This window comes from Oncorhynchus clarkii, chromosome 1 (assembly GCF_045791955.1).
Source record: "Oncorhynchus clarkii lewisi isolate Uvic-CL-2024 chromosome 1, UVic_Ocla_1.0, whole genome shotgun sequence".
NCBI lineage: Eukaryota > Metazoa > Chordata > Actinopteri > Salmoniformes > Salmonidae > Oncorhynchus > Oncorhynchus clarkii.
The window spans coordinates 16,943,744-17,087,922 of record NC_092147.1 but is presented as its reverse complement, the minus strand read 5'-3'; the positions used below and the strand labels follow the sequence as shown (position 1 = coordinate 17,087,922).

Sequence of the window (144,179 nt, the reverse complement as noted above, 5' to 3'; positions counted from 1 at the left end):
ACTGAAATCTATCAAGAGCAGAGATCTACCAACATGTCATTACAAAGATTGAGCTCTCCTGAAATCTATCAAAGAACAGCTATCTACCAACATGGGATTACAAAGATTGAGCTCCTGAACAAACAAATGATGGGGTTTTTAAACCATGGGGAAGGAACTGTGATAGGGTAGGAAACAGGAGGAGGAGTGTCTTCTGATTGATGGGTTGATTGTTGACTGATTGGGGAGTGATGATTTTCACCTGTGAGGGGAGAAGGAGAGAAAAGAAACACACACAGGATACACACAGACACAGGATACCTGTATCCGTAACACCATCATACTCTCCTCACTCCACTGGGAACCATCGACACGGCTGGCTAGCCTATCTTCAAAGAAGAATATTCCAGAGAGAATGGAAGGAGAACAAACTTGTAGTTCTGTTCAGAACTACACTACAAGTTACCGGATACCGGACGACTGCAGAGGAGAACAATAGTAGGAGACCTTTCGGAACCATTTTGGACAATCAGAGCCTTACAAGCATGCGGCAAAAAGGCTCAACCCCCTTTCCAAGGGGGCCCAGTTAGGAGAGATACACGGCGAACCAGGGAATTTTTACTTAAATACATTCATGATTTCGTACTCCAAGCAGGCGGCGGTTCTTGTGCAAAGTATAAGTGAGAGTAGTTTCTAAATGTACCAACATTAAGTGTCTCTGTCCCTCTCTCTTTCTCGCCCTCTCCATGTCTTTTGTAGCAAGCAGCCATATTGTTGTCAGTCCGCTAGGGACCTGTTTTTAATGTATTAAGTGTTTATATTTATCCTGTGTTACCATTTAGTTAGCTAGTATATAAATAATTAAACCAATTTGTGTAGTAATGAGTCATAAGTAAGGCTCGGGTTTTTGCAGATGCAAGGAGTTTACAACTGTTCAGAATGATGATATGAGGTTATGATTAATAAGTTGACTATTTATAGATGTAATGAGTAAAGACCATTACAGTTTAATTTGGGAGATGGCAACTCTTTAAAGAACCGCTCTCGTGGTGCCCCAATTCCTAATGAGTTAATTGTTACATAATGAATTTAATCGGGTAACAATTAAACATATTTAGGTTGATTAGATAAATAACAGTCTTCAGATTAATGTAAAAGTCAAGTCACGACAGCCAAATACAGCAGGTGAAGACTTTACTGTGAAATGCTTACTTACGAGACCTTTCCAAACAATGCAGAGTAGCCAGCTATCTAAACTTGTAGTAATCATGGCCAAATACCGAGCGGACATGAAGGGCACGTTCCCAGGGGCCCTGACCTCCAAGGGGCCCCATTGGTTTTGCTACTCATTCTCACTCAGATACAGTATCATTAACATGGCATAAGTCATGGCAAAATGTGTAGAATTGCACAAAATTAGCTTTAAAACTGCAAAAATGTCTCCCTGCCCCATGGCAGAATGAATAGGATTGTACGAAATGTGTTATAAAATTGCACAATTTCCTTTTTGAGGATCTGGGGGGCCATGCCTATGGAGAGGCAAGAGGAACTGCCCCTCCCTACTTTCAGGCTGTGCTCAAACTCTACACCCCAACTCCGTTCTGCCACCGCTGGTCTTTTGGACCTCCCTCCCCTACGGCAGGGCAGCTCCCGCTCAGCCCAGTCCAAGCTCTTCTCTGTCCTGGTACCCCAATGGTGAAACCAGCTTCCCCATGAAGCTAGGGCAGCAGCAGAGTCCCTGCCCATCTTCCGAAAACACATCCTCTTCAAAGATTATCTTAAATAATCCCGCAGTAGTGTATGGTTACACAGTCGTGGGTGAACAGAGAAAACAAAAGGGTACTAAGCCCGCACCCCGAGGGGCCCCCGTGTTGAGGGTCAGCATGGCGGATGTGTTGTTACTTACCCTCACCACCTGGGGGCGGCACATCAGAAAGTCCAGGATCCAGTTGCAGAAGGAGGTGTTCACTCCGAGGGTCCCGAGCTTGGTGATGAGCTTGGAGGGGACTATGGTGTTGAAAGCTGAGCAGTAGTCAATTAACAGCATTCTCACATAGGTGTTCCTCTTGTCCAGGTGGGAGAGAGCAGTATGGAGTTATCTGTGGATATTTTGGGGCGGTATACGAATTGTAGTGGGTCCAGAGTGTCTGGGATGATGGTGATGATAGGTGCCATGACCAGCCTTTCAAAACATTTCATGGTTACAGATATGAGTGCTATGGGACGATAGATGATTAGGCAGGTTATCTTTGAGTTCTTAGGAACAGGGACAATGGTGGTCTGCTTGAAACATGTTGGGATTACAGACAGGGACAAGGAGATGTCTGTGGGTCTATGGTAGCATGCAAGCACACACATACACACACACACACACACCAGAGGAGGAAGGGGAGAACCATCCTCCTCAGTGAATTTCATAAAAATAAAAATTGTAAAACATTAAAAGTGTAATCCTTTTTTCGATTAAACTATACAAAATATATTCAGGCCACCAAATAATTGATTAAAAAACACTGTTTTGCAATGAAGGTCTACAGTAGTCTCAGCAGCACTATCTATGTAGGGTAGAACCATGATGTAGCCAAAGGACAGCTAGATTCTGTTCTCCTCTGGGTACATTGACTTCAATACAAAACCTAGGAGGCCCCCTTCCATAGACTTACACAGTAATTATGACAACTTCCAGAGGACGTCCTCAAACCTATCAGAGCTCTTGCAGCATGAACTGACATATTGTCCACCCAATCAAAGGATTGGAGAATGTATCTAGTACTGAAAGCATAAGCAATAGCTAGCTAACACTGCAGTGCATCAAAGGTGGTGAGTAATTGACTCAAAGAGAGAGAAAGACAATAGTTGAACGGTTTTGAACAAAGTAATTTCTTCCAAAATTAGGGAGAAGCAAGAGAGAGAGAAAGATCGAGAGAGATATTTCGTAGTCATTTTTTTTCTCACTTACTGAGCTAGCATCAAATGCAGCTAGCTAGTTTAGCCTACTCAATACTATGTTAGCTAGCTGGCTATGGCTATCCAACACTGGAACTCTTCGAGGGCAAGGTAAGCTTTTGGTTTGATTAATTTATTGCCACCGGGGCCCACCGTTGTAACTGCTAAACTGCTTGCTGCTGACTGTACACTGTACTGCATGATTGTAGTGGGTTAACTAACGCGTTAGTTCTAGTAGCTATGTTGACTGTGATGTGACAATTATGTAGACTGTGTCTAGCGGTTAGCGGTCATGATATGAAGGTGTGACTTGAAATGGTTTTTCAGCCTGGTCACAGACAGCTGATATGTTGTGCACTGATGTCAACCAGAGAAGAAAAAATGTGAGAAGTGGAGAGCACGTAGATAGATGCGAGAATGAATTATATATACAATGAGCTTTTTGTATGTGGCTGCTATGAAAGTGAACTGTGTTTGCATGTGGCCAGGTGTGTATTCATTCCACCGATTCTGTTGAAAAACATTTATTAAATGGAAGCAAACGAAATGGGGATAAACATACCTGAATTTGTCCAACACCCTAGATCAGCTAGATACAGGCAAGAGTGTGCAAGTCGGTATTGAATGAGTCACTGTCTGTCACTTTGGGTGTGTTCATAAAGTCACTCTGGAGTGCCAGACTGCGCTCAGAGTGCTCTTTGGGCATTTGTACACACACACACACACACACACACACACACACACACACACACACACACACACACACACACACACACACACACACACACACACACACACACACACACACACACACACACACACACACACACACACACACACACACACACACACACACACACACACACGCGCACACACACACACACACACACACACACACAGAGAGGGATGGCTGCTCTCTCCGTCACAGCAGCTCCATTTTGTATCCCTCCACAGTTCAAACACAACACAGCAGGTCTATATTTAACACCTATTTTTTCTGAATATGCTTAAAGGTCCAATGCAGCTAGTTGTATCTCAATATCAAATCATTTCTGGGTAACAATTAAGTACCTTACTGTAAAATGGTCAAAACAAACAAAAATAGCTTCTTAGCAAAGAGCAATTTCCCAAGCAATAATTTTGCTAGGACTGTCTGGGAGTGGTCAGTGGTATAAAGTACTTAAGTAAAAATACTATAAGGTACTACTTAAGTATTTTTTGGGGGTGTCTGTACTTTACTATTTATATTTTTGTCTTTTACTTTACTACATTCCTAAAGAAAATAATGTACTTTTTACATCCAAAAGTATTAGTTACATTTTGAATACTTAGCAGGACAACAAAATTCCTGCTGCCTCTGATCTGGCAGACTCACTAAACACACATGCTTTGTTTGTAAATTATGTTTTAGAGTTGAAGTGTGCCCCTGGCTATCCGTAAAAGTATAGTCTGGTTTGCTACCGTCTGGTTTGCTTACAGTTTTTTTTACAATCGCTAAGACACATTTCTCAATACTTGGGTCACTTTTTCAAAACTCTTCACACAGTTCACCTAACCAACTTTCAGCTTGGCACAGCAGTTAATTTCACATCCAAAATGTATTAAAACTACCAAAACACTTCATACATGTCTCAAATCAACGTACGTACTATGGTGCGAAAAGATCAAATCAGAACAACAGCAAAGGACCTTGTAAAGATGCTGAAGGAAACAGGTACAAAAGTGTCTATATCCACAGTAAAACAAGTCCTATATCGACATAACCTGAAAGGCCGCTCAGCAAGGAAGAAGCCACTGCTCCAAAACCGCCATAACATAGCCAGACTACGGTTTGCAACTGCACATGGGTCCAAAGACCGTACTTTTTGGAGAAATGTTCTCTGGTCTGAGGAAGCAAAAATATAACTGTTTGGCCATAATGACCATCGTTATGTTTGGTGGAAAAAGGGAGAGGCTTGCAAGCCGAAGAACATCATCCCGACCATGAAGCACAGGGGTGGCAGCATCATGTTGTGGCGTGGCTTTGCTGCAGGAGGGACTGGTGCGCTTCACAAAATAGATGGCATCATGAGGCAGGACAATTATGTGGATATATTGAAGCAAAATCTTAAGACATCAATCAGGAAGTTAAAGCTTGGTCGCAAATGGGTCTTCCAAATGGACAATGACCCCAAGCATACTTCCAAAGTTGTGGCAAAATGGCTTAAGGACAACAAAGTCAAGGTATTGGAGTGACCATCACAAATCCCTGACCTCAATCCTATAGAATATTTGTTGGCAGAACTGAAAAAGCATGTGCGAGCAAGGAGGCCTACAAACCTGACTCAGTTACACCAGCTCTGTCAGGAGGAATGGGCCAAAATTCACCCAACATATTGTGGGAAGCTTGTGGAAGCCAACCCAAAAAGTTTGACATGTTCTCTGGTCTGAGGAAGCAAAAATAGAACTGTTTGGCCATAATGACCATCGTTATGTTTGGAGGAAAAAGGGGGAGGCTTGCAAGCCGAAGAACACCATCCCAACCGTGAAGCACGGGGTGGCAGCATCATGTTGTTGGGGTGCTTTGCCTCAGTAGGGACTGGTGCACTTCACAAAATAGATGGAATCATGAGGCAGGACAATTATGTGGATATATTGAAGCAACATCTCAAGACATCAGTCAGGAATGGAAAATGGAAAATGAACCAAGCATACTTCTAAAGTTGTGGCAAATGGCTTAAGGACAACAAAGTCAAGGTATTGGAGTGACCATCACAAAGCTCTGACCTCAATCCTATAGAAAATGTGTGAACTGAAACTGCGTGTGCGAGCAAGGAGGCCTACAAACCTGACTCAGTTACACCAGCTCTGTCAGGAGGAATGGGCCAAAATTCACCCAACTTATTTTGGGAAGCTTGTGGAAGGCTACCCAAAACGTTTGACCCAAGTTAATTAAACAATTTAAAGGCAATGCTACCAAATATTAATTGAGTGTATGTTAACTTCTGACCCACTGGGAATGTGATGAAAGAAATAAAAGCTGAAATAAATAATTCTCTCTGCTATTATTCTGACATTTCACATTCTTAAAATAAAGTGGTGATCCTAACTGACCTAAAACAGGACATTTTTACTAGGATTAAATGTCAGGAATTGTGAAAAACTGAGTTTAAATGTATTTAGTTGAGGTGTATGTAAACGTCCGACTTCAACTGTATAAAACACAGGAACATAATGTTTTTGCCCGCACTGGGCCTTTAATGTTTGGTAGCATGCTCAGTTAGGACTGTGCTACCCAGAGGGTATATAGTCGCTGATTCTTATTTCAACAGTACAGTAAAGTGCATTGAGGGACACAGTCAGCGCTGAAGACTGTCTCTCAAAATCTTTTCAATGACGGGACATCTTTATTTGGAATCCATGCATCCTCGACAGTGTAATGGCATCCCCCATGCTCGGTGCAGGGTGCACCACGTCCACCTTAACTTTGTTACAGCCTTGTTACAACACTTGGTCAAACATCAACCATCTCGGCAGACCTGAGCTGTGCTCCCGGCCGAGTGGAATTCTAATTCTAGCTTGTTGCTGTTGTTTTTCACCAGGTTAATGCATATGAAGTCCCAGCTCACCATTTTTATCTCTCTTCTTCATTCTCTCTCTTTTACCCTTTACTCTCTTTTCCTCTTTCTCTGGCTCCCACGCAGACACTCCACATAAAGCCCTTAATGGGGAAGAGAGAACTAGAGGGATGGGACAGAGTAAGGAAAAGGAGGAGTATGGTATACAGGCCCTGGGTGAGTATAGAAGAATACTACTGAGGTATTTCAAAATGCTGGTTTTGAAATACTGAGAAAGTCTGTGGATTAAGGTTAGGAAGCCCTAGCCGGAGCCAGCTTGAGTTTGTCTATTTGTTCTATTTCTGGACTGGTGAAGTAGGGCCGACCCAACTAGCTGGTGTTAGCAGTTTGAGACCTTTATTATGATAATATAATGGGTGGGACATTTATTGTGAAGCGTTATTCTGGCTCTTGGGAGAAGAGCAAAGGTTAATGGATAATGCTTGAGTCTTGAGTTGAGAGTGGAAGAAGGAGCCACACTTTATTATTTTTTGCCCCTTTTAAGTTGTGTAGCACTCTGATAATAAACATTGAGTCTAACAGTGAAGTCGCAGCTTTCCTGGTTTACATTATTATCATCAGCCTCACAGTAGTAAGCATGCCAAGCTCACAAATTCAGTGTTGTGCTGCACTGTGCACCCCTATACTGCCAAAGTCCATTTGATATCAGTCATAAAGACATGTTGTCTTTTGTTTTTAGCACCAGAACTACTCAGATAGAATTTCATGACATTTGTATTACCTTGCTTTACTTATTTCCTGATTTGAACCAGATTTAACGTAACTCTATAGTGTCATATACAGTACATAGAGTATTCGAACTGGGAATATACCATTCAGATGACTTGCTGTCAATAGATATGAACCAAGGTGTCACGTTCTGACCTTGATTTTCCGTTGTTTTGTATTTATTTAGTATGGTCAGGGCGTGAGTTGGGTGGGCAGTCTATGTTTGTTTTTCTATGTTTTGGGGCATTTCTATGTTTTCGGCCTAGTATGGTTCTCAATCAGAGGCAGGTGTCATTAGTTGTCTCTGATTGAGAATCATACTTCGGTAGCCTGGGTTTCACTGTGTGTTTGTGGGTGATTGTTCCTGTCACTGTGTTTGTTGTCACAGGATAGGCTGTATAGGTTTTTCACGTTCCGTTTGTTGTTTTGTAGATTTAAGTTATTTCATGTATCGTTCATTTTCCATTAAAGAACATGAGTAACCACCACGCTGCTTTTTGGTCCGCTTCTCCTTCTACAGACGAACGTCGTTACAGAATCACCCACCCCCCAAGGACCAAGCGGCGTGGTAAACAGAGGCAGCAGCAGCAGCAGGAGAAGTGACTGGTGCAGCAGGAGCAAAAGCAGCAGCAGGAGGAGCAACAGCAGCAGCAGCAAAAGCAGCAGTGGGAGAGGCTGCACTACTTGGAGAGATGGACTTGGGAGGAGATTCTAGACGGAAAAGGACCCTGGGCAGAACCAGGAGAATATTGCCGCCCCAAGGCCGAGCTGGAGGCAGCAAAAGCAGAGAGGCGGCATTATGAGGAACTAGCACGGCAGAGCGGATGGAAGCCCGAGAGTCAGCCCCAAAAATGTATTGGGGGGGGGGCTAACAGGGAGTATGGCTACGCCAGGTAGGAGACCTGAGCCAACTTCCTGTGGTTACCCGGGGGGCTAGAGAGACCGGGCAGGCACCGTGTTATGCGGTGGAGCGCACGGTGTCCCCAGTGCGGGTGCACAGCCCGGTGCGGTACATTCCAGCTCCGCGTATCGGCCAGGCTAGAGTGGGCATCGAGCCAAGTGCCATGAAGCCGGCTCTACGCATCTGGTCTCCAGTGCGTCTCCTTGGGCCGGCTTACATGGCACCAGCCTTGCGCACGGTGTCCCCGGTTCGCCTGCATAGCCCAGTGCGGGCTATTCCACCTCGCCGCACTGGCAGGGCGACCGGGACCATTCAACCGGGTAAGGTTGGGCAGGCTCGGTGCTCAAGAGCTCCAGTGCGCCTGCACGGCCCGGTCTATCCGTCACCACCTCCACGCACCAGCCCTCCGGTGGCAGCCCCCCGTACCAGGCTGTCTCTCCGGCCCATCCTTACAGGGGCTTCCTCCTCTCCAGCGCTGCCGGAGTCTCCCGCCTGTTCGGCGCTACGAGAGCTACTCAGTCCGGCGCTTCCAGAGCCTTCCTCCTCTCCAGCGCCGCCAGTGCCGCCCGTCTGCCCAGCGCCGCCAGTGCCGCCCGTCTGCCCAGCGCCGCCAGTGCCGCCCGTCTGCCAGGAGCCGCCAGTGCCGCCCGTCTGCCCAGCGCCGCCAGTGTCGCCCGTCTGCCCAGTGTCGCCCGTCTGCCCAGCGCCGCCAGTGCCGCCCGTCTGCCCAGCGCCGCCAGTGCCGCCCGTCTGCCAGGAGCCGCCAGTGCCGCCCGTCTGCCAGGAGCCGCCAGTGCCGCCCGTCTGCCAGGAGCCGCCAGTGCCGCCCGTCTGCCAGGAGCCGCCAGTGCCGCCCGTCTGCCAGGAGCCGCCAGTGCCGCCCGTCTGCCAGGAGCCGCCAGTGCCGCCCGTCAGCCAGGGGCCGCCAATGCCGCCAGTCAGCCAGGGGCCGCCAGTCAGCCAGGGGCCGCCAGTGCCGCCAGTGCCGCCAGTCAGCCAGGGGCCGCCAGTGCCGCCAGTCAGCCAGGGGCCGCCAGTCAGCCAGGGGCCGCCGGGGCCGCCAGTCAGCCAGGGGCCGCCAGTGCCGCCAGTCAGCCAGGGGCCGCCAGTGCCGCCAGTCAGCCAGGGGCCGCCAGTCAGCCAGGGGCCGCCAGTGCCGCCAGTCAGCTAGGGGCCGCCAGTGCCGCCAGTCAGCCAGGGGCCGCCAGTGCCGCCAGTCAGCCAGGGGCCGCCAGTCAGCCAGGGGCCGCCAGTGCCGCCAGTCAGCCAGGGGCCGCCAGTGCCGCCAGTCAGCCAGGGGCCGCCAGTAAGCCAGGGGCCGCCAGTGCCGCCAGGGGCCGCCAGTAAGCCAGGGGCCGCCAGTGCCGCCAGTCAGCCAGGGGCCGCCCGAGCAGCTGCGCCTCTGTCCAGAGCAGCTGCCGCCCCTCTGTCCCGAGCTGCTGCCGCCCCTCTGTCCCGAGCAGCTGCCCCTCTGTCCCGAGCAGCTGCCGCCCCTCTGTCCCGAGCAGCTGCCGCCCCTCTGTCCCGAGCAGCTGCCGCCCCTCTGTCCCGAGCAGCTGCCGCCCCTCTGTCCCGAGCTGCTATCGCCCCTCTGTCCCAAGCTGCTGCCGCCCCTCTGTCCCGAGCAGTTGTCCCTCTGTCCCGAGCAGCTGCTTCACCTCTGTCCCGAGCTGCCCCTCTGTCCCAAGCAGCCCCTCTGTCCAGTGGGGTCATTGAGAGGGGTGGCCATGGTGAGAAAGCCACGGAGGCGGACAATAAGGCGGACTAAGACAATGATGAAGTGGAGTCCGCGTCCCGCGCCAGAGCCGCCACCGCGGACAGACGCCCACCCAGACCCTCCCCTATAGGTCAAGGTTTTGCGGCCGGAGTCCGCACCTTTGGGGGGGGGTACTGTCACGTTCTGACCTTGATTTTCCGTTGTTTTGTATTTATTTAGTATGGTCAGGGCGTGAGTTGGGTGGGCAGTCTATGTTTGTTTTTCTATGTTTTGGGGCATTTCTATGTTTTCGGCCTAGTATGGTTCTCAATCAGAGGCAGGTGTCATTAGTTGTCTCTGATTGAGAATCATACTTAGGTAGCCTGGGTTTCACTGTGTGTTTGTGGGTGATTGTTCCTGTCACTGTGTTTGTTGTCACAGGATAGGCTGTATAGGTTTTTCACGTTCCGTTTGTTGTTTTGTAGATTTAAGTTATTTCATGTATCGTTCATTTTCCATTAAAGAACATTAGTAACCACCACGCTGCTTTTTGGTCCGCTTCTCCTTCTACAGACGAACGTCGTTACACAAGGCCTCTTACCTGCTCTCTTTTCTCCTATCTCTCCTGTTTTTATATCTCCCTTTCAAACATCTTATGTATGTATCAGAATGAACAGACTTCTGTGCCAATATCAAGTGGACCTACAGTATCTAGGTGGGTGTTCTCACTGTAGCTTAGCATTCTAAGAATCTGCATGCAGGTACTCTGAGACATTGCCATAGTGATGAGCCATGGTGATAACATTAGCAGAGCGTGGGACAGCTGAGCCGCCAGGAGCGAGTGTTTACCTGACCAGAGGGCAAGACAGGGAGTTGTCAACAACAGTATATGGTTTTTCCTCTCTCTCTCTCTCTCTCTCTTTCCCTCCACAGGTATTGCAGGGAAGTCAAGGACAGTGAAGAGGCAGATATCAGAGGCATTCCTAGCATGCTGACTTCATGAGGTCTGCTGTAGCTACAGGTTAGTCAGTGCCGCAGCATGTTACGTGGACCGATGACAGACGGGAGGGGAGAGCCAGGGACTCAAAGGATTCAACCTTCAACCCTTCAACCCCAGCCAGACACTCACCCTGGCCAGGCACCAGAGAATCTCAATCTCTATCTCTGTCTCTCTCTTCTCTTTCTCTATTTTACTCAGGGCCTCTCTGCCCACAAAAATAGTTTATAACAGCAGTCTCAATTAATCTTTGGCTGTTGTTTCCCCCCTAACACATTTGAACATGACCCATTTATTCAGAAGTGTGAGTAAAGCTGGAGTGAGGACATTGTTTGACACTATTCAGAATGCCACCACCTGTCTCTACATTTCTCAAGAGTGAAGTGTAATATTGTAAACATTTCCCACGGGGAGAGGCTATACGCACAAGCCTGGTGCCCAATATTGATTCCGTATGTCGCACAGCGAGAGTTGCGTGGGTACGAATGGATTAGGTTCAGTCAGTGGTCCTGATGAGCCCTCCCCAGCTATATAGTTTATGCTTGTGGCTGGAAACTTCAACGAGAATTTGAAACTTGTCTGCCGAAGTTGGGACTTGAGAGTGTAAAGAATTATTCAGTAATTGTGTGAAAATTACTACATTAAGTGTGCTTTAGCTGTCACCCTGATTTGATATTAGCTACACTATCTAGCTACTTCCCTCTTCTATTTGCAGGATAGCAGTGCTTGACAACTTGGCATGTGGGAGTGAAGGACACACTGTGCCCCGCGTTGTTGTGTGCTTGACAACTTGGCATGTGGGAGCGAAGGACACACTGTGCCCCGCGTTGTTGTGTGCTTGGCAACTTGGCATGTGGGAGCGAAGGACACACTCTGCCCGCGTTGTTGTGTGCTTGGCAACTTGGCATGTGGGAGCGAAGGACACACTGTGCCCCGCGTTGTTGTGTGCTTGGCAACTTGGCATGTGGGAGCGAAGGACACACTGTGCCCCGCGTTGTTGTGTGCTTGGCAACTTGGCATGTGGGAGCGAAGGACACACTGTGCCCCGCGTTGTTGTGTGCTTGGCAACTTGGCATGTGGGAGCGAAGGACACACTGTGCCCCGCGTTGTTGTGTGCTTGGCAACTTGGCATGTGGGAGCGAAGGACACACTGTGCCCCGCGTTGTTGTGTGCTTGCAGTGCAAATTTTCCCCATTGAGCAGTAGACTGTATCCCGATGACATCTTGATGATTACTACCAATATTACAAGTTATTTCTTGTGTAGGCTGCTATCCTATTTGAAATATAATCAAGTGGGATGGAACAAATTGGGGCGTAAGCTACTGCCAGGGACATGTGATAACAGCTGCTTGGTGAAGCAACTCCTGCCAAGTGGGAAGCAACAGTGGCAAGCACCTCGATACAACATCATTGCACTGGTAATTCACACCTGCTTGTCGTTACATTAGATAATTGGTATTTCACGGTGACATCTAGATGGTGACCAATACTACAAGTTATTTCTCCCTCACCCATTGAAAGAAACATCACTTTCTTTTAAAAGTTTTAATTAAAGCCATGCTGCTGTTGTTGCCAGCTAGCCAGGATAAACTAGCTAACTGGGAAGGGCTCATCAGGATGACTGTCTGAACTGACTTAACCTAATCCGTTCGTCTCCTCTGGTCTCTCAGCTGCACGGCATACTGTACGTCATCAATTTGGGCACCAGGCATTACTGTATAGCCTCTCCATTTCCCACGCCTATCAGGCGTCACTCTGTGTGTGATAGTATGTTCGGGTTATTGAGAGTATTCTGTTGAGACGTGTTGATGTCTGTCTTGATAACATGTTCCACCTGTAATTCAGCATTGCAATAATGCAATATACTCATTTGCATGGGAACACCTTGTTAATCTCAGCAGGAGGGCATGGAAACACCCAGTTGCACGCATGCACATTCACACACACACACACACACACACACACACACACACACACACACACACACACACACACACACACACACACACACACACACAGTGTGCAAGGGAAAACCGGTTTCTTGGAAGGCCTCCAGCAGCCTGCATCTCCACTGTTGAGGAAAAGTGTATGTCAGTGTTTCTCCACCTGATGGATAGGGCTGCATGCTCAGATGACAGGCTCAGCATGCTCACTACAGATGTAGGATCTCAACTGAATCACCCTGTTGCAGAACATTTAAAAATTGTAGTGCATTTAATTTTGAAAGGCTTCTGAAGTTTGTCATTTGCACCTTGAAATTTCAGACTTGATGAAAAATGTATGAACCCATACAAAAATGTCAGTTAATTATGATCCACATGATAATTAAAAATGTATTTTTCTACAGGATAATTTACCTGCTGTAGCTGTCTGAAATTAAAATCCGACATCTATCTATCTGTATGCAGCAGTTGTGAAAAAAGTTTGAACGGAAATGGCGCCACACCAAACTGGAAGTCTTCCGACTAGCTTGGAAAGACAGTACCGTGCAGTATCGAAGAGCCCTCACTGCTGCTCGATCATCCTATTTTTCCAACTTAATTGAGGAAAATAAGAACAATCCTAAATTAATTTTTGATACTGTCGAAAAGCTAACTAAAAAGCAGCATTCCCCAAGTGAGGATGGCTTTCACTTCAGCAGTAATACATTCATGAACTTCTTTGAGGAAAAGATCATGATCATTAGAAAGCAAATTACGGACTCCTCTTTAAATCTGCGTATTCCTCCAAAGCTCTGTTGTCCTGAGTCTACACAACTCTGCCAGGACCTAGGATCAAGAGAGACACTCAAGTGTTTTAGTAATATATCTCTTGACACAATGATGAAAATAATCATGGCCTCTAAACCTTCAAGCTGCATACTGGACCCTATTCCAACTAAACTACTGAAAGAGCTGCTTGCTGTGCTTGGCCCTCCTATATTGAACATAATAAACGGCTCTCTATCCACCGGATGTGTACCAAACTCACTAAAAGTGGCAGTAATAAAGCCTCTCTTGAAAAAGCCAAACCTTGACCCAGAAAATATTTTAAAAACTATCGGCCTATATCGAATCTTCCATTCCCCTCAAAAAAAATTGAAAAAGCTGTTGCGCAGCAACTCACTGCCTTCCTGAATACAAACAATGTATACGAAATGCTTCAGTCTGGTTTTAGACCCCATCATAGCACTGAGACTGCACTTGTGAAGGTGGTAAATGACCTTTTAATGGCATCAGACCGAGGCTCTGCATCTGTCCTCGTGCTCCTAGACCTTAGTACTGCTTTTGATACCATCGATCACCACATTCTTTTGGAGAGATTGGAAACCCAAATTGGTCTACACGGACAAGTTCTGGCCTGGTTTAAATCTTATCTGTCGGAAAGATATCAGTTTGTCTCTGTGAATGTTTTGTCCTCTGACAAATCAACTGTAAATTTCGGTGTTCCTCAAGGTTCCGTTTTAGGACCACTATTGTTTTCAATATATATTTTACCTCTTGGGGATGTCATTCGAAAACATAATGTTAACTTTCACTGCTATTGTCATGGCTGTTGAATGAAGTGGACCAAGTTGCAGCGTGGTGAGCATACATTTTCTTTTATTATAAAAAATTACGCCAACAAAACAATAAACACTACAAACACATAAACGAAAGTCAACTTCCCACAAAGACAGGTGGAAAAAAGGGCTACCTAAGTATGGTTCTCAATCAGAGACAACGATAGACAGCTGTCCCTGATTGAGAACCCTACCCGGCCAAAACATAGAAATACAAATAATAGAGAATAGAATACCCACCCCAACTCATACCCTGATCAAACCAAAATAGAGACATAAACAGGATCTCTAAGGTCAGGGCGTGACAGCTATGCGGATGACACACAGCTGTGCATTTCAATGAAACATGGTGAAGCCCCAAAATTGCCCTCGCTAGAAGCCTGTGTTTCAGACATAAGGAAGTGGATGGCTGCAAACGTTCTACTTTTAAACTTTGACAAAACAGAGATGCTTGTTCTAGGTCCCAAGAAACAAAGAGATATTCTGTTGAATCTGACAATTAATCTTGATGGTTGTACAGTTGTCTCAAATAAAACTGTGAAGTACCTCAGCGTTACTCTGGACCCTGATCTCTCTTTTGACAAACATATCAAGACTGTTTCAAGGACAGCTTTTTTTCCATCTACAGTACGTAGCATTGCAAAAATCTGAAACTTTCTGTCCAAAAATGATGCAGAAAAATTAATCCATGCTTTTGTTACTTCTAGGTTAGACTACTGCAATGCTCTACTTTCCGGCTACCTGGATAAAGCACTAAATAAACTTCAGTTAGTGCTAAAAACGGCTGCTAGAATCCTGACTAGAACCAAAAAATGTCATCATATTACTCCAGTGCTAGCCTCCCTACACTGGCTTCCTGTTAAGGCAAGGGCTGATTTCAAGGTTTTACTGCTAACCTACAAAGCATTACATGGGCTTGCTCCTACCTATCTTTCCGATTTGGTCCTGCATTACATACCTTCACTCACAAGACGCAGCCCTCCTAATTGTCCTTAGAATTTCTAAGCAAACAGCTGGAGGCAGGGCTTTCTCCTGTAGAGCTAAATTTTTACGGAATGGTCTGCCTACCCATGTGAGAGACGCAGACTCTGCCTCAACCTTTAAGTCTTTACTGAAGACTCATCTCTTCAGTGGGTCATATGATTGAGAGTAGTCTGGCCCAGGAGTGTGAAGGTGAACGGAAAGGCTCTGGAGCAACGAACCGCCCTTGCTGTCTCTGCCTGGCCGGTTCCCCTCTCTCCACTGGGATTCTCTGCCTCTAACCCTATTACAGGGGCTGAGTCACTAGCTTACTGGTGCTCTTTCAAGCCGTCCCTAGGAGGGGACTGCGTCACTTGAGTGGGTTGAGTCACTGATGTGATCTCCCTGTCTGGGATGGTGCCCCCCCTTGGGTTGTGCCGTGGCAGAGATCTTTGTGGGCTATACTCAGCCTTGTCTCAGGATGGTAAGTTGGTGGTTGAAGATATCCCTCTAGTGGTGTGGGGGCTGTGCTTTGGCAAAGTGGGTGGGGTTATATCCTTCCTGTTTGGCCCTGTCCGGGGGTATCATCGGATGGGGCCACAGTGTCTCCTGACCCCTCCTGTCTCAGCCTCCAGTATTTATGCTGCAGTAGTTTATGTGTCGGGGGGCTAGGGTCAGTTTGTTATATCTGGAGTACTTCCCCTGTCTTATCTGGTGTCCTGTGTGAATTTAAGTATGCTCTCTCTAATTCTATCTTTCTCTCTTTCTTTCTCTCTCTCGGAGGACCTGAGCCCTAGGACCATGCCTCAGGACTACCTGGCATGATGACTCCTTGCTGTTCCCAGTCCACCTGGCCGTGCTGCTGCTCCAGTTTCAATTGTTCTGCCTGCGGCTATGGAACACTGACCTGTTCATCTGACATGCTACCTGTCCCAGACCTGCTGTTTTCAACTCTCTAGAGACAGAAGGAGCGGTAGAGATACACTTAATGATCGGCTATGAAAAGCCAACTGACATTTACTCCTGAGGTGCTGACTTGCTGCACCCTAGACGACTACTGTGATTATTATTATTTGACCATGCTGGTCATTTATGAACATTTGAACATCTTGGTCATGTTCTGTTATAATCTCCACCCGGCACAGCCAGAAGAGGACTGACCACCCCTCATAACCTGGTTCCTCTCTAGGTTTCTTCCTAGGTTTTGGACTTTCTAGGGAGTTTTTCCACCTGTATTGTGCTTCTACACCTGTATTGCTTGCTGTTTGGGGTTTTAGGTTGGGTTTCTGTACAGCACTTTGAGATATCAGCTGATGTAAGAAGGGCTATACAAATACATTTGATTTGATATGATATGGTGGTAGGTGCCATGGGCACCGGTTTGAATGTGTCAAGAACTGCAACACTGCTGGGTTTTTCCACACTCAACAGTTTCCTGTGTGTATCAAGAATGGTCCACCACCCAAAGGACATCCAGCTAATTTGACACAACTGTGGGAAGCATTGGAGTCAACATGGGCCAGCATCCCTGTGGAACATTTGACAACATTTGGCTGATTTCTGAGGGCAAAAGGGGGTGCATCTCAATATTAGGAAGGTGTTCCTAATGTTTTGTACACTCAGTGTATAGTTAAATATAAAAAGTAATAGTAAATGCTGAAATATATTTAAGTATCAAAAGTAAAAGTAGGTGCTATAAATAATGTTTTAATCCTTATATTAAGCAACCCACATGGCTAGATGGATAGCTAAGGGCACACTCCAACACTACAAATTAAGCATTTGTGCCAGAAAAAAAGGCAGTAGCGAGGACTACATGTTATCTTGATAAGTGTGTGAATTAGACCATTTTCCTGTCCTCCGAAGCATTCGAAATGTAACAAGTAATTTTGGGTGTCAAGGAAAATGTATGGGAGTAAAAAATCTATATTTTATTTAAGAATGTAGCTGAGTAAAAGTATGTTTTCAAAAAATACAGTGTAAATAGTAAAGTATAGATACTTTTACTTTGTTACTTTATGCCACTGCTACGCAGACGCACTAACACAGTAGACAAAACATGCTGATTAACAGTACAGTGAGGCAAAACTGTCAATAGACTTTACAATTTACAAACATTTCAAAACATTAACATGTAGTATGTGTGTGCATCTATCAGTTACACATACATGTTAGTACATACACACAACAAGTAGGTCACATGTGGGAGAGGTGTTGTGCGTTGAGGTGTTACGTTATTTGTTTTGTGAAACCAGGTTTGCTGTTCACTTGCATTATATAAGATGGAAGGGAGTTCCATGCACTCATGGATCTGTATTATACAGTATGTTTCCTTGAATTTGTTTTGGACCTGGGAACTGTGAAAAGACCCCTGGTGGCATGTCTGGTGGGGTAAGTGTGTGTGTCAGTCTTGTGTGTAAGTTGACTATGCAAACAATTTGGAATTTACAACACATTAATGTTTCTTATAAAAACAAGAAGAGAAGCAGTCAGTCTTTCCTCAACTCATAGCCAAGAAAGACTGACATACATAGTCTTAATGTTGATTACAATGAAGAGCAATATGATATGGATGTTTTGTGTCTTTGCACCTCATTTTCACCGTTTCATGTAAATGTTTGAGGACAGGGTTTTGTTCTTTCTTTTTAATTGTTTATATATATATTTAGCTTTTTCAGGGGGTGCTGCAGCACCCTCAGCACACCTACTTCCCGCGGCTATGGGAACTTCTTTTTGTTGTTGTTGATGTGCCTGCGTGTGTGCGTGTGTGTGTGTGTGTGTGTGTGTGCATTAATGTAGTGTTAAAGAAAATTGTTGGGTTAACTGAGATTGCGTAAATCGCAAAAAGCTGCGTAAACTATGTTTACATGTGTTTACCCTCCACTACACCACTGTGTGTACGGCTATGAGTATGTGTGTCTACAAGCACCTGCATTCTATGTCCTCCATTCTCAGTGTATCACTGCAGCCCTGCAGCAAAGTAGACAGAAGACGGCAGTACAACCATGTGTCAATACTGCACTGTGGACTGACTGTACACCATGCAAGATGCATAACTTGTTTTTTTGTGTGAGCAATTGTTTGTCCTAGAATATATTGTGTAGGGATGTACTTGAGACATCACATTAATTAAGACTCGAGACAGCATGAAGTGGTAAGAGATTACAGTAAATAGTACACCATTAGATAGTATTGGTAGTGTACTATGGTCTTGTTCTGTCCAGAGGATATTGGCCTCAGTCCTAAGAGTCTCTAAGAGGCTTTGAGTGGGTACCGACCAGGCGACCATCTGTCTCAATGTTCTGGACAGGGTCCTTCTGTGTATCTGGGAGATTAGCCCCCGTAGAACCAAACCAATACCTATTGCATTTTACTTTACTCTGTTCTACTCTGTTCCAGTAAATGCTCGTCCCTATATTTGCTGATGCACAATCAAGCAAGACGTGTATTCACTCTCATGGCACTTCTTGTTATTCATGGTGGCTGTTTACATAACTGCTTAGAGTATATCCCCAGCCGCACCCTCAGAGCATGCGCAGACCAGCTGGCTGGTGTGTTTACGGACATATTCAATCAATCCCTATCCCAGTCTGTTGTTCCCACATGCTTCAAGAGGGCCACCATTGTTCCTGTTCCCAAGAAAGCTAGCACTCACTTCCGTCATCATGAAGTGCTTTGAGAGACTAGTCAAGGACCATATCACCTCCACCCTACCTGACACCCTAGGCCCACTCTAATTTGCTTACCGCCCAAATAGGTCCACAGACGATGCAATCTCAACCACACTGCACACTGCCCTAACCCATCTGGACAAGAGGAATACCTATGTGAGAATGCTGTTCATCGGCATTTAACACCATAGTGCCCTCCAAGCTCATCATCAAGCTCGAGACCCTGGGTCTCGACCCCGCCCTGTGCAACTGGGTACTGGACTTCCTGACGGGCCGCCCCCAGGTGGTGAGGGTAGGCAACAACATCTCCACCCCGCTGATCCTCAACACTGGGGCCCCACAAGGGTGCGTTCTGAGCCCTCTCCTGTACTCCCTGTTCACCCACGACTGCGTGGCCACGCACGCCTCCAACTCAATCATCAAGTTTGTGGACGACACAACAGTGGTAGGTAGGCTTGATTACCAACAGCGACAAGACGGCCTAGAGGGAGGAGGTGAGGGCCCTCGGAGTGTGGTGTCAGGAAAATAACCTCACACTCAACGTCAACAAAACAAAGGAGATGATCGTGGACTTCAGGAAACAGCAGAGGGAGTAGTGGAGTGGAGAGGGTAGTAAGTTTAAGTTCCTCGGCGTACACATCACAGATAAACTGAATTGGTCCACCCACACAGACAGCATCGTGAAGAAGGCGCAGCAGCGCCTCTTCAACCTCAGGAGGCTGAAGAAATTCGGTGATATACTTAAAATATATCACTAGCCACTTTAAACAATGCTACCTAATATAATGTTTACATACCCTACATTATTCATCTCATATGTATACGTATATACTGTACTCTATATCATCTACTGCATCTTTATGTAATACATGTATCACTAGCCACTTTAACTCTGCCACTTTGTTTACATACTCATCTCATATGTATATACTGTACTCAATACCATCTACTGTATCTTGCCTATGCCGCTCTGTACCATCACTCATTCATATATCTTTATGTACATATTCTTTATCCCCTTACACTTGTGTCTATAAGGTAGTAGTTTTGGAATTGTTAGCTAGATTACTTGTTGGTTATTACTGCATTGTCGGAACTAGAAGCACAAGCATTTCGCTACACTCGCATTAGCATCTGCTAACCATGTGTATGTGACAAATAAAATTTGATTTGATTTGATATATCTGTTGTGGAAATCATCCAATTGCACACAATTAAAAAACAATTATTTTTGCATTTCACCATTATTTATATAGGTAAGTCAATTAAGAACACGTTTTTATTTACAATGACGACCTGTCAAAACATCCACTAACTGCTGTGTCATCATCTCCCATAATGCCCTAGGGTAGTAAGGAACCAGCTGAACCAGTTAGCCTAACCAGTGACCAGTCTGAATGTAGCCTTATGATTAACTGGGGTTTCTAAGGTTCATGGGTTCAAGTTTTACACACTACTTTAGTTCATAAGGCTATACTATACTTCTCCAACCTTGAGATTGATACATGTCATTGTAAACACAACAGACGTATAGAAGAGGCCTAGAAGACATCAGGTTTGCAGCTGTTTGCTTTTCAGGCTGAGGCTGCAGGCCACAGGATAAACATTGCTGGGATGTCTGTGGACCAAAGGCCCTTTTTTTTTTACATTTTTGTCTCCGACAATGCATGGAATGGTTCCTTAGGTCTGCCAGCAGCACACAGTCTATCTAGTACTGTGTTATGGTCTCTTATGGCTGTTCAGTGGAATGCAATCAAAACTGCCCTGCATGCACTTTTTGCAATTCATAAAAAATATTTTTAAGTACTGTAAGGTAATTTGTGTGGTGTTTTCTGAGAAAACTCATTATGGTATGAATTTTCTGATGATATATTTAATCCACCTAGACAGTGAGATTCCTGTGAAGGACTGATATGGGGAAGCAGGTGAAAAACAACATCCTCTGATTTGAAGGGGTTATTGAATCCAATCATTCCCATTGAGGAATTGTGAGAACCATGTGAGAACCCATTGTAAGAAACACGTACGTCAGTGAAATAGCACAGATCGATGACACCACCCAGACAGTGCTCACCAGACAGCACGGTAGAACATAACCATGTGTCAATACTGCACTGTGGCCTGACTGTACACCATGTCCTCTTCTTGGCTGATCTAAATACAGTGTAGTCACACTGGCCTATCAAAAATATGACCTGTCTATTATAAGTTATTGCCCATGGAACACTCAGCTCTAGTTCCATATTATCTCATCAATAATAATAGTTCCTAGAATCCCATAGTTAGAAAACAGAATCCCATAGTTAGAAAACAGAATTCCACAGTTACAAAACAGAATCCCATAGTTACAAAATAGAATTCCATAGTTACAAAATAGAATCCCATAGTTAGAAAACAGAATCCCATAGTTGCAAAACAGAATCCCATAGTTACAAAACAGAATCCCATAGCTAAGAACACTTGGGGCCAGTTTCTCAAACCCAGATTAAGCCTAGTCCTGGACTAAAATGCACTTTCAATGGAAATTCTCCATTGAGAATGATTTGTAGTCCAGGACTAGGCTTAATCTGGGTCCGCGAAACCTGCCCATACTGACAGGTATACCCAGACTGTACAGTCCATAAAGATATGGTGGCAAGTTTTCATCATCACACAGAAACTGATGAGGGATGGACCTCACCTTTGTCGCAAAGTGCACAACTGGGGCAAAGTGTAGAGGCTGGCACCAAACAAGATTCCCATATCTGTTCACAACAGTCGTGAGTTTATGATTTCCACTAATGTTAAATAAGAGGGCACTGTACTGTTTTGTTACATCATGCAGCCAGCCAAAAGATAGACCTCTAAATAGAAACAAATAAATCTACACTGAGTGTACAAAACATTAGGAACACATGCTCTTTCCATTACATAGACTGGCCAGGTGAATCCAGGTGAAAGCTATGATCCTTGCACATCCTCATCTGCACATCTATCACCCCAGTGTTAATTGCTAAATTGTAATGACTTCGCCACTATGGCCTATTTTTTTGCCTTACCTCCTTACTTCATTTGCACACACTGTATACAGATTTTCTATTGTGTTATTGACTGTACGTATGTTAATCATGTGTTGTTGTTTTTGTCGTACTGCTTTTCTTTATCTTGGCCAGGTCGCAGTTGTAAATGAGAACTTGTTCTCAACTGGCCCACCTGGATAAAGGTCAAATATTATTATTTTTTTAAATCCTTTATTGATGTCACTTGTTAAATCCACTTCAATCAGTGTAGATGAAGGGGAGGAGACAGGTTGAAAATATTTTTAAGGCTTAAAACAATTGAGACATGGATTGTGTATGTGTGCCATTCAGAGGATGAATGAGCAAGACAAAAGATTTAAGTGCCTTTGAACAGGGTATGATAGTAGGTGCCAGGCGCAACAGTTTGAGTGTGTCAAGAACTGCAACGCTGCTGGGTATTTTCATGCTCAACAGTTTCCCAGTGGTCCACCACCCAAAGGACTTCCAGCCAACTTGACACAACTGTGGGAAGCAATGGAGTCAACATGGGCTAGCATCCCTGTGGAACGCTTACGACACCTTGTAGAGTCCATGCCCTGACGAATTGAGTCTGTTCTGACGGCAAAGGGGGTTGTAACTCAATATTAAGAAGGTGCTAATGTTTTGTACACTCAGTGTAGATTTGGCTCAGCAGCAGACCTCCCAGTCAATCTCCCTCAGTGGTTAGTGTATTCTTTACACATCAACACTATATTCCTGTGTCAGCTTGAGACACCAGTCGCCACTAGTCCTCCAACCTGGTCTCAGAGCATTTCGTATTATTCTGTACATAAATGCTAGACACTCCGTTTAGAATGCCGTTTCATATGGTATCTATTAATATTCTGGATGGCCATCACCCATTTTGTATGATATGTTACGAATTTCAAATATATTATACGGTACGAATTTTCAAAACGTACAATATGTTATAAATATAACGCAAATGTCTAACAACCTAAAGGTTGCGAGATCGAATATCATCACGGACAACTTCTGAAATATTTACTACTTTTTATCTACTTTGCAACTACTTAGCATGTTAGCTAACCCTTCCAAATCAAATCAAATCAAATCAAATGTTATTTGTCACATACACATGGTTAGCAGATGTTAATGCGAGTGTAGCGAAATGCTTGTGCTTCTAGTTCCGACAATGCAGTAATAACCAACAAGTAATCTAACTAACAATTCCAAAACTACTGTCTTATACACACAAGTGTAAGGGGAAAAATAATATGTAAATAAAGATATATGAATGAGTGATGGTACAGAGCGGCATAGGCAAGATGCAGTAGATGGTATCGAGTACAGTATATACGTATACATATGAGATGAATAATGTAGGGTATGTAAACATTATATTAGGTAGCATTGTTTAAAGTGGCTAGTGATATATTTTACATCATTTCCCATCAATTCCCATTATTAAAGTGGCTGGAGTTGAGTCAGTGTGTTGGCAGCAGCCACTCAATGTTAGTGGTGGCTGTTTAACAGTCTGATGGCCTTGAGATAGAAGCTGTTTTTCAGTCTCTCGGTCCCAGCTTTGATGCACCTGTACTGACCTCGCCTTCTGGATGATAGCGGGGTGAACAGGCAGTGGCTCGGGTGGTTGTTGTCCTTGATGATCTTTATGGCCTTCCTGTAACATCGGGTGGTGTAGGTGTCCTGGAGGGCAGGTAGTTTGCCCCCGGTGATGCGTTGTGCAGACCTCACTACCCTCTGGAGAGCCTTACGGTTGTGGGCGGAGAAGTTGCCGTACCAGGCGGTGATACAGCCCGTCAGGATGCTCTCAATTGTGCATCTGTAGAAGTTTGTGAGTGCTTTTGGTGACAAGCCGAATTTCTTCAGCCTCCTGAGGTTGAAGAGGCGCTGCTGTTGGGGCTGGTTTTCATTTTGTAATCCGTGATTGACTGTAGACCCTGCCACATACCTCTTGTGTCTGAGCCGTTGAATTGAGATTCTACTTTGTCTCTATACTGAGGCTTAGCTTGTTTGATTGCCTTGCGGAGGGAATAGCTACACTGTTTGTATTCGGTCATATTTCCGGTCGCTTTCAGTTTCACACTAATGCTGCCATCAATCCACGGTTTCTGGTTTGGGAATGTTTTAATCGTTGCTATGGGAACGACATCTTCAACGCACGTTCTAATGAACTTGCACATCTGACGCAATACGAAACATATCCCAGTCCACGTGATGGAAGCAGTCTTGGAGTGTGGAATCAGATTGGTCAGACCAGCGTTGAGCAGACCTGAGCGTGGTCTTTTAGCCTACTCCTAAAGTTAAACCTAACCTTAACTCTAACCCATAACCCCTAGCCTAGCTAACATTAGCCAACTGGGTAACATTAGCCACCTAGCTAGACTTCGTAACATATTGTACATTTTGCAAATTTGTAACATATAATAGGAATTGTAATTCGTAACACATCATACGAAATGGGTGATGGATGTCCACAAATCAATACATACCATCTGAAATGTAACATATCATACTAAGTGGACTGTTTCGGAATTATGTACAGAATAATACGGAATGCTCTGAGATGAGGTTGAGTCCTCATCAAACATACCCCTGCTTCTGTCTCCTGGTCATAAACACACTAAAGCTACTCGAGGAATTAATCTAGAGAGTGCATTAGCACATTTTCTAAGAATCTAAGAGATCATCTAGAGTTTCGGGGGAAGTACTGTAATACGATAAGAAGATACTGTACATATTGTAATATTCTCACTGAGTCCACTGTTTCCACATGAATGACAAGGTAGTATTTTAGGAGATTAACATAGCCGCCATGTCTTCCCACACAATCACAAAATGACCTCTTATATTTTCAATAATGATAAGTATCCTGTTCTGAAAATGGCCGTGGACAGATTTTGTTTCGATGGGATCTCCCCAGCCATACAGACAGGTAGTCTATCCGTCAGCCAGACGCGTGATTTCCCTACTTTCCTCCTGTTATTATTCCATTTCCTAACTGCTAACGGAAGGATGCAAATGACCATGGTGAAATCTATGACTCTCCTGGGGGGAACCTTTTGTGTCAGAAACTCTGAAAAACAAGAGCTACTGGCCGCAGAGTGGTGCTCTGGGGGCTCTAGTGTTTCACGGCTCATTACCAGGTGGCCATTATGGGGATAGGACAAGATATGCCTCTCCATGAGAACCTCCCTGTGTCTCAGACTAAAAAGTACTAGTGGAGGGGTCACATTGCCCAAACTACATCTGAGAGCAAAGTGACATATCCATAATGTAGAAGTTGTGTGAGCCTGGTACATTCTCAAGAGGCAATTGACTGAGCAGTGGTTCCCAGCCAGTTAAGAATTTGTTCTTAACTGACTTGCCTAGTTAAATAATACACATAAGGGAGTACTTCAGGGGTACTCCTGGCAGAGCAAAATTCAGCTGGTGGTACAGTAAGCGAAAAATGTTAGGCCAAGAATATATCTTTCCAGCTGATGCTGAAATCAGATTGGCATTTCCTGCTGTGTGCTTCTTCAGATTACCTTTATTTAATTAATGTGAATATTTGTCACATCATTGATGTGTCTGTATTCTTTCGCTACCAGAATAGCATAACAAGTTCTTGTTCCTTTGATGCCAAAATTCCAGAGACACCTCTGAACAAACATTCCTACAAATGTGTCCACATGAAAGTGTCTTAATGCCACAGACGAGCACGCACGGACGCACACGCACACAAATGCTTACACGCCTACACTCCTGAAGGTAGGCTGTCCCAGCCAAAAATTGAGAGTTGTGGCTGGCATTGTGGTGGAGCCTCACACTAATGTCCAGGCTGATGTCTCTCAGAGCTTACCTTCCCTCACACAACCTAGGAATGTAATGGGGAGTGTCAGAAACGATTGTCTTTGTCTTTGACACCTGCCATGTCACTAAACCAGAGCACCCTGTTGTTGTATTATGCCACTGCCAGGGAATGGGGCCACGGGCATACAGATAACATTGAGTCAATACAACCAAAGTTGGCCTTGATTTGAATCTAGCCTATACGTACTGGGTACCTCAAAATGCACTATAATAGCAGCCTTGTTTGAGCTGCAAGTTGGTTACTGTAATTGAAGCTCAGTTTGATTATACTGTACCAGTCAAATGTTTGGACACACCTACTCATTCCAGGGTTTTTCTTTATTTTTTACTATTTTCTACATTGTACAATAATAGTGAAGACATCAAAACTATGAAATAACAGATATGGAATCATGTAGTTACCAAAAAAGTGTTAAACAAATCAAAACAGATTCTTCAAAGTAGCCACCCTTTGCCTTGATGACAGCTGTGCACACTCTTGGCATTATATCAACCAGCTTCATGAGGTGGTCACCTGGAATGCATTTTAAGTAAAAGGTGTGCCTTGTTAAATGTTCATTTGTTGAATTTCTTTCCTTCTTAATGTGTTTGAGCCAATCATTTGTGTTATGACAAGGTCGAGATGGTATACAGAAGATTTAGTAAAAGACCAAGTCCATAAAACAGCTCAAATAAGCAAAGAGAAACAACAGTCCATCATTACTTTAAGACATTTCACGAACATTTAAAGTTTCTTCAAGAGTGGTTGCAAAAACCATCAAGCGCTATAATGAAACTGGCTCTCATGAAGACCGTCACGGGAAAGGAAGACCCAGAGTTACCTCTGCTGAAGAGGATACGTTCATTAGAGTTAATCGCACCTCAGATTGCAGCCCAAATAAATGCTTCACAGGGTTCAAGTAACAGACACATCTCAACATGAACTGTTCAGGGGAGACCGCGTGAATCAGGCTTTTAATGGTCGAATTGCTGCAAAGAAACCACTAATAAAGGACACCAATAAGAAGAAGAGAGTTGTTTTGGCCAGGAAACACGAGCAATGAACATTAGACCGGTGGAAATCTGTCCTTTGGTCTGATGAGTCCAAATTTGAGATTTTTGGTTCCAACCGCCATGTCTTTGTGAGACGCAGAGTAGGTGAACGGATGACACTGTCTATGATTTATTTAGAATTCAAGGCACACTTAACCAGCATGGCTACCACAGTTTTCTGCAGCGATACACCATGCCATCTGGTTTGCGCTTAGTGGGACTATCATTTGTTTTTCAACAGGACAATGACCCAAAACACCTCCAGGCTGTGTAAGAGCTATTTGACCAAGAAGGAGAGTGATGGAGTGCTGAATCAGATGACCTTGCCTCCACAATCACCTGACCTAAACCCAATTGAGAAAGTTGAGTTGGAAAGCAAAGTCAGAGAAAATCAAATCAAATCAAATCAAATTTATTTATATAGCCCTTCGTACATCAGCTGATATCTCAAAGTGCTGTACAGAAACCCAGCCTAAAACCCCAAACAGCAAGCAATGCAGGTGTAGAAGCACGGTGGCTAGGAAAAACTCCCTGGAAAGGCCAAAACCTAGGAAGAAACCTAGAGAGGAACCAGGCTATGTGGGGTGGCCAGTCCTCTTCTGGCTGTGCCGGGTGGAGATTATAACAAAACATGGTCAAGATGTTCAAATGTTCATAAATGACCAGCATGGTCAAATAATATTAAGGCAGAACAGTTGAAACTGGAGCAGCAGCACAGCCAGGTGGACTGGGGACAGCAAGGAGTCATCATGTCAGGTAGTCCTGGGGCATGGTCCTAGGGCTCAGGTCCTCCGAGAGAGAGAAAGAGAGAAGGAGAGAATTAGAGAACGCACACCTAGATTCACACAGGACACCGAATAGGACAGGAGAAGTACTCCAGATATAACAAACTGACCCTAGCCCCCCGACACATAAACTACTACTGCAGCATAAATACTGGAGGCTGAGACAGGAGGGGTCAGGAGACACTGTGGCCCATTCCGAGGACACCCCCGAACAGGGCCAAACAGGAAGGATATAACCCCACCCACTTTGCCAAAGCACAGCCCCCACACCACTAGTATATTCAACCACCAACTTACCATCCTGAGACAAGGCTGAGTATAGCCCACAAAGACCTCCGCCACGGCACAACCCAAGGGGGGGGGGGGCGCCAACCCATACAGGATGACCACATCAGTGACTCAAAGAAAAGCAGCCAACAAGTGCTCAGCATATGTGGGAACTCCTTCAAGACTGTTTGGAAAAGCATTCCTTGTGAAGCTGGTTGAGAGAATGCATAGAGTGTGCAAAGCTGTCATCAAGAAAAGGTGTGGCTTCTTTGAAGAATCTCAAATGTTGTCACGACTTCGAAGTCGGCTCCTCTCCTTGTTCGGGCGGCGTTCGGCGGTCGACGTCACCGGTCTTCTAGCCATCAACGCTCCATTTTTCATTGTTCCATTTGTTTTGTCTTGTTCTCCGCACACCTGGTTTACATTCCCTAATCACACTGCATATATATATTCCTCTGTTCCCCCCATGTCTTTGTGTGGAATTGTTTTGTTTTGTGTTTATTGTATCGCACCAGTCTGTTTTTTTCAACCTGGGCATTGCCTGTACCCTACTGAGAAAATTCTGGTGAAACTTATGGTTGTATTCTTGACGGTATTTTGCGCTTGTCACTTTTGCCAGTTGGCTTGAGTTGTAGCTGTTTGCGCCCGTCTGTTATTGCTCTTGGCAAATAAAGTCGCCTGATCAACTATCTTTGCTCTCCTGCACTTGACTCGAATGACCAGCAGCGAAAACACTGACAAATGTAAAAAATATTTTGAATTGTTGAACCCTTTTTTGGTCACAACATGATTCCATATGTGTAGTGTATTGTTCCATAGTGTTAATGCCTTCACTATTATTCTACAATGTAGAAAATAGTAAAAAATAAAGAAAAAGCTTTGAATGAGTAGGTGTGTCAAACTTTTAACTGGTATTGTATGTCTCCAGATTCTAAATCATACTCAAAAACAACAACAGTTGAAGTTGGAAGTTTAGATACACCTTAACCAAATACATTTAAACTCAGTTTTTCACAATTCCTGACATTTAATCCTAGTAAAAATTCCCTGTCTTAGGTAAATTAAGATCACCGCTTTATTTTAAGAATGTGAAATGTCAGAATAATAGTGGAGAGAATTATTTATTTCAGCTTTTATCTATTTCATCACATTCCCAGTGGGTCAGAAGTTACCATACACTCAATTAGTATTTGGTAGCATTGCCTTTAAATTGTTTAACTTTTGTCAAACTTTTATGGGTTGGCTTCCACAAGCTTCCCACAATATGTTGGGTGAATTTTGGCCCATTCCTCCTGACAGAGCTGGTGTAACTGAGTCAGGTTTGTAGGCCTCCTTGCTCGCACATGCTTTTTCAGTTCTGCCAACAAATATTCTATAGGATTGAGGTCAGGGATTTGTGATGGTCACTCCAATACCTTGACTTTGTTGTCCTTAAGCCATTTTGCCACAACTTTGGAAGTATGCTTGGGGTCATTGTCCATTTGGAAGACCCATTTGCGACCAAGCTTTAACTTCCTGATTGATGTCTTAAGATTTTGCTTCAATATATCCACATAATTGTCCTGCCTCATGATGCCATCTATTTTGTGAAGCGCACCAGTCCCTCCTGCAGCAAAGCACCGCCAGAACATGATGCTGCCACCCCTGTGCTTCACGGTCGGGATGATGTTCTTCGGCTTGCAAGCCTCTCCCTTTTTCCACCAAACATAACGATGGTCATTATGGCCAAACAGTTATATTTTTGCTTCATCAGACCAGAGGACATTTCTCCAAAAAGTACGATCTTTGTCCCCATGTGCAGTTGCAAACCGTAGTCTGGCTTTTTCATGGCGGTTTTGGAGCAGTGGCTTCTTCCTTGGTGAGCTGCCTTTCAGGTTATGTCGATATAGGACTTGTTTTACTGTGGATATAGATATTTTTGTACCCGTTTCCTCCAGCATCTTCACAAGGTCCTTTGCTGTTGTTCTAGGATTGATTTACACTTTTCGCACCAAAGTATGTATTTAAATTTTTAGTAGGATTAAATGTCAGGAATTGTGAAAAACTGAGTTTAAATGTTTTTGGCTAAGGTGTATGTAAACTTCTGACTTCAACTGTAATTGTATTTTCCCACCAGTGGTGTTCCCACCAAACTGACTTGTTGAGGATAAAAATCTGTGCGTGATGACGTAGCGCACACAACATTTACCTTTTCGCTTAAGTTTTCATGTAGGGAATAAAAATCTAATGTTCAATGTGTTTCCATCGCATTTTCAACTCTACCGATAGTTTTGTCCCATACTCTTGTGTTAAATAGCAAATGTGCCTATTCTGGTCTTGGCAAGTACGCTCCTGCTAACGACTTACAGATACAGTCCGGGTAGGCTCTGCAGGTAGGTCAGTCTACACGATGAGAATATTTGTCAAACTGCAGTCAAGCATCAATCATCATGTCACCTGAATAAGACCCTCTGCATTTATTGGAAAGGTGTATCTAGCTCATACTGTGTTCTTTCACCACTCTGTGAAGTTCCTCATAATTTATTTAATCTGTAGCTTAATAAATTGCATGGTTTCCCAAGTCGTAGGGGGAGGACCACACACCATATCATGCGTGACTCCAAGTTTACTTCAATATGATGGTTATTATATCAATATTTGCGCATAAAGGCGTTTCCATCGTCATTTCTCGCATTATAGTTATTACAGACACAAAACTCTCCTGTTGAGTCATATACGTACATTACAGTAGGTTAAGCAAACATTATGCTGTTTGTTTAAAGGTTCCGAACAGTGAAAATCGTGTTGTTTAATTTTTTTTAAATTGGATGATATTTGGATGAAACCAGTTCATGATAGGTAGACCAAAGTATGAAAAATGACTGTAGTTGGTACATAGATGGTCCCCTCCCCCCATGTGAAAAGTTTGGATTCAGGATGCAGGCATTACTTTCGGCTTCATGCAATGTCATGTAAAGCTGGAAATGTTATACACCAATGGTAGGATCCTATAATTTTAACTAATTTAAATACTTAACGCCTTAAAACCGTCATCACATGTGCGCAAACCATAAGATAACTCAAGCAGAACGACACTGGTAACTAACCCTTTTCATCTATGTTCTGACTTTTATCTAGCAAACTAGTTACCAGCATGCCGGGAAAGAGCACACTGTGTTGTGACTGGATGCCATAGTGTTAATTTAAAGTTTTTCTGAAGAATGAAGAAATCTGACAGCAGTGGCTGCTTTTCATTTCTGGTGGACAGGCTACACTGAAAATTATTCTTTAATTTTTATAAACATTGAAATGTTTCACAAAAAAGTACACAACCAAATATTGCATATTTAAAATGTAATACTTCAAAAACACCAGACAATATTGTAGAATGAGTAGATAATTTGATAGAATCATAACTCAGAACAGTAAATCAAAGGAAGCAAAATGTACTACCCATTTAACAAACATTTCCCTTTTCAAAAACATCACAGACAACGTAGACAGGCTCCTGGATCTCCTCTCAACGAGGTCACCCTTGATCCAGCGCCGTATGTGAGGAAGCTGTGTGAGCTGTCCATCCCAGGATCCCTGTCTGCTCAGTGTGAGAGGCCATAGCTGGATTTGTCTCCCGCTTCAATCTTGGAGGTGACTGAAGCCACGTGGTTAACTGAAACCTGCTTGATTGATGCCGGGTACATCGGTCCCCCTCCTCTCCCACCCCCCTCCCTGACAATCTCTGTAGTTGGTTGCATTTCCTAAAGTCTAAGTAATTCACTTTTACGTGATATGATGTCACATTTTGTCACTTTGTATTGTTGGTTTTCCAAGCATTCAGACGGGAGATGATTGGACAAATCAATGGGGTCCATCCAGACTGTAGGGGAGTCTGGTGCCTATATTAGGCTTATTTTATTATTTGTTTTATGTCAAATGACGTCTCACTATTATTTCTCACCTGTATTTCTCAATATGTCAGCTATGCTGGCCTTTTTGTAAATTATTAAATAAATGTCTGATCAATACACACAATTCTGAACATTTTGTCATTTATAATGCTAATGCAGAGGCACCAATAAATTGTCAAATACAGTTAATGTATGCTGTTTTCATGTACATTCCCTTATGTGTAAGGTTCTAAGGTGACTCAGGTTAGACTAATTATTGTGAAGAAGTGTATCAGCGAATTGTATTCTGCAATTAGTTACAAAACAATAGATATGCAGTTGTGTATTGCTGCTGTTTGTCTGATATCCAATAGTCCATGAACAGCTCTGTTGACCATGAGAGCATTTTGCAGAGAAATGGGTTGAGGCATACTATTTAGGCTCGGAATGACATGTGGCCCATTGTTAACTGGTCATCAATGACATGTGGCCCATTATTTACCTTGTTTCCTGGCAACAACCACAAGGGTGTTTCAAAGAGCTGTCAGTCAAGGCAAGCTCATGAATATAAGCTCCCCACCCGCTCAAAAATATTATGGGTGATGTTTTGGTCATTCATTGGCTACTTTTACTTGGGAAATAGGATGACTCTGCGGGACCTTTAAGAGGAAATTGTAGGTGAACTTTGAACATTATAGGGGTTCCCGAGGGTGCAGCGGTCTAAGGCACTGCATATCCGTGCAAGAGGCGTCACTACAGACACCCTGCTTCAATTCCAGGCTGTATCACAATCGGCTGTGATTGGGAGTCCCATAGGGCGGCGCACAATTGGCTGGGGTAGGCCGTCAATGTAAATAAGAATTTGTTCTTAACTGACTTGCCTAGTTAAATAAAGGTTAAAATTAAAAGCCTGTTTTATTATAATTATCAACACAGAAGGAGAGACAATAAAGTTGGCTCTTTTCCCAGGAGGTTTTAATTACCATATGTTCAAATGCACTAAATGTCAACACGTCGTATCCTACTTTTAATCACACGCAGTCAATACACATCGAGAGGATATCCAGGTTACCCTGAGATACAAGAGAGAGAGGAACAACGTGTGATGTTTGGCGGCCCTGTAATAGAGCATCTAAATGGAGCTTGCTGGCACGAAGTGAAAATATACAGGTCACTGCTGCACTAGGGCCAAACTGTCTAGTGATTGCAAGGGGAGCTTTAAATACTATACCAATGGACAGTTTCACTGTCTTTATGAGAGGTTTATAGCTCTAGTTTGCAGTTGTCCACTAATAGCACATCCTGCTGCTTTATTTTCAGGGTGGGCGTGGGCTGATGATGTCGTACTGTCTGTGGTGTAATTATTGTACGGGAGGCTTCAATGAGACAGCAGCTGGAGCAGCATCACATCGAGAAGGGAAACTGTGGGAAACTGTGTGGGTTTTGACACGCTTGCTATTTCGGTACAGTTTCATACGCTTCCTAACAGAAAAAAAGGAGAGTGAAGTGAGTGACACAGCCCAGTAGTGGAGTTTTGTGTTACCGTGTTCTATGGAGCACCACTGCATCAATTCAAAATGAGGAGAAGTTTAGCCCAAAGCACCGACTTACCATTTTTAGAGCCATGGTAGGCCATCCAGGCTATACATGAAGTGTTGTAAAAGTCTGGAGACAGCCTAGGTTGATTGAGGCACTGTTCATGTAACAAGACACATCCACACATCACCTGGGTACTAAACAGGGAGCAAGCTCACCTTTCTCCCCTAATCTCTAATTCAGTTCCTATTCGCTACTGAGCAGCAGCAGCAGAGGTAGAAGTGGCTGCCTCTGAAGCAGCATCTCTGCGTCCAGTAGAGGTCTCTTAGGTAAAGCACTGGCAGATAGAATGAGGCTAATGCCGGGCTGGAGCTGCACTGCACTATAGCTGACTAGAATACTAATGTCCACATCAATACAGTAGTCCCCCCAGACAGACAGCCACAGAGAGTAGTGACTCCCCTCAGCTCTTCTCATGAAAAATTATATGAAAAATGCCATGCTTAGTGTGACAGCCCCAGCCCCCGACAGAACACTGCTGTGACCACAGTGGCACTACTGAGTTATTAATACCACTCAGTGTCAGACAGGAACTGTATACATTTGGTGGAATCCATGTGGGCCTGGTGCTAAGCGGGCTTGGTAGTGCATGGGAGGGAAGTAGCCATGCCAGTCCTTTCACTTATAGAAAAGCAGCTAAAGTAGAGTGTGGTGGCAGTGTGTGAATGCACATAGCCTAAGACCTTACATAGCCTAAGACCTTATTCTGTTCAGACGAGACAACCCAGGCTGTAGGCAAGATTTCAAATATCAAACCTGTCAAGATGACATTTGGACTAACATACAAACATGACTCAGAGATGTACTGATACACATAGCTATTGCAGATATACTTAAGGTACTTAAATCTGTACCAAATTATGCAGTAACTAAGTTGTAATAATAGATTAATAACATTTAGTTTAGTAACTACTATAAAAAAGACTCCTTGGTCTTACATTAAGTATTTGTTTGATGTAACACAATGCTCTATCCTTCATGACTTGAGCACCTTGTGTTGTTGTGGTTTAGCTGGGCCTGCCCTGCCCGTAAGGTTCTATGACTGCAACCATAACAATCATGAAGCATTTCTAGTAATTCCATCATTCCCATGGTGACTGCAATACTGCAGGCACACAGAGCAGGAGAGAAAATAGAGGTGTTGGAGAGGTGTGGCTTGTCGACTCAACAAGTAGCCTAATACATCTACTATATGTAACATTGTGAAACAGTGACCAAAATAAACTGAGCAATGCAGAATGTCTGTGAGAGAACTGACAGTTGACTAGAAATCACTAGAACAAAATAGTATTTTTCCTTCCCCAGAAGAAATTTGTCTTTGAGATCTAGGCTCTACATGTCTCTCCTATGCATGCCACCCTGTAGCAAAACAATTTCCCCAAAATTATGTGATTCCCAAGAATGAGGGGTGTCATGTCAGCAAATGGATCAGTTATCAATCAGTTATGCAACAACAAAAAGCAGGCCTTCAAATTTTGAGGTGTGAATGCTGACATTAATGTTTCCATTAATTCATCGCAATTCTAAACCCAGTGATGGATATAATCAGGACTTCATTTGGAGGCGGAACGTTAAGAGCCATCAAATTACAAGGTGCGCTTGATGGAGATGATACCTGATTTGAACAAATAATGTTCCAAATGAGTGCATAAACTATACAAACGCCTGCATGTTATTTTGTTGTTTTTATTTGTATTTTTTCTCCTTTAAAAAATAATGGATATTTTTATACACAATGCATTTACTATGTATATCTTAATACATTAGGGTATTGTTCTTTTGCACAGCAAAGATATGACATGTATGTTTCTGATAACATATACGAGAAAACGATATTATACACATAATAAACGTAATACTCGACTGAATTTCACAACAGTGCAAAAACATAATTGTAGAAAAAAGGAGAGTGAGTGACTTCTAATTTAACCCATTGCGAAAAAAAGGAAACGTGCTTTCAAAATGGAATGTTAGGCTACACATTTCTGGACAATGTTGTGCAAGAAAAAATGAATTTCCACGCGGGAAATGGGTTGGGTAAACAAGTTCTAATACAAAGCATCTTTTAAAGTGGGAATCCGCGGTGCATCACTCTCCTCCTGGGACGCACGGTGACTTCGGGGTTCAGTCTCAGCATGCAGTCCTGCCCCTTTTCTGTAGGCTATCAATGTTCGCCAAAATATCATTAAATAACTATAACATAGGCTACCCCTCTAGATCCTTTCAAGTCGGCGAGGGGGTACAATACTACAGGCATAGGCTACACTCACAGCCGACAGCAGAAAATAAACAGAAAAGGAAATTGTTCTTATCCCCGTGGAGGGAATTTTGGCTCCAGGAAAACGTAGACTTCATGATATTTCCTGCATCTTCCCCTCCTCTAATCCGTTTGAGACAGAAATTGGCTCCTGGTTGCTTTCTATTGACGACTCGCTGCCCGTGCTCTCCCCAGAGAGGAGTCGTGTAACCCTAAGGTCAGCTTTTAGTGTTTGTACGTCGTTTCCTATGCTCATCTCTCCAAGGTCACTGATGATCTGGGACAGCTCAGGTTTACCATTGCCCACACAATCGTCATCCGTGTCTAAAATGTCCTCACACTCAAAGTGCATCGCTTTCTCCTCTTCCTCCTCTCCGAGCAAGTCCTCTGTGATAGAGCCTAATTTGGGCGCGCTCCTGCTGCGCTCCACCGGCGGTTTGTAATAACACTGTCCATTTAGAAGCTTCCTGAGGGGCACAAGGGGTATGGTTTGTTCCCCTATCAGCTGCTGTTGCTGGTGCCTTGCATCGTCCCTCCTTTTAAGTCTTTTAAATTCAGAAAGCGCTGTCGCCGAGGTCTGGTACAAAAGCAGTGCCATGGCCTTTGCCTTCTCCGGCTTGGACACCAGCACCGCATGGCACCGCAGCATCACTGCCTTGTGCTTCATCTCATGTCTGTATATCCAAGCGAAAATTTTGGGTAGCCTTGGGTCCGCAACGCAATAGGTTATCCGGTGCAATAAATACAAATGTCCCGGTCTCCTCGCTTTGTCGTCCACATGCACCATTCGGATGCCCTGCGAGCTGATGGTCAGTTTCATCTTCGTGCCATTTTTGCCCATTTCACTCTTGCCCCAAATTTTGCTCACAGCCACGTCCGTACAGCCTTCGCCTTTAGACTGGATGGTGGTGGCATTACCCAGGTAGAGGACCGTGTAGGTGGGGTCCTCACTGGTAATTTTAACCTTTTTCCTTTTTGTCTTGAACATGCTTCCAACCCTGTTCAAAGCACTCTCCGGGCAAGACTTGGCAAAGGAGGTCAGGGCAGAGTAGTTCAAACTCACGGCATAACCCTTCTGCTTCGACTGTTTATCTTCCTCAATCAAGTCGAACTTATTCTTCTTCCAAGGCAGCATTATATGGTCGTGTCACGTCCACAGCAATTACGTACACTATAGCGAACGTTTTACTGCAACTAAATCGTATATATTTTACTGACTTTGATGATTTATTTGAGACTCCAATACAACAAACGTTCAAGTTATCCTGTACTTAATTTGTTTATCCTCTCAAGACTTCGCCATAACCACAAGTGCGCTCTCCCATTCTATGTTCGCTGTCTATCTGGCAGAGGTTGGGTCTGCTGAGAATTGAATGGTCTACATTGGCTATATACTGGGTTGAACCATTACAGTGTCTCTGTAGGGGAACATAGAGGGAGGGATGGATGGAACCATTATGAGAGAGACCAAAGTCAAACAGCTCTACCTTGAGGATGCAATTGGCACTCAGGGTGCTTTTGCCGAGGTTCATTTACTGAACTGAAATAAGAAGAATTTGGAAATAATAGGCTAATGTACAAACTGATATAACCGCTTATATACATCGACCTGTAAATTCCAATAATACTTCCATTGTACATATACTCACTCAGAGCAGAACTGATAGATTTTTTAAAATCATTGGCAACTTTAATAAATAAATCACTAGTTACTTCAATAATGCCACTTTAATAATTCCAATAATACTTCCATTGTACATATATATACTCACTCAGAGCAGAACTGATAGCTTTTTTTTAATCATTGGCAACTTTAATAAATAAATCACTAGTTACTTCAATAATGCCACTTTAATAATTCCAATAATACTTCCATTGTACATATATATACTCACTCAGAGCAGAACTGATAGATTTTCAAATCATTGGCAACTTTAATAAATAAATCACTAGTCACTTCAATAATGCCACTTTAATAATGTTTACATATCTCGCATTACTCATCCCATATGTATCTACTGTATTTTTATACCATCTATTGCATCTTGCCTATGCCGCTCAGTCATCGCTCATCCATATATTTATATGTATATATTCTTATTCCATCCCTTTACTTAGATTTGTGTGTATTAGGTAGTTGTTGTGGAATTGTTAGATTACTTGTTAGATATTACTGCACTGTGGAACTAGAAGCACAAGCATTTCGCTACACTCGCAATAACATCTGCTAACCATGTGTATGTGACCAACACAATTTGATTTGATTTGATATAAAGAGTCTGCATATAGTTAGTTTGAAAACAAAATGAAATACAAGATGGATAACAGTAGAACCTATAAATACCTATAGTTTCCGTATATCGCCATCTGGCGGCCAGTTGGGCTACCTAGTCTGTAACAAGCTTAAAATCCAATAACAACATTAATAATATTCATATTGTTAATAATAACAATAATAAGTAGGCTATGCATATAATTAGGCTATAGTATAATTTTCTCTTCATGAAACACCCCAAACATTAGATTATTTTTAAACAACCTGTAAAAATGGAAAATGGCTTGTTTTCGATTTCTGAATTTGAAAAACGAAAATTTGAAATCTACTTGTTTTGTCATTTATTGTGTCAAAATTGGACATGGAATAACGGAAAACAAATAAAGACAAACTGTATTACATTTTCCGACTTGAATGTTAGTCTGTGTGAGTGTGACAGAAGAAAGAAAAACGCCCCCACAGAGTACAGCCCATGTGCCGGTCGCATCAAATCCATTGTACTGAAACACTGTTTTCGCAGTGCGAGAAAACTAGCCGTTCTGTTATGCACAGCATGCAGCTGCTCAAGAAGCGTGACACTTGGCTCCCAGGAGCACCCAATGGCAATTACAAGTGTGGCCACTGTGTACATTGTGACAGTACGACCAATACTAAAGTTTTTTACCACCCGAGAACAGATAAAAAATACAAAATACAAAGCTTCATTAATTGTAGCACCACAAATGTCATACACAGTACCAGTCAAAAGTTTGGACACACCTACTCATTCCATGGTTTTTCTTTATTTGTACTATTTTCTACATTGTAGAATAATGGTGAATACATCAAAACTATGAAATAATACATATGGAATCATGTACAGTGGTTGCTCCACTAAAAGTTTTGCAATTATGCTGCAGGATTTAGGGGTAATTTGTGGTTTAGTACAGTACCCTGCGTCACTACTTCATTGCTCCAGACCAGCGCAAGGGGGAGTTAGAGCACTGATTATGCTTTTGGGTCCCAAGGCGCTACTGTGTCTCTGTAGTACTGTAGCCTACTCCCGGCCAGTCATGTTGTATAGTGCTTGAGTGGCGCAGCAGTCTAAGACACTGAATCACAGTGCAAGAAATATTGCTACAGATTCTGGTTCAATACCCATGCCGGCCTTGACTGGGAGACCCATGAGATGACTGTAGGTTTTTGGTTTCTTATTTATCAATAAATAATTCTAAATAACAAACTAGCTTTATTTACAAATTAGTAACAGTCTCACCCCATGTTCAATAATGCCCTTTTTCCTCACTCATTTTATGTTATTTGAAAATGAAATCATCTCCGAAATATTGTTAAATACTCAAATCCATGGAAATCAATGACATTCATGTTGTCTTGTATGAGAAATTGAGAAGTGATAGGAGAGTGGGCCGACAGCTGCTGTCAGTTGTAGGAAGTGATGTATGTATGAAAGTGAGGAGAAGGAGGAGGAGGGGTGGAGTTCCTAAGAGCTAGAGGTGACTCCTGACCTGTACAATGGGCAAATGTGTTGAAGGGAGACAGAGCGTGAGTAAAAATTGGAGAGAAAGGAAAGACATGGGTCGACCTGTTCTTTCCCAGCAGTAATGGTTGAGCCAAGGGCCCAGCAGGGTGGCTAGGTGGTAGGCAGTGTGGAATTGGATCATACACCCCCCCCCCCCCCCCCCCCCTCTCTCCCCAGGATACATTTAGGGAAGGTGCTTTGCTGTTGGCACACCTTCATCCAAAATGTAACTCACTCTTGTTTAACTTTTTTTTATTAAATCGGTTTAATTCAATGTTTAAATGTGCTTCAAGTGTGGTTTTTACTCAAATCTAAGGGATGTCGGCATGGGGGAGTGTGGGTTTGGGGAGGGAGATGGGATAGACGAGTTTGGTTAAAGAAACTCACTCTATCTCCCCACCTAGTCTTGATGAGTCAAAAAAGTGAATGCAATTGCTTCATTTTACCTGTGATCCTAAATAAAATAAAAATTAATATTTTATGAGTTAAAAGCTAAGACGAAATATTATGTAATGACATTTACTTTGTCTTTACACATCTACTGGCCAACTGCATTTGCCATCCACTTCAGCTAGCATTACCTGCTTTTCGTAAGTGTCAAAATGTGATACAAGCTGTATTATTATGCTTATGTACAGTGCCTTCAGAAAGTCTACCACTTGACTTACTACACAATTTGTTGTGTTGCAGCCTGAATAAAAAACATATTACCCATCTACACACAATACCCCATAATGATAAAGTTATTTAAAAAAAAAAGGTTATATAATCACCTTTGAAAGCGATTACAGCTGAGTCTTTCTGGTTAAGTCTCTAAGAGCTTTGCACACCTGGATTGTACAATATTTGCACATTATTATAAAAACAAATATTCTGGTTCTGTCAAGTTGGTTGTTGATCATTGCTAGACAGCCATTTTCAAGTCTTGCCATAGTTTTTCCAGACAGTTTAAGTCAAAACTGTAACTAGGCCACTCAGGAACATTCAATGTCGAACTGGTAAACAACTTCAGTGTATATTTGGCCTTGTGTTTTAGGTTATTGTCCTGCTGAAAGGAGAATTTGTCTCTCAGTGTCTGTTGGCAAGCAGACTGAACCAGGTTTTCCTCTAGGATTTTGCCTGTGCTTAGTTGACCTCATGGTATCTATCTTTGTAGTGACTGGGTGATTTGATACACCATCCAAAGTGTAATTAATAACTTCACCATGCTACCATGCAATTTTTTTTACCCATCTACCAATAGGTGCCCTTCTTTGTGGTTGAATCTGTGTCTGTGAATCTGTGTTTGAAATTCATTGTTTGACTGAGGGACCCTACAGATAACTGTATGTGTGGGATGCAGAGGTAGTCATTCAAAAATAATTTTAAACACTATTATTGCATACAGAGTGAGTCCATGAAACTTATTATTTGACTTGTTAAGCAAAAGTGTTCTCCTGAACTTTTTTAGGCTTGCCATAAACAAAGGGTTGAACACTTATTGACTCAAGACATTTCAGCTTTAAATGTTTAATTAATTAGTTCAAAATAAAATAAAAAAATAACATAATTCCACTTTGACATTATGTGGTATTGTGTGTAGGCCTGTGACACATCTCAATTTAATACATTTTAAATTCAGGCTGTAACACAACAACAATATTACACTGAGTAGGTGTAGGTAGGGGTAGAGCCATAGTGAGACAAACTATTCTCCAACTTGTCATGACATTCTCATTCATAATGTAATGACCTGACCTGAGTTTACGAATTTACGGTTTAATTAACCGAACTTCACACAGGCTACTGCTTGGCCGTAGCCCACGCCAAATAAATGAAGGATACCCTATAAAACAACCGTGACCTTCTCTTGTGAAGGCCAGATATAAGACTTAACTTCCAATGCTCCATCCCCCTGCCCAACCACCCTCCTCCAACCACCAGAATGCCCGGCATCAGAACATTCCAGGCATTCCTGTGATTGGCAGATAGCAGGTTGATTGGCATGGCGGACCCCACGAACACTGGGTATGGGTAAGTACAACACAACCAACTAACAGCCTAACACATAACACACAGGTGTCTGTGCGGGTCGCTACAATAATGTAATTTTATTGTGGCCATGGAACCTTTCGGCCAGCATAACCCAACAAAGTGATGTCAAACACCACACCAGAGTGTTCAATTGTTGTTGAGTTTGTTCAATTGGCATGCTTACTTAATGATAAGTACTGCATCTTAGCTAACATAAGTATTGTTATCTTCATTATCACAGACACAGTATAATTAAAGACCGTACAGTAGGAAGATAGGCAGAAACTGCTTCTAAATCACGTCTCGTGCCGATTTGCCATGTGCAGGCAGTCAAATCAAAGGCACGCCTTCGATATAAAGATTTTTTGGCAAAATATTTAAACGTGTCAGTTTGTCACTTTCACAAGGTTGGAGTAATAACATGTTCAACTAGTTAATTGGCTCGAATCTGGGTTGGGCCTTTAGATTTCGAAAAAATGTACAGCTAAGGAAGAACGTTTCACTTCTGTCATTGACATCTCTAACCTCAAACCCAGTCTTGGTCTGCTTCGTAAGTGACACGTCCTGACCTTAGTTCCTTTTTTTATGTCTCTATTTTAGGTTGGTCAGGGCGTGAGTTGGGGTGGGCATTCTATGTTTTGTTCTATGTTTGTAATTCTATGTGTTTGGCCTGGTATGGTTCCCAATCAGAGGCAGCTGTCAATCGTTGTCTCTGATTGAGAACCATACTTAGGCAGCCTGGTTTCGCCCTTGAGTTGTAGGTAGTTGTTTTCTGTCTCTGTCTCTGTACCAGACAGGACTGTTTCGTTTGTTCCGTTTTGTTATTTTTGTTCTAGTGTTCAGTGTAATTAAAAGATCATGAACACGTACCACGCTGCACCTTGGTCCTCTCATTCTTCCACCTACGACGATCGTTACAGAACTACCCACCAAAAAAGGACCAAGCAGCGTGGTAACCTGGAGCAAAGGGTTCTGGACTCCTGGACTTGGGAGGAGATTTTGGACGGTAAGGGACCCTGGGCACAGGCTGGGGAATATCACCGCCCCAGGGAAGAGCTGGTGGCAGCTAAAGGCGAGCGGAGGCGATATGAGGAGATAGCACGCCAGCGCAACAGGGACGAGAGGCAGCCCCAAAAAATTATTGGGGGGGAGTCAGGTAGGAGACCGGAGCCAACTCCCCGTGCTTACCGTGGAGAGAGAGTGACCGGGCAGGCACCGTGTTATGCGGTGAGGCGCACGGTGTCCCCAGTGCGTATGCATAGCCCGGTGCGCTACATCGCAGCTCCTCCTCGCCGGGCTAGAGTGGGAATCGAGCCAGGAGGAATGAAGCAGGCTCAGCATCTGGTCTCCAGTGCGTCTCCTCGGCCCGGGTTATATGGCACCAGCCCTACGCACGGTGTCCCCGGTTTGCCAGCACAGCCCAGTGCGGTCTGTTCCACCCCGCCGCACTTGCCGGGCTACAGGGGGTATCCAGCCAGGGCAGGTTGTGCAGGCTCGGTGCTCGAGACCTCCAGTGTGCCTCCACGGTCCGGTCCATCCGGTGCCTACTCCACGCACCAGGCCTCCTGGGGCAGCCCCACGCACCAGGCTGTCTCTCCGTCTCCTCCCTTCAGGTGCTCCCGCCTGTCCAGCGCTTCCAGAGCCTCCCTCCTGTCTGGAGCCGCCCGTCAGTCAGGAGCTGCCAGAGTCGCCCGTCAGTCGGGAGCTGCCAGAGCCGCCCGTCAGTCGGGAGCTGCCAGGGCCGCCCGTCAGCCGGGAGCTGCCAGAGCCGCCCATCACTCCGGCGCTGCCAGAGCCGCCCGTCACTCCGGCGCTGCCAGAGTCGCCCTTCACTCCGGCGCTGCCAGAGTCGCCTCTCACTCCGGCGCTGCCAGAGTCGCCCGTCACTCCGGCGCTGCCAGAGTCTCCAGAATTTTCGGGGCCAGCTGAAAGGGTCCCCAGTCCGGGGTCGGCGGTGAGGGTCGCCGCTCCAAAGGTGCCACCTAAGTGGGCCCAGACTAAGGTGGAGTGGGGTCCACGTCCCGCGCCAGAGCCGCCACCGCGGACAGATGCCCACCCAGACCCTCCCCTATGGGTTTAGGTTTTGCGGCCGGAGTCCGCACCTTTGGGGGGGGGGGGGGGGGGGGGGGGTACTGTCTCTCCTTCTTCCACCTACGACGATCGTTACAGTAAGCAGTGTTGCCAACTCCTCAGTAAGGAAAGTAGCTATTGGCTGTCCTAAAAGACGCTAAATGACGTCATCGCCTAATTTGCATAATTGGCCATGTGCATGTAATTGTGATGGACGCTGTAGGAGAGAGGAATAACGTTGTGGGAGAGACAAAAAGTTAGTAAAAAACACCCTAAATATGTTTAGAACTACAAATTAACTTTTTTCTGTCGATTCTTGTTCTTTTTTATGTCACAATTCCAACCCTCCTCCTTTATCCGGGCTTGGGACCGGCAAAAGTGACCCCAAAAGAGACACTCTGGCGGAGTTACTTATTTTATTTTTTTATTTTTTGCTTTTTAGTTTATTTTTCTTAATTTGGTTTGGTTTTTAACCTTATGGTCCACTTAGGAGCCTACAACAAGTCACAGTAAAACATTAACATTTTTAACCATAACATTTTTTACATTTTTTTGTATACAATCTACATTAACAATCTAAATGGACCAAAAAGAGACAATAGAAAAACTGTCAATGGCAATGTGAGAAAATTATGGTAACTAGTCTGGCCCTAATTCAGGTTAATTGTTTTTTTTATGTAAGCAAGTGCGGGATCAGCCAGCGGCAGCTTCCCGCATGCGGGATTCATTTGCAGTCTGGAAGCGGAGGGGTGAACATCTCCTGCTCTGACTGCAGCTGGGAGGGACTGCTGCGTGAGGACTGGGCCGCCTGTAAGTGCTTTGAGACGGGGTAGAGCCCACGGCAGCACTCGCTGCTCGTTGAGAAGATTAAGAACGATACGTGCTTTCACGTCAGAGTCTCCAAAAGTCTCCAATAACACCAGAAAAAGTCACTAGATTTGTCGCTAGTCGCTTTTTTGAAAATGTGTCACTAGAGGGGTCTGAATACTCGCTAAATATAGCGGCTAAGTTGGCAACACTGTGTAAGCCTTCCCAAAAGTCTTGCGATGTTGCGCCTCTGGGTTTAGAAACTCTTTGGTAAAATGACCACTAAGCTCTGGTCTAAACACACACCTAAGTATTATGAATATTCTATGAGGAGGCGTGTACTTCCGCGTATGAACAAAACGAAGAGCGAAAATCAAAAATGTTTATAACTTTTGTTGTTATTGTTTTCCGTTATTCCATGTCCAATTTTGACAAAATAAATGACAAAACAAGTCAATTTCCGATTTTCACCATATTTTTAATCAAATAACCAATGAAGGGACGATTATCTTGTGTTGCGCATACATTGCAGAAATAAATATAATTAGAAATATATTAAGTATTTAGAAATGTGTACAATTGAGAATCGACATTTAGATGATAGCACCTGTCACAAAAAGTTTATATTTTAGAACGTGTCCTTGGCGGAAATGTTATTTGGCGGAGTGTGTTTCCTTCAATGCGTATTTGAGTGTTGTACACATCTTTTGGAATGTACCACAACCAAAGTCAATGCACAAATCATTACAGTAATTCATAATAAAATGACACTTTAAGCAACAAACAAACATACTGAATCTGGTTCAGTTACTACCAGCGATTTATACACTTGAGATCAATCTCGATAGCTGAATAATTACTAATAATATTAACTATGTTGGTATGTTCCGTTCCACTTCCTCCTCATGGGACAACAATTCACTTCACATGGGGTCCTGTTTGCTGGGCTGTACTCGATATACCAATGTAATCTAATGAGACTGACAAAAAGTAATTTGTGGTAACAAGTAAGACTAAACCTAAAATGGGTAAGAAGAAGTCTGCCATGGGGCTCGGGAGATCGTTGATAAAGGAGAGACTCAACGCAGGCCGATGCAACAAGAGGGGCGATACTTGGGTAACGTTAATTAACGCTACGTTATTTAACTATAGTTATGTATTTATATAGCTAGACCTACCTCCAAGGGTCCTAGCCTGTTCTAACTTCTAGCTAGCTAGTTAGCAGAGTAAAGTAAAACATTTGGGATAACCAGGATTTGGTGAATACTGCTCCCCTGAAAATAAAGTAACAAATATTGTTTTAATGGTCGTCTGTCTTGTTAGCTAGCTACCTTGCTGATGATTTAACGTGATATCACATTGCCAGCTCCACACCAGTGAACTGAACGATGGCTACGATTGGGGTCGTCTCAACCTGCAGTCAGTGACTGAGCAGAGTTCTATGGATGACTTCCTTGCAACTGCAGAAATGGCAGGGACTGAGTTTGTTGCAGGTAAATACTCCATTGCATTGACCTGACAAGTGATCTTTTAAACTGTCCTCTACCAGGGGTGTATTAATTTTGCCAATTCTTTTGCAAAACGTTTCTTAAACGGACGCTAAAGTAACCTACTACTATAATGTGTCCCCAGTGGTGTATTCATTCATTGGATTCTGTTGCAAAACGTTTGCAACGGAAAACCGTTTACTCTTAACGGAAAACATTTTGCAACGAAAACGAGTTTATTGGACAAATTCAGGTAGGTCCTTCCCTGTTTCATTCCGTTTACTTCTGTTTGGTTCTTAGAGTTTTTGTAACAGACCAAATGTTTTGCAATGGAATCCGACTAATGAATACACCCCAGTACCTGCCTCTTTGTACTGGATTGCTAGGATGCAATTGATGGATGAAATGTTTCCCCAGAAAAGCTCAACATCAAGTTTGTGCCAGCTGAAGCTTAGGCAGGATTACTGACAGCCGAGGAGATGGCAAAGTTGAAAAAGCTGCACGAAGAGAACAAACAACTCCTTAGAATTCCACGAAGGTGCAGTAAGGGTCCTTGCTATCGGGGATCCTTGGAAGTCCCAATTCCGACGTTATCCTATTGAAGTTGACATTTTAAATGATTAGGGTTAAGATTAGGGTTTAGGGTAGGGACGTCCCAAAGATTCCGGATAGCGCTACCGTGCAGTAGGCACAGTGATATTGCTTCCAAATGTTATTTAATGTCCTCTTTCTAGTTGTCTTAGTAGTAGGGATTGTGCTGATTGCCTCTGATGTTCCATTACTGTCTCTTCTTTGTCTTGTCATGTTACAGGCCTCACTGGGATGGGAGCACCAGTCCAGAGGTCCTCCAGCAGACCGAAAGAGACAGCTTCTTGGAGTGGAGACGAGAACTGGCACTGTATGAAACCCACTACAATCACAACACTTACCCCCCCATCAATTGAATAGGATCTCATTGTTTTGTGTTTATAGATTGTGTGCCTTTAGTAACATGGTTTTCTTTCAGCAGTGCCCTAAAGTTGATCTATTTTGTTTCATAGACTTGAAGAGGAGCAGAAAATGATTCTCACCCCTTTTGAAAGGAATTTGGATTTCTGGAGACAGCTCTGGCGAGTGATTGAGAGGAGGTAGGAATTAGAGCTGCTGTGTCTCATGACTAATTGTGTCCTGTTTCAGCCTTTCAGTGCCTTGTATGATGATGGAAATGTGAATTTTCCTACGCAGTGACATCATTGTTCAGATCGTTGATGCCAGAAACCCGTTGCTGTTTCGTTGCCCTGACCTGGTAAGTACAATGCCGAAGGGCGCAGCCAAACTAGCCCATTGATTTAATCCACCGTTCTAATTAGTGTCCGTTCTCTACGGATCAGTCTGGCCAAAAGGCTGTCATCAAATCATTTAGGCAAATTTTTCTTGGGTTGGGGATGGCATTACCAGGTGAGGGAATCCGCCAAACCAAACTGATAGGTGGGGAAACACTGTGGCATTTCACCCATTGACCTTCAAGGTTCCTGTAGGAGTGCTATGTCAAGGAAGTGTCCCAGGACAAGGTGAACTTGCTGCTGGTGAACAAGGCTGACCTGCTTACCCGGGAGCAGCGGAGGATCTGGGCCAGATATTTCCAGAGAGAGGGCCTCCATGCTGTTTTCTGGTCTGCACTGGTGGAGAATGAGAGGCTGGAGGCAGAGGAGAAGGTGAGGAGTCATTCACATTTTAATTGGAAGGGCTGGTCTTAGATGGCCTGGTTAAAGCAGACTGAATGCTATGCTCACCATTGTTTCACTTAGGTCTGGTATATTTTTTTGACTGATGAAAGATGAGTTGTTAGGCTTCTCCTCTTCAGACCTCAGTGATACCTTCCCTTGTTCATTCTCCAAAGGGAATGGAAGTGGAGGAGCAGGAAGATGAACAGAGCGACACAGAAAATGAAGATGAGGGAATGACAGACAATGTGAGTCAAAGACAGGAGGTAGAGGATAACAAGGAGAAGGATGAGGAAGAGAGTGAGGAGGAAGATGAGGAGAGTGATATGGATGAGGAGCAGCAGAGAGGGGAGCAGTTTGAAGACTGTGTAGCAGAGGGAGACTGGCAGACCTGCTCAGAGGGTGAGGAAGCAGACGACGAAGAGAGTATAGACGGCTCCACCCACAACTCCTCCTCCTTCCACAACTCCAGTGGCCTGCTGACCAAAGACGAGCTGCTGGCCATATTTAAGGCTGCTCACGATGGGCCAACGTTGAAAGAGGGCGAGCTCACAGTGGGGCTGGTGAGTACAGAGACTGTCACGAGAATTTTCAATCCCAATGATAATAACTAACAATCAATAGCTCTGACCAATCCCAGAGGTTTGTAAGACCATGGGTATAATAATAATTAGTCAAAGACTCAGCTTATGCAAAAGGTTAGTACAGTTTATTCAGAGAACGTTCTAAAGCCAAGAATACAAAGACATCCATTTTATAGCTGCTCACATACTTCTACACAAACAGTAGATATCCTACGCACATACATACACACACACACACACACAACAGTAGGTATCCCACGCACATACTGTCCCACTACCCAGCCGACAAAGATTAGGGGTGGCTGTGGGAATCATTCCCCGTCCTCCCTCAAGATAGGGAGATCCTGGGAAGTACTCTGTGGACCCCAGCCAAGGTCGGTGCCGAATTCTGCTCAGACAGTCTGTTTTAAGACACTATAAAGACATAAACATTAGCTATATTGTTTTACCCTAATTCTGACTAGAACTACACATTTATTGATTATAATTTTATACATTCTAATCAATTCCATACAATTATATGGTTTCAGGGTGGAATATTCTAATTCGATTAACAGATACACACACACACACACTGGATATCAGTCGGCTTAAATACTAGGTCATGTTTAAGCAATAAGGCACAAGGGGGTGTAGTATATGGCCAATATACCACGGCTAAGAGCTGTTCTTATGCACAACGCAACGTGGAGTGCATGGATACAGCCCTTACCAAAGGTGCCTTATTGCTATTATAAACTGGTTGCCAACGTAATTAGAACATTAATAAATGTTTTGTCATACCTGTGGTATACTGTCTGATATACCACAGTTTTCAGCCAATCAGCATTTGGTGCTTGAACCACCCAGTTTATAATACACTTTATATTACTATAGGAAGTCATTTACGAAGTAGGAGAACAGGTCTTGTGTTTGGAGTGATCTCAATTCTCCTATCTGCTCTCTAAACAGGTGGGGTATCCCAATGTGGGAAAAAGTTCCACCATCAACACTATTCTGAGAAATAAGAAGGTGTCCGTCTCAGTCACGCCTGGGCACACCAAGCACTTTCAGGTAAAGCACTGCTCTCTGATGTAGCCTACTTGACCTCTAAAACTGTGTGCCTTAGTTACAATAACTTTTTCTTGTAGAGTCAAATAAAGAATTCAAGTGTGTGTGTGTGTTCCAGACGCTGTACGTGGAGCCAGGTCTGTGTCTGTGTGACTGCCCCGGCCTGGTCATGCCCTCCTTTGTGGCCACTAAAGCTGAGATGATCTGCTGTGGGATCCTGCCCATCGACCAGATAAGAGACCACGTACCTGCCATCTCCCTCATATCCTTAACTTACCAACCCTACAAACTGATTTTGTTAACTTATGGGTGTAGAAGTCATATTTATTGTCCCTATCAGTAGATACTGGAGTTTTTTTTCTTTCTTCTAAAATCCATTTTAATTCATTTTTTCAGTAGAACAAAAGTGGAGCTGCATACTATTATCATTTCACATTACAAACATACAGCTAAATTTAGAGACCTAATCGTTTCACTTGGGTAAAGGATTTTTCAGATGTTTGATTGGGTGTTTATTATGGTTAAGGCCTTAACAGACTGCTCACGTGTGTCAGACTATTCCTCGGGATGTGCTAGAGGGCACCTATGGCATAAACATCATCCGCCCGCAAGAGGACGAGGACCCCGACCGCATACCCAACTATGAGGAGCTACTGATGGCCTACGGATGTGAGACCATAAACCCTGTCCTTATATAGTACAGTGTATAGTACAATACACAGCACAACATAATCCATATGATAGTGATGGAGTCGGAGCAAGCTGTTGACACTGTCCTGTTCTCTGTCAGACATGAGGGGCTTCATGACAACACACGGACAGCCTGACCAGTCGAGATCAGCCCGCTATGTCCTCAAGGACTATGTTGTTGTAAGTTAACCCTCCTTCCTCCACCATCCTCTTGATGTAAAGGTATGGTTTATTAGGCAGTAGTCTAAACATTGTTTTGTCTGTATACCTACACTGAAAAAATATATAATTTCAACAAAAACATTTGCACAAATTTGTTTACATCCCTGTTAGTGAGCATTGTATCCATTGTAAAGAATCCATCCACCTGACAGGTACAACATATCAAGAAGCTGATTAAACAGCATGATCATTACACAGGTGTACCATGTGCTGGGGACAATAAAAGGCCACTCTAAAATGTGCAGTTTTACAATGCCACAGATGTCAAGTTTTGAGGGAGTGTGCAATTTGCATGCTGACTGAAGGAATGTCCACCAGAGTTGTTGCCAGAGAATAGAAAGTTCACTTCTCTGCCAGATAATAGAAAGTTCACTTCTCTACCATAAGCTGCCTCCAATGTCATTTTAGAGAATTTGGCGGTACGTCCACCTCACAACCGCAGGCCACATGTAACCATGCCAGCCCAGGATCTTCACATCCAGCTTCTTCACATTTGGGATTGTCTGGGGTGGGGGCTGACTCCCAAGTGGATGGGCCGATGCCCACCCCTGGCTGCACCCCTGCCCAGTAATGTGAAATCTGTAGATTAGTGCCTAATACATTTATTTAAATTTACTGATTTGCTTATATGAACTGAAACTCAGCAAAGTCTTTGAAATTGTTGCATGTTGCGTTTTATATTTTTGCTCAGGAGAAATTCAGTAATAGTAATGGCAGACGAAGCACCACTAAAAGGTTCTTTCTGACCGTCCCCAGGGGAAACTGCTTTACTGCCATCCTCCTCCCCACATCAGTGCAGCAGACTTCCAGCCCCAGCACAGCAAGTTCCAGTCTGGAGATGCAGACGGTAAAGGCTCCAAGACGGGCCACAAACAGAGCAAAGTCAAGAGACATGAGAATCTGGTGGACAAGAACTTCTTCCATCAGGTACAATAGAAGGTAACTCCACAGAAATTACATTAAAATGACACTGGCAGAGATTGATGCCAGTCTAGGCACATTACCTCACAGCCATTGGTTGTAATGAAATGAAAGGGAGGTCAGTACAGGTGCATCAAAGCAGGGACCGAGACACTGAAAAACAGCTTCTATCTCAAGGCCATCAGACTGTTAAACAGCCACCACTAACATTGAGTGGCTGCTGCCAACACACGGACTCAACTCCAGCCACTTTAATAATGGGAATTGATGGAAATTGATGTAAAATATATCACTAGCCACTTTAAACAATGCTACTTAATATAATGTTTACATACCCTACATTACTCATCTCATATGTATATGTACAGTGGGGCAAAAAAGCATTTAGTCAGCCACCAATTGTGCAAGTTCTCCCACTTAAAAGATGAGAGAGGCCTGTAATTTTCATCATAGGTACACTTCAACTATGACAGACAAAATGAGAAGAAAAAAAATCCAGAAAATCACATTGTAGGATTTTTTTATGAATTTATTTGCAAATTATGGTGGAAAATAAGTATTTGGTCACCTACAAACAAGCAAGATTTCTGGCTCTCACAGACCTGTAACTTCTTCTTTAAGAGGCTCCTCTGTCCTCCACTCGTTACCTTTATTAATGGCACCTGTTTGAACTTGTTATCAATATAAAAGACACCTGTCCACAACCTCACAGTCACACTCCAAACTCCACTATGGCCTAGACCAAAGAGCTGTTTTACCGCTACACCATCTACTGCATCTTGCCTATGCCGTTCTGTACCATCACTCATTCATATATCTTTATGTACATATTCTTTATCCCTTTACACTTGTGTATAAGGTAGTAGTTTTGGAATTGTTAGGTTAGATCACTCGTTGGTTATTACTGCATTGTTGGAACTAGAAGCACAAGCATTTCGCTACACTCGCATTAACATCTGCTAACCATGTGGTATGTGACAAATACATTTGAATTGAATCACTATACTAACCACATTGTTGTGCATTTCGTTTCCAGGAGAATGTTCGAGCACTCACCAAGGGGGTCCAGTCTTACATGGGCTACAAGCTAGGCAGCATAGGCCAGCGTGAACAGATAGGGCAACCTGGCACGGAACAGCCTGTGGTCGAACCCTGGAAGAAGCATGGCAATAGAAACAAGAAAGAGAAAGTACGCCAACTCACCAAGCACCTGGATGCCTGAAGAATATCTATAAACTGTTAGAAGTCGCTGATAGTCTAGAGTGGAATGGAGTGTTAACCCACAAAGGACTTTTCAATGCAATCCACAGGTATTGGTGCTTTGTTGTACATAGATACTGGTCAACAACAGTAACCTCCATTGCATTTTGCAATATGGAGAACCAGGGATAGGTTGCCTTTTGATATAAAAACATTCTGAATATTGTGAATTATCATGCATTGCAGTGACGATACATTCCAGCATTTGATTATGATTGAGTTGTGCAACAAATCTCACAGAAGTTATGAGTGTAGCAACAAGAGCAGAGTAGGGGGTCAACTAAATTCCAGGATTTTCAGAAATTGAATGGAATTGAGCCTTACTCTGAACCAGAGAAGTAATCGCTAAGGAGATCAATCAAGATTTATTTGGTTATATGGCCTGTGGGTAAATACGCATTTAAATATGGAGGAATTGCATGTCTAGTGATTTACTTGGACTGAAATAACTGCCGGTACTCATTTCGTGTGCCGGTAATGTTTATATTTAAGTGTTGCCCGAAGATTACGATCGTACCATTACGATTGTTTACACTGAGCTGCACTGGGGTCGGAATGCAATCGTGGTTACATTAACGCTTCGAACACACCAATTGTGTCATGGCATCACTGCTGCATAATATTTTGCGCACCAAGGCAACTATACTGATGCAGGTCTCTTTTGCAGATGGTCGCATGCGGTTGGACACATGGAGGAGAGAATCATTTTCGCAGTATCCTCAAAACTGTGTTTTTTACATAACTGCTGACAGCTACAGGGACATAAACACAAAAAAATGCTGCTTAGAGACAAGTGTCCACGATAGTAGGATTGCCGGGTCAGTTTAGTAGTGAGCTTGTGCTAGATGTGGCCAGTAAATTATACTGTTGTGTGTGTGTGTGTGTGTGTGAAATAAATAGTCAAATAAATTATGCTAGTTACTACCCCTGATAGCTACCAAATAATCATGTTTGAAAGAGTGTGAGTGTGTATGTCAGATAAATAGAAATGATAGATACTACTGTACCCTGATAATTTGGTCAGATAACCAACCGTGTGTGTGTGTCTATGTGTAGAGTAGGTGACATGTCCATGATAGCTATCTAATGACTATAGTTTTGCTAGGTAATGGTTTGGCTTATCATGTTCATGTCTATGTAGAAGAAGACTGTAGGAGGAAGTGGAGAGGACTCAGGGACAGGTATCAGAGAGAGATGAGGGCAGAGAAAGAGAAGAAGTCTGGGTCAGCAGCTTCAGGCCAGCAGCCTTGGCGCTTCTGCCACATTCTTTCTTTTCTGGATCCATTTATTGTGCCTAGAGCAACAAGTGGCAATTTTACAGCCAAGACCCTCTACTATGTCATCCACAAGTGTTGTCGCCACCGGTGCATCAAGACCCTCAACGTCACCTACAAGTGCGACCACCGCCTCCTCCGGTGCAGCGAGACCCTCTACAACGTCTACATCATCCACAAGTATGACCACTACCGGTGCAGCCATGGAAGATGATGAAATGGAGGAAGCACCTCTGGATCTTGGACCACCTGAGAATATTATGAACCTCACGAAAGTGACCACTGAGGACCTCGTTGAACAGGATGTGGCCGTGGAGAGAAACAGAGAGAGAAACGAAGAGAAACGTCACACCAGGCGTCATCGGAGGTACCAGCCCCCAGATCCACTCAACTAATTTCAGCAGAGGCTCCTCCAAGCCGTCGAGAGGGATGCAGCACAACCTGATTCTCACAGAAAGGATGACGAGACCCTCTTTACCATGAGCCTGGTGCCAACACTGAAGAGGCTGCCTCAGCAAAGAAAAGCAGAAGTCAAGGATAAAATGTATCAGCTGCTTTTCGAAGCCGAGTTCAATGGTACGTCTTTTTTTTCCTCCACAATGTTGCGACAGTGAAGTAAAGTAGGTCATTTTTACAGTATAGTTATGTAGGCTAATTGGTATTTCAGATCAAAGTATTAATATGAGGCAAATGTATAGCTGTTGTTTCTGGGTTACAAAATATCCTAAAACAACAGTTTGCTGTCTAAACACACACACACACACACACCTCTTTCAATAGTTACATTAAAAAAAAAAAAAAAATAACATTTTTACAACACACATACCTGTCACATTCTTTCCTGTACTTGAATACTTATTAAATTATGTTTTCATAGTTGTTTCAGTTTATTAATATCTCATTTAGACTTAATCTGCTTATTTCTTCCCTTGCAGATCTAAGACGAGATGAAAGTAAAAACACATTCTCTTTCTAATGAGTTTTTTTTCCACCTGTATTTTGTCAGGCCAGTGAACATGGTGGTAAACTGTACTATTTGTATGGACCCTAGGTTATCCTTTCCCTTTGTTATCATACTAACTGTATGTTGTATAACCTTAATTAGTGCTCCCGCTCACCTGATGTACCATGCCAGGTGTGTATAATACTGCCGTTAATGGGAAGGGGTTAAGGTGTGGTCTTTACTCCCAAATTCCAAATGAAGAGAGACAATGTTACATAAAGTAATCTGGGGAAAAAATGCAATTTTATGGACAACGGTGGATGGTTCTTAAAATAACCTTTGTGTTAGGGGGCTCTTAAAAGAGCAGTTTCACTCCACGGCATACTGCCATGGGACTTCACCTGCTGACGATGAGAAGTAGGTGGTCAGCTGCTCCATCACCTGGAGTGCCTGTCTGGGGGCGTTGTTGGCACCTGCCCTGGTGACATCAGGTAGGTGACCATTTGGCGTGCCCATCTCCATCCGGAGTGGCTCCTGGAATGACCTCCGCAGGTAGTTGTAGAGAACACATGTGGCCTTCACGCAGGCATCGACATTTGAGGGGCTGAGACCAAGCACTCTCCAATACATTCTCCACCGGGCTACCAGAATCCCAAAGGCGCATTAAACAACTAACCTTGCCCTGGACAGTCGTTTGTTAAAGATCCTTACAGGCTTTGTCAATGGCAGCTGGCGTCTAGCGTAGGGCCTCATGAGGTTGGGTCTCAAAGGGATGGCCTCGTCGCCGACAAAGACGTGGGGAACAGGTCCCAGGTCTTAAGCCCCAGGGAGTGATGCAGGTAGTGGAATATCCAGGGTGCCATCCTGAAGTGCCTGACCGAAGGCAGAGTCGCGGAGGGTCCCGCCATCACTTCCCTTGCCGTAAGCACCAACATCGACACACAGAAATAGTAGATGACATCTACTACAGCCAAGAGTACAACTGAATATGTACCCTTGTATTGCGAACCTGAGCACGGTGGAGCCTGGATTACTACATGTTTCCCGTCAATGGAGCCAAGACAGTTGGGGAAATTCCACCTCTCCAGGAACTCAGCAGCAATGGCCCTCCAGTCTTCCTCCTTGGGGACAGGTGTAACCGATGTGAAATGGCTAGCTAGTTAGCGGTGGTGACCTGAAGTAGTTGTTCCACTTGCTCTGCAAGGGCCGCAGCTTTTGTGGAGCGATGGGCAACGATGCTTCGTGGGTGACTGTTGTTGATGTGTGCAGAGGGTCCCTGGTTCAAGCCCAGGTAGAGACGAGGAGAGGGACGGAAGCAATACTGTTACATTGATGCTGTTGACCTGGATCACTGGTTGCTGTGGAAAAGGAGGAGGTCAAAAGGGGGGCGAGTGTAACCGATGTGAAATGGCTAGCTAGTTAGCGGTGGTGCGCGCTAATAACGTTTCAATCGGGTGACGTCACTCGCTCTGAGACCTGAAGTAGTTGTTGCCCTTGCTCTGCAAGGGCCATGGCTTTTGTGGAGTGATGGGTAACGATGCTTTGAGGGTGGCTGTTGTCGATGTGTGCAGAGGGTCCCTGGTTCGAGCCCAGGTAGAGGCTAGGAGAGGGATGGAAGCTATACTGTTACACAGGCATGTATTCACCAACCAGACAGTCCCAAATGGTTTGTGCCACAGAGGAGACAATGCCTGCCACCGTGGACTGTCCAACTCGGAAGCTGAATCCAATGGTCCTGTAGGAGTCCCCTGTCGCCAAGAATCTAAAATATAAATCCAAATAATTATCAATATTGTGTGTCACTTGAATTCCACCCGCTCCACTCATATCATACCTCATTATGGTTTATTAAGCTCTACTAATTATATTGTAATACTCCTCAACCAATGCCTTGAAACAGTACAATTCAGTCTGACTATATCAATAAACTGTAGCCCAGACCAGCTCTACTCTTAGAAAGAATGGTACTATCTCCCTAAAAGGGTTCTCTGGCTGTCCCCATAGGAGAACCCGTTCTGGTTCCAGGTAGAACCCTATTGAACCCTATAGCAGTCAGACGTCTTTTGTCCTCGTCTTGTCGTGTCCCGTCCCGTGTGTGTGTGTGTGTGTGTGTGTGTATATATATTTACAACTTTCTTCGCATACCTTTTTATATATATTTTTTAATTTTCCATAAACTCATCTTCAAAACACTCTCCTGCAACCCGCCTCACCAATTTATATTTAAAAATATATATATATATATTATTTACCTCAAATCTGTAATGCTCCATAGAAGCTAGACAGAAGCTAATCAGAAGCTAGTTAGCTTCTTTACTGGCTAATCGTTAGTATTCAGCTAACCACGGTTTGTGGTCATCAGCTATCCTTTAGCTCGAAAATCTATCGCCAGTTTTGCTCGGACCAGAACATACCGGACCTATTTTTCTCTCCATGTCCCCGGATTTCTACCGCTAACTCTGGACATTTATACCTGGATCTCGCAGCTAGCGATGTTGCCATCCCTATTACTAGCCTGTTCAACCTCTCTTTCGTGTCGTCTGAGATTCCCAAAGATTGGAAAGCAGCTGCGGTCATCCCCCTCTTCAAAGGGGTGGACACTCTTGACCCAAACTGCTACAGACCTATCCTACCCTGCCATTCTAAGGTCTTCGAAAGCCAAGTCAACAAACGGATTACCAACCATTTCGAATCTCACCATACCTTCTCTGCAATGCAATCTGGTTTCAGAGCTGGTCATGGGTGCACCTCAGCCACGCTCAAGGTCCTAAACGATATCTTAACCGCCATCGATAAGAAACATTACTGTGCAGCCGTATTCATTGATCTGGCCAAGGCTTTCGACTGTCAATCACCACATCCTCATCGGCAGACTCGACAGCCTTGGTTTCTCAAATGATTGCCTCGCCTGGTTCACCAACTACTTCTCTGATAGAGTTCAGTGTGTCAAATCGGAGGGTCTGCTGTCCGGACCTCTGGCAGTCTCTATGGGGATGGCACAGGGTTCAATTCTTGGACCGACTCTCTTCTCTGTATACATCAATGATGTCGCTCTTGCTGCTGGTGAGTCTCTGATCCACCTCTGCGCAGACGACACCATTCTGTATACTTCTGGCCCTTCTTTGGACACAACAATTAAGGCAAGCTTCAATGCCATACAACTCATCTTCCGTGGCCTCCAATTGCTCTTAAATACAGGTAAAACTAAATGCATGCTCTTCAACCGATCGCTGCCTGCATCTGCCCGCCTGTCCAACATCACTACTCTGGACGGCTCTGACTTAGAATACGTGGACAACTACAAATACCTAGGTGTCTGGTTAGACTGTAAACTCTCCTTCCAGACCCACATCATTGGCTTCCTATTTCGCAACAAAGCATCCTTCACTCATGCTTCACTCATGCTGCCAAACATACCCTTGTAAAACTGACCATCCTACCAATCCTTGACTTCGGCGATGTCATTTACAAAATAGCCTCCAAAACCCTACTCAACAAATTGGATGCAGTCTATCACAGTGCAATCCGTTTTGTCACCAAAGCCCCATATACTACCCACCATTGTGACCTGTACGCTCTCGTTGGCTGGCCCTCGCTTCATACTCGTCGCCAAACCCACTGGCTCCATGTCATCTACAAGACCCTGCTAGGTAAAGTCCCCCCTTATCTCAGCTCGCTGGTCACCATAGCATCACCCACCTGTAGCACGCGCTCCAGCAGGTATATCTTTCTGGTCACCCCCAAAACCAATTCTTTCTTTGGCCGCCTCTCCTTCCAGTTCTCTGCTGCCAATGACTGGAACAAACTACAAAAATCTCTGAAACTGGAAACACTTATCTACCTCACTAGCTTTAAGCACCAACTGTCAGAACAGCTCACAGATTACTGCACCTGTACACAGCCCACCTATAATTTAGCCCAAACAACTACCTCTTTCCCTACTGTATTTTATTTTATTTATTTATTTATTTAGCTCCTTTGCACCCCAACCAGTCAACATTCTCTCCTCTCAGGCTCTACATGCGAACGCCTGGGACTGATGCAGTTCACTGTACCAAAGGACCTACATATTGTGGATCATGTCCAGCATGGACCCCTGTCCAAAGAACAACTACTCAGCAGATATGACGATGTATTCAACATGCCCGTTGAATCTGTGCCTGGGGAGATACACTTTGAAGTGGATGAGAGCATCACTCCAGTCCAGTGTGCTCCTCGCAATGTGCCCATTGCAATGAAAATGGCTGTGAAGGCCCAGCTGTACAAGTATGAGGCCGATGGCCACATGAAATCTGTGACTGAACCAACTGACTGGATCAGCAATATGGTCATAGTGAAAAAAACAGAGAAGCTGAGGGTCTACATCGACCCAAAGCATCTGAACCAAGCACTGAAACGATCCCACTACATCATGCCGACACTAGAGGATGTCCTCTATAAGCTTCCCAAGGCCAGGATTTTCACCTTGGTGGATGCCCGAGATGCATTCCTTCAATGCAAGCTGGACGAAGAAAGAGCGATCCTCGACATGCCAAACCCGTCTGATGCAAAAGAAGTACAGTGTCTCATCGGCTTTGCAAACTATCTTGCGCCTCTGCGCCGATTGCTAGACAAAGACACCCCATGGCACTGGCTACCCAAGCACGAGGCCGCAGTGCAGGAGATGAAATCTCTGGCTTCATCCATGCCAGTGTTGCGCTACTACGACGTCATGAAGCCTGTCACAATCCAGAGCGACTCCAGCCAAAGGGGACTTGGATGCTGCCTTATGCAGGAAGGCCAGCCAGTTGTGTTTGCCTCGAGAGCGCTCACCCCCACCGAACAAAACTATGCACAAATTGAGAAAGAGTGCCTCAGCATCGTCTTCTCCTGCCAGCGAGGCTTCAAAGCATGCTCCTGACTCTGCAAAACTACAGCCTGAAGGTAATTTACAAGCCAGGACCAGAGGTTTACATCAGCAACACACTGAGCAGGGCAACAACACAATGTACAGGCAGAGGCACTGTCTATCAGCGGCAGGCCATCTGCTCGCTACAGCAGGAACAACAAGATGTTCAATAGATCAATCAGGCAGACTACTTAAACGTCACAGATCACCGCCTAGCCCAGATCAGGCAACACACTGACAAGGACGAACACCTAGTCACTGAAGTCCATGGCTCTCGCAGGTTGGCCATACCTGAAAGAGGAGACATCTTTCACAGTGAGACAATACTGGACCTTTCGAGATGAGATCAGCGTACAAAATGGCGTCTTGTTCAGAGGTCAGAAGGTCATTATTCCCAAATCACTACGTCCAGAGATGCTTACTCGCATACACTCCAGTCACGTTGGAGGTGACGCATGCTACCGCCAGGCTCGTGAAACATTATACTGGCCTGTTAAGAACTTAATGTTATGCCTTTATGTTTGCACTTTCTATTGAAAAGGATGATGTTACGGAGTCTAGTTGATAGGTATTCAACTAGCCGGACTGTTCCCCGGACTCCATGTGTAGGGATTTGTACAATGCACAAACAAGGCTATTGAACTCGACATTGGTGTCTTGTCTTTATTCCTTTATCCAACATATCATACTGAAACTCCTACCTTCATCAGGGCAGAAGGCACCTCAACTTTCTTTTCATTTGGTACATTGCATAATTAAAAAAGGATTATAAACCAACTTTGGGAAAAGTTATAGTCCTAATGAACATTCTGTAAAAGTACATCTGATGTCAAATAGGGACTATTAACTAGAGAGCCCTTTAGCTAGCTAGGTTGCACATAAAAACAATGTATCAAATATCAATCAATTATGGTATTAAAGGCTTTAAAAATGTACTTGAATTTAGCTTACTTGAGACAAATCACCAGGCGTTCAACTGGGCTGATGGACTCGCGGTAGTTGGTTTCCATCCGGGCGATCCTGGCTCCAACGATTTGGAGCAGGTGATCGAACTGGCTTCGGTCCAGACGAAAGTAACGTCGGAATTGCTCTCCAAGCAGTCGAAGCTCTTGAATGAGACGGTGGAACTCCCCCTGCCTGCTTTCGGGACTTCAATCATCTCTGGGTCCCGGCCCAACAGCGTGATCAAGACCACCTTCCTCAACGTTGAAACGTAATCTGCTATCTTGACTATTTATTATTGCATTTCGCTCAAAAACTGCATTTTGGAGGGAAATTATATTATATGCTCTCATAATTAATTTGTGGATGTCATCAAATAAATAATATATTTGGCAAATCAATGAATTTTAAAAAAAATAAATGCTAGTCAAACTGTTTTTATTATGTTATCCCACTTTTTTTTCTGGATATGTGTGCAACAAAAATTCAACATTCACATTTCGTTACTTTCTGTCAAGTAAGTCTATGCATACAATTTGATGCATACGTTCGATAAATCTAAAGTATGCACCACACAGAACGCACGGCAACTGCCTCTGCAACCCAATGCTGCAGGAAAAGCGGCGTTCCATTGGAAATTAATATACTTCTGGTGTATCAAAACGCAATGACACAGTCGGTGTGTTCGAAACGTAAGACACCATGGAGCCAGCGGGAGAGGTGGGTCAGAAAACGTACCTTAATGCAGGGATGGGTTATGCCACTGTTCTCCATATTGTAACTTGATCCACAATGATACACCGAGGAGATTGAAATACTACTTTTCGTCCTAATGCTAGCTAGTTGTAGCCACTGCAGCAATTTTGGAATGGCAGTGTCAGCCAATCAGCTCCTTTGTTGTTCAATGCTATGTGCCATTCTATTATATTATTCAAATCAAATTTTATTTGTCACATACACATGGTTAGCAGATGTTAATGCCAGTGTAGCGAAATGCTTGTGCTTCTAGTTCCGACAATGCAGTAATAACCAACGAGTAATCTAGCTAACAATTCCAAAACTACTACCTTATACACACAAGTGTAAAGGGATAAAGAATATGTACATAAAGATATATGAATGAGTGATGGTACAGAGCAGCATAGGCAAGATGCAGTAGATGGTATCGAGTACAGTATATACATATGAGATGAGTATGTAAACAAAGTGGCATAGTTTAAAGTGGCTAGTGATACATGTATTACATAAAGATGCAGTAGATGATATAGAGTACAGTATATACGTATACATATGAGATAAATAATGTAGGGTATGTAAACATTATATTAAGTAGCATTGTTTAAAGTGGCTAGTGATATATTTTACATCAATTCCCATTATTAAAGTGGCTGGAGTTGAGTCAGTGTGTTGGCAGCAGCCACTCAATGTTAGTGGTGGCTGTTTAACAGTCTGATGGCCTTGAGATAAAAGCTGTTTTTCAGTGTCTCGGTCCCAGCTTTGATGCACCTGTACTGACCTCGCCTTCTGGATGATAGCGGGGTGAACAGGCAGTGGCTCGGGTGGTTGTTGTCCTTGATGATCTTTATGGCCTTCCTATGACATCGGGTGGTGTAGGTGTCCTGGAGGGCAGGTAGTTTGCCCCCGGTGATGCATTGTGCAGACCTCACTACCCTCTGGAGAGCCTTACGGTTGTGGGCGGAGCAGGTGCCGTACCAGGCGGTGATACAGCCTGACAGGATGCTCTCAATTGTGCATCTGTAGAAGTTTGTGAGTGCTTTTGGTGACAAGCCAAATTTCTTCAGCCTCCTGAGGTTGAAGAGGCGCTGCTGCGCCTTCTTCACAATGCTGTCTGTGTGGGTGGACCAATTCAGTTTGTCTGTGATGTGTACGCCGAGTAACTTAAAACTTACTACCCTCTCCACTACTGTACCATCAATGTGGATAGGGGGGTGTTCTCTATGCTGTTTCCTGAAGTCCACAATCATCTCCTTAGTTTTGTTGACGTTGAATGTGAGGTTATTTTCCTGACACCACACTCCGAGGGCCCTCACCTCCTCCCTGTAGGCCGTCTCGTCGTTGTTGGTAATCAAGCCTACCACTGTTGTGTCGTCCGCAAACTTGATGATTGAGTTGGAGGCGTGCGTGGCCACGCAGTCGTGGGTGAACAGGGAGTACAGGAGAGGGCTCAGAACGCACCCTTGTGGGGCCCCAGTGTTGAGGATCAGCGGGGTGGAGATGTTGTTACCTACCCTCACCACCTGGGGGCGGCCCGTCAGAAAGTCCAGTACCCAGTTGCACAGGGCAGGGTCGAGACCCAGGGTCTCGAGCTTGATGACGAGTTTGGAGGGTACTATGATGTTACATGCTGAGCTGTAGTCGATGAACAGCATTCTCACATAGGTATTCCTCTTGTCCAGATGGGTTAGGGCAGTGTGCAGTGTGGTTGAGATTGCATCGTCTGTGGACCTATTTGGGCGGTAAGCAAATTGGAGTGGGTCTAGGGTGTCAGGTAGGGTGGAGGTGATATGGTCCTTGACTAGTCTCTCAAAGCACTTCATGATGACGGAAGTGAGTGCTAGTCGTTTAGCTCAGTTACCTTAGCTTTCTTGGGAACAGGAACAATGGTGGCCCTCTTGAAGCATGTGGGAACAGCAGACTGGGATAGGGATTGATTGAATATGTCTGTAAACACACCAGCCAGCTGGTCTGCACATGCTCTGAGGGCGCGGCTGGGGATGCCATCTGGGCCTGCAGCCTTGCGAGGGTTAACACGTTTAAATGTTTTACTCACCTCGGCTGCAGTGAAGGAGAGTCCGCATGTTTTGGTTGCGGGCCGTGTCGGTGGCACTGTATTGTCCTCAAAGTGGGCAAAACAGTTATTTAGTCTGCCTGGGAGCAAGACATCCTGGTCCGTGACTGGGCTGGTTTTCTTTTTGTAATCCGTGATTGACTGTAGACCCTGCCACATACCTCTTGTGTCTGAGCCGTTGAATTGCGATTCTACTTTGTCTCTATACTGACGCTTAGCTTGTTTTATTGCCTTGCGGAGGGAATAGCTACACTGTTTGTATTGGTCATGTTTCCGGTCACCTTGCCCTGATTATAAGCAGTGGTTCGGGCTTTCAATTTCACACAAATGCTGCCATCAATCCACGGTTTCTGGTTTGGGAATGTTTTAATCGTTGCTATGGGAACGACATCTTCAACACAAGTTAGAACTAGCTCACCGAATCAGCGTATTTGTCATGTTGTTGTTTGACGCAATACGAAACATATCCCAGTCCACGTGATGGAAGCAGTCTTGGAGCGTGGAATCAGATTGGTCGGACCAGCGTTGAACAGACCTCAACGCTGGAGGGGGGATTTTGACTGCTTAGCATGAGGTCGAAAATGAGTTTTCCAGGAAAACTAGAAGTATTTAAATACTGATGGAGCAGTGTAGATAAAGGTAAAATTTGGAGTACAGTGGCCAACTGAGTTTCTAACTATGTATGATATGTACAAATAAGCACAATGTTTTTATGTACTAATAGCACAAACTCAATAGCATCGAACTCAATAACACCCAGTGGCATATTCCATCCCTGCATTGAGACATGTTTTGTAACCCATTTCTCACGCTCGTGTAACAGGGTTTAAATAGACATCCTTGGTTGTATGAATTTTGCCATAATTAATAAGCCAGGTCATGTATATATATTGTCATGAAACAGACAGGGTGCAGGTCTTGAACCCTCGACCTTCTAGCCCGAGGTCCGGCACGCTATCGACTGTACCGCAAAAGCATGCTCGTGCAGCAGAGTCTATTTCCGTGCTTATAAACCCAGGGTCGTTACACTATGTATAGTTGTGGAGCCACCTGCTGTTTTATTTGTGTAACTGTATCTGTGCATTTATGTGCACATGATCACGCAGGATCCAGCAAAATAGTTATTACATTTTGGAGGTATGTATCATGATCGATGCTGCACCCAGTGTTTTCACTTTTAAAATTATATCTAATGTATGTTAGGCTGAAAATGAATTTGTTTTATAATCACTTTCGATGTTGACATGTTTATGTGATAGAGTTACAGAGTTGTGTCCTGTATTTGCAATTTTATGGACATTTACAAAGTTAGCATGTTGCTGTACGCTATAGACTAGCTAGCATCCGTCCTGTACTTTCCTTGCTAATGAGGTTAGTCACCTTGTGAAGTGTAAATGTTTTTTTATTTAATGTCACTCAGATTTTGACTGCTTTGCAGTTGCTCTGAAATTCACACATTTTGTGTGTGTGTGTGTGTGTGTGTGTGTGGTATGCGCTCCCAAACTGTTATTGAACAGTTATAACAACAGTTATTGTTATTGAAACTGTTATTATGTTGCTCTACACGTGCTGTGTTATCGCCATCATATAGAGTCATTATAAGTGGAGTGCCTATCTGTAGTCATGTTGTTATAGATGTAATGATGGATATTGTAAATATACATTTAGCTGTTCTACAACTATTTTAAAAAGTTGTTCAACTTTGATGGAGATTTTATGATGGATTTGCAGTTGCTCTAAAGTTTACACGTGTGTGTGTGTGTGTCTTCAGAATAAACCGTGAAGGAGAACAGCACTGTCCTTTGTCATCCAAGCAAATGAGAACCGTTACACTGGCTCCACAGTGTCTTAATGTGACCATGATTGCGTTCTGACCCCAGTGCAGCTCGTAGGGTCAGTATCTTCCAGCAAATGTAGGTGCAGGAGCTTCATAATATTTTTTAAACTAATATTCAATAAGAGGTGCAGGAGCTTAAGCAGAACAACATTTGAGGTGCCGGTATTCAGCTCCAGTGATTCAGCTCCCAAGTCAAGCACTGTTATGTTTAGGCTACTTATAGTTGTTTTACTTAACTTTTACTTAACTTTTATTGAAAACACTTATTCTCGGCTGTTATGTCGGCGAGATGCAGAGTGTTGGGCAGGAAGTCAGGGGAGGAGGCAGCCTGTACCCTCTGTTTCCTTGGCCATTTGTGCAGCACCGTTGGGGCCTTTCTCTCCAGTCAGCAGGCTCTTCTGGTGACAAGACAACAATCTATGATGTACAAAAATATATATGCAACAATTTCAAATATTTTACTGAGTTACAGTTCATATAAGGAAATCAGTCAATTGAAATAAATTCATTAGGTCCTAATCTATAGATTTCACATGACTGGGAATATAGATCTGTTGGTCACAGATGCCTTAAAAAAAGGCAATGGCGTGGATTAGAAAAACAGTCAGTTTCTGGTGTGACCACCGTTTGCCTCATGCAGCATGACACATCTCCTTTCGCATAGAGTTGATCAAGCTGTTGATTGTGGCCTGTGGAATGTTGTCCCACTCTTCTTCAATGGCTGTGCGAAGTTGCTGGATATGGGCGGGAACTGGAACACGCTGTCGTTCACGTCAGTCCAAAGAATCCCAAACATGCTCAATGTGTGACATATCTGGTGAGTATGAAGTCCATGGAAGAACTGGGACATTTTCAGCTTCCAGGAATTGTGTACAGATCCTTTTGACATGGGGCCATGCATTATTATGCTGAAACATGAGGTGATGGCAACGAATGAATGGCCTCGAGATCAATAGGCCTCAAGATCTTGTCACAGTTTCTCTGTGCTTTCAAATTGCCATTGATAAGATGCAATTGTGTTCATTGACTAGCTTATGCCTGCCCATACCATAACCCCACCGCCACCATGGGGCACTCTTCACAACGTTGACATCAGCAAACCGCGCACCCACACTACGCCATACACGTGTTCTGCGGTTGTGAGGCCAGTTGGACATACTGCCAAATTCTCTGAAATGACTTTGGAGGCAGCTTCTGGTAGAGAAATTAACATTCAATTCTCCGGCAACAGCTCTGTTGGACATTCTTGCAGTCAGCATCAAAACTTGAGACATCTGTGGCATTGTGTGACAACTGGACATTTTAGAGTGGCCTTTTATTGTCCCCAGCATAAGATTCACCTGTGTAACAATCATGCTTTTTAATCAGCTTCTTGATATGCCACACATGTCAGGTGGATGAATTATCTTGGCAAATGAGAAATGCTCACTTTCCTTCTACACATTTCTCAATTATCCCTTTTTTGGCAGAGCTGCTCACAGTTACCCTTTAGGCAGAGCATGTTCGTTGTATCCGGTCCTACAATATGTTATCAACACAAACAATACGCTTGCACTGTGTGTATAGGAATAACAATAAAGTTTGATCTATAAAGCCAATAAATGCAAAAGAAATGAGGCTGAAGAGAGGTCCTTGTGAAATACTTTTTTTCAATGTTTCAATGGAAAACATTCAGTTAGCAGAACTGCAATTCTCAACCCTCACCCCTTTACCTTCTCCAGATAATAGACTGAGGATGATGAAGAGGAGGAGGAGGCAGAACCCCATGGCTGAACCCCATGGCTGTTTCTCAGCTACCTGACATCCAGGACCAGCCCAGGGCCTGTAGACAGGCCTCTAACTGGGAGGATAATGGGAGAAGAACTTCTCACAGACCTCCTCCATTTAAGTGGGAGATTCTCTTATGATATCACCTCCACACTAGCACCCTGTGTTCAGTGGCTAACTGACTGCTATGCTGTGTCCTTGGGCAGGACAGCACTGATGTCCTGGGTTATGTTATTGGTTTGCTCTGGACCTACAAGTTCTGTGCTTTCTCCAGAGCAGTAAGTGACATCCCATTGTAGTTCACTTCTGTTCATGTCTGAGTTGCCGTACTTGGATGTATTGTCACAACAGTCCCTCAAAGTCAAGTGTTATGTAGTGAAAACTTGCAATACAATATGACATAATAATGCTCTTAGCACTTGAACCTCTTCATCTTTTAACGTATACTCCTCGATCATATTGCTCTACGACACTCAGTATGAGTTTGTACTGAGAGCCATGCCATGACTACTGGCCTCAACGTTCTGTGCAACCCTGCATCTTGCTGTATCCTTCTCCAGCTTATGAATATGTAGCCTCGTCCCCAGCCTCGAGAGAGCTAGCTGGTGGGCGAGATTTAATGAGTATGTGAATATAACTTCTAATTGAATTGAACCCTAACCGTGTCGTCATTACTATCTTGACTCTGTGGTCCGATTGTGTTCCTGTCCTGGTGCAGGAAGAATACCACTCCGCAGCAGCCTGGAAGGGGTTCTCCAGACACAGTCTCTTGGGGGGCTCCTCTCCCCCACTCAGCACAACCCCAGAGGGAAGACTAAGAAAAACACACAGTAAGCCCAGAGTCCTCTCTGGGTTAAGGAGATGGACTCAATGCCTGGCAGTGTTGTTTATGTAATTTTATAGCAAGAATTGGAATGAAAGAGCAAATAAAGATCTTTAAGATAGAGAATGAAAGACTAAATGGTAGATGTTTGAGAACTCCTTTTTAAGTTGCTCTTTCATTCCTGTCCTGGCTTTGCCTCATACAGTATTTGATAATCATCTTTAAACACAGCTCTCTTTCCTCATGTGCGTTGGGCTTGGATGGCACTCCTCTCTGTGTTCCCTCCAAAACACAAATCTCAACAAGATGGCTGATATGGGATATTACATGGATGTCAACATTCAACCAGACTCTGTCCAGGGAAGCAGGTGTGTCAGAGAGATCCCCCTCAGGAGGACCGTGAGAATGGACAAACCCTGCACCTTAGAAACGTTCTCTGACTCCTCATCCCTCAACTCTGATGTGGAGGTCAGATCCCAACGGATCCTTACATTCTTTATTAACAACCTTACTATCGTGTAAAATCATCTTCTACAGCAAGATTTTGCCCAATATGGTTCAGTTATTCTGAGTTTAGTATGTGATCGTAAAAAAATGTGAACTGTTAAACCATTTTCTGCCACAAGATGGTGATAGTATGTGAAGGATGGTTGAAAACTTGTTGCTTTGGATTCATCTGCGCATCAGGGAAACCTATTATTTTCAGTCTTAACACATTGTAGGCCCTGCCTATTACCAAGTAAGAAAGGTCAAATCAAGACCTTTACCCACAAGGTCTTCTGAAGTGCTTTGCTTGCTAACTAAGTATGTTTATTTAACGTTACTTCTTTATGCTCAGGCCTTTCCATGTCGACTGATTATTATAGTGCAGTGAAAGTCCACTCAAGGGCCATTTCATATGAATTCGATCACTTTCTGACTGCACCCCTTTTGATTCGAACGAAACCTTCCATACATGTTTGCCATGGTAGGAGTGGTCAGAAAAGTGACCTTTTGGACCTGAATGCCAAAACATTCAGGAGATAGAGGTGCTCAAAGTTGATGTATTTTGCATACCTACCATTAGACGTCTGTGTCTTCATCACTGAAAAATATAATTCAAATCAAATCAAACTTTATTTGTCACATGCACCGAATACCACAAGTGTAGACCTTACCGTGAAATGCTTACCTTACAAGCCCTTAACAGTGCAGTTCAAGAAGAGTTAAGAAAATATTTACCAAATAAACTAAAGTAAAAAATAATAAAAAAGTAACACAGTAACATAACGATAACGAGGCTATGTACAAGGGGTACCGGTACCGAGTCAGTGTGCGGGGTTACAGGTTAGAGGTAATTTGTACATGTAGGTAGGGGTGAAGTGACTATGCATGGATAATAAACAGCGAGTAGGTGCAGTGTACAAAACAAATGGGGGGGTCAATGTAATAGTTTTTAACGTTAAAGGTTAAACCAAAAAAAAGCTGATTTTTGATATATAAAACTTGTTTATCTAAACGTGTAAAGTCAGATTTGTCTCATTTTCGCATAGGTTTTAACTTAGACACGGATTTATCTGAAGTTCCAGGCATAAGCGACATAAGCAGGTAGCTTAGGGCACCCGGCCCCAAAATCAGTCGGGGTCTTGTCACGTCCTGACCATAGAGGGCCCTTATTTTCTATGGTGGAGTAGGTCAAGGCGTGACTGGGGGTTTAGTTTAGTTTATTATTTCTATGTGGGGTTCTAGTTTTGTTTTTCTATGTTGGTGATTTTGTATGATTCCCAATTAAAGGCAGCTGGTAATGGTTGTCTCTAATTGGGGATCATATTTAATTAGCATTTTTTCCACCTGTGTTTTGTGGGATATTGTGTATGTGTAGTTGCATGTTAGCACTCCATTGTTGTCACATTTCGTTTAGTCTTTATTGTTTGATGTGTGGTTCACTTATTTCGAATAAAAGATGTGGAACCCAGATCACGCTGCACGTTGGTCCGAATATGCTTCCAATGATCGTGACAGAATATCCCACCACAACAGGACCAAGCAGCATTCCCAGGAGGAGAGTGTAACATGGACTTGGGAGGAGATTCTGGATGGGAAGGGATCCTGGACTTGGGAGGAAACCCTGGCAGGACAGGATCGCCTTCCTTGGCGGAAGACGCAAGGAGAGAAGGGAGGACAGTGACGACGCCGGGGTTCGTGGCCACAGAGAAAGCCCAAAAGGCAGCCCGGGGGAAAAAATGGGGGGGGGCACATGGGGTGGTCGGCGGAACCGGGGAGTGAGCCAGAGCCTGTGCGGGAGTCGATAGAAGAAGGTAATGAGAGTTACCGGAGAGAGGTGGAAAGGAGTATGCTGCAGCGCAGGCGCATTGAAAAGCTCCTTCTCAGCCCGGCACCATCTGTGCCAGCTATACGCACCAGGTCTCCAGTGCGCCTTCACAGCCCAGTACGTCCTGTGCCAGCTCCTCGCACTTACCGTGCGAAGTGTGTTAAAGTTCCGGTACAATTGATGCCAGCTATACGCACTAGGTCTCCAGTGCGCCTTCACAGCCCAGTACGTCCTGTGCCAGCTCCTCGCACTTACTGTGCGAATTGATGCCGGCTATACGCACCAGGTCTCCAGTACGCCTCCACAGCCCAGTACATCCTGTGCCAGCTCCACGCACCAGGCCTCCAGTGCGCCTCCCCTGTCCGGCACGTCCTGTTGCTGCTCCACGCACTCGCCCTGAAGTGCGTGTCACCAGTCCAGTACCACCTGTGCTGGCTCCACGCATCAGGCCTCCAGTGCGCCTCCCCAGTTCGGTACATCCTGTGCCAGCTCCACGCACTAGGCCTCCAGTGCACCTCCCCAGTCCAGAGCTTCCAGCAACGGTCCCCAGTCCAGAGCTTCCTGCGATTGTCCCCAGTCCAGAGCTTCCGGCGACGGTCCCCAGTCCAGAGCTTCCGACGACGTTTCACAGTCCAGAGCTTCCGGCGACGGTTCACAGTCCAGAGCTTCCGACGACGGTTCACAGCCCAGAGCTTCCGGCGACGGTCCCCAGTCCAGAGCTTCCGACGACGTTTCACAGTCCAGAGCTTCCGGCGACGGTTCACAGTCCAGAGCTTCCGACGACGGTTCACAGCCCAGAGCTTCCGGCGACGGTTCACATTCTGGAACCTCCAACGACGGTCCACAGTCCGGAACCTCCTGAGACAGTCCACGGTCCAGAACCTTCAGCTCCAGGGCAGGAGCCTTCCTCTGCGCCGATGTCTAGTCCAATCACGGCGTCCAGTCCAGCTCCAGGGCAGGAGCCTTCCTCAGCGCCGATGTCTAGTCCAATCACGGCGTCCAGTCCAGCTCCAGGGCAGAAGATGTTCTGTGTTGGTTGTTGCTCAGACAGTTTTTGTAAAGTATTTTGTAGCCGGTCCTGCAGAGGTACAGTATGTTTACATCAAAAGGACTGTTTTGATTATTGAAATTGTTTGTATTATTCTGTTTTTGTTCCCAGGGGGGGGAAGGCATCTTGGGAGTGCTTAGGCCTGCAGGCATACATATACCCGTAGTATGTACTATGTCTATGCACACTTAAGTAAGACCTGGGCGGACCATCCCCTGCATTTTGGTTAGTGCGGCAGGTGGTGCTAGTTAGGTAAGTTGTGGGTAGGTAGGTAAGGTAGGAGAGGGGGCTCTTTAACTTTAACTTTCTTTGCTTTTGTTCTGTCCAGACCCTTTTTCTCAAAATGATCGTGTGAAGGAATAAATTCCCTGTTAATGGTAAAATTCTCTGTCTCAGTCATCCTTACCCGCACCTACAGTCACATTACTATTTCACTCCACGGGGAGTTGAGTGTAGCAGGGTGTTGTGTTCCCTCCTCCAAGAGGTGTGCGTAACAGGCGTCATAACTGACTTCAGTGTGCAAATGATGGTCATTGGCACGCTGGGGAAGTGTGCTCTTCACGGCTGAATCCCGGTTTCAAATGTACCAGGCAGTCGTTGTGTATGGCATTGTGTGGACGAGCAGTTTGCTGATGTCAATGATGTTAACAGATTGCCCCATGTTGGCAGTGGGCTTATGGTATGGGCAGGCATAAGCTATGGACAATGAACACAATTGCATTTTATCTATGGCAATTTGAATGCACAGAGATACCATGATAATGCACGGCCCCATGTTGCAAGGATCTGTACACAATTGCTGGGAGCTGAAAATGTCCCAGTTCTTCCATGGCCTGCATACTCACCAGACATGTCACCCATTGAGCATGTTTCGGATCCTCTGGCTTGACGTGTACGACAAGATGTTCCAGTTCCTGCCAATATCTAGCAACTTCGCACAGCCATTGAAGAGGAGTGGGACAACATTCCACAGGCCCAAATCAACAGCCTGATCAACTCTATGCATGAGGCAAATGCTGGTCACACCAGATGCTGACTTGGTTTCTGATCCACTCCCCTACCTTTTTTAAAGTATCTATGACCAACTGATGCATATCTGTATTCCCAGTCGTGAAATCCATAGATTAAGGCCTAATTAATTTAAGCCCTTGAGGGCTTGATTCATGCATCCTTCACAAAGACAAATCAACTCAGGATTGTTTTTTCCAGCAGGACAATGCTCCATGCCACACAGCCAGGTCAATCAAGGTGTGGATGGAGGACCACCAGATCAAGACCCTGTCATGGCCAGCCCAATCTCCAGACCTGAACCCCATTGAAAACCTCTGGAATGTGATCAAGAGGAAGATGGATGGTCACAAGCCATCAAACAAAGCGGAGCTGCTTGAATGTCTGTGCCAAGAGTGGCATAAAATCACCCAACATCAATGTGAAAGACTGGTGGAGATCATGCCAAGACACATGAAATCTGCGATTGAAAATCAGGGTTATTCCACCAAATATTGATTTCTGAACTCTTCCTAAGTTAATTAAAACATTAGTATTGTGTTGTTTAAAAATGAATATGAACTTATTTTCTTTGCATTATTTGAGGTCTGACAACACTGCAGCTTTTTTGTTATTTTGACCAGTTTTCATTTTCTCCAAATAAATGCTCTAAATTACTATTTTTATTTGGAATTTAGGAGAAATGTTGTCAGTAGTTCATAGAATAAAACAAAAATGTTAATTTAACCCAAGCACATACCTATAAATAGTAAAACCAGAAAAACTGACAATTTTGCAGTGGTCTCTTAATTTTTTCCAGAGCTGTTTATATATATTTTAAATGTCAAGAGGGGGGCCCTTAAATGTTTTTCCACGAGGTGGGAGGGTCCCACAACCATATCTCGTTTGGAACCACAAAATGCTGGAGCCGGCCCTGGGACTTTGTGTTGTGCCAGACACAGCATACTTTTCAATACAGGGTGTCATTTCAATTATAGAAACATAATTCATAGAATGGACTTATCACTTGAGACAACTGCAATTTAGCTGGTACAACATTGAAATGTTTTTAAAATTGAATTTACATTTTACTTCCAATTACAACCAAAAATATGGCTGCTGGTCCACCCACAGTCGAATGTCAACTTTAATGGGAATGTCTATTCTAGTGTCTATATTTCTATGATTTCAATAGGTTTCCTGTTAAACATTTTCTGATGTGTGAATCTTCAACCATCTTTATGGTACCATTTGAAAGCTGACGTTGAATTGTACTCACATTTTAGTACATTTATCAGCCAAAACATGACGTCCACCCTGTATTCAAGAGCACGCTTAGTGTCAACCGATGGTGGGCACAACAAACACCTCTGATGTAAAATAGGTTCTAAGTTCTAAGCTATGAACATGAGAAAAAGTGTATGCGTTTTTAGATATTGACATTAAAGGTAAAAATCTGTAAAAAAAAAAAAAAAGTGGAAATAGTTTAATCAACCCTAAAGTTTGACAAAGATTTCAAATTATACCAAACTAAACCGTTTCTGTTTTTCAGCGATGAAGACGGATGTCTAATGGTATGGTATGCAAAGTGGATCAATTTTGAGCACCTCGATCATGTGAATGTTTTGGCATTCATTCAGGCAAAAAAGTCACTTTCTGATCACTTCTACCACAGGCAAACGTATGAAAGGGGTGCTGTCAGAAAGGGATTGAAATCATGTGGAATGACTCATAAGCAACCTGTCAACCTCATAATTAGTAAAATAGTTTAGAATTGTTAGGGTGGTGATTGTGTGATGTCTTTAGTGCCTTGTGGAAAATACATTTTCTATTGGCACCCTTTTGTCCCTCACATCTTTAGAATAATGGAGCTCTCTGAAAGTAAAGTCATGGAGGACGTCATTTAATCTGAAACAATTACAAATGGTGTGAGCGAAAACAATTGGAACTTTATACTATTCACCAAACAGGAAAAAGCTAATGATGTGAACCTCCCCTGGTTAAGTGTGTCAAAGAGCAGTAGGGCCCAAACAGGGGTTCAGAACATATTGTAGTTAACATGGCTTTGAATTGAGTCGTTGTTATTTTGTCAGCAGTGGCATGCAAATATTTGAGGTCTTTTTCATCAAATTACTTAACATTTCAAATGTTATTCTTTCCCTCTTGTTAGAATTTACCAAGGTCTGACAAAGGTCAGATGTCCAATTACTTAGTAATATGGCGGGGGAACGACTCCCGCTCAGTTCCGTCTACACATATTGCATAATCTTCAATCACTAACACTGACAAATCATCTATAAATGGTGTTCCTCATCTATAAAATGTGTTCCTATAGGTCTGAGAAGTGCTATTCTTATTGCAGTGCCAGCTACACCACCGTTCAACAGTTTAGGGTCACTTAGAAGTGTCCTTGTTTTCCATGAAAATATACATGAAATTAGTTGCAAAATTAAGAGGAAATATAGTCAAGAAGTTGACAAGGTTATAAATAATGATTTTTAATTTAAATAATAATTGTCCATCAAACTTTTCTTTCATCAAAGAATCTTCAATTTGCAGCAATTACAGCCTTGCAGACCTTTGGCATTCTAGTTGTCAATTTGTTGAGGTAATCTGAAGAGATTTCACCCCATGCTTCCTGAAGCACCTCCCACAAGTTGGATTGGCTTGAATGGCACTTCTTACGCACCATACGGTCAAGCTGCTCCCACAACAGCTCAATAGGGTTGAGATCCGGTGACTGTGCTGGCCACTTCATTATAGACAGAATACCAGTTGACTGCTTCTTCCCTAAATAGTTATTGCATAGTTTGGAGCTGTGCTGTGGGTCATTGTCCTGTTGTAGGAAGAATGTCTCCAATTAAACGCCATCCACAGGGTATGGCATGGTGTTGCAAAATGGAGTGATAGGCTTCCTTCTTCATTATCCCTTTTAACCTGTATAAATCTCCCACTTAACCAACACCAAAGCACCCCCAGACCATCACATTGTCTCCACAATGCTTGACAGATGGCGTCAAGCACTCCTCCAGCATCTTTTCATTTTTTCTGCGTCTCACGAATGACGTTCATTGCGATCCGAACACCTCAAATTTAGATTAGTCTGCCCGTAACACTTTTCCCCAATCTTCCTCTGTCCAGTGTCTGTGTTCTTTTGCCCATCTTAATCTTTTATTTTTATTGACTAGTCTGAGATAGGGCTTTTTCTATGCAACTCTGCCTAGAAGGCCAGCATCCCGGAGTCGCCTCTTCACTGTTGACATTGAGACTGATGTTTTGCGGGTACTATTTAATGAAGTTGCCAGTGTAACAGATGTGAAACGGCTAGCTTAGTTAGCGGTGCGCGCTAAATAGCGTTTCAATCGGTGACGTCACTTGCTCTGAGACCTTGAAGTAGTGGTTCACCTTGCTCTGCATGGGCCGCGGCTTTTGTGGAGCGATGGGTAACGATGCTTTGTGGGTGACTGTTGTTGATGTGTGCAGAGGGCCTGGTTCGCGCCCGGGTATGGGCGAGGGGACGGTCTTATTTCTTTCTGGCCATTTTGAGCCTGTAATCGAACTCACAAATACTGATGCTCCAGATACTCAACTAGTCTAAATAAGGCCAGTTTTATTGCTTCTTTAATCAGAACAACAGTTTTCAGCTGTGCTAACATAATTGCAAAAGGGTTTTCTAATGATCAATTAGCCTTTTAAAATGATGAATCTAGATTAGCTAACACAATGTGCCATTGGAACACAGGAGTGATGTTTCCTGATAATGGGCATCTGTTCGCCTATGTTGATATTCCATAAAAAATCCAATAGGAGCTGGAAAGGGGGGTAAAAAATAAACAATGTCTACACTGTATTTCTGATCAATTTGATGTTATTTTAATGGAGCTTTTCTTTCAAAAACAAGAAAATGTACAGTTTAATTTACAGATGTCGGAAGTTTACATACAATTTAGCCAAATACATTTAAACTCAGTTTTTCACAATTCCTGTAATTTAACACGAGTAAAAATTCCCTGTCTTAGGTCAGTTAGGATCACCACTTCATTTTAATAATGAGTAATGTCAGAATAATAGTAGAGTGAATTAAATGTTTCAGCTTTTATTTCTTTCATCACATTCCCAGTAGGTCAGAAATGTACATACACTCAATTAGTATTTGGTAGCATTGCCTTTAAATTGTTTAACTTGGGTCAAACGTTTTGGGTAGCCTTGCACAAGCTTCCCACAATAAGTTGGGTGACTTGTGTCACTGAGTCAGGTTGTAGGCCTCCTTGCTCGCACACACTTTTTCAGTTCTGCCCACAAATTTTCTATAGGATTGAGGTCAGGGCTTTGTTGCCCTTAAGCCATTTTGCCACAACTTTGGAAGTATGCTTGGGGTCATTGTCCATTTGGAAGACCCATTTGCAACCAAGCTTTAACTTCCTGACTGATGTCTTGAGATGTTGCTACAATATAGCCACATAATTTTCTCCTCATGATGTTATCTATTTTGTGAAGTGCACCAGTCCCTCCTGCAGCAAAGCACCCCCACAACATGATGCTGCCACACATGATGCTGCCACCCCCGTGCTTCATGGTTGGGAGGGTGTTCTTCGGCTTGCAAGCTTCCCCTTTTTCTCCAAATATAACGATGGTCATTATGGCCAAACAGTTCTATTTTGGTTTCATCAGACTAGAGGACATTTCTCCAAAAAGTATGATCTTTGTCCCCATGTGCAGTTGCAAACCGTAGTCTGGCTTTTTATGGTGGTTTTGGAGCATTGGCTTCTTCCTTGCTGAGCGGCCTTTCAGGTTATGTCGATATAGGACTTGTTTTACTGTGGATATAGATACTTTTTTAACTGTTTCCTCCAGCATCTTCACAAGTTCCTTTGCTGTTGTTCTGGGATTGATTTTCACTTTTCACACTTTTTCCGCACCTTCCTGAGTGGTATGACGGATGCATGGTCCCATGGTGTTTATACTTGCGTGCTATTGTTTGTACAGATGAACGTGGTACCTTCAGGCCTTTGGAAAATGCTCCCAAGAATGAACCATAGCTTTGGAGGTCTACCATTTATTTTCTGAGGTCTTGGCTGTTTTCTTTTGATTTTCCCATGATATCAAGCAAAGAGGCACAGAGTTTGAAGGTTGGCCTTGAAATACATCCACAGGTACACCTCCAATTGACTCAAATGATGTCAATTAGTCTATCAAAAGCTTCCAAAGCCATGACATCATTTTCTGGAATTTTCCTAGCTGTATAAAGGCACAGTCAACTTAGTGTATGTAAACTTCTGACCCACTGGAATTGTAATACAGTGAATATAAATGAAATAATCTGCCTCTGATTGGGAACCGCACTCGGCAAAAAACAAAGAAATAGAAAACATAGAAATAAAGAAACTAGAATGCCCACACTAGTCACACCCTGGCCTAACCAAAATAGAGAATAAAAGCCTCTCTATGTCCAGGACGTGACAGTCGTGCACAAAGTAGATGTCTTAACTGACTTGCCAAACTGTAGTTTGTTAACAAGAAATGTGTGGAGAGGTTGAAAAATGAGTTTTAATGAGTCAAACCTAAGTGTATGTAAACTTCCGACTTCAACTGTAAGTGACCCCGAACTTTGGAACGGTAGTGTACCTTTATATTTTATAAAACTAAACTCTAGGCTTAGGCCATAGAGCTGTAAAGTTGTTTGATCTTATTTGGAGAACAAATGGGCTAAGGATTTAAAGTATTTTGTTTTACAACTGAATGATATTAAAATAATTTGCATAAATCATGAAGTTAACTGAAATAATTTAGGTTGTTTTGCATTTCACTAATTGCTTTTGCATTGAAATCCCATGAGGAAATAAGGCCTTTTGCAATTTGCCAGCTGCATAATCTCACCACAGGACTCTGTTTCTTCATACTCTAAAAACAACCCCAGCCACAAGAAAGCTGTTTGGAATTTGCTTTGTATTGTGTTTCTAGCTCATTTCTGCTGAGTGCTCGTTCTAGCGGGGTAGGGGTGAGGCGGAGGGGTTGAATTGTTCAAGATTTGCATTGTGGCCCGATTGTTCTGCTGTTAAAGATCTTTGATTAAAGACTGAGGCAGGGCCAGTCTGCCTCGGAAGCAAGCAAAATGGTCTATAGGGGATTCGTCACTTGGCTCTGATATTTTGGGAGCTGTTTACAGTCTCCTGTGTGATGCCTGCTGGTCAGGGGCTTGGCTCAACATTTTGTAAACTGCTCTCCAAGGACTGAGGAGTTGATTGGTTGAACATGTGACATCATTGAGTATCACAGTTTGCAGGTTGGAGTGAAAAAATGAACATTGTTGTGTTTTATTGCAGTGTAGAATATTTCCATAGAGAACAAGAACACAATCATGTGATTAAGCTGTAGACATAAACAACATGTCATTCATAGTGAATATGCATAATAGATAAACAGTATCTCTGCCTTATAACAAAACAACGGTGGGATTTTGAAAAAGCAAATGCACAGTGGAAAAAACTGCCAAAAGAGCATGAGAAAGTGTAGCAGTTTCCCCTGCAAGAATGACCAAAGAACCGAAGCCCAAAACCCACTGTCTGAATCTGTGGCATCATTGGACAGACTATAAAGAGCATATCAAGCAGAGTGGTGACTGGAGTGGCATGATCATTTCAAACACTGGTGAATGACCTGGTAATAGTTCCTCATTATATCACATTGTGTCAGATCTGTGTTTTGTATTGTGACTATATAAGGTAATAAAAGTGCAAATAATGTATCTGTCATCAAACTTTGTGTTTTTATTGTCATGTCTCATGCTTTCATTGGGTGTCATATATGTTATTGGTTTGCCATCATAAGTGTCCTGTGGAGTTTACATAACAATTTGGACCTTGATCCAGCAGTTTGTTGTTTCATTAAATATTGAATGACTGGGTTAAATGGCCCATATACACATTATATGGCCGTGTATCTGTCTTGTTATTCTCTTTCTCAGTGTGTCGACTACAAATGCCGTTATCACTCCTCAGATGCTCAGGTGGCCTTGCAGACAGCTTGCCTGTTATGGGTTTGCACCGCTCATTAAACGGATGACACCCAAACTACTTATCAGCCTGGCTTTTGCATGGGCTGCACTAACTAACAAGACCCATTAGGGACGTGTCACCGTAGACCTCCCCTTATAAAACAGTGTCACTCCCTGGCCGCCTCGCAAGGTCAAGGGTTCACTTCCTGTATTTTACTAGTAAGGCCGGGTTATCAGGGCTGAACTGGAAAAGGCCCAGCAAACCTGATAAGGGCCAGACTAGACGGAATGGGCTCCTCCGTCCTTCCCAGTAGCTCCCACTCCCCTGCCTGTCTGGCCCGTTTCTCGAACTGCGGGCTGGGTAGTACAGTGCCAGAGTCACAGACTTGTTTTAACTGATGGGCATTCAAGTGACTTCCCTGGGTTCTGATAATAGGACAATACATAGATTAGAGCAAAGTTGTGAAGCACATTCTTCTCCACCCCATTACATTTCCTTTGGTGAAATGTCTGCTGAAGACATTGGTTTGTGATAAGAACGAGGGTTAGCCAAGCAATTGCTGATAAACAGTAGAAATGTGCCATTAATTTAAAACCTCTTGACTACATCAACATGAATTCTTGTGACAATGAATGTCAGTGTCCTCATTACATTTTATTTTATATTGCACATCTATAAAGGCTTATTACCATATTTGTCTCAAGCTCCTTTGACATGCTGAAAACAGAGACAGCATAGCACACATACAGAGTACATGCAGGTCCTGAAGCCCAGTCACTGCCAGTGCCTTGTGTTCTGATGTAGTCTGAATGCTGAGCTGGCATTGCCCAGCCTCTGGGCTGTGAGGTGCCAGGGCCTGAGGTTGATTATTTTCCCTTCCGAGACTGGGGAAAATTAAAACAAACTGTCCTTCCATATAAATAGTTGTAATTCTGTTTGCACAACTGACTGGGAGCAAAGATTAGAACATCTGAGGCACCAGTCCCGAATGGGCTTTCTTGTTTTTCTTTAGGATTGGTGAGTACGTCATTGGTCGCTCGCTCTGAGGGAAGAGAGACGTGGGATGTATTATAGCCGGTCTAAACTGTATGAGCTTTTGCTCGTCATATGCTATGACAGACTGTTCTCGGTAGTTTCAATAGATCTCATAATGTTCTGCCATCCAGAGTAAAATACAAGAAATTGCCGTGTTAAAGCAATTAAGCTATATTGTCTGGTCTTGAATGAATCCATGTTATTTATACAATAATATTTCATGCAAGAAGAACACACCTAGCCAGATGGAATCATGAATGGAAAACACCCTTCCATGCTGTGGGTATGCATGCCGGCGTACAAGTATGTATGACATGTAGATTGTAATGTTTAAATACAACAAATGTGACCCCAGCGAGGTGAATGAAGATATTGTGATGATAATATAAGGCAGAAATATGTGCGCTATTTGACCACGGAGTTTATAACAGAGTATGTTCTTACGTGATCTCATATCCTGTGCCTCACGCCTTCACTTCCTCTTAGAAAGTGAGGAAGTTTCAGGCAGTTAATCCGACGCCTCATTCGTTCTTTCACTGAGCTGTCAACATTTAATTGTGAGGCGACTACATTCAATATAAAATATATATATAGCCAGCTATACTTCTCTGCAACAACGTTTTTCTTTTTGAAAACAGCTGCTCTCGTCTTACTATGACTCTCAGGTGATCGTCCAGGTGGTTCTGGTAAGTGTCTTTATTTAATTTGAGCTCTCCACATCACCCCATGTGTTGGAGATTGCTTGCTTGCTAGCGAGCTAAAAAAAACAGGCAGGCAGTCACTTCTGATATTTTTTCCACTGATTGTTCTTTTGACCAATCACATTCACATCAGCTCTTTTTCAGAACAGATCTTTTTAGTCTAAAGAGAAATTAGAGAGAAAAAAATCTGAATTGGGCTGCCTGTCTAAACGCAGCCTAAGAAAGCTAACGTTAGCAACTAGCCACAGTTCAGTCATGCTCAGCCATACCATAGTAGTGTAGCCAGTTCTTGTGTATCACGAAATGGGGATTCCTCCAGTCCGTTTGCTGTCTCCTGTGTTTCACATTGACAGCTAAACTAGAACGAGCGTCTTAAGCTAGCTATTTATCCAGCTAATTTAATTTCTATGAGCGAGCTAGCTTTCTTGCTCTGTCATATTGGTCCCCCTCTCCCTATTATCTGAGAACATTAGCTAGTTAAGGTTACTTGGTTAGCTAGCGAGAATGTTTTAGCTGCTATTGTATGCAGTTCATCACTGCGTTGTCTGTCTAAAGTCACTAAGATGACTAACATTAAATAACACAAGCATTTGCTTTTGTTACTAACTAGGTAGGTAGTGCATGGGTGCCTAACTTTGTCTGAAAGTGGGGGTGCAAAAGCTTGGGAGGGAGTCTGTGTCCCCCCCAGAAAATTTGAGTGTAAACATTTCAACACAGTTTCTTAACAGGGGGAATCCATATTTATGAACGGAACACAACTATTTTTCTTAGGTTTAGCCACAAATCATATTGGAAAATAGGCTTTGGTAAACCGTATATACTGTATACCGAGATATTTGGAAAAAGCCACAGGATGGTTTTTCAATACCATTGAAACGATTTACTATTTATACATTTGAATACTGATATGTACCTTAAGTAAATACCTGCAGTCAACTTGCACAATACGTTAGGAGATAAAGAACATTACGTTCTAAATTTCACTTGTCACAATATTATGAAGCTTACGGTAGTCCCCAGTCACATGTCACTTGGTGTTTGTCCAGAGCCTTGTGAGTAACTCACTGTTGTGCAGCATGCTCCAGGTGATCTAATTACAGTAAGGAATTCACAGCTACATTTTTGCCAGCTAGATATCTTATAACTATTAAGTTACTGTCTAAAATGTGCTAAATGCTCTGCAGTTGTGCATTTTGGTATGCTAATTTAGTAGCTAGTTAGCTATCTAGTTAAGTGGTTAGCTATGTCCTAAATCAATTATTTGCTTGGTAACAGCATAGAATCCCCTCATAGATCAAGAGCCTTGCTGCCTATTATTTGTTTTGCGCGTGCAGCAAACTGTGAGTAGCATTCGAGTAACTTATTCAAATTTTTTAAATTGACATTTGGGCAAAACAGTTAAGAACATTCTTATTTACATATAGTTGTATAGTTTAGATCCGAAGCTCTACAAAATGTTCGCAATGCACTCATCAGCATTTAGTTAGCATTCTCTATGGAATTTTACATGTACACTGAACAAAAATATATACGCAACATGGAAATGGTTGGTCTCATGAGCTGAAATAAAAGATTGCAGAAATGTTCCATACGAACAATGCTTATTTCTCTCAAATTTGGTGACTAAATGTGTTTCCATACATGTTAATAAGCTTTACTCCTTTGCTAAGATAATCCACCTACCTGACAGGTGTGGCATATCAAGGAGCTGATTATTACACAGGTGCACCTAAAAGGCCACTCTAAAATGTGCAGTTTTGTCACACAACACAATGCCATAGGTGTCTCCTGTTTTGAGGGAGTGTGAAATTGGCATGCTGACTCATGGAATGTCCAACAGAGCTGTTGCCAGAGAATTCAATGTTTATTTCTCTACCATAAGCTGCCTGAAATGTTGTTTTAGAGAATTTGTCAGTACATCCAACTTGCCCCACAACCGCAGACCATGTGTATGGCGTTTTGTGGGCGAGAGGTTTGCTGATGTCAATGTTGTGAACAGAGTGCCCCATGGTGGCTGTGAGGTTATGGTATGGGCAGGCATGAGCTTTGGACCACGAACAAAATTGCATTTTATCGGTGGCAATATGAATGCACAAAAATACTGTGACGTGATCCCAAGGCCCATTTTGAAGACCATTTTGATCAGATCTGTATTCCCAATCATGTGAAATCTGTAGATTAGGGCCTAATGAATTTATTTCAATTGACTGATTTTCTCATAGGAACTGTAACTAAGTAAAATCTTTGAAATTGTTTCATGTTGTTTGTTTTTGTTCAGTATACTTGTTAGCATTGCTAACCTTCGGATTACAGAATATTAGTGGGGTTTGATAACAGCGCCCCTTGTGTTCAGTGCCAGTATTACCAAATATCCCAGTATGACAGTCTCGTTACCGCCCAAGCCTATTCGAGGAAAAAGTGTTTAAATGACTAGATTACTAACCTATTCCCTTCCCCCGAAAATCCCACCCCCAATAATTAAATAACAGGTCTGAAACCCTAACAACCCTGGGACTCTCAAACATCCCTTCCCTGAAAATCCCACCGATAGTGATCGATTGATAGGTCTGAAATAGAGGTCGACCGATTGAATCGGAATGGAAGATTTAATTAGGGCCGATTTTGAGTTTTCATAACAATCGGTGATCTGCATTTTCGGACACCGATTGTGGCCGATTTACATTGCACTCCACGAGAAGACTGCGTGGCAGGCTGGACGACCTGTTTCGCGAGAGCTGCAAGAAGCCAAGGTAAGTTGCTAGCTAGCATTAAACTTTCCTGCATTTGCCAGCAGCTCTTCGCTGTGCTTCAAGCATTAGGCTTGAAGTCATAAACAGCTCATCAACTCCTGAGATTAGGCCGGTGTAATCGATGTGAAATGGTTAGCGGGTTGCGCTAATAGCTTTTCAATCGGTGACGTCACTCGCTCTGAGACCTTGAAGTAGTTGTTCCCCTTGCTCCGCGGCTTTTGTGGAGTGATGGGTAATGATGCTTCGAGGGTGGCTGTTGTCGATGTGTCCCTGGTTCAAGCCCAAGTAGGGGCAAGGAGAGGGACGGAAGCTATACTGTTACACTGGCAATACTATAGTGCCTATAAGAACATCCAATAGTCAAAGGTATATGAAATACCAAATGGTATAGAGAGAAATAGTCCTATAATCCCTATAATAACTACAACTTCTAACTTCTTACCTGGGAATATTGAAGACTCATGTTGAAAGGAACCACCAGCTTTCATATGTTCTCATGTTCTGAGCAAGGAACTTAAATGTTAGCTTTTTTACATGGCACATATTGCACTTTTACTTTCTTCTCCAACACTTTGTTTTTGCATTATTTAATCCAAATTGAATATGTTTCATTATTTGAGGCAAAATGTATTTTATTGATGTATTATATTAAGTTAAAATAGGTGTTCATTCAGTATTGTTGTAATTGTCATTATTAAAAATAAATAACTAAAAATATTAAATCGGCCGATTAAATCGGTATCGGCTTTTTTTTTTTTGTCTCCAATAATCGGTATCGGCGTTTAAAAATCATAATCGGTCGACCTCTAGTCTGAAACCCTACCAACTCTGTGACTGTCTCAAATACCCTGCTCCACCCTGACAATCCCACCCACAGGGATGGATTGACAGGCCAACCTGCTAACCTCTCTGGGGTAGGGGGCAGTATTTTGACATCCGGATGAAAAGCGTGCCCAAAGTAAACTGCCTGTTGCTCAGGCACAGAAGCTAGGATATGCATATGATTGGTTTAGATTTAGATAGAAAACACACTAAAGTTTCTAAAACTGTTATGTCTGTGAGGATAACAGAACTGATATGGCAAGCGAAACCCAGAGGACAACCCCCCCACACTATTTTCAATAGTACTAAAATTTATAAACCCAAGTCCTCCCAAATTGCAGTTCCAAGGGCTTCCCCTAGATGTCAACAGTCTTTAGAAAGAGTTTCAGGCTGTTTTTTGGAAAACTTACCTGGAAATTGTAGTTTTTCTAGGTGGCTCCCATTTTGGCTGTAGTGTTTCCAAGCGCGTGGAGGAAATCTGACACGACGGCTGGATTAACAAGAAGTTGAGCTTTATTTTGATGTATAACACATATTTTCAAGAATGTTAAATATTTGAATTTAGTATTGTTGAATTTCGCGCTCTGCAATTTCACTGGATGTTGGCCAGGTGGGACGCTACCGTCCCACGTACCCTAGTGAGGTTAAGAATGTGCCCAGGATAAATAAATAAAAATGTTATTGGTCGCATACACAAACTCAGCAAAAAAAGAAACGTCCTCTGTCAACTGCGTTTATTTTCAGCAAACTTAACATGTGTAAATATTTATATGAACATAAGACTCAACAACTGAGACATAAACTGAACAAGTTCCACAGACGTGACTAACAGAAATGGAATTATCTGTCCCTGAACAAAGGGGGGGGGGTCAAAATCAAAAGTAAGTCAGTATCTGGTGTGGCCACCAGCTGCATTAAGTACTGCAGTGCATCTCCTCATGGACTGCACCAGATTTGCCAGTTCTTGCTGTGAGACGTTACCCCACTCTTCCACCAAGGCACCTGCAAGTTCCCGGACATTTCTGGGGGGAATGGCACTAGCCCTCACCCTCCGATCCAACAGGTCCCAGACGTGCTCAAAGAGATCTGGGCTCTTCACTGGCCATGGCAGAACACGAACATTCCTCTCTTGCAGGAAATCACGCACAGAACGAGCAGTATGACTGGTGGCATTGTCATGCTGGAGGGTCATGTCAGGATGATCCTGCAGGAAGGGTACCACATGAGGGATAAGGATGTCTTCCCTGTAACGCACAGCGTTAAGATTGCCTGCAATGACAACAATCTCAGTCCGATGATGCTGTGACACCGCGCCAGACCATAACGAACCCTCCACCTCCAAATCGATCCCGCTCCAGAGTACATGTCTCAGTGTAACGCTCATTCCTTTGACGATAAATGCGAATCCGACCATCACCCCTGGTGAGACACAACTGCAACTCATCAGTGAAGAGCACTTTTTGCCAGTCCTATCTGGTCCAGCAACGGTGGGTTTGTGCCCATAGGCGACGTTGTTGCCGGTGATGTCTGGTGAGGACCTGCCTTACAACAGGCCTACAAGCCCTCAGTCCAGCCTCTCTCAGCCTATTGCGGACAGTCTGAGCACTGATGGAGGGATTTTCTATTCCTGATGTAACTCGGGCAGTTGTTGCCATCATGTACCTGTCCCGCAGGTGTGATGTTCGGATGTACCGATCCTGTACAGGTGTTACACATCGTCTGCCACTGTGAGGACGATCAGCTGTCCGTCCTGTCTCCCTGTAGCTCTGTAGCCTGTAGCTCGTCCTGTCTTAGTTGTCTCATAGTACGAACATTGCAATTTATTGCCCTGGCCACATCTGCATGCCTCCTTGCAGCATGCCTAAGGCATGTTCACGCAGGTGAGCAGGGACACTGGGCATCTTTCTTTTGGTGTTTTTCAGTCAGCCGAAAGGCGCTTAGTGTCCTAAGCTTTCATTACTGTGACCTTAATTGCCTACCGTCTGTAAGCCGTTAGTGTCTTAACGACTGTTCCACAGGTGCATGTTTATGGTTCACTGAACAAGTATGGGAAACAGTGTTTTAAACCCTTTACAATGAAGATCTGTGAAGTTCTTTGGATTTTTACGAATTGTCTTTGAAAAACAGGGTCCTGAAAAAGGGACATTTTTAGTTTATTTGGCAGATTTTATTGCGGGTGTTTCTAGCTGCAACAGTGCAGTAATATCAAACAATACACACATCTAAAAGTAAAATAATGGAATTAAGAAATGTATAAATATTAGGACGAGCAGTGTGTGTGTGTGTGTGTGTGTGTGTGTGTGTGTGTGTGTGTGTGTGTGTAGATATATACAGTGCATTCGGAAAGTGTTCAGACCCCTTTTTCCTGTCAATCTACACACTATCCCATAATGACAAAGGAAAAAACAGGTTTAAAAAATTATTACATTTTACATTGACATAAGTATTTAGAGCCTTTTGTCATGAGACTTGAAATTGAGCTCGGGTGTATGTTTCCATTGATCATTCTTGATGTTTCTACAACTTGATTGGAGTCCACCTGTGGTAATTTCAATTGATTGGACATGACCTGGAAAGGCACACACCTGTCTATATAAGGTCCGACAGTTGACAGTGAATGTCAAGAATGAAAACCAAGCCACGAGGTTGAAAGAATTGTCCGTAGAGCTCCGCGACAGAATTATGTTGAGGAACAGTTCTGGGGAAGGGTACCAAAACATTTCAGCAGCATTGAAGGGCTCTAAGAACACAGTGGCCTCCTCCATTCTTAAATGGAAGAAGTTTGGAACCACCAAGATTCTTCCTTAAGGTGGCCGCTAGGCCAAACTGAGCAATCGGGAGAAGGACCTTGGTCAGGGAGGTGACCAAGATCCAGAGTTCCTCTGTGGAGATGGGAGAACCTTCCAGAAGGAAGGACAATCATCTCTGCAGCACTCCACCAATCAGGCCTTTTATTGTAGAGTGCCAGACAAAGCCACTCAGTAAAAGCTACATGACCGCCAGCTTGGAGTTTGCCAAAAGGCACCTAACGGACTCTCAGACAATGAGAAACAAAACTCTCTGATCTGATGAAACCAAGTTTCTCGCTTGGCATTCACTCTTTGGCCTGAATGCCAAGCGTCACATCTGGAAGAAACCTGGAACCGCTCATCTGGCCAATACCTTCCCTACGGTGAAGCGTGGTGGCAGCATCATGCTGTGGGGATGTTTATCTGCGGCAGGGACTGGGAGACTGGTCAGCATTGAGGGAAAGATGAACGGAGCAAAGTACAGAGAGAGCCTTGATGACAACCTGCTCCAGAGCGCTCAGGGCCTCAGACTAGGGTTCACCTTCCAACAGGATAACGACCCTAAATTCACAGCCAAGACAATGCAGGAGTGGCTTCGGGACAAGTCTCTGAAGTGGCCCAACCAGAGCCCGGACTTGAACCTGAACGAACATCTCTGGAGAGACCTGAAAATAGCTGTGCAACAACGCTCCCCATCCAACCTTACAGAGCTTGAGGATCTCAAAATCAAATTTTATTTGTCACACGCGCCGAATTCAACAGGTGTAGATCTTACAGTGAAATGCTACTTACAAGCCCTTAACCAACAATGCAGTTGTTAGAAATATAAGCAATAAAAGTAAGAAATACTTAGAGCAGCAGTAAAATAACATTAGCGAGGCTATATACAGGGGGTACCGGTATAGAGTCAATGTGTGGGGAAACCGGTTAGTCAAGGTAATTGCGGTAATATGTAGATGTAGGTAGAGTTATTAAAGTGACTATGCATAGATAATATCAGTAACAGTAGCGTAAAAGGGGGGCAAAGCAAATCGTCTGGAAGCCCTTTGGACCTAGACTTGGCGCTCCGGTACCGCTTGCCATGCGGTAGCAGAGAACAGTCTGTGACTAGGGTGGCTGGAGTCTGACAATTATTAGGTCCTTCCTCTGGCACCCCCTCGTATAGAGGTCCTGGATGGCAGGAAGCTTGGCCCCAGTGACGTACTGGGCCGTACGCACTACTCTCTGTAGTGTCTTGCGGTCGGAGGCCGAGCAGTTGCCATACCAGGCACTCATGCAACCCGTCAGGATGCTCTCGATGGTACAGCTGTAGAACATTTTGTTCTGCAGAGAAGAATGGGATAAACTCCCCAAATACTGGTGTGCCAAGCTTGTAGCGTCATATGCAAAAATAATCGAGGCTGTAATTGCTTCCAAAGGTGCTTCAACAAATGACTGATTAACGGTTCTGTGTACTTATATAAATGTGATTTCATTTTTAAAATATTTTTTATATACAGTTGCAAAACTTTCTAAAAACCTGTTTTTGCCTTGTCATTATGGGGTATTGTGTGTAGATTGAGGGGGAGAAACTATTTAATCCATTTTAGAATAAGGCTGTAACGTGACAAAATGTAAGGAGTCTGAATACTTTCCAAATGCACCGTATCGTCGCTGTCTGGTCCACTGGCCGGTCTACATGTGCATTCCATCATCGCAGAATGATTAGGATTTGCCATAAGATGGGTCATACACAGTCAGCAACATCACACGGCCCAGGATGTGAATAAGTGATTTTAAATAATGATTATAAGTAAGTGTGACCTACGTTATTCTCTTTTCCATGTTCCATGTCCCACTGACTCAGTGGGAGCACTAGAAATCATTCAACAATGTAACTCGAGAGTTGTCAGATGGAGAATGGGGAGGGAGGTAAACTTGATTGTTAGATGTCTTCTGGCCGTTTTCTCTCTCAGCTGTGAACTTGCCAGCTCAGCTACCTGTCAAGTCAGTCAGCTAGCTATAGCTTTCACAACTGATGGCCAGCTATTTGAATGACAGTTGACACTACCCAAACACTGAACTAAAGGTCGACCGATTATGATTTTTCAATGCTGATACAGATTATTGGAGGACAAAAAAAGCTGATGCCGATTTAAAAAAATAATAATACAAAAATATTGAAATGCATTTATATATATTCACACACACACACACACGTTTGTAATAATGTCAATTGCAACAATACTGAATGAACAATGAACACTTATTTTAACTTAATATAATACATATTATGGTCTTGGATGGGTGTTCTTAAGGTGATTCCACAGGTTGGTGGTATTTTTTGATTTAGCCGTTGCTGACCCGATGCTTACATATTTATCACTAATAAGACACCTAGCTTTCCCTGGTGCCAATTCCATGTAATAGTCCCACACTGGTGCTCTGCTTTTCTCTGACATCTGTAAAACACACACACAACTCTGAAGTGTCAATGATACGGAAGAGTCTGCTTAGGAGACAAATACTCTCAACTGTTTGAATAAAAATATAGTTTAAGTTACCTGTGATGAATGTTGAAAACAAAAACTATAATTTCTATATGCAGGAAATCCTATTTTAATAATGGACATGGTAAGAATTGACTACCAAAGTGTGAGTCATAATTCCCATGATACCTTCTAGCAAAATCTGAAAAGCAGTTCCTTCATTCATTTATTCCATAGGATATTTTTAGATTCACTTAAAATAAGGTCTGTGTTTCGTGTAGGCTTACACCACCTTGCCAATTTTATAACTGTGTAGATTTCCATAGGACAAGGTAACTCTGATCAATATTGGCTAAATATAAGCGAAGATCATATTTTTTGTAGAGTGGATTTATGAAAATATGTTGACAAACGTTACCTTATCCTAGTGAATTTTACACAGGTATCAAAACGCTGAGGCGGTTTAAGCCTGCACGAAACACAGACCTTATTTGAAGAGAATGTCTTGATCTACTATGGAAGACATGAACGGTAAAATAACGAAGGAACCCCTTTCAAGTTCAGCCGCAAGTTATTACAGGAATTATAACGCGTCGACTATTTCTCTCTAAACCACATACCTTTGACTATTACGAGTCTGCTGCTGCCTACCACCCCTCAATCAGACTGCGCTATCATATATCAAATCATAGACTTAACTATAATAAACACACAGAAATACGAGCCTTAGGTCAAATCCGAAAACTATCACCTCAAACAAAACGTTTATTCCGTTCCGTATTTTATCTTAACGGGTGGCATCCATGAGTCTAACTATTCCTGTTATATTGCACAACCTTCAATGTTATGTCATAATTATGTAAAATTCTGGCAAATTAGGCGGCCCAAACTGTTGCATATACACTGACTCTGCGTGCAATGAACTCAAGAGGTGACACAATTTCACCTGGTTAATATTGCCTGCTAACCTGGATTTCTTTTAGCTAAATATGCAGGTTTAAAAATATATACTTGTGTATTGATTTTAAGAAAGGCATCGACGTTTATGGTTAAGTACACATTGGAGCAACGACAGTCGTTGATTGTTTTTTGTAAGATAAGTTTAATGCTAGCTAGCATTAAACTTATCTTGGCTTTTGCATAACAGGCAGGCTCCTCGTGGAGTGCAATGTAATCAGGTGGTTAGAGCGTTGGTCTGGTTAACTGTAAGCTTGCAAGATTGGATCCCCCGAGCTGACAAGGTAAAAATCTGCCGTTCTGCCCCTGAACGAGGCAGTTAACCCACCGTTATTGAAAATAAGAATGTGTTCTTAACAGACTTGCCTAGTTAAATAAAGGTGTAAAAAAAATAATAATAATCTGATTATGAAAACTTGAAATCGGCCCTAATTAATCGATTAACCTCTACACTGAACCCCAATGTTCATTATAGTATTTTGTTTTTGATTGGATGATAGTCAAAGTGCCAGTTAGTCATATCAATGTTCCCTTCTGTAGTGTATGCTATGCTTTCTCAATTTTTGTTACAGCGATAGTTACTCCGTACTACACACTGGTTTGATGCAGGTTAGACATCATTGGTAAATCATTTCTTCCCATGATTTTGAGGTTGATGGTTGAATTGTATTTAGATTTTTAAGACTGCTACAGCTTGGTTTGGAAATTATCTGCATTTTTCTGTCAAATACATTACTCTCTTTAAAAATTAGTTCACATTTTGTGGGACATTCTTTCATTGTTGAATCTGGAATCTTATTGAATGATAATGAAAAATCAATTAAAGCCAACAGTTGTTTCTAGTTAAGTGGGCTAGCTTATTGTTCCTGTTGGCTAAACCACATTCTACTTCTGTGGAAGTAACTTAGTTGTCATGTTTTGTGACATAGCATATTTTCTTTTGTCCACTGAAATGCTTTTCAGGGCTTGAGAATAAACATTATCCATGAGTGTATAGAAATTTGTGGGTTTTTCTAGTAGATCCATGTAAAAGCAATGAATGAAGGTTGAATAGAAAGACCAAGAAGGAAGTGGAGAACTATATGGAACTCTGCACAAATATAATATGCACAACTTTCTTTCCGGTTCCTTAATTTTTTTTTTTGCTCTTTGTATTAGTAGTTATACAGTATCAATATCATTTGATACTGTATGCCTACATTGCATAACCTTATTTTGGAACCAGGCTTTCTCCCGGGTGTGAGCCAGGTGGCCTGTCTTAGCCGAGTGTGATGTCTACTCAAAACAAAAGCATGCAGAGTAATGAGTAGGATTCTGTTTTCAAATTCAAAAGTGATTGCTTTTGATAGTTTTTATTGGGAAGGCAGATAAAGACTAATTTGACATTTCAAAACATGTTTTATCGAAAAGAGATGTTCTATGTTTCGGAAAATGTATCCTGCTCCGTTGTTGACAACACGACTGAGCAGCGCAGATTTAATGTTAGCTTTAAGAAGGGCGCTCCTCCCGCACTGCTTTTGCCTGTTTCCTAGTTTGTCATTTTAGAAATATGGTAAAGTCTAGCCTAACTAAGGCAGATAGTGTTAATGGTATTTCTCCTCTAACAATCCAGAGGTGCTGTCATGCCAATGATTAACCCATTGTTTGTGTGGCTTTAAGTATGAGTCTGACGTTTCCTGTAGTGGTTCACCGGTCAATGCCAAGACTTGCCAAACTAAATATGATGCTGTAGGTTCTGTTGACCCATAGCGGGTTTTTACTGCTGACTGATTCACTATTCCCTTTCAGGGATATGATGATATCATTGTCACAATCACCCTTCAATTGGGAAGGATGAGTCACGCTTTGAAATTACAAATCACCATGAGACCTCTCTCTCCCCGGAGTGTTTACTCCTCGAGTCATTTCTGGCCTTCACTTGGTGTGCCAACTAGGCCCTTAAGGAAATTAGGGCTTACCCCAAATCAAGGAACTTGAGTGAACCTTGGGATAAAAGTGAACAGGAAATACGTTTATTTGAAAAAATAACTAAACTGCTTGGGAGGAATAAAATGACTTCTACTAGCCTATATTTATTTTTATTTTCTGTGATCAGGAGCATCTTGGAGGTAGGCTAAATCTTTGATAATAGGAGATTAGCCTGGCTGTATCAGCTTTAGTTTAAGTTAAGACTTGACAGTCTCTCCTCTTGGCCTCAAGTTTTCACCTTAGTTTCCTCATGAATGCTTCAACTGCAGAGAAAATCTTGATGCAAGGCTCTTGAGCATCATTTTTCGCCTTGATTTTTATCCCATTGATAATGTCTATTTCATTCTCAGGATGTAGACCAGTACCTTGTTGCTTTTTCTGCGTCTGGCTGCAGGGTTCAGGATCACGGTTAGAAATGCCTCTTATTGACCTTGCCCAGTTGACCCCTGAACTCCCTGCTTTCTGGAAAGTTCAAATGCATACAGGATGTCCTGGCCAAACTGGAGATTTGGAGGTGGTTAGTGAAGGCTTGGGAAGCGCGGCGCCAATCTCCCCTAGGCCTTTGAGCCGAGGCCTGTGTACTTTTCACAGGTGAGCTGAAATACAGCAGCCTATGACAGAAGGTCTGCCAATGTTGGTCTGGAGTTGGGGTGAGAAATATTCTGACATGATGCAAGTCCCTTCAGCAGCCCGGCACTGTTTGCACTCCGAGACCCCTGGCCGCGTTGCAGATAAGCAGGCCTTTCTAGTCCCGGCCCTGCGGTTTACCTCCAACAAGCCCAAGACAAACCAGCAAACCCCATCACTGGAAGCGTGATTTAAGAGCTTTTGAGTTAAAATAGAAACAACCTTGAAATTTTGCACAGCGGCGTGAACCAGAGACAAGCTTTTCGGCCAAAACGAGGAGTCCAAACTCGTGCCCTCAAGGACTGAACATTGAAGTGAGATGTTATGTCACGCTGAAACTATATCCCAAGGGTTGAGTCCTCACATGTATACTCACTAAGCTCAGTGGGTTTTATAGCCTCACTGTTGCATGTGGACATAGACTTATGATATGTGGACCTCCCTCCAATTTGAAGTGCTTATCAAGCATGTCTCTCCTTGAAAGGCACTTTGCTAGAGATCTAGCTAGTTAGTTCTGGATCAGAGGGAAGTCATTACCTCTCGTGTTTTTTGTATTACAAAATTCATTCATAAAGAGTTCCTAGGTTTCTTCTGAGGACCTACACTTGCCATGCCAAGAAGCATGTGTCTCTTATGTAAATAATATTGCTTAATCTCTCTGAGGGTGTTATCAGCAGTTTTTCCCAGGCTGTAGAGCCATGCCACGGCTAATCCAGGAGCATGTGGCCTGATTTAGGGCTCCACGGCCGTGTTGATGTCTACATTTTGTTTTTGTCTTCTCCTCTGAGTTCCTCTCTCCTGGCCTACACACACCTCCTGGCCTACACACACCTCTAACCATGGTGTAGATTTTTCTGTGTTTTATATATTTCCACACTTCCACACTGCCCTGTTTTGAGGACTGCCTAAAATTTCTGCCTGGTGGGATGGAGTTTTGACCTGCCTGGTGACACCAGGCGATAAATTAGTTAATAGACCAATAAGAAAGAGTTCTAAACCTCTACCAATAACATCTCGTTTTCATTTTTCTCATCTCTACTCATACCACTCCCAGAAATTCTTGCTTGAGAAATTTCTCTTAGCTAAGAAGCTATTTTTGTTTTATTTTTGACCATTTTAATTGGAAACAGAGTAAGGTGCTTGTTACCCAGAAACGATTTGATATTGAGATAACGGCTGCATTAGACCTTTTCTAACCTCACTCCCCGATCTCATCTCTTGATTTAAAGAAATGTATTTTACATGTTTTTTCCCGTCCTGGTTGGTGTATGAATGCCATCTCTAACATTAGCTCCATGGTCTTGTCTGTTCTGAGATATAGAGTTTGAGCGGTCTCCACCTAGGATTACTTGAGTCCCTCATCTTGACACTAATAAGATTGAGTGAGACCTGACTACTACTTTTGGCTATGGCTTAGAGTTAGGGACTCCTTCTGCATCTTAAGATGAGTTTGACTAGGTGAGTCATGTTGTTTTGACAGGTTGGGATTGAGTTCAGCATTGCATATACATTTGCAAAAGGCTGGTGCTCTTTATTTTCTGTTAATACGTCAAGGTTTAAAAATAAATAAAAAATGTTGATTTAAATACTCCTGCCATTTGCATTGGTTGTAAAACATGTTTCTACTTTACCTCTACAATCAATCCAGTTCAATTCAACTTTAATTGCACCCATTTAACAGAAATTATTGCTCTTTGAATTAATCTCATACCACAAAATGTACAGTCGAGAGAGGGACACATGAATTGCAACCATGGATTTCACAGTACCTTGTCTGGTACTTGGCTCAGTAGAGGCTCTAACAGGAGGGGGGTTCACACTAGAACAAAAGCCAAGGCAGCACTGACCTGCGAGTCGAGGCAGGGGGTCCAGGGTCCTGGCCAGAGCTGATCTGAGAGCAGGTGACCAAGGCCACTGGCGGGGGGTGATATACCACTGAATGTTAGCACGGCCGGGAACAAAGCCCTGTGATTAGGAGGGGAAGTGATAAAGAAAGCGTATTGAGTTGAGAGCATGACTGCAACAAAACATTTTTCCTCCAAATGCTTCCATGAATTATGACCTCCGTCATTGGGTCAGGGCTCATTGTTAGCTATTCTCTCCGTGTCCAAGAACAGGAGAGGGAAAACAAGAGAAGGACTGGCGTCTGTCTCTTCTGAGCCATCCAAATTGCTGAGTTACTGGTTTTTGAAGGCTTGGTTTTTCCCTGAAGTCAAGCCTTTCATTCAGGTTGTTTTGAAATGTATGCAGCCGGTGTGGGTGGCTGAATTGTTGCTGCTGGCTAAGAAAAGCCTCCTCGGTGACAGAGAGTGCTCAACCATAGAGTGGCGTGTACAAATCTGCCCGGCTGCCATCACAACTGTTTTCATCCTGAGAACAAACTCGTGACGTTTAGGACTAAAATGTTAAAGAATACAAAACAAACCTGCTGGGTAAAGACTGAACAAAATCCTTTGATTATTTCTCCTTTTATTTAGAACCTTAGTGCAAATTTTCAATTAAGCATGTAACAAAATATATTGATGTATAAAATCTAAAAAGGTAAATAGAAAACACTTCAAAATAAATATAGGCCTAAAAAATATGTTTGGGGACTTGCCTGTTTTGCATGTTATTTTGTTACATATCAATTTGCATTTGGTATCTTGGATCGAGTGTTGGCACCAACTCAGGAAACCCCCGTTTCTCGACCGTGTAAATTTGGGGCCATGTTTTTGCAGATGTAAGTGGTAACGGCAGCTGTTATCTCCTTCCATCTTCGTGATTATTTGCCATATGTTGTGCCGCAGGCAAAAATCCTCTTGCAACATCTGAGTCGGGCGTTTGTTTTGAGCTCTCAGCTCTACCTTTTTGCGTCTCATTCGTAGACTGTCCGTACTGTTTCACGTGATTTTTGCGTAATTGTTTGAGCCTGTTGTCGGGACCGCCCTGCGGCATATTTTGCAGAGGACGGATTTCTGGTCCATGTCAGACTTTTCATACCCAAATCACGTCCATGCGACCGAAGTAGCCCCTCTTTTAGATACGAGCTCTGTGTCATGTGCACTCATGTTTCTTTTTGTGTTGCAAATTTCCTTCCACACGGCACTTGTGTAAGAGCGCAAAGCATCGTCCTATTGACAAAATATTGCCGTAAAGTGTGATTTGCAACACAACTAAATAAACGATGAGCATAATATGAAACAATAGATGTTTTTCTATCATCACACGATATACACTGCTCAAAAAAAGGGAACACTAAAATAACACATCCTAGATCTGAATGAATGAAATATTCTTATTAAATACTTTTTTCTTTACATAGTTGAATGTGCTGACAACAAAATCACACACAAATGATCAATGGAAATCAAATTTATCAACCCATGGAGGTCTGGATTTGGAGTCACACTCAAAATTAGTGGAAAACCACACTACAGGCTGATCCAACTTTGATGTAATGTCCTTTAAAACAAGTCAAAATGAGGCTCAGTAGTGTGTGTGTGGCCTCCACGTGCCTGTATGACCTCCCTACAACGTCTGGGCATGCTCCTGATGAGGTGGTGGATGGTCTCCTGAGGGATCTCCTCCCAGACCTGGACTAAAGCATCCGCCAACTCCTGGACAGTCTGTGGTGCAACGTTGGTGGATGGAGCGAGACATGATGTCCCAGATATGCTCAATTGGATTCGGGTCTGGGGAACGGGCTGGCCAGTCCATAGCATCAATGCCTCCTCTTACAGGAACTGCTGACACACTCCAGCCACATGAGGTCTAGCATTGTCTTGCATTAGGAGGAACCCAGGGCCAACCACACCAGCATATGGTCTCACAAAGGGTCTGAGGATCTCATCTCGGTACCTAATGGCAGTCAGGCTACCTCTGGCGAGCACATGGAGGGCTGTGTGGCCCCCCCAAAGAACGTTCTCCACGGCGTCTCCAGACTCTGTCACATGTGCTCAGTGTGAACCTGCTTTCATCTGTGAAGAGCACAGGGCGCCAGTGGCGAATTTGCCAATCTTGGTGTTCTCTGGCAAATGCCAAACGTCCTGCACGGTGTTGGGCTGTAAGCACAACCCCCACCTGTGGACGTCGGGCCCTCATACCACCCTCATGGAGTCTGTTTCTGACCGTTTGAGCAGACACATGCACATTTGTGGCCTGCTGGAGGTCATTTTGCAGGGTTCTGGCAGTGCTCCTCCTGCTCCTCCTTGCACAAAGGCGGATGTAGCGGTCCTGCTGCTGGGTTGTTGCCCTCCTACGGCCTCCTCCACGTCTCCTGATGTACTGGCCTGTCTCCTGGTAGCACCTCCCTGCTCTGGACACTACGCTGACAGACACAGCAAACCTTCTTGCCACAGCTCGCATTGATGTGCCATCCTGGATGAGGTGCACTACCTGAGCCACTTGTGTGGGTTGTAGATTCCGTCTCATGCTACCGCTAGAGTGAAAGCACCGCCAGCATTCAAAAGTGACCAAAACATCAGCCAGGAAGCATAGGAACTGAGAAGTGGTCTGTGGTCACCACCTGCAGAACCACTCCTTTATTGGGGGTGTCTTGCTAATTGCCTATAATTTCCACCTGTTGTCTATTCCATTTGCAAACAGCATGTTTGATTTCACAGAAGTGTGATTGACTTGGAGTTACATTGTGTTTAAGTGTTCCCTTTTTTTTGAGCAGTGTATATCGTCATATCGCCCAGCCCTATTTGAAAGTATTGAACTGATTTCACTCAGAACGTTGTTAGAAAACCAAGCTTTGTTTGAGTCACTCGTAGAAAAGGCAACATGAAAGTACGACTACAAACTGCCTGTGGAACTGTGTCTGTTAGCCTGTTGTAAAACATGGGCGGTGGTGCAGGTTTGTCCGTGATGTGCGCAAGTCCCTTTTAGGGTTGCAAAGGACCGGAAACTTTCCCGGTAAATTTCTGGAAATTTTCCACTGGAATTTGGGAAATTTTGCTTAAATTCATCAAAAGTTAGCTTATAACAGTGAACTTTTTTTGTGGGATACACAAGGCAATTCTAGGTCTTGTTGGATATTGTTTTGTGAAACTATCCCCAATTCAATGGAATTGCAACCCTCTGCATGCACAGTGCATTCTTCCATCACATGCACAGCTGATTCTCAAGATCTTGCACACTAGTAAGATGCTAATTGAGCCTACACTACTACACTGTCTGAGCCAAGGACTACATGCTTTCTGGTAAGTTTTGATTACAATACTGGGTGGGGTGAATATATTTTATGTGACACATTATTTTTTGTTAACTAGTAAATAGTAGCCTACAGGCAAGTGTGTTTAAATAATTTCTAATCTTTTAACAATTTCTGCTGGTTAGTTTTTGCTACCATGTGGGTTTTAGCTTGCTTGAGCCTGCTAACTGAGTGTTAATTCACCTGTTTCCATACATGTTTCATTTAAAAACATTTATCTTACAAAGGAGTTTAATCTAACTGCTTAACTATTTATCTGTACATGGAATTGTATTTATTCATTTTCTTAATAATTTGTTTTCTAATCTTTACAGGAAAATCCCACAGGCACTATCTGATGTGTGGAGACATTTCACTGCAGCTAATGTAGAAGGAAAAGCTGTGTACATTTTGCAAAAACTGTGCAAAATCATATGTGAAGAATGCAACAAAGATGTAGAATCATCTGGCCAAGTCCACAAAGTTCCCTTAGCGCTCACAACAAGCAACCTCTGACAAAAGCTGTGTATTGCAACTGGTTCACCTCTGACGCTCACAGACAAGGTGTATTGGAAGAGATTTCTGAATGTTCAGACATGCTTTATCTACTTATTTGATGGATACAGAATTCAAGTGAAGGTCAAGCAAATCAGAGATGGCAGACTGTATTGCAATCATCTCTGATGGGTGGTCGAATGTTCGTGGGCAAGGACTAATTAACTACATCATCTCCACCGCTCAACCAGCATTCCACAAGAGCACAGACACAAGGGACAACAGACACACCGGTCTCTACATTGCAGATGAGCTGAAGGCAGTCATCAATGACCTTGAACCACAGAAGGTATTTGCACAGGTGACAGACAATGCTGTGAAAATAAAGGCTGCTTGGTCTAAAGTGGAGGAGTTCTAGCCTCACATCACACCCATTGGCTGTGCTGCTCATGCATTGAATCTGCTCCTCAAGGACGACATGGCACTGAAAACAATGGATACACTCTACAAGAGAGCCAAGGAAATGGTTAGGTATTTGAAGCTTCATCAAGTTATAGCAGCAATCTACCTCACCAAGCAAAGTGAGAAGAATAAGAGCACCACATTGAAGCTGCCCAGCGACACCCGTTGGGGTGGAGTTATCATCATGTTTGACAATCTCCTGGAGGGGAAGGAGTCTCTCCAATAAATGGCTATATCACAGTCTGCCGACATGAACAGCCCCATCAATAGGATCCTCCTGGATGAATCATTTTGGGAGAGAGTGGTAAGCAGCCTGAAACTCCTGAAACCTATAGCAGTAGCCATTGCACAGATTGAGGGAGACAATGCCATCCTGATGTTCAGACTCTGCTTGCAGATGTAGGAGAAGAAATCCGTACTGCCCTGCCCACTTCACTGTTGCTCCAAGCAGAGGAAACTGCAGTTTTGAAATACATCAAAAAGTGTGAAGACTTCTGCCTGAAGCCCATACACACCACTACGTACATGTTGTACCCCAAGTATCCTGTCTGGCGCAGAGATCAACAAGGCCTATGGTGTCATCACTACCGTGAGGGCAAGGTTCTTGGCAGCCTGGCGAAGTACACTTCCAAACAAGGGCTTTGGAATGGAGATGCAATATGGCAGTCGTGCCAACATATCTCATCAGCCACCTGGTGGAAGGGACTTTGTGGATCTGAGGCTCTTTCCCCTGTTGCCTCCATCATCCTCCAAATCCCACCAACATCAGCCGCCTCAGAGCGCAACGGGTCCTTATTTGGGAACACACACACACACACACACACACCAAAGCTCGCAACAGGCTGACCTGGTTGAAAAATTGGTGGCCATCCGGGCAAATTTGAGGTTTTTTGAGCCTGACAACGAGCCATCCTCAACATGGTTGGAAAGTGACAGTGAAGATGTGGCGTCAAGAGTCTGATGTTCAAGGTGGACATTGAGGAGGTCCAGGGAGAAGACATGGAAGCCTGAGAGGAAGACAACCAAATCTTTAGTTTCTAGACTATAAATTTACAGATGCATGTTAAAAATGTTTTTGGGAGATGCAATGGATCATTGGTGATCATTCAATATTCCTTTTCTTTTGTTGTTCAGTGAAATCATCCCATGTGAAGAGTCAACTCATTTAATTAAAGTTCAATTCATAACAAAATATATATTTTTATTTATATTGGAAGGATTTAATAATTTCCTATTTTGTCTACTTATGATAAACCTTTTATGTTTCTGTCTCTGGTAAATATGTCTAATGCAAAAAAAAACATTTTATATGGTATTAATATTAATTTACATATATTCCTGTTAAATCCCACGGAAATTGTCCATCTCTGAATATTCCCCAAAATGTGCAACCCTACTTGCAGTCAAAGTATCTATATAACATCGTTCAAAATAACATTGGGATATGCAACTATCGATCCCCCCCATCACAAGCAAACACACTGTCCTACTCGAGTTTGCCAAATTAAGTAAAATCAAATTTTATTGGTCACATGCTTGTGTTTAGCAGATGTTGTTGCAGGTGAAGCAAAATGCTTGTGTTTCTAGCTCCGACATTCTATGTATCCCTACTGTATGACCGTGGGCTTGCGTATGACTGGGCTTGCCTATGCGGGGTCCTACAGGCATAGGCAGTCGGTTGACCTGAGAGCACCTGAGTGGCGAAGTAGTGACACCCAGTATGAACACTCCCACAGACAATGACAAGCTCCTTTCCAAACAGCTGGCCTGCCCTGTAGGACAGCTGAGAGGGAGAGAGAAGAGGCATGGGGGACATTGAGTAACACACATCTGATGACTCAGGAGTCTCTGTGCGTGTGTTCTGCAATGATCTTGAAGGCTCCCGCCACCTGTATGAGTTGAACCTGACCTAGGCCTCTGTACCAGAGAGGACGGTGTTGAAGGGGAATGTCAGGGTCAATGGGCAGTTGGAATAAACCAGTACAGCCAACGATAAAAGAAGAATCAAAGATGCACCAAGAGATGCTACAGAACGTGCAGCTGGCTAAATAAACATCTATTCAATCAACTATCTGTGTGTAGTGTCTGCAGCAACAGTCTGTTTCAAAACAATTAGCTAACCTCCCATGGGCCTGATTGCTCCACTCTAAAACTTCCCCAGTGTTTTGGTCATGAAGTGACTGCATTCCCTTACATCATCTTCTTTCAATCAACGCGTCCAACATTAGCAACACATCAGCCCTAGACTGAAATCCAACCGAATAACCCATGGAATGTTTTATCACATATCCTGACATGATGCCCAAAGCGATGCCCAAAGCAAGGGACCAGGAAGTCACTACAGAAGGCTTCCCGATGGATGACCGCGTTAGACTTCATGATGCCCACCAGAGTATGGCGGCAGAAGGTTGAAATTCCCCACATTAAAAAATCATTGTGCCAGGTGCACTGGGTAGCAATGAAAATATAAATAAAACACTATTCAATTATCTTTTTTTACAATAGCAAGCCTGGTTGACCCAGAGGGAGGTCCATCCTCTCCTTGCACCTGTGCCAGTAGTGTGGTGCTGGAAGGCCAGATTATTTATCTGGGCTAATTGCTGAGAGGGGGGCTAAGGGGGAAAACCGGCTAGCCCGTGCATGTCTGTCTGTGATTAGCTGCAGCAAGGGAGATGCACGTTTAAACACACACAGGATTAAGCTTGCCAGTTAACATTGGAAACCGACAAGCTTTTTGCTGCCAGTGGTTATTATAATCATCAAAGCCTCAACTTTTATTAGGTGTCCACTAAAAACACATCAAACAGATTCCGTAGTTGTGCAGCAACATATAGGTCGAGCCCCATTGAAACATTACACACAGCAGGTGCCTCCTGCTTCTGCATACACAGTGTAGGTCACTCTATGGTACAGACTACAGAGACTATTCCTACCCCAACAAGGCCTCTGAGCAGACACTTTGCCTGTGCTCTCAAGGGACTGTCTTTTCTCAAGGCCCAAAGGTGAAGAAAAAAAGACGCCTGAGGGAGGCCGGTCGGCAGCGTTTTAAAAGACTTTTGGCAGAACATGCCATCGTATAAACAATGGAGCGACGCAAGGAAAAAGAGATGGGGAGAGAGGGAGTAAAGAAGGGGGGCCCAGCAGAGGGACTGACCCTGGCTTACTGTCGGGGCTGGAGCAGTGGGTTGGGCGTTGGGCCGTTCCTTTGCAACGTGCCCCTGCCCTGTGCCACTGGCCCCCGGCCCTGATCTTATCTGACCCCAGCTCTCTGGCCCTTTCTTCCCCTCGCACACAGCGGGATATATTTTTCTTGGGACCAAGCCCTTCCTACTATTTAACAGCAGGTCAGGATCCCGGGCAGGCGGCTGGGAGCTGGGCATGTCACCCTCTAGTGTGTGGAAATGACATGGGCGGTGTATTAATGACAAGTAGACATTTCATAACAGTTTATACCAGGGGTGTGCCGGATCCAGCCCGAGAGAGGGTCCAAGCCGGCCCGCTGGTAGTTTGGGGGAAGGGGACAAACTCAAGATACTTTAAAATTACTTTAGTTTCTTGACTGTGTCCTGCTCGCTAATACTCATCTAAATGAAAGCTAAACCGTTAGTGAGCATCGGAAATTCCAAAAACGATGAATAGAGCACAATTTTTTTGCTAATTTTGACCGCAAGGAAATATAACCAATTTGCAGTGCGGCCTTCTGCACCTCATTGAAGACCAAATGCAGCCCCCAGGGCAAAGTTAGTTGGACACCCTAAGTGTCGACAGTATACCAGTATGGGACTTTTGAGGCCACTCATTGTTAAACATTGCTGGATGGTTTGCACTGAAGTCAATGCACAAAGCAGAGCACTGAGGTAATTTGAGGCAGCATCATCCATTGGATTTGTCACCTGTGTGTGTGTGTGTATATACACAGTGGGGACAACAAGTATTTGATACACTGCCGATTTTGCAGGTTTTCCTACTTACAAAGCATGTAGAGGGTTGTAATTTTTATCATAGGTACACTTCAACTGTGAGAGACGGAATCTAAAACAAAAATCCAGAAAACCACATTGTATGATTTTTAAGTAATTAATTTGCATTTTATTGCATGACAAGTATTTGTTTACCTACCAACCAGTAAGAATTCCGGCTTTCACAGACCTGTTAGTTTTTCTTTAAGAAGCCCTCCTGTTCTCCACTCATTACCTGTATTAACTGCACCTGTTTGAACTCGTTACCTGTATAAAAGACACCTGTCCACACACTCAATCAAACAGACTCCAACCTCTCCACAATGACCAAGACCAGAGAGCTGTGTAAGGACATCAGGGATAAAATTGTAGACCTGCACAAGGCTGGGATGGGCTACAGGACAATAGGCAAGCAGCTTGGTGAGAAGGCAACAACTGTTGGTGCAATTATTAGAAAATGGAAGAAGATGACGGTCAATCACCCTCGGTCTGGGGCTCCATGCAAGATCTCACCTCATGGGGCATCAATGATCATGAGGAAGGTGAGGGATCAGCCCAGAACTACACGGCAGGACCTGGTCAATGACCTGAAGAGAGCTGGGACCACAGTCTCAAAGAATTAGTAACACACTACGCCGTCATGGATTAAAATCCTGCAGCGCACGCAAGGTCCCCCTGCTCAAGCCAGCACATGTCCAGGCCCGTCTGAAGCTTGCCAATGACCATCTGGATGATCCAGAGGAGGAATGGGAGAAGGTCATGTGGTCTGATGAGACAAAAATAGAGCTTTTCGGTCTAAAATCCACTCGCCGTGTTTGGAGGAAGAAGAAGGATGAGGGAGCTGAAAGTCCGTATTGCCCAGCAACAGCCCCGAAACCTGAAGGATCTGGAGAAGGTCTGTATGGAGGAGTGGGCCAAAATCCCTGCTGCAGTGTGTGCAAACCTGGTCAAGAACTACAGGAAACGTATGATCTCTGTAATTGCAAACAAAGGTTTCTGTACCAAATATTAAGTTCTGCTTTTCTGATGTATCAAATACTTATGTCATGCAATAAAATGCAAATTCATTACTTAAAAATCATACAATGTGATTTTCTAGATTTTTGTTTTAGATTCCGTCTCTCACAGTTAAGGGGACCTATGATACAAATTACAGACCTCTACATGCTTTGTGAGTAGGAAACACTGCCGATTTTGCAGGTTATCAAATACTTGTTCACCCCACTGTATCTGGAGAGACCTGAAAATAGCTGTGCAGCGACGCTCCCCATCCAACCTGACAGATCTTGAGAGGATCTGCAGAGAATAACGGGAGAAACGCCCCGAATACAGGTGTGACAAGCTTGGAATGTCATACCCAAGAAGACTCGAGGCTGTAATCGCTGCCAAAGGTGCATCAGCACAGTACCAAGGGTCTGAATACTTAAGTAAATGTAATATTTGTTTATTTTCAATACATTTCTCGAGAAGGCACCTGCAAGTTCCCGGACATTTCTGGGGGGAATGGCCCTAGCCCTCACCCTCTGATCCAACAGGTCCCAGACATGCTCAATGGGATTGAGATCCGGACTCTTGGCAGAACACTGACATTCCTGTCTTGCAGGAAATCACGCACAGAACGAGCAGTATGGCTGGTAGCATTGTCATGCTGGAGGGTCATGTCAGGCTGAGCCTGCAGGAAGGGTACCACATGAGGGAGAAGGACGTCTTCCCTGTAACGCACAGTGTTGAGAATGCCTGCAATGACAACAAGCTCAGTCCGATGATGCTGTGTCACACCGCCCCAGACCATGACGAACCCTCCACCTCCAAATCGATCCCGCTCTAGAGTACAAGCCTCGGCGTAACGCTCATTCCTTCGACGATAAATGCGAATCCGACCATCACCCCTGGTGAGACAAAACCGCGACTCGTCAGTGAAGAGCACTTTTTGCCAGTCCTATCTGGTCCAGCAATGGTGGGTTTGTGCCCATAGGTGACGTTGTTGCCGGTGATGTTTGGTGAGGACCTGCCTTACAATAGGCCTACAAGCCCTCATTCCAGCCTCTCAGCCTATTGCGGACAGTCTGAGCACTGATGGAGGGATTGTGCGTTCCTGGTGTAACTTGGGCAGTTGTTGCCATCCTGTACCTGTCCCGCAGGTGTGATTTTCTGATGTACCGATCCTGTGCAGGTGTTACATGTGGTCTGCCACTGCGAGGACGATCAGCTGTCCATCCTGTCTCCCTGTAGTGCTGTCTTAGGCATCTCACAGTACGGACATTGCAATTTATTGCCCTGGCCACATCTGCAATCCTCATGTCTCCTTATAGCATGCCTAAGGCACGTTCACGCAGGTGAGAAGGGACCCTGGACTTCTTTCTTTTGGGGTTTTTCAGAGTCAGTAGAAAGGCCTCTCTCGTGTCCTAAGTTTTCATAAATGTGACCTTAATTGCCTACTGTCTGAAAGCTGTTAGTATCTTAACAACCGTTCCACAGGTGCACGTTCATTAGTTGTTTATGGTTCATTGAACAAGCATGGGAAACAGTGTTTAAACCCTTTACAATGAAGATCTGTGAAGTTATTTGGATTTTTACAAATTATCTTTGAAAGACAGGGACTGAAAAGGGACATTTCTTTTTTTGCTGAGTTTAGTTTGGAAAGAAGAATAAGAGTGTTCCTGTGCAACACTGCTTCATTTTAGAATGTGATACTAGGGCTGGGCGGTGTACCATATTTTACAATATACAGGTACTGATGCTCGGACCGGTTTGGGTTTTTACTTTATAGCGGTATTTTAATGTTTGTTTTGTTAAATGTTATACGCTGTGTGTAACGTCCGTTTTTATAGATTACGTCGCTATTTCAAAATCAAATGTTATTGGTCACATACACATGGTTAGGAGATGTTAATGAGAGTGTAGCAAAATGCTTGTGCTTCTAATTCCGACAGTGCAGTAATATCTAACAAGTAATCTAACATTTCCCCAACAACTACCTAATACACACAAATTTAAATGGGTGAATGTGTCACGACTTCCACCGAAGTCAGCTCCTCTCCTTGTTCATTCGGCGTCACCGGCCTTCTAGCCATCTCCGCTACATTTTTTCCATTTGTTTTGTCTTGTTCCCCGCACGCCTGGTTTACATTCCCTAATCACATTGTGTATGTGTGTGTGTGTGTGTGTATATATATATATATATATATATATATATATATATATTCCTCTGTTCCCCCCCCCATGTCCGTGTGTGGAATTGTTTTTGTTACATGTTCATTGTGCCGCGCCAGGCTGGTTATTCCCCCCCTGCGTATTCGTTTGTAACCCATAGGAGGTTGGATTATTTCGTTTGTTTTGTGACGCTATTTTGCGCATTTCTCTTTTATTTATGCCTGGAGGTTTGACGCTGTTGCGTCCATTTGTTGTGCTTCTGCCCAAATAAAGAGTGCGCCTGATCACAATGATCTACTCTCCTGCACCTGACTTCAACACCAGTAGCGCATACGCTGACAGAATGAGAGTATGTATATGGATGAGAGATGGCTGAGCGGCGTAGGCAAGGTGCAGTAGATGTAATGTAAGTAATGTAAGATATGTAAACATTATTGAAGTGGCATTATTTAAAGTGGTGTAGTTTAAAGTGACTAGTGATCCATTTATTAAAGTGTCCAGTGATCCATTTATTAAAGTGTCCAGTGATTGTGTCTCAATGTAGGCAGCAGCCTCTTGGAGTTAGTGATTGCTCTTTAGCAGTCTAATAGCCTTGAGTTTGAAAAACAGCTTCTCTCTCTCGGTCCCAGCTTTGATGCACCTGTACTGACCACGCCTTCTGGATGATAGTTGTGGGAACAGGCATTTCTCTTGAAACATTCCCAAATCCGTAATTTTTTTTACACTGCAATGGCTTGGGAACGAAAGCTCTTACAGCTAGTCTTGAGTAACCAAGCTTCACATGTGTAAGTAAATCTGTTAAAACAGAGTATCCTGAGGTTGAAGAGGTGCTGCTGCGCCTTCACCACACTCTATATGGGTGGACCATTTCAGTTTGTCCGAAATGTACGTCAGGAACATGAAACTTTCCACCTTCTCCACTGCTGTACTTTGATTCATCTCTCTCTCTGCTCTCCCTCTCTCCATGCTGCTTTTCACACAGACTTGGACCCACCCTGTCACTCAAGGAACGCATTTTGTTCCTCTACCACGAGATACTTGCGTTCAGTGTCTGCATGGTCAATGCAGCACACGCAACAATGTTGATGACAACGATGCTGTTTTCACTTTGCTTATTAATAAAAATCTGTATGTGTTCTGTAATTACACTACTCGTTTCTGTTTCTTACATTTGCAAACAGCTAATTTGTCTTTTCTTAGCGAGTTGGGCCTGAATCTTGTTAGCCACTAATCGCTAGCTAGCTAAAAAATGTACTGAGTCAGATCAAAAGTAACTAGCTATACAGCCTGATAATACCAGTGATGGTGTAGGCCGACAGTACCAGTCAAGTTTGGACACACCTACTCATTCAAGGGTTTTTCTTTATTTTTACTATTTTCTACATTGTAGAATAATAGTGAAGAAATCTATGAAATAACACATGGAATCATGTAGTAACCAAAAAAGTGTTCAACAAATCAAAATATATTTTAGATTCTTCAAAGTAGCCACCCTTTGCCTTGACAGCTTTGCACTCTCTCAACCAGCTTCATGAGGTAGTCACCTGGAATGCATTTCAATTAACAGGTGTGCTTTGTTAAGTTAATTTATGGAATTTATTTCCTTCTTAATGTGTTTGAGCCAATCAGTTGTGTTGGGACTAGGTAAGGGTGGTATACAAAGACCAAGTCCATATTATGGCAAGAACAGCTCAAATATGCAAAGAGAAATGACAGTCCATCATTACTTTAAGACATGAAGGTCAGACAATATGGAAAATGTCAAAGTTTCTTCAAGTGCATTCACAAAAACCATCAAGCGTTATGATGAAACTGGCTCTTATGAAGACCGCCACAGGAAAGGAAGATCCAGAGTTACATCTCCTGTAGATGATACGTTCATTAGATTTACCAGCCTCAGAAATTGCAGCCCAAATAAATGCTTCAGTTCAAGTAACAGACACATCAACTGTTCAGAGGAGACTGTGTGAATCAGGCCTTCATGGTCGAATTTCTGCAAAGAAACGACTACTAAATGAGACCAATAAGAAGAAGAGACTTGCTTGGGCCAAGAAATATGAGCAATGGACATTAGACTGGTGGAAATTTGTAATTTGGTCTGATGAGTCCAACCGCCATGTCTTTGTGAGACGCAGAGTAGGTGAACGGATTAACTCGGCATGTGTGGTTCCCACAGTGAAGCATGGAGGAGGTGGTGTGGGGGTGCTTTGTTGGTGATCTGTCTGTGATCTATTTAGAATTCAAGGCACACTTAAGCAGCATAGCTACCACAGCATTTTGCAGTGATATGCCATATCATCTGGTTTGTGCTTAGTGGGACGATCATTTGTTTTTCAACAGAACAAGGACCCAACACACCTCCAGGTTGGAGTGCTGCTTCAGATGACCTGGCCTCTACAAATCCCCCTGATCTTAACCCAATTGAGATGGTTTGGGATGAGTTGGACCGCAGAGTGAAGGAAATGCTGTCAAAAAGTGTTCAGTATATGTGGGAACTCCTTCAACACTGTTGGAAAAGCATTCCAGGTGAAGCTGGTTGAGAGAATTCCAAGAGGGCAAAGCTGTCATCAAGGCAAAGGGTAGCTACTTTGAAGAATCTCAAATATATTTAGATTTTTTTTAAACTTTTTGGTTACTACATGATTCCATGCGTGTTATTTCATAGTTTTGATGTCTTCACTATTGTACAGTGTAGAAAATAGTCAAAATAAAGAAAAACCCTTGAATGAGTAGGTGTGTCCAAACTTTTGACTGGTACTGTACATCTGAATGTTTTTTGAGCAACAGTATCTTCTAAATCAAAGAGGCATAAGTGAAGCAAGAATTTTAGCTACATGAAGTAGCTAAGAGAAAATATCCAATGTAGCCAAAGATTATAGGGTCCCCTAGGAAACACTTGTCAACACTTTGGTTCCTGCCTTGTCACAAAAACTTCTCCCTGGCATTTATTCGCTTTCATGTCAAAAGACTGTATTCAAAGTGCCCACTACTGTATTCTAACTATAGAATTAGAATAGTTATTCTATTTCCATGATTCCAACAGTTCACCAATGTGTTTAGCTCTAAATCACAAGTCAAATCGCAATTGCAACATTTGTTAAAATAAGGCTTAGATTGTTTGCCCATATCGTGCAGCCCTACGTGGCAGTGTGGAAATGATCTCAAATGAATGCAGGAAATGCTGAAAATAATTTTTAAGTTAAAGTTGAACAGTATAAAACAATCAGAATGGAGAAAGGCCCATTTCAAATCACTAAATTGTATGTACAGTTGAAGTCATAAGTTTACATACACCTTAGCCAAATACATTTTAAACTCAGTTTTTCACAATTCCTGACATTTAATCCTAGTAAAAATTCCCTGTCTTAGGTCCGTTGGAATCACCACTTTATTTTAAGAATGTGAAATGTCAGAATAATAGTAGAGTGATTTATTTCAGCTTTTATTTCTTTCATCACATTGACTTCTTAGGGCTAGGCCCCTTTTTTTCAAAATTTGTCTGAATGACGTGCCCAAAGCCTGTTGCTCAGGCCCTGAAACCAAGATATGCATATAATTGGTGCCATTGGAAAGAAAACACTGACATTTGTAGAAATTTTAAAATAATGTAGGAGAATATAACACAATAGATATGTTAGGAGAAAATCAAAAGTAAAACCAACTGTAATTTTTTTTGGAGAGAGAGAATCCTCTTCAAAAGGCAAGTAAAAGTTCATATTGAAAATGTGCTCCCTGGATGCATTTCCTATGGTTTCCACATGGTGTCAGCATCTATGTTCAAGCTTGTAACTTCAAAAACAAATATGAAATCAGTTTTAGTACAGGGACACAGTCTTGGAAATTCGTGTTTGCTCGCGCCATGAAGACAGGACGCACCTGCTAAAATCCGTTTCCTATTGACCATACTACTTTCTTTTTTTTTTTCTTTTTTTTTTGTTGCCCTTTTTCTCCCCAATTTCATGATATTCAATTGTTGTAGTAGCTACTATCTTGTCTCATTGCTACAACTCCCGTATGGGCTTGGGAGAGACGAAGGCTGAATGTCATGCGTCCTCCGATACACAACCCAACCAGCCGTACTGCTTCTTAACACAGCGCGCCTCCAACCCGGAAGCCAGCCGCACCAATGTGTCGGAGGCTACACCGTGCACCTGGCAACCTTGGCTAGCGCGCACTGCACCCGGCCCACCACAGGAGTCGCTGGTGCACCGGACCTCCTCAATGTCCACCTCTTGAACATCAGACTCTGACGCCTCATCTTCACTGTCACTTTCCAACCTTGTTGAGGATGGCTCGTTGTCAGGCTCAAAAAGCCTCAAATTTGCCCGGATGGCCACCAATTTTTCAACCCTTGTATTGGTCAGCCTGTTGCGTGCTTTGGTGCGTGCGCGTGTGTGTGTTCCCAAACAAGGACCAGTTGCGCCCTGAGGCGGCTGATGTTGGTGGGATTTGGAGGATGATTGAGGCAACAGGGGAAAGAGCCTCAGATCCACAAAGTCCCTTCCAACAGCTGGCTGATGAGATATGTTGGCACGACTGCCATATTGTATCTCCATCCCAAAGCCCTTGCTTGGAAGTGTACTTTGCCAGACTGTCAAGAACCTTGCCCTCATCCAGGCCAAGGTGGTGGGACACGGTAGTGATGACATCATAGGCCTTGTTGATCTCTGCGCCAGACAGGATACTTGGGGTACAGCATGTACGTAGTGGTGTGTATGGGCTTCAGGCAGAAGTCTTCACGCTTTTTGATGTATTTCAAAACTGCAGTTTCCTCTGCTTGGAGCAACAGTGAAGTGGGCAGGGCAGTACGGATTTCTTCTCCTACATCTGCAAGCAGAGTCTGAACATCAGGATGGCATTGTCTCCCTCAATCTGTGCAATGGCTACTGCTATAGGTTTCAGGAGTTTCAGGCTGCTTACCACTCTCTCCCAAAATGATTCATCCAGGAGGATCCTATTGATGGGGCTGTTCATGTCGGCAGACTGTGATATAGCCATTTATTGGAGAGACTCCTTCCCCTCCAGGAGATTGTCAAACATGATGATAACTCCACCCCAACGGGTGTCGCTGGGCAGCTTCAATGTGGTGCTCTTATTCTTCTCACTTTGCTTGGTGAGGTAGATTGCTGCTATAACTTGATGAAGCTTCAAATACCTAACCATTTCTTTGGCTCTCTTGTAGAGTGTATCCATTGTTTTCAGTGCCATGATGTCCTTGAGGAGCAGATTCAATGCATGAGCAGCACAGTCAATGGGTGTGATGTGAGGGTAGGACTCCTCCACTTTAGACCAAGCAGCCTTCATGTTCACAGCATTGTCTGTCACCAGTGCAAATACCTTCTGTGGTCCAAGGTCATTGATGACATCTGCAATGTAGAGTCCGGTGTGTCTGTTGTCCCTTGTGTCTCTACTCTTGTAGAATGCTGGTTGAGGGGTGGAGATGATGTAGTTAATTATTCCTTGCCCACAAACATTTGACCACCCATCAGAGATGACTGCAATACAGTCTGCTGTCTCTATGATTTGCTTGACCTTCACTTGAACTCTGAACTCTGCCTCCAGCAAATAAGTAGATTAAGCATGTCTGGTTGGAGGGGTGTATGCTGGGTGAAGAACATTCAGAAATCTCTTCCAATACGCCTTGCCTGTGAGCATCAGAGGTGAACCAGTTGCGATACACAGCTTGAGCGAGACAATCATCGGCATTTCTGACTACGTTCCTCCATTGAGCCTACAACACTTCTGAATCCAGGCGTGTCATGATCTGTTGCTATCGATAAGGTATCTGATTCATCATTTTCACCTCGAAAAGAAGTAGCGGGACTTTTGTCAGAAGTTGCTTGTTGTGAGCGCTGAGGGAACTTTATACACTTGGCCAGATGATTCCGCATCTTTGTTGCATTCTTCACATATGATTTGGCACAGTATTTGCAAAATGTACACAGCTTTTCCTTCTACATTAGCTGCAGTGAAATGTCTCCACACATCAGATAGTGCCTGTGGCATTTTCCTGTAAAGATTAGAAAAATGTTTTTTCCCCAAATACAATTCCATCTACAGATATATGTTGAAAACGTTTTTGGGAGATGTGATGGATCATTGGGGATCATTCAATATTCCCTTTTTTTGTTCAGTGAAATCATCCCATGTGAAGAGTCAACTCATTGAATTAAAGTTCAATTAGTAACTGTTTTTTTTTCTTCTATTGGAAGGATTTAATCATTTGCAATTATGTCTACTTATGATGAGGTCAAATGTTGGTTTGTCTCCATATGATATGGTAAATATATCCAATGCAAATAAACATCTACATTTTAAATGGTATTAATATATTCCCGTTAATTCCCACATAGTTTCCACCTCCTGAATATTCCCCAAAATGTGAAACCCTAATAGTGAGTAATATGTTTGGAACATCAAATCACAATAATATTTCAGTATCAAATACATATTGTATTGGCACCTAAGAATCATGATTAAATCGTATCGTGAGGTCCCTGGCAATTGCCAACCCTAATGTTTGCTCCCAAATATTCAAGCCCTGTCCGGTCTATTCTAGTTCATCATTCATTCATTCATTCAGATGTCTGTGTGTATATGGTTCTGGTTTCAGTCACTACACTAGTGGTGTGGTTGATTCATGTTCTGGTATGCACTGGGTTGGACACATACTCTGGGATATACTTTTCCTCTCGTACTGGGGAAGACTCACATTCTCATGTAGTGGTGTCATTGTGTTCTTGTTTCAATTAAGCTGTGCTCTGTGGCCTTGGTGACTTATCTGCAGAATGGAGAAGGAAGAACTGAAGATCGTGAATAAGGATGAGGAGGATGAGATGGTGTGTTTTCTTATTTTACCTCGAGTTCTTTCCCTCCCGCTCTTCTTTTCCCTCCCGCTCTTCCTACCCCTCCCGCTCTTCCTACCCCTCCCACTCTTCTTTTCCCTCCCACTCTTCTTTTCCCTCCCGCTCTTCCTACCCCTCCCGCTCTTCCTACCCCTCCCGCTCTTTTCCCTCCCGCTCTTCCTACCCCTCCCGCTCTTCTTTTCCCTCCCGCTCTTCCTACCCCTCCCGCTCTTCCTACCCCTCCCGCTCTTCTTTTCCCTCCCGCTCTTCTTTTCCCTCCCGCTCTTCTTTTCCCTCCCGCTCTTCTTTTCCCTCCCGCTCTTCTTTCCCCTCCCGCTCTTCTTTCCCCTCCCGCTCTTCTTTCCCCTCCCGCTCTTCTTTTCCCTCCCGCCCTTCTTTTCCCTCCCGCCCTTCTTTTCCCTCCCGCTCTTCCTACCCCTCCCGCTCTCTCGCAATTTCTTTCACGCTCTCTCGCTCTGAATTGCACATATGCCAACGCCTAATATTTTATTCAAATCAAATGGGATACGAACTCATGTTAAAACTTGACTCAAACTCCCCTGAGGACCCCATATGAACTGCCATTTTAACCGTCCCCTCTGGCCCCCGCTAGGAGCTCCAGGGGTACCGTGTGTGTCGGTGGCGTGTGGCAGTGGTGAGCCTGGGGGTGCTGTGTACAGGGGGTTTCCTCCTGCTGCTGCTCTACTGGATGCCAGAATGGTGTGTGAAGGCCACCTGCACCCGGACCACCGTCAGAGAGGCCGAAGTGGTGCTGCTCCAATCAACCGTAAGCCATTCTGAATATTTTCATAAGACTTCATTTTAAAGTAGACATATCAGCCACCAATTTGTAGTTCGTTAGTGTATTTTTAAGTATCTTATTAGCCATTTATTAGTCCTTAATTAAGTGTTGTCTTATTCAAACATAAGTCATGTGTTATTGGACAATCCTTAATAACCACACATCTCCACACCCATGAGCAAAAGTTTATAAGGATTTCCTGACACTGGATTTGTGTAGGTTCATGAAATACAGCCAACATTCAACAAAAAATGTGACGTAAACAATTAGCATCGAAACTTTCATGGTAATCACAATGGCCACTTTCAGGACACGCGTCACCATTCAGTACTTATTGGGAATCTTATCAATCATATTAATGTTCCTTCCTACTGTAGGATATGAGAGAAGTTGACTTAAGGTGTCAATCTGACTTTTTGCACCACCTGTACAAACACGTATAATGCATCAAAATCTAAATGTCCTTCGCTGAATCGTAGGCTCCTCACATACGAAGGAAATTTAGCTTCACTGTCCAAATACGTGAATACCAGAGAACCTGTCACCGCTGATGGTATGTGTGTGTCTCAGGATGACTTTAAGCGCTGGTTCCTGGCCAAGGTGCGTGTGATGCTGGCCCCTGGAAGAAACCCCTTTGACAGCCTGGAGACCCAGACCACTCCCCCCATGACCAATGGACACTCCCCCCACCCCTCGGACGGCTTCACCCAAGAGTTAATCAGGAAGTACGCAGAGTACCAACCCACTCAGGTAATACCATGCGATGGCACACACAATAACACACATCTGTCTTTTTGCTTTTTTTACTGGTTTCTTTCTCACATACGCTCACGCTCAAAAGTATACATCTTTATGGTCAATGAAATGGGGAGGGAAAAGCACAAATCAAAAAAGTTTCTGCCTTAGTTATTTTTGCTAACATTCTTATTTCTTTCTCCCTTCAGATTCGCTATTTTACACTCCATAGCACAAAGTACTACTGGAACGACGAGGTCCACAATTTTGAAGTATTAACGTAAGCAATTTAACAGACCATTATTATAGCCAGTGACCTGGATACTTTCCAAATGGTTTGTGTAATGCATGTCCAAGCAAATGTTCTAATGGAGGCCTCGTTTCCCTTCTTTCACTCACTCACACACACACACTCACAGGGGCCTGGAGGACCGGGAGGTGACCTGTTCCACCGTCCACTCAGAGCACAGCACGGGGCTCACCAGCAACCAGCAGGAGTACAGGTAACTTATACCAAACACCTTGTACAGAGTGGAAGGCCATGATGGTTTGAGCAATGTGATGTGTTGAGGTTAAATTCACCCCATAGGAATGCTTGGTTTTGGTGCATTAGCTAAGTCACTCAAAGGTGGTACTGGTACCTGCAAAATGTATATTGTTACTCTATTACACTTAACCCTGCCCTTCCTACGGTAGATTCATTACCCCCATCCCCCACTGCCAGACTTCACGGTTGAAAGCAGATACTGCAGGCCACAGCAGCCTCTCTGTCACCTTAGACGCCCAGACTTCCAAAGCCCTGACAACACCTTCTAATAGCCCTGTTGGGTGTCAGTCTGCTCAGAGCTGGCCTTCTGTTCCCCATGTGTCACTCACCCAGCATCTAGAGGGAGGGAGAGAGTGTGTTCATGTGTGTGACTCTGACCTACTTAATGTAGCACTGTCAGTGTCACACCTTATCAATGGTTTTATTAGACACATTGTGTCTGTGTGTGTGAGAGACGAACATTTGTTATAAAGTTGAATGAGTTGTTAGTTTGAACTGTAAATGTTAAACCTTTGTTCTCTCGTGCTTTCCCACAGGAGACTGTTTTTCGGAGTGAATGAAATTGCAGTGAAAGTGCCTTCAGTTTTCAAGCTTCTAATCAAAGAGGTATGAGAGGTTTTGGGTGTAAATGTGAATAAGGTGTTCATACCCAATTCTTAAAGGATGCTTGATTTTCTTACCAGAGCTCATTGATAACATAAGTCTATATGAATTATTTACATCCAAAGGTGCCTATCAAAATCAATAGCTAATTTAGCTGAGATAATGATCAAGATAATGAGCTCCTGTGCCTGGCATTTTAATGGGAAAGTTCTGTTGAATGGAAGCCAACTTGGCTTTAAGCTTTTTTTTCTGACCAGACAGATTTAGATTCTGAGTTATTGCAGGGAGGTTGTCTTTCGTCTAATGAGTGAACACTGTGAACAGGGCCAACAATGTCAGTAAAAACAGCATTTTCCACCTCCGCAGTTCCTCTCAGCTCCTTATTGTCTTTCTATTTCTCTGACGTCTCTCTCGCTCTCTTTGACCCCGCGGTCTCTGCGACAGTCTCCATGTCTCTGTGCTCTGTCTGTCTCCCTCACTCTGTCTGCTGCACTCTCTGTATAAAGAAACAAATTGAACCATATGTGTCAAGAGGTATTTCACATTTATACCCTTTTCCCACTATTGAGCCAAACATGACATATTATGGTTAGCCTGCTATAGGGCTTAATCAGGCATTATTCTAGTGAATGTCAAAGTGGATGTCTTGTTGCAGCTTGTTGTTTTGAAGAAGTTGTTTGACTTGCCTCTTTCTTTATTTCCCTCCTTTCCTTCCCTCCTGCAGGTCCTCAACCCTTTCTACATCTTCCAGCTCTTCAGTGTGATCCTGTGGAGCGCTGATGAGTACTACTACTATGCCGCAGCCATCGTCTTTATGTCGGTCATTTCCATAGCTACCTCGCTGTACACCATCAAAAAGGTATGTCTGTCCCCGCCCCTTGGTCTCCTCTTATTTCTTTACTTACCTACACACACACTTTTTTTTTCTCCGCACTATTGGTTAGAGCCTGTAAGTAAGCATTTCACTGTAAGGTCTATTCGGCGCACGTGACAAATAAACTTTGATTTTGATCTATCCCTTTTTGTCTGTCCTCTCTTTCTCAACCCCTCTCATCCCCAATCTTATTATTCCTTCCACAATTTGGAAAAATGTATTCAATAATCAAAAGGTGAGTCTGGGGCCTTTCTGAACTGGCTGGAACCAGGCTGAATTAGGCTCATCTGGACTAAAACAGACTTTAGCCCCCTCCCCACTCTAGGGCCCTGGGTTCACCCCCTTACAATCACACTGCATACAGTGCCTTGCGAAAGTATTCGGCCCCCTTGAACTTTGCGACCTTTTGCCACATTTCAGGCTTCAAACATAAAGATATAAAACTGTATTTTTTTGTGAAGAATCAACAACAAGTGGGACACAATCATGAAGTGGAATGACATTTATTGGATATTTCAAACTTTTTTAACAAATCAAAAACTGAAAAATTGGGCGTGCAAAATTATTCAGCCCCCTTAAGTTAATACTTTGTAGCGCCACCTTTTGCTGCGATTACAGCTGTAAGTCGCTTGGGGTATGTCTCTATCAGTTTTGCACATCGAAAGACTGAACATTTTTCCCATTCCTCCTTGCAAAACAGCTCGAGCTCAGTGAGGTTGGATGGAGAGCATTTGTGAACAGCAGTTTTCAGTTTTTTCCACAGATTCTCGATTGGATTCAGGTCTGGACTTTGACTTGGCCATTCTAACACCTGGATATGTTTATTTTTGAACCATTCCATTGTAGATTTTGCTTTATGTTTTGGATCATTGTCTTGTTGGAAGAATAATCTCCATCCCAGTCTCAGGTCTTTTGCAGACTCCATCAGGTTTTCTTCCAGAATGGTCCTGTATTTGGCTCCATCCATCTTCCCATCAATTTTAACCGTCTTCCCTGTCCCTGCTGAAGAAAAGCAGGCCCAAACCATGATGCTGCCACCACCATGTTTGACAGTGGGGATGGTGTGTTCAGTGTGATGAGCTGTGTTGCTTTTACGCCAAACATAACCTTTTTGCATTGTTGCCAAAAAGTTCAATTTTGGTTTCATCTGACCAGAGCACCTTCTTCCACATGTTTGGTGTGTCTCCCAGGTGGCTTGTGGCAAACTTTAAACAACACTTTTTATGGATATCTTTAAGAAATGGCTTTCTTCTTGCCACTCTTCCATAAAGGCCAGATTTGTGCAATATACGACTGATTGTTGTCCTATGGACAAAGTCTCCCACCTCAGCTGTAGATCTCTGTAGTTTATCCAGAGTGATCATGGGCCTCTTTGCTGCATCTCTGATCAGTCTTCTCCTCGTATGAGCTGAAAGTTTAGAGGGACGGCCAGGTCTTGGTAGATTTGCAGTGGTCTGATACTCCTTCCATTTCAATATTATCGCTTGCACAGTGCTCCTTGGGATGTTTAAAGCTTGGGAAATCTTTTTGTATCCAAATCCGGCTTTAAACTTCTTCACAACAGTATCTCGGACCTGCCTGGTGTGTTCCTTGTTCTTCATGATGCTCTCTGGCTTTTGACGGACCTCTGAGACTATCACAGTGCAGGTGCATTTATACGGAGACTTGATTACACACAGGTGGATTGTATTTATCATCATTAGTCATTTAGGTCAACATTGGATCATTCAGAGATCCTCACTGAACTTCTGGAGAGAGTTTGCTGCACTGAAAGTAAAGGGGCTGAATAATTTTGCACGCCCAATTTTTCAGTTTTTGAATTGTTAAAAAAGTTTGAAATATCCAATAAATGTCGTTCCACTTCATGATTGTGTCCCACTTGTTGTTGATTCTTCACAAAAACATACAGTTTTATATCTTTATGTTTGAAGCCTGAAATGTGGCAAAAGGTCGCAAAGTTCAAGGGGGCCGAACACTTTCGCAAGGCACTGTAAGTAGAGAGATGGAAGGAGGTGAAGGGGTGGAGGCTTCACCTGGGCCCCTAGGTTTACACAAAGAAGGAGATCGCCCCCTTAGAATCACACAGCATATGGAAGAGGGCGATAAAGAGAGAGGTTGGATGGATGGGGAGGGGGCAGCAAAGTCTTCTCTGGGAATTTCAAGGGACATTGAGAATCTATTAACTGTTTTTGTAGCACCTGATGTGTGGTTATGCTTATTGGCTGTTCTCTCCTTTTCAGCAATACGTCACGCTTCATGACATGGTGTCAGCACACAGTATTGTCCGAGTTTCAGTCTGCAGAGCCAGCAACGGTTTGTCTAATATAACTCACTAAGATTTCATGCACTTTGACTAGTGTTCAATTCACCAGTAGAACGGCACACTTATCCGTGTGTGTGTGTGTGTGCGCTCCCACAGCGGGCTCAGGCTGTGCATGTGATGCCTCAGCATTTTCCCCCTGCTGCCCAGATGGGTGTGAGTAATGAGAGATGTTCCGAACAAGACTGGGGCTCTGACGCACAGAATACCTCTTTTATCCTCTTCCCTTCCTTCCACTCCTCTCTCCCTCTGTACTTTCCCTGCATTCCCCTCCTCTCTCCACACCTGCTCTCCCCTCTGTTGAATCCTAATAGACATCGAGGAGGCCCTGTCCACTGACCTGGTGCCCGGCGACGTCATGGTCATCCCTAGCAATGGGACCATTATGCCCTGCGACGCGGTGCTGATCAGCGGCACCTGCATCGTCAACGAGAGCATGCTGACAGGTGAGACTTGGAGATTCTGCCTTCTCGCTCTCTCACTGCTGGTCACTTGCCAAATACACAATTCTAAAATATATTTATTTGACACAACACTACACTCTGTAAATACCTGGCTCTTCCCCTTCCCCCAAGGCGAGAGTGTGCCAGTCACCAAGACCAACCTCCCCAACCCAGGCGAAGGGGACAAGGAGGGTGACGCAGCTTACAGCATGGAGGAGCACAAGAGACACACCCTCTTCTGTGGCACGCACGTCATACAGACCCGCTTCTACTCAGGGGAGCTGGTCAAGGCAGTGGTGGTCCGCACAGGTTAGCCGTCTGTGTGTCCGTTCGTGTCCTCAGTCACAGCACACACAGTATGCCTTTTCAAATTGTTGTACGATCATGATCTGATTTTGGATAATAAAATAAGGAGTGTTTACCATATTCTGAATGTAGCTCCTCCTCCATCCCCCCCAGGTTTCAGCACAGCTAAGGGCCAACTTGTGCGCTCCATCCTGTACCCCAAGCCCACCGACTTCAAGCTGTACCGCGACGCCTACCTCTTCCTGCTGTGCCTGGTGGCTATAGCTGGCATCGGCTTTGTCTACTCCATCGTCCTCAGCATCATGAACAATGTACTGGGCCACACAGTACACTATACTCTGGCTGGGCTGGGAGTGGGAGGGACAGTGACTAGTCCTATAGAGGCTGTAGAAGGTTTCTAGGTCACAGTGGACTATTATGGCTAGTTAGCTTCACGACCAATTCAATCCCTACAGTAACCCCTGCTGTATTGTCATTTTTTCCCTTGTCTACTGTACCCCAGGTGCCAGCCAAGACCATCATCATTGAGTCCCTGGACATCATCACCATCACTGTGCCCCCCGCGCTGCCCGCTGCCATGACGGCGGGCATCGTGTACGCCCAGCGCCGCCTCAAACGCATCGGCATCTTCTGCATCAGCCCCCAGAGGATCAACATCTGTGGCCAGCTCAACCTTGTCTGCTTCGACAAGGTGGACACACACACGCACACACACACACATTGGTAGAGGAGAGGCTGTGCTGGGGAAACTAGTCGTGGTGTGGTGATCCGGTATGGTAATCGCCCTGCTCAACAGTTAGTGCTATATATCTCCCCTATTCACTTTGTGCCTCTGTCTTCAGACAGGTACACTCACAGAGGATGGATTAGACCTGTGGGGAGTCCAGAGAGTGGAGAAGGGGACTTTCCACCTGTCAGAGGAGAATGCCTACAAGGACACTCTGGTTAAGTCCCAGTTTGTAGCCTGCATGGCCACCTGCCACTCTCTTACCAATATCGATGGCAAGCTGTCCGGAGACCCTCTGGATCTGAAGATGTTCGAGGCCACAGGCTGGGTGAGTGACTGAAACTTTACCCTTAATCTCTAACCTGTGTGTCCTTCACTCTTTCTTTACCCAAACAATGTGTTTCATGCTCAGAAATGTTGACTCAAAAAATATGTTGCTTTGAGAGATTTTCCGGCTTCTATTTTCAGACAGATATTTGCTTCTCCCTGACTTTCAATGTTGTTCCGATCACACTTATGGTATCCATTTTGAGATGCTGGTCAGCTGAAATCTTGACTTTCGATGCTGCTTAGATTTTCTAATGTTGACTCCTCTCCGTGTCAGATCCTGGAGGAGGCCACTGAGGAGGAGACATCCCTCCACAACCGTATCATGCCCACCGTGGTGCGGCCCCCCAAGCAACTGATGCCCCCCGAGCCCGTCATGTCACCTGAACAGGACATGGTGCGAACAGGTTACCCTTCCTGAGAGCAAGGCTCAGTGCTGCCCCCAATGTACACACACCCTCAGCATTGATCATGTCTCCCTCATCACATGTTGATTTGGTCTGTTGCTGTTAGCTCTTGGTCATGTGTAAACGTTCAAGTTCATGTTAATCATAGTTCTGAATGGTATCTGGGTTTTCTATGTTCACATTCTATGTTCCTCTCGCATTCTTTGAAATGCACTGTTTGACTGTACGTTCACTCTATGTTCTTGTCTTTCACATTGTAGGAGCTGTATGACTTGTCGGTAAGTAGTGCAATCTCAAGTTTTGAATATTTATTGTACCTTTACGTAGAGGTGAAAGATCTGGAGGTTAAAGGTCATTCTGTGTTGTGTCCTCATGCAGTCGGCCTATGAGATTGGTATCGTGCGTCAGTTCCCCTTCTCCTCGGCGCTGCAGAGGATGTGTGTGGTGGCCCGTCTGCTGGGGGAGAAGCGCATGGATGCCTACCTCAAGGGGGCGCCAGAGGTGGTGGCCAGCCTCTGCAAGAAAGACACTGGTTGGTCTCTTAACTGTTTACTCTGAATTTGCCTATACACTTTGCAGACGCTCCTATTGAGAAAAAGTTACGGTCAGTATAGTAATGAACGCATGCTCTGCTACTGAATTGTTAGTCCCTTGGTCTAACCAAGTGAGATAATTGACTGCTTTGATGTCAACGGTGTAGTGGCATGATCAAAGACCAGCAGTTTCAAAAGTTTACTGCCTGGAATCTTGTCTTTTCCTTCATTTCCAAGAAGTTTCTGAACCCATCTCTCACTCTCTCTCACACACACAAACAATGTCTATTTAAGGGCTATATTGGCATGGGAAACCAATGTTTACTTTGCCAAAGCAAGTGAAATGGATAATAAACTATAAAACATTTACTGGGAACATTACACTTACACAAGTTCCAAAAGAATAGTAATTTCAAAGTCATATGTCTAAACTCAGCAAAAAAAGAAATGTCCCCTGTCAACTGCGTTTATTTTCAGCAAACTTAACATGTGTAAATATTTGTTTGAACATAACAAGATTCAACAACTGATACAAACTGAACAAGTTCCACAGAAATGTGACTAACAGAAATGTAATAATGTGTCCCTGAACAAAGGGGGGGGTCAAAATCAAAAGTAACAGTCAGTATCTGGTGTGGCCACCAGCTGCATTAAGTACTGTAGTGCGTCTCCTCCTCATGGACTGCATCAGATTTGCCAGTTCTTGCTGTGAGATGTTACCCCACTCTTCCACCAAGGCACCTGCAAGTTCCCAGACATTGCTGGGGGGAATGGCCCTAGCCCTCACCCTCCGATCCAACAGGTCCCAGACGTGCTCAAAGAGATCCGGGCTCTTCACTGGCCATGGCAGAACACAAACATTCCTCTCTTGCAGGAAATCACGCACAGAACGAGCAGTATGACTGGTGGCATTGTCATGCTGGAGGGTCATGTCAGGATGAGCCTGCAGGAAGGCTACCACATGAGGGAGAAGGACGTCTTCCCTGTAATGCACAGCGTTGAGATTACCTGCAATGACAACAAGCTCAGTCCGATGATGCTGTGACACACCGCTCCAGACCATGACGGACCCTCCACCTCCAAATCGATCCCGCTCCAGAGTACAGGCCTCGGTGTTATGCTCATTCCTTCGACGATAAACGCGAATCCGACCATTACCTTAGGTGAGACAAAACCGCAACTCGTCAGTGAAGAGCACTTTTTACCAGTCTTGTCTGGTCCAGCAACAGTGGGTTTGTGCCCATAGGCAACGTTGTTGCCGGTGATGTCTGGTGAGGACCTGCCTTACAACAGGCCTACAAGCCCTCAGTCCAGCCTCTCAGCCTATTGCGGACAGTCTGAGCACTGATTGAGGGATTGTGCGTTCCTGGTATAACTCGGGCAGTTGTTGCCATCCTGTACCTGTCCCGCAGGTGTGATGTTCGGATGTACTGATCCTGTGCTGGTGTTACACGTAATCTGCCACTGCGAGGACGATCAGCTGTCCGTATTGTCTCTCTTAGGCATCTCACAGTACGAACATTGCAATTTATTGCCCTGGCCACATCTGCAGTCCTCATGCCTCCTAGCAGCATGCCTAAGGCACGTTCTCGCAGATGAGCAGAGACCCTGGGCATCTTTCTTTTGGTGTTTTCCTCCGTAGAAAGGCCTCTTTCGTGTCCTAAGTTTTCATAAATGTGACCTTGAATGCCTACTGTCTGTAAGCTGTTAGTGTCTTAACGACCGGTCCACAGGTGCATGTTCATTAATTGTTTATGGTTCTCTGAACAAGCATGGGAAACCGTGTTTAAACCCTTTACAATGAAGATCTGGATTTTTACTAATTATCTTTGAAAGACAGGGTCCTGAAAAAGGGACATTTTCTTTTTTTTGCTGAGTTTATACAGTGTTGTAATGATGTGCAAATACATAACATGAATAAACATAAATATAGGTTGTGTTTACAATGGTTTTTGTTCTTCACTGGTTGCCCTTTTTCTTGTGGCAGCAGGTCACAAATGTGCTGTGATGGCACACTGGTATTTCACCCAATAGATATGGGAGTTTATCAAAATTGGATTTGTTCTTTAATTCTTTGTGGGTCTGTGTAATCTGAGGGAAATATGTGTCTCTAATATTGTCATACATTGGCTGGAGGTTAGGAAGTGTAGCTCAGTTTCCACCTCATTTTGTGGGCAGTGTGCACATAGACCTGGCTCTCAAGAGAAGACAGGCTGCCTTCGGCGGCCTTTCTCAATAGCAAGGCTATGCTCACTGACTCTGTACATAGTCAAAGCTTTCCTTAAGTTTGGGTCAGTCACAGTGGTCAGGTATTCTGCCACTGTGTACTCTCTGTTTAGGGCCAAATAGCATTCTAGTTTGCTCTGTTTTTCCAATGTGTCAAGTAATTATCTTTTTGTTTTCTCATGATTTGGTTGGGTCTAATTCTCCCGTCTGTGTCCGTCTGTCTGTGTCCCCCTGTCTGTGTCCCCCTGTCTGTGTCCCCCTGTCTGTGTCCCCCTGTCTGTGTCCGTCTCTCTCCGTCTGTGTCCGTCTCTCTCCGTCTGTGTCCGTCTCTCTCCGTCTGTGTCCGTCTCTTTCCGTCTGTTCGTCTCTCTCCGTCTGTGTGTGTCTCTCTCTCTCCGTCTGTGTCTCTCTCTCGCCGTCTGTGTCTCTCTCTCTCCGTCTGTGTCTCTCTCTCTCCGTCTGTGTCTCTCTCTCTCCGTCTGTGTATCTCTCTCTCCGTCTGTGTATCTCTCTCTCCGTCTGTGTCTCTCTCTCTCTCCGTCTGTGTGTCTCTCTCTCCGTCTGTGTGTCTCTCTCTCGGTCTGTGTCTCTCTCTCCGTCTGTGTGTCTCTCTCTCCGTCTGTGTGTCTCTCTCTCCGTCTGTGTCTCTCTCTCTCTTTGTCTGTGTGTCTCGCTGTCTCTCTCTGTGTGTGTGTGTGTGTGTAGTTCCAGAAGACTTTGCAGAGGTTCTGGAGGACTACACCAAGCAGGGCTTCCGGGTCATCGCCCTGGCCCACCGCCGCCTCGAGTCCAAACTCACCTGGCACAAAGTACAGAACGTCAACAGGGATCAGATGGAGGCCAACATGGAGTTCCTGGGGCTGATCATCATGCAGAACAAGCTGAAGGCTGAGACCTCCGGGGTACTGCAGGACCTCCGCAGGGCACACATCCGCACCGTCATGGTCACTGGTGAGAAAGCTGGCACACCAACATGTTTAACATATAAACAGACATTCAGTAACACACTAAATCTATCCTTCCTTCCTGCAGTAGACTTGACTTTTTGTTGTCGTTTTCAAAGTTTGATGGAGGTATTCCTGGAATCCTGACGAATATAGTTCTGGGTCTTGCAGCTTAACGGGCAGAAAGCTCCAAAGTCCAGCCTGTCCCTCTTTTTTTTTTCTCTCTCTCTTTCTCTCGCTCGCTCGCGCTCTCTCTCTGTCGCTTTCAGCAGTGTAAATGTAATCAAACTATCAGATAGAATTTCAGCGCCCGCAAAGTCCTTTCATGCAGGTCGCTGGTCCAGAGCCAGTACCCGCAGGCCACCCGATCCCACTCACAACCCCTACCCAGGTTTGGAGTGTCACAATGGGGAGAGCGCCAGGACAATACCCCCATCTCACACTCGAGAATAGAATGAAGTCCCCTCTTAGGAAGTTATTTGTTTGGAATTCCCCCTCATGGTTTTGAATAGGTTTGTGCTTAAGGGCAACATACACGGAGTATACCCAACATTAGGAACACCTTCATAATATTGAGTTGCATCCCTTCCCAATGACATCAATAAGGGATCATAGTTTTCACCTGAATTAATCTGGTCAGTCTGTCATGGAAAGTGTGTTTTAATGTTTTGTATACTCAATGTAAAACATCTCTCCTCCAGGTGACAACATGTTAACGGCCATCTCGGTGGCTAGGGACTGTGGCATGATTCCCCCTCAGGACCAGGTCATCATCGCCGACGCGCTGCCCCCTAAAGATGGCCAGGCGGCCAAGATCACTTGGCGCTATGCAGACAACCCCAGCAAACATGTGGGCAAAGCACCACGCCTGGAGGTGAGGGACCCCTGGTGGTGGGTGTGGCTCATTACAGCTCAGACAGACACACACACACACACACACACACACACAAATGTACACACACACTGATCCCCCTTAGATCCATGCAGGAAAACATCAGAACTCAGAAATTGCCCAACACGCAGCAGGAATGGATGAAAGAATGTGTGTGTTCTGTGTTCCAGACACTGGCATACAGAGGTCACACCGCCAGCCAGTCATTGTGTCAGATTGTGTCTAGATGCTATCAGGGATATGTATATTTAGTGGCATACCTCGAGGTCTCCACGTCAGTTTATATGGAAACTGAAGTTGTTCGTCTCTATCTTGAACGATTGTTAATCTACAAAGGCCATGTTGTACCATTCAATCATTTACAAGATGTCATTCTTCCCTTGCTCACCTGCACCTGCTTTTCCCTGCCCCTTCCTGTCCCAACAGGATGTACAGATCAATCTAGAGGATGTGCATCACACTCACAAGCCTCAGGACCAGTACCACTTTGCTATGAGTGGCAAGTCCTTTGCTGTCATCACCGAGCACTTTCAGGACCTGCTGCAAAAGGTACACCACCCCTCCATTCCCCTATAAACGCATAGCTACTGCTGTTGTGATTTGGTTGTGTCTAATGCATTGTTGTTGACCTATGGTGTAGTTGGTGCTGCATGGCACCGTGTTTGCCAGAATGGCCCCCGACCAGAAGACCGAGCTCATTGAGGCACTGCAGAGTGTGGAGTGAGTAGAAACCCTGTTGACTCAGTTCACCCTCTTCATAGATCTTTTCAAATATTTAAAAAACATTTCATGAATTACATTTACAACAGTCAAATGATCTTCTCTTTCCCCATCTGCAGTTATTTTGTGGGCATGTGTGGAGACGGTGCAAACGATTGTGGTGTAAGTACAGACTCTTTGAACGCATGCAAATAGAAGTAAAGACACTGTCATTCCTTTAAATGTTCTTGTTTCTGACAACGTTCTACCGTCTCCTCCACCCTCGCTCTCCAGGCTTTGAAGAGGGCTCACGGTGGGATCTCTCTCTCTGAGCTGGAGGCCTCTGTAGCCTCTCCCTTCACTTCCAGGACACCCAACATCTCCTGTGTGCCTAGCCTCATCAGGTAGGCCTGCCCTGGGCCTCGAGCACCACAATACTACCCTACACCATCAGCTGAACATGGCTAACAAACTAACACCATCCTACTACCAAGCTTCCAGGCTAATCAGTCAGCCTTATGAACTTGCATACTGACTCACTCGTTTGCGCCGCAATAAAAAACGACTCTTTCTCCACAGAGAAGGGCGAGCGGCTCTCATCACCTCCTTCTGTGTGTTCAAGTTCATGGCCCTCTACAGCATCATCCAGTACATCAGTGTCACCCTGCTCTACTCTGTGAGTACAGTACCCCTCCTTTAGTCTCTGCACTCCTGTCAGGAGAATACCTCAGAGATCCTATTAAATATGTCATTCTATGGATATTACTCTCTGGTGTATACAGTAGCTGACCTCTGACCTTCTCTCTCTAACCCTGTCAGATCCTCAGTAACCTGGGAGACTTCCAGTTCCTCTTCATCGACATCGCAATCATCCTCCTCGTAGTCTTCACCAGTAAGTAAACAACACCAGTTAGATGGAGCGTTATGTTATTGCAAAATTCCCTTTTTTGATGCTGCAGACATTACTTGTTTGATCTAGTACCAACTTTCTATCTTCTGGTTCCTTACTTCTCTTTTTCTCTCCCACCTTCTCTGTCCAGTGTCTCTGAACCCAGCGTGGAAGGAGCTGGTGTCGAGGCGTCCCCCCTCAGGTCTGATCTCAGGCCCTCTGCTGTTTTCCGTGCTGACTCAGATCCTCATCTGTCTGGGCTTCCAGACCATTGCCTTCCTCTGGGTCCGACACCAGGCCTGGTACCACATCTGGACGCCACAGTCCGAGTGAGTCCAAGTTCAACCCCCACAATAACTACTGGACCTATCAAAACACACTATTTGGAGGATAGCTGTATCAGTCTAAAATCACCAATAAGACACCTGTAACAAAACACCAATGGACCAATGAGACAACTGTACCAGACCCAAAACAAACCAATAACCAACTGTAAACACAGTAACATTAGCCGTGATTGTCTTCCTGTATGTCATTACCTCAAAGAGTAGGGACGTCGCCAGTAAGCTTTTGACTTGTAAAGCTGCTTCCTGCTAAACATCTGTGTGTTTGCCCTGTGTGTCTCCTCTCCCAGTGCCTGCAACTCGTCCCTCCGTGCCAACTTGGGACCAGAACACAACTCCTCAGAGGAGAGGGACGACCACAACATCAAGAACTACGAGAACACCTCCCTGTTCTACGTCTCCTCCTTCCAGTACCTCATCGTGGCCATCGTCTTCTCCAAGGGGAAGCCCTTCAGACAGCCCAGCTACAAAAACTGTGAGGATCACTACTTACACCAATGTTCCCACATACCTACCTGAAAATCAGATAAAGGTTTAAGTTTTGGTTCTAAAATCAGTTGACGGTTTGAGATTTGTTGAAAGTGCAACATTGGGGGGAGTGTCTTTTGCTGTGTGACTGACATGTTGGTTTTATCGTCTCTCTTCTGTCTCTGCAGGGCCTTTTGTGGTGTCATGTATTGGCCTGTACATATTTATGTTCTTCATCATGTTTTACCCTGTGTCTGCTATCGATGAATTCCTAGAGGTGAGTGGACGTCAACCATGAGAGACACGCTTTATACAGATATTAGCCTCAAGCTTTGGTTGAATTGAGTCCTACAATAGTGACATTGTGAATTAACATGGCACTGCTCCACTGTCTGTTAAATGTACTCTTGTGAATCTGTTTCTCTTTTTTATATTTTTTATATAGATTGTGTGTGTTCCGTTTGAATGGAGAATCACTCTGTTCTTCATCATCATAGTCAATGCAGCCGTGTCTGTATTGGTGGAGGTAAGACACACACACTAACGCATGAACATCAAAGTGAGATGTGCGCTGTCCATTTTGCATTATTCTGAGCTCTCTTTACACCATATTACATAGGTAATTTTCTCATGTACAATTTTTGTTTTGTCATGCAATGTTTTCATTAGTGGCACTTAGGTTCAGTCAGGTGGTGCTGGATTGTGTGTTGACTGTGGCCTACTGACCGACTGGAGAGTGACTGTGGCCTACTGACTGACTGGAGAGTGACTGTGGCCTACTGACTGACTGGAGAGTGACTGTGGCCTACTGACTGACTGGAGAGTGACTGTGGCCTACTGACTGACTGGAGAGTGACTGTGGCCTACTGACTGACTGGAGAGTGACTGTGGCCTACTGACTGACTGGAGAGTGACTGTGGCCTACTGACTGACTGGAGAGTGACTGTGGCCTACTGACTGACTGGAGAGTGACTGTGGCCTACTGACTGACTGGAGAGTGACTGTGGCCTACTGACTGACTGGAGAGTGACTGTGGCCTACTGACTGACTGGAGAGTGACTGTGGCCTACTGACTGACTGGAGAGTGACTGTGGCCTACTGACTGACTGGAGAGTGACTGTGGCCTACTGACTGACTGGAGAGTGACTGTGGCCTACTGACTGACTGGAGAGTGACTGTGGCCTACTGACCGACTGGAGAGTGACTGTGGCCTACTGACTGACTGGAGAGTGACTGTGGCCTACTGACTGACTGGAGAGTGACTGTGGCCTACTGACTGACTGGAGAGTGACTGTGGCCTACTGACTGACTGGAGAGTGACTGTGGCCTACTGACTGACTGGAGAGTGACTGTGGCCTACTGACTGACTGGAGAGTGACTGTGGCCTACTGACTGACTGGAGAGTGACTGTGGCCTACTGACTGACTGGAGAGTGACTGTGGCCTACTGACTGACTGGAGAGTGACTGTGGCCTACTGACTGACTGGAGAGTGACTGTGGCCTACTGACCGACTGGAGAGTGACTGTCGCAGAATATTAACAGATGAAGCTGAGGGCTGAGCCAATGTCTGTCTGACATACCATTTGACTACCTTTTCATTATGAAAAAGCCAGACATTCTTCATTGTCTTTCATTGATGTAACACAATGGAACTCAACCTTTTAGCGGACACACACACACAATTTCTCGCAAAAAACATTCCTTACCCCAGGACTTCAACGGGTGACTATCTAGGAACATAAGGAACACTCCATTTCTGCCTAGATTTGACATTCATTGACGGGATATACAAAAACAGGCGTAACGTTTTGGCTTAATCGCCTTCATCGCATAATTCCTACCTGTAAATACAGTGCCTTGCGAAAGTATTCGGCCCCCTTGAACTTTGCAACCTTTTGCCACATTTCAGGCTTCAAACATAAAGATATAAAACTGTATTTTTTTGTGAAGAATCAACAACAAGTGGGACACAATCATGAAGTGGAACGACATTTATTGGATATTTCAAACTTTTTTAACAATTCAAAAACTGAAAAATTGGGCGTGCTGCAGAGATCTACAGCTGAGGTGGGAGACTCTGTCCATAGGACAACAATCAGTCGTATATTGCACAAATCTGGCCTTTATGGAAGAGTGGCAAGAAGAAAGCCATTTCTTAAAGATATCCATAAAAAGTGTCGTTTAAAGTTTGCCACAAGCCACCTGGGAGACACACCAAACATGTGAAAGAAGGTGCTCTGGTCAGATGAAACCAAAATTGAACTTTTTGGCAACAATGCAAAACGTTATGTTCGGCGTAAAAGCAACACAGCTGAACACACCATCCCCACTGTCAAACATGGTGGTGGCAGCATCATGGTTTGGGCCTGCTTTTCTTCAGCAGGGACAGGGAAGATGGTTAACATTGATGGGAAGATGGATGGAGACAAATACAGGACCATTCTGGAAGAAAACCTGATGGAATCTGCAAAAGACCTGAGACTGGGACGGAGATTTGTCTTCCAACAAGACAATGATCCAAAACATAAAGCAAAATCTACAATGGAATGGTTCAAAAATAAACATATCCAGGTGTTAGAATGGCCAAGTCAAAGTCCGGACCTGAATCCAATCGAGAATCTGTGGAAAGAACTGAAAACTGCTGTTCACAAATGCTCTCCATCCAACCTCACTGAGCTCGAGCTGTTTTGCAAGGAGGAATGGGAAAAAATGTCAGTCTCTCGATGTGGAAAATTGATAGAGACATACCCCAAGCGACTTACAGCTGTAATCGCAGCAAAAGGTGGCGCTACAAAGTATTAACTTTAGGGGGCTGAATAATTTTGCACGCCCAATTTTTCAGTTTCAGTGATTTGTTAAAAAAGTTTGAAATATCCAATAAATGTCGTTCCACTTCATGATTGTGTCCCACTTGTTGTTGATTCTTCACAAAAAAATACAATTTTATATCTTTATGTTTGAAGCCTGAAATGTGGCAAAAGGTTGCAAATTTCAAGGGGGCCGAATACTTTCGCAAGGCACTGTACAACCTGCAATCACCACAGTGACTGCCATACTGTAGTCCACTCATTCAACCTAATGGGTGGTTGGTTACACACCTAGTTCCTTTTCTCTCTCAATCTCCAGGTGTCAGAAAATGATGACCTAAAGATTTGTGGCCCAATGATAATGGCTCACCAGTGATTTACTATTAGAAAATGTCCCTGGCTTACCCTGCACAGTAGAGCAGTAGCACTACAGTGCCTTCAGGAAGTATTCACGCCCCTTGACCTTTTCCACGTTGTTACAGTCTGAATTTAAAATGGAGAAGAAAACATTTCACTGGCCTACACACAATAGCCCATAACGTCAAAGTGGCATTATGTTTATTTTGACTAATTAATACAAAATGAAAAGCTGAAATGTCTTGAGTCAATAAGTATTCAACCTCTTTGTTATGGCAAGCCTAAATAAGTTCAGGAGTACAAATGTGCTTAATAAGTGCATGGACTCACTGTGTGTAGTACTTGTGTTAATATGATTTGTTAATGACTACCCCACACATACAGTTTATCTGTAAGGTCCCTTAGTCGAGCAGTGAATTTCAAACACTGATTCAACCACAGTTTTCCAATGTCTTGCTAAGAAGGGCACCTATTAGTTGATGGGTAAAAATACAAAAATGCAGTTACGGGGGGGGGGGGAATTAAACTGCTCAGGGATTTCACCATTAGGCCAATGGTCACTTTAAAACAGTTTGCATTTAATGGCTGTGATAGGAGAAAATTGAGGATGGATCAACATTTTATTTACACCACAATACTAACCTATTTGCAAGAGTGAAAAGGAAGGAATATTCCAAAACATTCATCCTGTTTTCAACAAGGCACTAAAGTAATACTGCAAAAAATGAGGCAAAGATATTCACTTTTGGTCTTGAATGCAAAATGTTGTGTTTGGGGCAAACTAATACTCTCCATATTTCCAATGCATCTTGTGGGTATACTTGTAATCATTAAGGACTGGAGTAAAAGAAGAAAAAGTCCAAAAACCCGGAATGGAGCTAAGCACAGGCAAAAACCTGGTTGTCTGCTTTCCACCAGACACTGGGATATGAATTCACCTTTCAGCAGAACAATAACCTAAAACACAAGGCCAAATCTACACTGGGGATGCTTACCAAGAAGACAGGGAATGTTCCTGAGTGGCCGCGTTAGTTTTGACTTAAATTTGCTTGACAATCTATGGCTAGACTTGAAAATAGTTGTCTAGCAATGATCAGCAACAATTTGAGAACTTGAAGAATTTAGAAAATTCTGTGGGCAAATATTGTACAATCCAGGTGTGCACAGCTCTTAGACTTACCCAGAAATACTCACAGATGTAATCACTGTCAAAGGGGATTGACTCAAGGGTGTGAATACTTAAGTAAAATAGATATTTCTGTATGTCTTTTTCAATAAATGTGCAACATTTTCTGAAAACATGTTTTTACTTTGGTACTGTGTGTAGATGGGTGAGGGGAAAAAACATTTGTAACGCAGGCTGTAATGCAAAAAAATGTGGAATAAGTCCAGGGGTATGAATACTTTCAGAAGACACTATTACTGTGCTGCTCTTATCCCTCCTCTTGAGCCTCACAAGCCCAAGAACAGCTTAGCAGTGACAAGATGGTGCTCTCCCCAAAGCTGCCAACCTCTCACTCCCCAACCAATGACACTCAATGGATAATCACCAGCAACGGATCTGTCACAAAACAAAATCACCACAACAAATTCCAAAAAGCACCGTTCTTCTGTTGTAGATGAAGTTAACACTCTCTCACTTTATTTGTTTTCATTTATTTTGAGAGAACTCCTTTTGCCTATCATCACGACTAAGGCACAGCCCTGAAATCACCCTAAATGTCCTTTCAATAGTTTGACTATTCAAAAAAAATTAACGTACAAAATCTTCTTGAGAGACGCTGTGTGATCAAGTAGCCACTCTACTCTTTGTAATTCTTTCCTGCCCACTGCACCTATTATTCCATAGACCCTCGTCCTTGACGTCGTCTTATGGAAGCTTGTCTTCAGCCGAGACAAGCAGGGCGGCTATGGCACCACCCATGCCGCTCCAACAACACAGGTTGGGAAATCTGACGCTCCTCCTCTCTTCCACCGTCGCTTTTCACCTCCCCCTGTGCCCCCCCTCTTCTTTCGTTCTTTCCTTCTTTCTATATACCCTCCCCAGACCTTGCATGTGCAGACCTGATTGTGCTCTGGCCCCTCTTCTGCCCCCTGGTGGGTCTCCTGTGTTATTACTCTCCTCTGGGAACAAGATTGCCCCAGTCTTCCCTCCTATCTAAAGCTCCAGCAGTAGTACAGATATTGCTCCAGTAAGCTCCCCCTGTTGCATGTACCTCACAGCTTTCCTGTAAGCCGCTATAAGAGTGGATATAGCATGACCTAGATCAGGTATGTATACACTGCAGGTTAGCTGGTATGTCCCACACATGGTCACTCTTAGCCTCCTTCATATGTAGCAGGTAAAATGGGCTCCCATTTCCAATTGCAAATAGTCACAATTACCTTTTTTTCTGAACCGCAGCATCTTAGCTTGTCTGCTTGTTTTGAGGTAATTCTCTGGCAGAAAAACTTCAAACCCCAAAACGTATTGCAATGCTGGACGTTAATTTGAATGGCCTAAGAACATTTTCTGTTGAGGGGAAAGTTCCCCAGGAAATTATTTAATTGTCTCAATTATTAACCATTATAAAACAATGTGCATTCTGCAATAAAGTGAACCAATCTGAATCCCATCGCTACCTTCTTTTGGTTATATAGTGCATGTGGTGACATAAGCATGTGATGTCATTCTGTCTAAAGGCATGAAAAGAAAAATCTATAATTTAAAGGGATCAATTGGAAAGAGAATGAGTGGGGAATATTCATTGTTTTCTTTGCCGTTTCCTTTGCCCTTTTCTCATTGTTGTTATCGTGCTGTTTCCAGGGGGGCATCGACCTCTGGGGAGCCAAGTGTCTGTCATGGCTGTGCTGCCGCCGGAGGAAGGTACCCAAGGCGCGCTACATGCACCTGGCCCAGGAGCTTAGCGTGGACCCCGACTGGCCCCCCAAACCCACCACCACCACCGAGGCCAAGCACCCACTGCCCGGCAACCCCCCTGAAAATGGCTCCTCCTACCAGATAATGGCCGACTCCTAGCACCCCCCCGCCCCACTCTTGGCTAAAGCAAAAACACACACTCCCGACCAAAAGGACAAAAAGAAACAGTGGTCTATGGACAGAACAAGGCGAAAGATGGGGCGATGATAGAAAAGGATTTTGGGGTGAAGAAATGGTAGTGTGGATCTCTCCATGCTCTTTGCTGCTCAGATCCAGCACACTGTTCAGACCCTGGCTGGTCTACATAACCCTCACCAACCAAACCCCTCAACCTGCCACCACCCCCTGGTATACAATGGTTTGTCTACTACACAAATACACCCCCAGTATGGTCTACTCTATATCCACCCCGCCTTCAGCAGGTCTACCTGCAGTCCAAGAGTCCATGTTGTCCACAGGCTGGGTCCTGTGGCAGAGTCAGACCCCTGTGTCATTATTATGAGTTTAATCATTGCCTCACTGCTTTTTAACCCTTGCAGAACTATGCAGCGAACTGACGAAACTCCAATTGTAGTCTTAAAACGGTAATGATTTTTACAATTGTAATTGGTGTTGCCGTGATTCCTCCATGAGCTCCAGACCTTCTCGCATTTTTGCTTTTGTTTGTAAGCAGAAACCAGCCATCTCCACTAACATGGTTATCATACAGGGGACTTGAAGCATGGATGTGCATGAACCCAGCTCCATTTAGCCATTGTTATATGGTGGTTGGAATACTACTGCTTACCTAACAGTACTGTAGTATTAATATTGCTGAACAGGGACCAGAACCTTTTTGTATTATGAAACTAGGCATAACAAGAGGCAGTATGCAAACGGCTTGGAATCACAGGTAGCAGCAACCCACCCCCCTGCATGTAGAAACCATCCAAAGGCAAATATACTTGCAAAATCATGTCAAACTGGCCTCACATGGGATAGCGTTGCTCCACATAGAGAAGGTCTGTCTTTAAAAAAGAAAAAAAATGATATGATAATGGTGAAAGGCGACGCATTGTGAAATTCATTACCTAGCCGTTTGCGTGCGCTCTCTCCATACAACCATGCAACTGGCAAGATACTGTACTACCAATGTATACTCCACTAAAGCCATGGTAGCATGAATGTATTGTATTAGCATTGCTCACTGCACAGTCAAAAGAGAAATCAAAGGGCTTAAAACTCATTGTCCATCAGAGGAGGCTGCTGTGTAGAGATATAGGATGACGTGCTCATTGTAATGGCTGGAATGGAGGAATTAATTTCATTCCAACCATTACAAGTCCGTCCTCCTATATCTCCGCCCACTAGCCACCATTGTTATCCAAATTCTCAAAGATACAATACACACTCTGTCACTGTATATATTTTCTCAACAGTTTATTTCATAACAGAAAATGTACATTGTGCATTGCTGTCCAGCCTCATGATGTGTTGTACATGTCATATTTTCTGCCAGTCAGTCATAAGCCAGTCTTTCTCCTCATAGTAGCAGGTCGTCACATATCGTCAGAGATCCTAGTTTGTGTTCATCTGATGTAAATATTTTATTTGATGACATTCCAAATGTGTGTCAGAATTGCCGGAAACACAATACTGAGAGGTATCGCTAAGAATGCAAGTTCAAATCTTTAAATATGATGTATTTACTTGGTGTTAAAGGTCCAATGCAGCTGTTTTTATCTCAATATCAAATCATTTCTGGGTAACAATTAAGTACCTGACTAACCAGGTTTACATCCAACCTTTTTATGCGAGTAAAGTACATGTCGGATAAAAAATGTCATGACAGGCCTGATGGAAACCATTTTTTCCGGTAAACTTTCCAAAACAAAATCCACTAGACAAGGTGGGATCTTTTTGTCAGTAAAAATAATTATGCGGGGGAAAAAGTAATGCTTTTATGATATAGTAACTATCATATCGAAGTGAACTTGGAGTCACGCGATGACGTGTAAGTCCTCCCACTAATACTCATCAGGAAAGCATACAGTTTATGTTACAGATCTAAATAATTGATGATGAACTTCAAAGGGTGGTGAAAGTGCAAGTAGATGCGCTTAATTCTTTCCAGTAAAATTGAGGGTCTTATTTTGGTGACACAATAATTCATCCTTGGCTGCAGTTTGACAAATAAAAATAGTCTTGCTCTTTTGTCCATAATAATAATATCATGTAGGCTACATGTGAGCTCTAAGCAAAAATGGCTTCTTAGCAAATAGCAATTTTGCTGGGAGTGGTCTGAGTGGAGCAGGGAAACTGAGAATGAGCTATTATTGGCAGAGGTTTTGACCTCTTTCTTATTGATCTATTAACAAATTTACCACCTGGTGGAGTCACCAGGCAGAGCAAAACTCCACTCCAACAGCTCTTACACTAAGTGGTTATCATTTTCACAAGTTCACAGTATTATTCCAACATCAGTGTGAAAATATAAAACACAGAAAAATCACGTTTTTGACTTCACTGGGCCATTAAGGCAAAGTGTTAACTCATTTTATTTCTGCATAAATCACTTGTTTTATTTTTCAGATTCACATTTCAATTTCAGGAATGACAACAATAGATGTCCTAGTTATGCATTATTTGCATGATCAAACCTTCCAGATCTCTACTAGACATACACTACCGTTCAAAGGCGTGGGGTCACTTAGAAATGTCCTTGTTTTTGAAAGAAAATGTTTTTTTTGTCCATTAAAATAACATACAATTGATCAGAAATGCAGTGTAGACATAGTTAATGTTGTAAATGACTATTGTTGCTGCAAACAGCGGATTCTTTTCAAATGGAATATCTACAGAGGCCCATTTTCAGCAACCATCACTCCTGTGTTCCAATGTCACATTTTTAGCTAATTAAAGTTATCATTTTAGAAGGATAATTGATCATTAAACCCTTTTGCAATTATGTTAGCACAGTTGAAGACTTGTGCTGATTTTAAAGAAGCTTTTAAACTGGCCTTCTTTAGACTAGTTGAGTATCTGGAGCATCAGCATTTGTGGGTTCGATTACAGGCTCAAAATGGCCAGAAACGAATAAGTTTCTTCTAAAACTCGTACACGGTACACAACTGAGCAAGTGGACAAGTACATTAGTGTCTAGTTTGAGAAACGGACGCCTCACAAGTCCTCAACTGGCAGCTTCATTAAATAGTACCCACAAAACACCAGTCTCAACGTCAACAGTGAAGAGGCGACTCCGGGATGCTGGCCTTCTAGGCAGAGTTCCTCTGTGTTCTTTTGCCTATCTTAATCTTTTCTTTTTATTGGCCAGTCTGAAGTGGCTTTTTCTTTACAGCTCTTTACAGACTCCAGCATCCCGGAGTCGCCACTTTGCTGTTGACGTTGAGACTGGTGTTCTGCGGATACTATTGAAGCTACTAGTTGACGACTTGTGAGGCATCTTTCGCAAACTAGATACTCTAATGTACTTGTCCTCTTTCTCAGTTGTGGCCTCCCACTCCTCTTTCTATTCTGGTTAGACAGTTTGTGCTGTTCTGTGAAGAGTAGTACACACAGCGTTGTATGGTATCTTCCGTTTTTTGGTAATTTCTCGCATGGAATAGCCTTCATTTCTCAGAACAAGAATAGACTGACGGGTTTCAGAAGAAAGTTTTGTTTCTAGCCATTTTGAACATGTGTAATTGAACCCACAAATGCTGATGCTCCAGATACTCAACTAGTCTAAAGAAGGACAGTTTTATTGCTTCTTTAATCAGAACAACAGTTTTCAGCTGTGCTAACATAATTGCAAAAGGGTTTTCTAATGATCAATTAGCTTATTAAAATGATAAACTTGGATTAGCTAACACAACGTGCCATTGGAACACAGGACTGATGGTTGCTTATAATGGGCTTCTGTACGCCTATGTAGATATTCCATTTAAAAAATCTGCTGTTACCAGCTCCAATATTAATTTACAACATTATCAATGTCCACAATGTATTTCTCATCAATTTTGTTATATTGGACAAAAAATGTGCTTTTCTTTCAAAACAAGGACATTTCTAAGTGACTCAACTTGAACGGTAGTGTATATTGTTCCTGATATTTGGAGTGTTGGTAATATGACACAGGTGATTTTGGAGTGTTGATAATGACAGGTGATTTTGGAGTGTTGGTAATATGACACAAGTGTATAAAGAATGCACAGTGGAGAGCACATTCTTCAGGAATATCCAGCAATTTTGGTCATTGACAATATATGACCAGGAACAAGAGTACATCCTCCTGTGACAATTAACCTGTTTCTGCAAACCAACTCCAGATTGAATTCATGACAGTTCTGCTTTTAGTAAAGGTATATTTACTCAATGTTTCTGAAGAATGATTTACATTGGTGTTGGTATTTAATTATGTTGAGGGGATCTTTCCTAAATATCTGTACAAGATGCAAATTTTTATTTTCAGAACAAAATGTTCAATTTTACATTTAGTTATTCAAATTAAAAATGTAATTTTTGTTGAATGATTATAGAGTAAAAAACATTTAAAATGTTTAAGTGGTTGTAAACAAGTCATGTTTCCAGAAAGTTCAAAAAAGCCCACCTCCAAATCAGACTGGAACATTATGGACTTTTTAATGTTAATAATACAAAGAAAATTGGACTAGCTGTATTTTTAAAAATGTACATTTACAGTATGTGTTTTTAATGTACCTTCAAAAACATTGTTTAGAGATGTGCTAGAAATATGGATAATGCGCTTATATCGAAGGGCTGTAGTGGTGCTTTCTACTCTCGGTACTGTTTTGTCGCAATCAGTTGTTTGTACACTTTTTTGTTGTTGTAATGTTTGGATTTCTTTCCAGTGTTGTCACTATCAATGTTATGGAACAAGCGATGCTATGTGTTTATCTTCCTGAATCAGACATGAGTCCATTGGGCATTTCTATAATTATTTAAGTCAATGATGTTGAGGTGCAATTGTCTGATTACTACTAGGGCCCTCAAACTAAACTTTGGACCTCGAAGCCAGTTAGCCTTTTTCTTCTTCTTTCTCTCCATTGTTCCCCTCTAATCAGGGACTGATTTTAGGTGTGTGCAATTAATTATCAGGTAGAACCGAAGCGGTAGGCGCCGGACCTCGTAGGGAAGGGGTGTCAAACTCCGTCTGTGGAGGGCCTAGTGTCTGCAGGTTTTAGTTGTTTTCCATTCAATTAAGGCCTAGACAACCGGTGATGGGGAGTTTTATTAGTTAGTGACCTTAATTCATAAATCGAGTACAAGGGAGGAGCGCAAACCTGCAGACAATGGTCTCTCTGAAATGAGTTGGACACGTGTCGTAGGGTGAAAGTTAAATACCCCTGCTATAGGGCTTGTGACCTAACCAGGGAAAAACTGGGGCCTAGTTATATCTCTAAAGCAGGGGTGTCAAACTCATTCCATGTAGGGCCGAGGGTCTAATGGTTTTTGTTTTTTCCTTTCAATTTGTGTCCAATTAAGACCTAGGCAGTTCCCAACTAATCAATAATCTTAATTTAGCAATCAAGTACAAGGAAGGAGTGAAAACATGCAGACACTCAGCCCTTCATTAAATTAGTTTTGACGCCTGTGCTCTACGACCAATATCTAGTCGTGAGAAATATCTTCTCACTGTAAATGGTTACCATGAATCTAATGATTGAAATAAGGGATTCTATTAATATATTGGCACCTCAGCTCGACAAACACTGTTTCTGGGCAGAAATATTCTGACCTTTTAGCTCAATGTTCGTTTTCACTAGCACCTGTCACATTAAACGTGTAAACCATGCTTTGAGTTTTATATACGCTGTCTGTCTTTTGTCAAATCTCAATGTTACAGGCTGAAGAATGTGCATTGCTGTGGATATTGCAACCGGTATTCTCTCTCTTGTCTAGAAGGGATAATTTTGCTGCTAGGGGAATGATTCAGACTAACCTTAATGCTTCAACTTTCAATCAATGATGATTACCCTAAAACTTGCAAATAGTTAGTATGCTTCCTCATTTTCCCCTTCACTTACAAAGAATCTGCTAAATCAAAGCGATTAAGTGTATGTTGAAATTCTTTTTTTTTTAAGGTACATTATACCACCTGTTGACATCTCTAATCACCTGCTTTTTATTTAAGTGTTTGAAACCAACCATTAAGAGGCATTTAGAACATATCAGACACTGAGTCTGAACTTCCAGTGGAATTGTTTCCTCAGGGAAATGTGTATTTGTAACAAATCAAGAAATACAATGAAGTTAATTACCTAACTGAATTAAAAACAATCCTGTTGGTAAACATTTTATTACAGTTCTATTGTATGTAGATTGGATTTGGTAGCACAACAAGCAATCTCCCAAACTCTAAGAGGCTTCTCTGAAAAATAAAAAAAAACTTTTGTAAACGTAAATTACTTAGCAAATTTTTGTACTTGTAATTTATTTGTATTTATTTGTATTTCTTTACTTAGTATTGTATTTCTAATTTTCTTTCGTTTTCTTTTCAATAAATGTGGTTGTCAAATAAACATCTATTTTTTTGACTACTTTTTCAGGTTAAAGTATACTGAACAAAAATATAAAGTAAAGTGTTGGTTCCATGTTTCATGAGCTTAAATAAACGATCCCATACATTTTTGCAAACACACAAAAAGCTTATTTCTCTCAAATTGTGTTAACAAATTTGTTTACATCCCTGTTAGTGAGCATTTCTCCTAAACCAAGATAATCCATCCACCTGACAGGTGTGGCATATCAAGAAGCTGATTAAACAGCATTACACAGATGCACCTTGTGCTGGGGACAGTAAAAGGCCCCACTAAAATGTGCAGTTTTGTCACACAACACAGTACCACAGATGTCGCAAGTTTTTAGGGTGCATGCAATTGGCATGCTGACTGCAGGAATGTCCACCAGAGCTGTTACAACAGAATTGAATGTACATTTCTCTGTCGTTTTAGAGAACTTGGCAGTATGTCCCACCGGCCTCACAACCACACATCATGTGTAACCACGCCAGCCCAGGACCTCCACATCTGGCTTCATCACCTGCGGGATCATCTGAGACACGTCACCCGGACAGCTGATGAAATTGTGGGTTTGCACAACCGAAGAATTTCTGCACTAACTGTCAGAAACCGTCTCAGGGAAGCTCGTCATCCTCACCAGGGTCTTGACCCGGCTGCAGTTTGGCTTCATAAGCGACTTCAGTGGACAAATGGCCACTGGCATGCCAGAGAAGTGTGCTCTTCATGGATAAATCCCGGTTTCAACAGACAGCGTGTATGGCATCCTATGGACGAGCGGTTTGCTGATTTCAACGTTGTGAACAGAGTGTCCTGTGGTGTTGGGGTTATGGTATGGGCAGGTATAAGCTACGAACACAATTGCATTTTATCGATGGCAATTTGAATGCACAGAGATACCGTGATGAGATCCTGAGGCCCATTATCGTGCCGTTCATCCGCCACCATCACCTCATGGTTCAACATGATAATGCATGGCCCCGTTTCTCACGGACCCGTACATAATTCCTGGAAGCTGAAAATGTCTCAGTTCTTCCATGGCCTGCATACTCACCAGACATATCACCCATTGAGCATGTTTGGGATGCACTGGATCAACATGTAAGACAGTGTGTTCCAGTTCCCGCCAATATCCAGCAGCTTCGCACAGCCATTGAAGAGTGGGACAGAATTCCATTGAAGAGGTAACAATCAACGGCCTGATGAACTTTTTGTGTTGGTCACACCAGACTGACTGGTTTTCTGACCCATGCCCCTACTTAAAATAAAAAGTTGTGACTAACAGATGAATATCTGTATTCCCAGTCGTGAAATCCATAGATTAGGGCCTAATTAATTTATTTCCTTAACTGTGTAACCGCTGTGAAATGGCTAGCTAGGTAGCGGGTCAATCGGTGATGTCACTCGCTCCTGAAGTAGTTGTTTCCCTTGCTCTGCAAGGGCTGAGGATTTTGTGGAGCGATAGGTAACGGAGCTTTGTGGGAGGCAGTTGTTGATGTGTTTAGAGGGACCCTGGCTCAAGCCCAGGTTGGGGCGAGGAGACCCACCCAGAACCATATCTCGCATGGATTTAACATTGATAAAACAAGCGGGATTATGGTATTAATACACATTTCCATAAATTCCCTGGTGCAATATTGTCTGATTTAGTAATAAAAAGTGAATAATTTAACACATCAGGAGCTAAAAATATTTAAATGTTATCAATATTATTCATTTTAGCCTAGTTTTAGCCTAGTTGCTGAGAACTATGTAGTCAAAATTCTGGAAAATAGCACATCCCATACAAACAGAGCAGAAATGTAGGGCTCTATTTAATCCGCATCATCGGTGACTGAAATTAACATTTCAATGTTCCCGCTTTAGTGGAGACAGCATTCACCGTAAATGCTGCATGTCGGCTTAATTGGAAATGACCTTTATATTTCTATAGTGGAATCTGTAACGCTTCAACTTTAGGCCGGGATTCAATCCAATCATGCTTTGTTGACACAGTTCATTTCTGATTGAGCAGGCATGCAGACTTTACCATGAATGCAGACTCTGTGAATGCGTTAACATTGCCTTTTTAAAAGGTACATTTTGGAGACAAAACTTGATTGGATTGAATCCAGGCCAACTTTTCTTTCCAATTTGCAAGAGGCTTAATCCAGAGATCTGTATATAATAACGAGATGCTCATGTCTGCCCTAACAATGGGAGTCTTTGTCCTAAAGGCGGGAAGGCAGGTGACAAGTTTAGGGCTGCATTTTATTCCCATATAAATGCATTGGGCTTATTCTGGACATATTTTGACGGGAGTTAGCCCTCTCCCTTCGTCTCTTCCTCTCTGCCGAAACTACAGTATATCGCTGGAGAAAGCATCTGAGCGAGCGAAACAGCACCCCTCTATATGTATCTGATGCTGTCTGGACAGAAATAGTATGACATGCCATACTCTTTTGGTCCAGGCAGCATCAGATACATGTTCTACACATACTGAGACAGGGGGGGCGCTGTTTTACTTGCTCTGATGCTTTAACTGAGATGTGTCTTTCTGTTGGCGTGCGTCTCGGTCAAATAAATTATCAATATTTTATTTGCATGGGCAAGAAGGTACGGTAGGGCAGGCCAGGCCCCCTAAGGCCCGCCCATAATGCCAGCCGTGGCACCCCCTTCCCGGGGCCAATAGGTAGACCATAGTGGCGACCCGACCTGAAAAAATGAGGGCGTGGGGTGTCTCGCTTTCTTTACCGTCTATGACGCAGTTACACCACCGATATGATCTAAACAAAGGCAATGAAAAGCTATGCGTTTGTTGGCTAACACTGTTACCACTAATCTGATTGAATCCTGGCCTTAACCCATAAATCTAAGCCGGGGGAGGGGGAATTGTTTTAAGAAAGTCATATATATAAAAAGGAAGTTTGATGTGAAGTGTCTGTCCTATATCTGAGATCAGGGAACACATATTTAACCCCCTTATTTTTGGCAGTAAACAGTCTCCAAATACATAGCACCAGTCAAGTTTGGACACACCTACTCATTCCAGGGTTTTTATTTGTTTTTCAACTGGACAATGACCCAACACACCTCTAGGCTGTGTAAGGGCTATTTGACCAAAAGGGAGAGTGATAGTGCTGCTTCAGATGACTTGGCCTAAACCCAATTGAGATTATTTGCACTGTGGTGTGAAGGAAAAGCAACCAACAAGTGCTGAGTATATGTGGGAACTCCGACTGTTGGAAAAGCATTCCAGGTGAAGCTGGTTGAAAGAATAAAGTTGTCATCAAGGCAAAAGGTGGCTACTTTGAAGAATCTCAAATATAAAATATGTTTTGATTTGTTTATATGATTCCATATGTGTTATTTCATAGTTTTGATGTT

At 43.6% G+C, this 144,179-nt stretch overlaps 3 protein-coding genes and 2 pseudogenes across 5 annotated transcripts; 3 read left to right on the top strand and 2 right to left on the bottom strand.

Annotated features, from left to right (window-relative positions):
• Positions 1-35,107: 35,107 nt before the first annotated feature.
• Positions 35,108-37,047, bottom strand: LOC139415406 (protein FAM43A-like). The gene has a single exon (XM_071163515.1). It carries the CDS (start codon positions 36,825-36,827, stop codon positions 35,787-35,789), a length of 1,041 nt encoding a protein of 346 aa, XP_071019616.1. The 5' UTR covers positions 36,828-37,047; the 3' UTR covers positions 35,108-35,786.
• Positions 37,048-45,281: 8,234 nt separating this feature from the next.
• LOC139375486 (large subunit GTPase 1 homolog) lies at positions 45,282-54,370 on the top strand. 3 transcript variants are annotated; one of them, XM_071117346.1, is made up of 15 exons: positions 45,302-45,493; positions 45,743-45,869; positions 46,281-46,401; positions 46,675-46,761; positions 46,904-46,990; positions 47,088-47,148; positions 47,381-47,557; positions 47,743-48,129; positions 49,102-49,203; positions 49,319-49,462; positions 49,746-49,869; positions 49,991-50,070; positions 50,869-51,039; positions 52,070-52,222; positions 52,961-53,107. In XM_071117346.1, exons 3-15 carry the CDS (start codon positions 46,343-46,345, stop codon positions 53,033-53,035), a joined length of 1,707 nt encoding a protein of 568 aa, XP_070973447.1. In that variant the 5' UTR covers positions 45,302-45,493; positions 45,743-45,869; positions 46,281-46,342; the 3' UTR covers positions 53,036-53,107. The 3 variants fall into 3 exon arrangements, 1 of the variants encoding a protein (XP_070973447.1); XR_011627833.1 differs by lacking the exon at positions 46,281-46,401 and having other exon boundaries at positions 45,282-45,493; positions 50,869-51,051; positions 52,070-52,343; positions 52,961-54,370; XR_011627828.1 differs by lacking the exon at positions 46,281-46,401 and having other exon boundaries at positions 52,070-52,343; positions 52,961-54,370.
• LOC139375657 (uncharacterized) lies at positions 53,380-54,569 on the top strand (annotated as a pseudogene).
• Positions 54,570-54,879: 310 nt separating this feature from the next.
• LOC139413643 (uncharacterized) lies at positions 54,880-101,546 on the bottom strand (annotated as a pseudogene).
• On the top strand, positions 80,459-136,120 carry LOC139373079 (polyamine-transporting ATPase 13A3-like). Its single transcript, XM_071113206.1, has 31 exons — positions 80,459-80,638; positions 113,034-113,118; positions 113,738-113,911; positions 114,497-114,676; positions 114,871-114,941; positions 115,081-115,164; positions 115,745-115,814; positions 116,536-116,670; positions 118,926-118,998; positions 119,320-119,451; positions 119,581-119,757; positions 119,908-120,065; positions 120,257-120,445; positions 120,597-120,809; positions 121,086-121,205; positions 121,476-121,493; positions 121,594-121,747; positions 124,680-124,925; positions 125,620-125,792; positions 126,237-126,359; positions 126,451-126,530; positions 126,650-126,692; positions 126,804-126,913; positions 127,089-127,185; positions 127,329-127,401; positions 127,550-127,727; positions 128,033-128,217; positions 128,399-128,487; positions 128,656-128,736; positions 133,225-133,317; positions 134,182-136,120. Exons 2-31 carry the CDS (start codon positions 113,068-113,070, stop codon positions 134,392-134,394), a joined length of 3,783 nt encoding a protein of 1,260 aa, XP_070969307.1. The 5' UTR covers positions 80,459-80,638; positions 113,034-113,067; the 3' UTR covers positions 134,395-136,120.
• Positions 136,121-144,179: the final 8,059 nt, after the last annotated feature.

Coding starts and splice junctions, on each gene's coding strand:
- LOC139415406 (XM_071163515.1), bottom strand. CDS start 36,827: ATGCTGCCTTGGAAGAAGAATAAGTTCGACTTGATTGAGGAAGATAAA.
- LOC139373079 (XM_071113206.1), top strand. CDS start 113,068: ATGGAGAAGGAAGAACTGAAGATCGTGAATAAGGATGAGGAGGATGAG. Junction 120,066..120,256: donor TCCTCAGCATCATGAACAAT/GTACTGGGCCAC, acceptor ACTGTACCCCAG/GTGCCAGCCAAGACCATCAT. Junction 124,926..125,619: donor CCGCACCGTCATGGTCACTG/GTGAGAAAGCTG, acceptor TCTCTCCTCCAG/GTGACAACATGTTAACGGCC.
- LOC139375486 (XM_071117346.1), top strand. CDS start 46,343: ATGGCAAAGTTGAAAAAGCTGCACGAAGAGAACAAACAACTCCTTAGA. Junction 46,762..46,903: donor TGGAGACGAGAACTGGCACT/GTATGAAACCCA, acceptor TTTGTTTCATAG/ACTTGAAGAGGAGCAGAAAA. Junction 49,463..49,745: donor ACGTACCTGCCATCTCCCTC/ATATCCTTAACT, acceptor CAGACTGCTCAC/GTGTGTCAGACTATTCCTCG.